Source organism: Monodon monoceros, unplaced genomic scaffold, assembly GCF_005190385.1.
Source record: "Monodon monoceros isolate NGI ecotype Baffin Bay Population unplaced genomic scaffold, NGI_Narwhal_1 Super_Scaffold_7, whole genome shotgun sequence".
NCBI classification, from domain to species: Eukaryota; Metazoa; Chordata; class Mammalia; order Artiodactyla; family Monodontidae; genus Monodon; species Monodon monoceros.
The window spans coordinates 7,334,296-7,444,723 of record NW_021703784.1 but is presented as its reverse complement, the minus strand read 5'-3'; the positions used below and the strand labels follow the sequence as shown (position 1 = coordinate 7,444,723).

Below are 110,428 nucleotides of genomic sequence, written 5' to 3'. Positions count from 1 at the left end.
GTGTGTGTGTGTGTGTGTGTGTGTGTGTGTGTGTGTGTGTGTGTGTGACTCTGGCCACAGTGAGGGGAGCCGGTGGCTCTCTCCCTCTGTCTGTCCTTCTGTCTTCCATCTCCCTGCCCCGCTCCCTGTTCTCCCATCTCCTCCCTCCACCCATGAGTGCGGGACCCTCAGGAGATAGTGTTCCTGCCGTTCAAGTGTGCAAGGCCAGCCTGGGCAGCTGCCTGCTACGAATGTAACCGAAGGTAGAGATCCCTCCCGGCCCTGGGATTTCTGGTTCCAAATGGAAGATTCTCTTCTCTCTCAGGCTGGGTGCTTCCTGCAGGAAGCAGTTACCACCTGCCCTTTAGAACCAAGGACAGATGAAGCAGGTGGGTTTGGTCCCCACCCTGGGCACTACCTGCCCACCCACTGCCTCACTCCCCCTCCGAGGAGGGTGTGTACGCAGGCAATGGGGCCACATCTGGGACACGGGCTGGAGGGGTGGGACCAGGAGCCCAGGGCAGTCCAGAGGCTTGGGCGGAGACCTGGCCCCAGAGAAGGGAGACATGAAAGGGGTGATGAAGACAAGCTGGCATCTGCGTGGAGGCCTGGCTGGGAGAGGAGATTGCCGCCAGCAGCCCAGCCCTGGCTTTCACCTCCTACTCCCTCCCCGACCCTGTTGCTCACATCAAAGTGGGGACCCCTTCCCCTTGCTCGCTCCCTGAATGGGTCCGGGTCATCACTTTTGGCTCCCTGAAGCTGCTGACGGACAGACGGTAATAGCTCCCAGAGCACTGAAAGACCAGCTTCAGGTTAGCACAGCCCCGGCGGTCAGAGCTGTCCTCTCCTGCAGCCACTGTCTCGGCTCCCCCGGGACAGACTGCTCAGTGGGTGTTGGGAAAAGGGGGTTCACAGTCTGCTCTGACGCTGGGGTTCAGAGCCCACAGATGCAGGTGGGAGGTGTGGGAGCGGTGAGGGAGCTGAGGACTCTGAAATCCACGTGAGAAAGCCCGTGGGGTGCAGGAATGAGGCCCGCCCCCAGAGCAACGGTGGAGAAGGGGAGGCCGGCAGCTGAGCACACATGTCCGGCACCTGCGGCACATCATCGCAGCCCAGGCTTCCAAGCCTGCCTTCTTTATTTCCCCCCATTATTTATTAAATGACATTTTATCGACCTGCTTTTGTTAGTCAAAATCATACATATCAATCAGTGCTTCTGATCAACAAAGAGATGGCAATGTTTTACTACCTTGAGCCAAAAGCTAAGAACTCTTGATATTTCAGCTGAGCTGTGCAACCACGTGGTGAGTAATTGCATATTTCCATTAGGCTTTTTTTTTAATTGGTGAAAAATTGAAAGTAGCAATGTCTTATAAATGAATGGAGCCTGCAGACTATGGAATGGGCCCCACCAACAGAATTCACAGGTAAAATCTGCTGTCTCTAGGGGAATTGGGAGGAAAGGTGGCCCTTCAACCCCGTGCACAGTTAGGAAGCCCGGAGGTGAGGATGTAGCAACACTCCTCCCAGTAGATTCTGGGACTTCAGAACGGCTAATACTTTGAGAAACAGGCAAGAGAGGCCAGTGAGCATAAATAAATACATTCAGAGCAGAAGGAATTTATTCCTGAAAGGAAGGTAGGCAAGATCTTTCACTTCTCACTCTCGCGTCTCCCCTGGTGTGCCAGGGACAGTGCTATGATTGGTGGGCTCGGGCCCATAATGCAGATCTGGGATTGATAAGGCAGGGCCCCCGTTATAGGACTGGATGTCATTTTGTCATCCCACCTAAGATGTACTCTTATCTGAGTGTAGCCATTAGGCTTTTTGATAGTTGAGAACGGCTTGATTATACTTTTCATTTCTATAATGAACTTGTAGTACTTTTATAACTGAGTGTTTATGAGTCATATTCTAGTTGGAATACACTCGGCCAGCCTAAACCATGACCTCCCCCCACTACCTCACTCTCCACCTGAGAACAGAAAACCCCACGTTTAAGCTAAATTAAAAATTAAAGGACCGAGATTTACAATGCTGGGGAAGCCAATGTCAGGGGTTTCAGGAGGTTAGAGAAAAACAGGGAAAGGCTCTTGTGGAGGATACTTGATTATAAAACGTGTTCCCACTTTCAGCCCAGTGAGGGATAAGAAATCTGGGAGACTGTTGCCATCTGGTGGCAAAATGGGAAACTACAATTATTTCTCATTTTGCTTCATTCACATTAACACTAATAAAACTAAATTGTACCCTATGAAATTATCTATATCTGACCCAGTGTGACCTTCAAAAATGGAAGCTTACCAAAACAATTCCATGGGAGGAAGAATAATCTTTTCAACAAATGGCGCTGGGACCACTAGCTACCCACATGCAAAGTTAGGGACCTTAATACAACATACTGAAAAATTAATTTAAAATGGATCATAGCCCAAAATGTAACAGCTAAAACTAGAAAACTATTAGAAGAAAAAATAGGATTAAATCTCCGTGACTTTGGATCAGGCAATTTTTTTTATATATGGCACCAAAAGCACAACCAACAAAAGGAGATATAAATTCAAAATCTAAAACTTTTGTGTTGCAAATGTTATAATTTTTTAAATGGAAGGACAACACACAGAAAGGGAGAAAATATTTGCAAATAATATACCTGATAAGGGACTAGCATCCAGAACACATAAAGAACTTTTACAATAATAAAAAGATAACCCAGGGCTTCCCTGGTGGCGCAGTGGTTGGGAGTCCGCCTGCCGATGCAGAGGACGCGGGTTCGTGCCCTGTTCCGGGAAGATCCCACATGCCGCGGAGCGGCTGGGCCCGTGAGCCATGGCCGCTGAGCCTGCGCGTCCGGAGCCTGTGCTCCGCAACGGGAGAGGCCACAACAGTGAGAGGCCCGCGTACCGCAAAAAAATAAAAATAAAAAAACCAATTTAAAAATGGGCAAAGGATTTGAAGACATTTCTTCAAACAAGATATATAAATGGCTAATAAACACATGAAGACATGCTCAATATCATAAGTCATCAGAGAAACGGAAATCAAAACCACAGTGAGAAACCACTTCACATCCTCTAGGAAGCCCATAGTCAGAAAGATAGGTAATAACAAGTGTTGGTGAGAAATTGGGTGTGTAAAGTGGTGCAACCCCTTTGGAAAATAGGCTGGCAGTTCTACAGAGTGTTGAGCAGAGTTAACATTTGACCCGTAGTTACCATGTGACCCAGCAATTCTACTCCTAGTTACGTACCCAAGAGAAATGAAAGCATACACCCACACAAAAACTTATACATGAATGTTCATACCAGCATGATTCATAACGAAAAAGGGGAAACGATCATCAACAAATGAATGGATACACAAAATTCGGCATACTTATATGATGGAGTATTATTCAGCAATTAAAAGAAGTGAAATACTGATACATGTTACAACAAGATGAATCTTGAAAACGTGCTGAGTAGAAGAGGCACAGAAGATCATATATTGCATGATTCTATGTATATCAAGTATCGAAAATAGGCAAATCTATAGAGGCAGAAATAGGAGAGTGGCTGGCTCTGGCTGAGCGGGAATGGGGAGTGACTGCTAAATGGATATCGGGTTTCTTTTCGTGAGGATGAAAATATTCGAAAATTAGACTGGGGTGATAGTTGTCCAACTCTAGGAATATACAAAAACCATTGAATTTTACACTTTAAATGGATGAATTTTATATGAAGCATGTGAATTTTACCTCAATAAAAATGGCAAATTTAACCTGCTTTAATCTAACATTACATTAATTGGGCGCTTGCCGTGTCAGGAACTCTTCTGGGAACCTAACATGAATTATTTCAATTAATCCTTAAAATATCTGTGTCATAGAGGTACTATTATTATACCCATTTTGAAGGTGCATGAACTGAAGCTCTGATAAGTTAAATAAGTTATCCACGGTCGTACCAAATAAACATCAGCGCCATTTGAACCCAAAGCCCATCTGGCTCCAGAGCCTGAGAGCTACCACAGACCTAGGGCTGCCTCTCTGTTCAGTAGCCACTTTACAAGGGTTTACAGATATAGGGCTTGGGGGCCAGACACAAAGATGAAAGCCCTGGTGCCTGCCCCCGGGAAGCTCACAGGCTGGGAGAAGGCAGACATGATTACAGGTAATGGTTAGGATGTGCTGTAGTAAGTGTGGAATGATGAAGATGGGCACACCTTGCGGTGCTCTGGGGACACGGGGTAACCGCCACCCTCCGCTCCTCCCTCTTGGATGCGTGGATGTGTAACAGCACTGACATAGGACTGGGACGGCCACCCCAAACCTCTTCCTCCCCCTTTTACTGTCAACCCACCTCATCTACCCCACCACTCAGACAGGCTCCCTGGGAGGCACCCTAGACGCTCCTCCTACCCCACCCACGTCAACCCCTAATCAGCTCTACCCATGCTCCTTCCCAGCTGTATCTTGAGCCTGTTTACTGCGCGCCCAGGGCCCCACTCTAGTGCAGCCACCGTCACTTGTCAGCTGGGCCATGGCGTGGGCCTCTTCACCAGTCTCCCCGCTCCTAGTCCGGCTCCCACAAGACAGTCTGCACACACCCACTGAGGAGTCGACAGTGCGAGCAGCGGCAGGTCAAGAGCCCCACAGGTGTGAAGAGTGGCAATGAGGTGAGTTGGGGGGAGTGTTAAAGGGAGGTGATATGAAGTGTGGACTTGTGGTGTGTGTGGAGTACACACGTGTATGGACTGACGTGGGCTGGAAGGCATGGGGTACCTGTGTATTTAGGACATGTTTACTGTAACTGTGAACACACAGCATAGAAAATCCCCCCAAAAGAAGATTCACCCTACTGTGTGATCACCCCTGATGAAAACCCCAGGGATTTAATCTACGCTGTGGATCGTAGCACAGAAGAGTGCACCACGTGGTGTTTGAGAGAGGAAGTGAACAGAAATATCTCAAGACTGCTGGTCCAAGAGGAGCCTAAGGCCCCAGCTGATGGAGGCATCTATACAGACAGCCACCAAGGAGACAGGTGAAGGGGTCCCTATATAGGACATGGAGAGATGACTCAGGGAACTGGGGGTACAGAGGGGAAACAAAGTTGTACAGTAAGGAATTTGCCTGGTTTTTGTCCCTGGCTCCTGGAAGGAAGCCTCTAAATCCTTGGAATGATAGGAGTGTCTTCGTTACTCACGGTGGGGCCCTGACAATTTGTGTAACCCGTGGGGAGTGTCAGGGTGGAGGCCATGTCAATAGACCAACCTTGTGATTAGAGGGTTCGGGCTCCGAGATGGAAAGGGGAGTTGGATTGAGTTCAATTACTAGTGGTCAGTGATGTAATCAATCAAGCCTACATGATGACACCCCAGTAAAAACTCCAGGCACTGAAGCTACATGACCTTTATGGTTGGCAATACACATCCGTGTGCCAGGAGGGTGATGCGTTCTGACTCCCCCGGGAGAGGCCATGGTAGCTTCATATTTCGAATCCTCCCAGACTTTGCTCCATGAGTCTCTTCTTTTGGCTGGTCCTGATTTGTATTCTTTTATTGCTGTAATAAGCCTGTAATAGTAAGTATAGCACTTTCCTGAGTTCTGGGAGTCATTCTAGAGGATTATCGAGCCTGAGGAGGTAGCAGGAACCCCTGAATTTTTAGCTATTTGGTGATGGGGTTGAGGACATGCTACCCCCAAATCTGGCACCTTGAATATTTTAAGTTGAAGAAGTTTGAGAAAACAGCAGAAGCAGGAAACTCGTTTTGACCTCCTCCTCTCCTTGCCCTTCTTCCCTGAAACAGGTCGTAAACCGTCATGTGAGAGGTGCCCTCCCCATACCTGGAGAAAAGGAGCATCCGTATCTCCAAAGGCTGAGTCGCCAAGAAGAATCCTAACTAACAGGCCTTGTGAAGCTTCCCCCAGTTACTACAATTACTTCCTCCCCCTAACCCATCACATTCCTCCCTGATGGGCCACTCTTCATCAAAGCTAGCGTGAAAATACACAGGTATTTTTCTGGGTCTGTTTCTCTGGGTCTTCATTTCTTTATGAAAGCTCTCATGCCACGTAAAACTTGTATCAAATAAATTTGTATGCTTTTCTCCTGTTAATCTGTCAATTCAATTTTTAGACCCAGCCAGGGACCCTAAGAGGGCCGTGGAAAGCTCATTCCTCCCCTTGATTAGTCGGAAGTGCGGTGGCCTGGGAACCCCCGAGCTTGCAGCTGGTGTCTGGACAGGAGTCCCGTGCAGCACTGTGCCCTTAACCTGTGGAATCTGGCCTCACTCTGGGCAGGTGGTGTGGGAAGTACACTGCGTTGTCCATCCCACTGACAGCGGAAGAGGGGAAGAGGTGTCTGCACCCATAGGGCATGCTCCGCACAAGCACAGACAGAAGGCCGTGTCTGTATATCCTACTGGGAGCTCTAGCTAAAAGTGGCCCAGAGAGCCAAGGGCAGCCAACTGAGAAAACATGGGGGTGTGTTTTGAGGTGTTCTGTCGTAGTTACACCAGCCCTCCACTGTCCAGAGCCCAGGGACCCAGGATGGTCCCAGCACACCCTGAGCTTGGTTTCTGTGGGAACGAGCAGGTTGCCTGTGACCCTACTTCTTACCGGCTCTGCCACTCCACCTTCCCCCTCTATCCCGTCGTGGTTGAAGGCTGGGGAGGGTGACACTGGTGCCCGGGGAAGTAGGACGTAAGTGCATATTCAGAGAATGGGTTTAGAAGGAAGGAGAGCAGACTTGGTGACTAACTGGATTTGAGGGCAGGTGTGAGAGAGGAGTTGAGGGTGATTCCCAGGACAGTGGTGATACCATTTAACTAAGGCAAGAGCAGGAGAGGACGACCAGGTCTGGAGAGAGAAGACGAGCGGTGTGAGCACGATCTGGGGGGCCGGTAGAGAATCTCAAGGGGTGATGCCCATGGGCAAATGGATATAGAGATCAGGAGCTCACAGGAGAGACCAAGGTCAGAGAGAGATTTAGAGGCAGCAGCATACAGGCAGAGGTTTCCAAAGCCGATCCAGCTCAGCTGCCAGGTCACCTGGGTGAGAAACTGGATGCACAGACGGAGCCCTGAGGCCGGAGCCCTTCAAGGAGCCTGGAAGGAAATCAAGTGAGGAGATGCGAGAGGAGTTCACTGAATCAAAGCGAGCAAGGAGGCAGAGCAGGAGAGATGGGTTCTAAATGTAAAGACAAGGTACGGTGTGATGATTGAGGAGAGTGCCTTGCCGGCTCAGGCTGGGGGGTGCCCAGCCTGGAAAAAACCTAGCTGGCGAGCAGCAGGCGGGGAGTGCTGGGGTGAGTCTGCCCTACAGCCCCCTAAGCAAAGCAGCTGGCTCTTCCCAGAGGCTCACAGTGGGCATTTGTGGGGAAGCTAAAAATAAAAGCCCAGATGGGCAAGGGATACTGTTTTTCATTATAAGCCTTTTAGTTCTTGATTTTTAAAAAAATCATGTGCATGTAGAACTTTAATAAAAAGAATGAAAAACTACTTTCTTATTAATTATATGATTTAATACCAAATCCAATCTTTTCACCGGCTCTAACCAATGTTTCATTTTAGGCATGTTCCAGCCTCCCTTGGATGTAGCCCACCTTCCCAGGCCACGCCAACCTGGGATAAAAGTTCTCTTAGATTATCCTGGATAACTGCTATACCCAGCAAGACTTAGAAACCACAGACAGGTAAGGGGAGAGCACTGTCACTGCGCACCCTGCCCTAGCCGCCCAGCAGTCGGGAATGCCGCGAGCAGACTGCTGCAGGCTGGTGCTGTCCCACCTCTTCCAGACGACACCTGCAGCCCGGGCTGCCCTACATCTGGACTGCCTGGTCCCTTTGGGGGCGGTTCCCAGGTTCCTGGGGTTTCTCCAAACACTCACAAAACCAGGGGTCTTCTTCAATTGCCTCCCCAATTCAAAGTCAATTATCAGTATTTTCTAAGTGTCACGTTCTTGTACCTTTATCTCGAGGAGCATGGTTTACTAGAAATAGAAACAACAGCCAACAGTTTTAGGCCTTACAGAAACAAATACAGTAAGTCCCCTACATACAAACCTTCAAGTTGCGAACTTACAAAGATGCGAACGTGCGTCTGCATGTCCAATCACGTAAGTTAGTTCACATGTCTGGCGTACATTGTCACATGCCTGCATCCTCTGTAAGTGGTTGTGCTTCTGTGCACTTTACTGTATAGTACTGTATAAAGTATAGTGGTACAGTGTCTTTATTTCAAGCTCAAGATGTCTGGAAGCAAGAGTAAAAGCAGTGGTGATGTAGCTGGTACTGCAGCTTGCCCTCCGTCTCCTGTTGCTGACGATCCTTCAGCTCTACCGCCTCCCACCTCCTCTCCCTCCTCCAGTCAGTAACTCTTCTTGCCTCTTCACTCGATGCCAGCCCCTGGATGCCAGCTGTTGTACTGTATACTACTATACATTTCAAGGTACTGGACTGTAAGATTTAAAATGTTTTTTTGTTTGTTATGTATTATTTGTGTGAAAAGTGTTTTAAACTTATTATAGTACAGTACTATATAGCCAACTGTGTCAGTTGGGTACCTAGGCTAACTTTGTTGGACTTACGAACAAATTGGACTTACAAACATGCTCTCAGAATGGAACTCGTTCATATGTAGGGGACTTACTGGACAGTTATTTCATCTGTGCTTTTAAAGTTCAATCCATCATGCATGGTAAAAGGCATCATGGAAACAGGAAAGTGGGTTTTTAGAAAGCTGTATTATCAACACAGAGAGAACACCTAACGACTGTTCTTGGGGCTTCTCCCCAACTGTGCTGTCACTCCGAGTTTTCTCAGCTCAGCCAAAGTAACATGAGGTGTATTTGTTTGCAAGATGGTACTGTTGCAAGAAATAAGATGGGAGCTAGCTGGATGGCCGAGATAACTTCCTCCCGCGGGGTGCTCGGCTCAGCATCTCCCTCCTGAGACCCAAGGATAGGCTTGCTTCCAAAACAAAGGAGATTCAAAACGCCGGCAGCCCCCTCACAACCACATATTTACAGATTAATCAAAGCCATCCCCTAGTCTAGAAAGGGCAGATGCTACATGGAGCTAAAATGTCAACTACTGATCCAGAACTTTCAAGATGATCCCTTTCCCCAAACTTCTACACCATTCTTTTTTTTTTTTTTGCGGTACGCGGGCCTCTCACTGTTGTGGCCTCTCCCGTTGCGGAGCACAGGCTCCGGACGCGCAGGCTCAGTGGCCATGGCTCACGGGCCCAGACGCTCCGCGGCATGTGGGATCTTCCCGGACTGGGGCACGGACCCGTATCCCCTGCATCGGCAGGCGGACTCTCAGCCACTGCGCCACCAGGGAAGCCCTACACCATTCTTTAGATTGCAAACAGGCAGCCTGCAGACCAAATCCAACCTACGAATATGTTCTGCTTGGCTATCCAAGTGTTTTTTTAAAAATTCTGATTTAGTTAGCAATATACTGGGAGATTTCACATAAATATCTGGGTTTCCTGACTCTGAAAAAAGTTAGGACTTCCCTGGTGGTCCAGTGGTTAAGACTCTGCACTCCCAATGCAGTGGGCCCGGATTTGATCCCTGGTCAGGGAACTAGATCCCACATGCCACAACTAAGAGTTCACATGCCACAGCTAAAGATCCTGCATGCCATAACAAAGATCCCGCGTGCCGCAACTAAGACCTGGTATAGCCAAATAAATAAATAAATAATTTAAAAAGTTAGAAAATCTGTTCCCACAGAGCAACCCTCAGCTGGAGCTAACAACTGCCCTCTTTAGACATGTGGGTGCTCCCCACCATGGCCTTACACCCTGCTTGCTCCACTCGTTTTTGTTACCTGCCTGCCATTTACTCCTGCTTTGCTTGCTCACTGAACACCCCTTCGCAGGCTCCACAGTCACTAGCACAGTAAGGGGCCCGAGCTGAGGCTGAAGGGAATCCTTGTAGTCTATGATCGCTGGCTGCAAAATCTGAGACTGAACAGATAAAGCAGGAAGGCTTTGCTGATAGATCCTGCAGCTCCACGAGGACAGCAGAAGCTGCTTCTGAATCTCTATGAGCTACACCACCATTATGTTCTCTCCAACCACAGGAGCTTTCCTGACAGACCAAGAGCTTTATTGTTGGGTAAAAACAGTTCCTGATCACAGATTCTGTGCTTCAGTTCTCCTGGTCCTGAGCTCTCTTCCACACTGAAGCAGGGAGACTGCCTGCTGGCTTTTCCAGCATGTGGCCAGAGTGTCGAAAAACAGACACTAGTCCCCAGTAAGAGCCCTGAAGCAGCTGTTTCTTCAACTCATCACACCTGGCTCTTCTGGAGTCTGTCCCAAGTGAGAAGTTAGCAGAGTCCCTTAAACAGAGAGAATTCAGGGCAAACTGCCCAACTGTCTTCACTGTGCTCCTGAGTGTGTGGCTTCCTCGTCCCCATTTTGATCCCGACTCGGCATCTTTAAGCCCAGACGGCGCAGGGAATGGACAAAATATCGAGGAGGCTTGCAGACCAAGTTGAGTTCCTCCTTCCCGGCCTGCAGGGCAGGCAGAGTCAGCTGGCAGGCATGCAGGTGAAGGGGGATGTGACGGGCCTTGGACTGCCGCAGCCCCAGCTTCTTCAGGATGCAGGCGGACAGCTTCTGTGCAGAGGAAAGAGCTCGTGAGCGCAAGGCCAACAGCTCCAGTGTGCGGGGGCAGAAGACCTCCACTCAAGGGGCCCCCTCACTAACTCCCAGAAGACACAGTGATGGACAGCCTGCTTCGGGGCCATTTCTAGGAAGAGTTCAGAGCCCATGTATGAGAAAACCCACCACACCAGGGAAGCTCTCCTTGGCCAATTCTCTGGCTTTCCAAGAGAATGGGCTGTAACAGCAAAAAACAAAGTTCCCACCAAGGCTCTTTCGCTGTAGCATGAAAGCCTGCTTTGAGCCTTCAGAAAGTCTCCTAACTGCTTCTCAATTTCTCCAGAAGCTAGATAACTAGCATGGTACTGTGTCGGAAGACAATCAACACATCTTTGCTGTGACTCACTTCAGGGACTTAACAAGGGGAAAGCATAAGTTCTCCCCCTTATTCTGCTGCATATTGGGTCAAACGTATATTACCTGGGGGGCCAGCCTGTTCCAGTCTGAGTACTTGTGGTCACCAAGGATCGGGCAATCCAATCCAAAAGACAGGTGAACTCGAAGCTGATGTTTTATTCCTTTAAAAAAAGAGAGGGAGGAAACTTAGGAGTAGCTATTGAAACAATACCACTGGTGGCATCTGCCTCTAACCATATTAAACCAAAGGACAGTAAAGCGGGCAAAGCCCCAACTACAATAAGGTATAAAGAATAATATAGCAAACAATAGGCTATTAGGAAATAAACATTATAAATGCTGTTAAGCCTCTAAGTACCCCTCGCCACCACAGTTCCCTTTCCACCACAGATAACCACTGCTATCAACTTGGTGTCTATCATTGCCATGCTTTTTTTTTTTTTTAATAATTGTGTTGTATAACACTAAATAGTATTGCTTTGTACATTTATTTTTTTTACTGTGGCAAAATATACCTAAAATTTACCATTTTAACCCTTTCTTTTAATATAAATTTATTTATATATTTTTGGCTACATTGGGTCTTCGTTGCTTCGTTGGGTCTTCTTTCTCTAGTTGCGGCGAGCTGGGGCCACTCTTCGTTGTGGTGCACGGGCTTCTCATTGCAGAGGCTTCTCTCATTACGGAGCACGGGCTCTAGGCGTGTGGGCTTCAGTAGCTGTGGCTCACAGGCTCAGGAGTTGTGGCTCGCGGGCTCTAGAGCACAGGCTCAGTAGTTGTGGCGCATGGGCTTAGTTCCTCTGCGGCATGTGGGATCTTCCCGGACCAGGGATTGAACCTGTGTCCCCTGCATTGGCAGGCAGATTCTTAACCAATGCACCACCAGGGAAGTCCCATTTTAATCGTTTTTAAGAGTACAGTTCAGTGGCACTGAGTACATTCACATTGTTGTGCAATCACTACTACAGTCCCTCTCCAGAACTTTTCCATTGCCCCCAACTGAAACTCCGTACCCAGTTAACAATAACTCCCCGCCCCCTGCTCTCTCCAGCCCCTGGTAACCATTACTCTACTATCTGTCTCTATGAATCTGACTACTCTAGGTATCTCATATAAATGGAATCATACAGTATGTGTCCTTTTGTGTTTCATTTAGCATAATGTCTTAACGTTTATCCATGCTGCAGCATGTGTCAGAATTTCCTTCCTTTCTAAGGTTGAATTACATTCCACTGCATGATGTACCACATTCTGTTTTTCCACTCATCTGTTGATGGACATGTAGGTTGTTTTCACCTTTGGGCTATTGTGAATAGTGCTGCTATAAACATCAGCGTACAGCTATCTCTTTGAATCCCTGTTTTCAATTCTCCTGCATATACACAGGAAGCAGAATTGCTGGAGCATAGGGTAATCCTAGGCTTCATGTTTCGAGGAATCAATCTGCAAATTTTTAAATAAACGTAAGCAAACCATTTATTTATTTATTATTTTTTGAAGGGAAGAATTGATTTATTCTATCATTTTAACTGAATATTTCTCACCCACCCAGGAAACTGATTAAGAGTAGGAGTCTGCCTAAAGCAAACTATTTGTATCCTTCTGCTACCTACTGTTTTTTGTTTTTTGCGGTACGCGGGCCTCTCACTGCTGTGGCCTCTCCCGTTGCGGAGCACAGGCTCCGGACGCGCAGGCTCAGCGGCCATGGCTCACGGGCCCAGCCGCTCCGCGGCATGTGGGATCTTCCCGGACCGGGGCACGAACCCACGTCCCCTGCATCGGCAGGCGGACTCTCAACCACTGCGCCGCCAGGAAGCCCCTACCTACTGTTTTTAACAATCATCCCTATGGAAGCTCCCAGCCTCAGGTCAGCACTGGAAGCACACTCTGGTGCAATCCCAGAGCCCCCATAATACCAGCTGCTCAGGGGAGGGGCGGAGCCTGGCACAAGGCCCTGGGTGAAGCTGAGGGGCAGTGGGGCTTCTCCACCCACTGCAGAACACTGGCACCCTCACCGGTAACAGGCTGGAGCTCCAAGAGGGCGGAGGAGAGGGCGCTGCTCAGCACCCGGTACTGAGTCACAGCCAGGTGTGCGTTCCTGCTGGTCCGTACCCTCACTGTCTTCCCATTGTCCATGCAGTAGCTCGGGGACAGCGTCATCTGGAGCCAAAGAAATCAGGACACAATTTCGAAGAAAGAGCAGCAAACCCATCCCTCTGGAGGCGCTCACCCACCTTGTGGTGTCGTTCCTGGCCCTGCACCTCCTTCTCAATGATGGGAATGTCCACGACTCCCGCTGAGGGCACCGGGACGCGCATCGTGATGGCCCTGAGGGGACACACACAGACCCTTGCTTAAGCCACAAAGGTGAGTGAGGCTCTCCTTGCATCGGCTACTTAGAGGCTTTAACTCTGGACCTCCTGCACTACTGCGGTCAGCTCACTCTGGACCTCCTGCACTACTGCGGTCAGCTCTTAAGATCAGCGGGTCCCAAATGATCTCTTGGTATAGTGCTTAGCCTGAGAGTTTGACGCTATCCTTATAAGCCTATCTTTTTTACAACTAAACTAATATGTGCTGATTGTAGAATATTTGGGGAAAAAACAGAAAAACAAGAAAAAAACTGTATTAACAACACGGTCACTCATCCAGCCTTTAAAAGTGAGTATGTACAGCTTAAAGTAACACTAGGGTAATACAGTTTTGTATCCTGTTTTTCTTTTTTAAATAATAAAAGATGGTAAGTTCGAACTGCGTATGGAATAAATGAATAAATGAATGAATTGAGTGAAAATTTCACAGGACCGCTCCTGCCTATTTGCCAGGTCAATAAAACAGAGGAACTGTGCTCAGAAAAGTCACAGGAATCCCAACCACAGCTCAGTAAGTCCCTCTTGTTGGAGGTTTCCCTCCATCACACCACAGACAGGCAGAAGACTCTTTAATCTGTCCTTACGTCCATGCCTCTTCCAGTCAGTCAATCAGCTCTCCTGGGTACTTGGTGGCCTAACACAGAATCACTGGCCCAGGAGTCACAAGCCCAGATATAACATTGCGCACCCTGGACACCCCACTGCAGACTGGTAGCAGTTTAGGCTGCTATCTGATACATTCTATCATACTTACACTGAGTTGGAACTATGAGTTGACCCTTTCTAACGACCTAACACTACTGCTGTTGTCTGACATTTTACCAAAGGAATGAAATCATGTATACTCATATAATTAATTTTTAATAGTTTTTATGTACAGCCATAATTAGGACCCACTATGCCACCAGACTCTAATATTCTAAGCACTAAACCTGTTTCCTATAATTTTTATATGCCCACACGTCTGACTACAGTGCCTTCTATTACTAGGAGTTCCTGCTCTATGAACGGATGAATAGATGGAAGGGTGCCTACACCACCTCGACCGCTATCGATGGGCTTCATACCAGTACTTCTTTGTCACCTGACGGGTTCTAAACAACTCTTGGACTTGATGCGCCACGTCTTTTTCCCAAGCCAACACCATTACACCTGTAGTTTCCTTGTCCAGCCGATGGCACAGATGCAAGGGCTCTGCCTTGTGGCCGTGAAGCATCTTCGCCAGGACAGGCAGTACATCACTGATGCAGAGCCGGACCCCAGGGCCACCTAAGAAGGAAAAAGCCAGAGGTTTGAGTGGCCAGGAAAAGATCTCACCAAAGACCTCTACCTGGGACAACAGTCCTTACTGGATTAACAGTAAATGCTTTCTAGAGCCTTATTACTGAATTGTGGTCCAAGGACTAGAAACATATCAGTCTGCCCAGGGAGCTCGCTAGAAAGGAATCTCAGGCCTCCAACCCAGACTAATTAATCAAAATCTGCATTTAAACAAAAGGCCCAAGTGACTCATATGCATATTAAAGTTTAAAAAGCACCATCCTAGAGCACGTGGCTTTCTCCTCAGACCTATATGTGTATACATATATATATATATATATATATATTTAATCTACTTATGTACTCATACTAAAATTAGCAACCAAAATGATGAGATCTGATATTTCACTATATAAACAAAGGCTTGAGAATTTGCCAAGTAAACCCTAGTGAGAAATGCAAGACCATGAGGCCTTCCTGAGGCATTACAGAAGAGCTGAGAGGCTGGGCTTTGGGGTGAGACGTTCCTGGGTTCCATCCTATGGACCCTCACAACTAGCCATTGACCTTGGACAGATTACTTACTCTTTCCAACTTTCAGTTTTCTCATCTATAAAATGTGAATATCTTGATAATAGTTATCTCTTGGGGAACGGAAAGGCAAGCTACTGGAAGGATCAAGAGAGAAAAAAACCATACAAAGCACTCGGCAATGTCTGATTTAATTCGTTGTTTTCATGTACAACCTTCTCCATACCTCCCCCCAAAACATTCGTTCTTCTAGCTAAAATATGCCTATTCCCCCAGCAAAACCCTTTCCACAAATGCATTTTTTTCTATCAGTCTTTCCTGACTCACCCTAGCTGTCTCTGACTACATTTAACATTTATTCAAAAACATTAGGGTTTCCATTAAGTTCTAGGCACCCTGGGGTTTTGTTAGGTATACACCAACACATGTTATGTCCTCTTTCCCAGTTCTGATGGAAAATAATCTGAAGACAGGAACCACACAGCCTTTGTCCTTCTCTATAGCAATCCTCGGTGGAGGTCCGCACACAGCAAATTCCATAAATCACTGCTGGCTGCCAGATGTTTGGAAGGTGGGGACTGTCTTATTTATCTCTGCGTCCTTACTGGCTCCTCACAGAGGACAGTACCCCACAAAAGTTTAATTATTTTGAAAGCAAGGCTTCAGAGAGCCCCCCGAGTAATGTTAGAGTTGCCCCTACGTGTAGCACAAAGCAGCAGCGGCCCGCCTCCCTTCCCCACATGCTGCTTACCATGCACAGGGAGACCGTAGGGCTTATTGATGACCACAAGGTCCTTGTCCTGGTGGATAAGTCCTCGGCTCAGCACCTTAGCAAGCACGTTGGGGTGGACGCGCTGCAGCTGCTCTGTGAACCGCAGTAGTTCTTGCACTCTCCTTTGAACAGGGTTTGTGGGCACCTGCGGGGAGAGAAGGAGCGACGGTAAATGCCTGGTGGGGAGGACTTTCAGTAAGTCTGGGTGAGAATTTGGGAAGGGAACGCCTGTATTTTTGCATTAGACTCGCCCCGTCCCCGAGTAATTTGAGCGCAGGGGTGGGTGTGTCTCGCCTGTACCCACATAGTGCTTAGGGCCGGGGTCGGCAGGAGCCAGAGACCCAGCCCACAGGAAGATACCGCACCCTTCTGAGCTCTCCCCTCCGCTTTCTCCCCATTCTCCCACCACAAGTCCTCGACATTGATTACTTGACATGTGTCAGAGGACCCTCCCACCTCCCTCCCGGCCTGGGAAACCAGTGAGCGCACTGCCTCTTGGGAGTTGTGGTCCTTCTGGGCTCACCGGCTTCTTCGTCTTTTGTTCCTGTTTCTGGGCTCGAAGCCTCTCCGCTAATCGCTGGGCATCCAGGGGCCGAGAGGCAGCAGCAGCGGAACAAAGTGGCTTTGAGACGAAAGTGAAGAGATTCCCCAGACGCTGCCAGGAACCCCGGACCCAGACGCCAGGCGCACTACAGCTAGGAGCCGCCATCTTGCCGAGCTAAGCCCACGCACAGAAGACGGACTAGAGGGAGGAAGGAGTAGGTGGGCCCTGAGGGTCACGTGGGGCGGTCGGGGCGGGGTCCCGGGCGAGTCACGTGGGGGCGATGCGCGCTAAGTGCGGCTGCGTTGGCCGGTAGCTGCAACTGGAGCGGTTGTGTTCGGAGGAGACGCGGTGAGTGTGTGGAGAAGCCGGGTTGGGGCTGGGAAATGCCGGTGCCTCAACGCTTGAACGTTTCCGCGTCTCCAGCGCTTCCGTTCTCGGAGATCCCTATCTTGGGAAACCGTTTCTCCCTTTAAGAGACGACCCCACTCAAAACTGCCTCCCCGCCCCCGGGAGAAGCGTGCCCCATGAACACTCGCCCCAGAGCCGTCTGAGGCGCCCACCTCGTCCGTTTTGGCAGCCACGTCCCGGGTGCTCGGCCAATCCCTCGAGGGACGCCTCGCGTCCTTTTTTTTTTCCTTACCGCTCGACCTTCGGAGACGCGGGATCTCTGAAGCCTCTCCACCCCTCATCTCCTGACTCCCAACCTCTTTGTTTCACGTTGTAACTAGTCCTTCTCTCCCAGGGGTGATGGGGAGCCCTTCCGTTATCCACGGGTCCATATTTTCTTCCTAGGGAGCACCTTGAGTTTCTTCTGCCTTCAAGAATTCATTTCGTGGCGTCTCCTCCGTCCCTTCCCCCACTGCTTCCAAAGAAAAGACAAAGTACAGAGCAGGAATCTTCCCTTCCCTTTTCCACTTCCTTCGTTTTCTCCATCCCTGGTTTGTAACTTGCTCCAGACCCTCTCCTTCTCTTACAAGGCGCAGTGTTGGGACTCCCATGCCCAAACTGCCAGGGACTTCACTAAGTCAAGACCCTGGGACTTCACTAAGGGGTGGCAGGGAAGAGGAACATCTGGTTGGGACAGTAATGTTAAAAGAACCTGGGAACAGACCTGCCATTTATTAAGAAAAAAGCTGATGCCGAGCCCTGACGAGATCTCAGGAAAGTAACGCATCTGTGCTGACGATAGAGGAAACGGTTTTTAAGACTGCTTAGGATGAAGGCTGCCTGAGGAGTTAGAGGAGGTAGTGGAATTAAGTTTGCGTCCTACCCCTCTAAAAGGGATTGGCAGAAGGGAGCCCTGTAGAGCATGAGATAAAGTTGAACAGGTAAGTGGAGCTAGCCTATAGAAGACTTTTAATTGGAAGAAGGGTTTGAACTAGATGTGGTAAGTAGGGAGGAGTCTTTGAAGATGCTAGAGCAGGAGAGAGACTCCTTGGAAGTGGAATTCTGGAAATGAATCTGGCATTTGAATGCAGGACAGATTGAAAAGGAGAGGGCTTTGATAACTGGGAAATCAGCTAGGAAGCTGCAATCTGAGTGCTCAGTAGAAAGGCTGTGCTTCGTTCACTGGTTTTTTTATTTTTTGCGGTACGCGGGCCTCTCACTGTTGCGGCCTCTCCCGTTGTGGGGCACAGGCTCCGGACGCGCAGGCTCAGTGGCCATGGCTCACGGGCCCAGTCGCTCCACGGCATGTGGGGTTTTCCCGGACCGGGGCATGAACCCGTGTCGCCTGCATCGGCAGGCGGACTCTCAACCACTGCGCCACCAGGGAAGCCCCGTTCACTGGTCTTTTTCCCTACACTGTACTGTCCTTTGAGTGTGAATTGGTTTTGAGTTGTACAGGTCAAGATGTACTATTGACAGCTGCTGTTGAACTGTGAGTGCCTTAAGGACTCATTCATTTTTTTTATCCCCCCGCATCTGGTACAGAGTAAATTCACAAATATCCCTTGGCTGGCTGAAGTGCGTCAGAGGCATGGGTTAGGTGTGTCTGAACATTTTGAATGATCTAATTTCTGTCTATTTTTGACCTAAAGATTGGAGGTAGGAGTACATGTATTTGTAAAGAGGGGGAAAGAAGACCTGTGTATGTTTCTGTAATAAGAGAGGTGATCGGGGTATAAATGTGAAGAATTCGAAGGGAGATTGAGAAACAGCTTCTCTCCTACTGTTTTTTCCCCCTGCAAATTCCCAGGAAAGACACAGATCTAGAGAAGTTGAGAATTACTACCTTTTACTGATAATGTCCCAGACCCAGGTTCTAATTTCACTAAGCAGTCACACATCACGTGTTACATAAGTATGTGAAGACTCCTTTCCGGGGACTCTGAAATTTGGACATCAGGACTTAAATTCGTATCGTTACATTAATTACAAGCCTGTTTTAGGTGTAGGACTTTTATGGTTTTGGGGGGGGGCTGGGGAGCCTTTTTCTGCCTTAACCTGTCCTTAATGGCATTCAAGAAGTGACCCCTGTTCCTGCAGAATTGGCCTTCTGTGGCAGGAAACAAAATGAAGAACCAACTCAGATGTCATTGTCAGTGACGCAGAGCTTGTGTTCTTGGGTTTCAGGTTAACCCAAGGCACACACTATAGTGCCTAGGCATAAAAACACTGGTCTCTTTTTTTCTGGAGAAGGAACTTTTAGGTTTTTCTTGTTGAAACTTTGTAAGAGAAATTTGAAGAATTCAGAGTTTTTGTTTGCTTGGTATCACAGTACAGCTTTAGCCAGTGTGGGTACAGAAGTTTGGTTCCTTAATGTTTATCCTTTGAGTCTGGCCACTTGTTGATTTGAAATAGAGTTGCTCTCAGTACACAAGAATTTATGTAAAGATATATATTACCTCCTTTCTCTTCCTCATTCAGGTAACCCTGTTTTAGATAGCGCATTTTTCCACTTCTGCACTAATCTCATATTCTCTTTTTGGTTGGGGACTCTTCTTATCTGGACGGTTTTCTCAGTATAAGGAGGGAAATTCTGTTAGTGGTGTCTTCATTCTTACAGAGTGCGAACGTGGCTTATCTACCTAGATCTTGATATATCATAATATGTGCCCCCCCATAACCATATAAAGAAGAACTTGATAATTTGTTTTTAAGGATATTTTCTAACCTGTGCAAGAACAACAAAGCCTTCTTGTTATTTCATAAATACAAACAGGGACTAACAAAAGAACTTGTGTCTAAATATCCCAAATTTAAGGTTAATTAGTGGCATGAGGTTAAATTCTGGTTCCTTGAACAGCGATTTGCTAGTTGCAGATTAACCAGCGATTCAGTTTCCCTGAGGAGCAGGAAGTACTTGGATATTGTTTTATGGTTTTAGAGAGATTCAAAGAAGCAATTAGCAGTTCTCTGGAGGTGCCCTGGAAAGAGCAGTTGTCGGCAGCTGGGAGATCTGGGGACTGGTCCCAGTTCAGCTGCTTGTGAACTTGAGCGAGTAATTTGGGCTTCAGTTATTTGTCTTTTAAAAGAAGATCCTTACTAGCTCTAAGCTTCTATCAAGATTTTCCACTGACACTTAAGTGCTTCTCTTTCTTAACAAGTGGAATTTATTTCAGACTTAACCTTGAGTACATTTAGCATTGGCACAGAGAACCAGGATTTTAATCCTGTCCCCACAATTTAACCTTATGCCACTGAGCTAACATTTATGTTTGGAGGTTACTTCATTGAGTGCTGCTGGAATACACCTTCAGATTTCCTAGGTGGGTTGTGGAAAGGAGTGCAGATAGAAAAAAAAATAGAAAACAATGGTATTGACCTATACCATGTGTGTTAGTTCTTTTTTCCATGCCAGCATTTCAAAGAGATTCCGTTGTACTGTTGCCCCTTGTTTCACTTTTTTTCAGCTTTTGAGCAATGTCAGGGCAGGTCTAGCTTTAACACTGCTTCCCAAACTTTTTTCATACTGTGACACACAAGGAAATTATTGTTGTGTCACTGAGGAAAACTGGCGGCGACCCACAGAAGACAGCTGGCCTGTGATCTGTGGCTGTCCCATCCCCACCTGGCCATACACTGGCGAGGAGATCCCTGTCCTGTGGCCCATGTGACCATTAGGAAGGTCAGCATTACACATTCAAAGTCTTTGTCCCAAACTCTGCCTAACTATCAAGAGGAACTGTATCACTAGTTAGTCTTTTTTTTTTTTAAACCAAAGCATGTTATATATTAATTATCCTTTGAAATGTAACCCATTTTTACCTGACCGTATCTGGTTTGGGGGGTTAATTTCTTTTTTAAATTATTATTATTTAAGTTTCAGTTGTACAGCATTATAATTCAACATTTATACACACTACAAAGTGATCACTGCCACAAGTCTAGTTACCATAATTATTTTTCTTAAGTCTGTGTCTAATCTGTTTTGCCCTTATGTGCCTTTATGCACTTGGCTAGTTTAATATTTAAAGACCATACTTGTCCTTAAAAAATGGCTTTTTTTAAAGTGTGTGAATGGTAGTTAACTGATAAAGGGGTGGGAAATGCTTTCGTCATGATGCTTTGACCTCATTAGATTATGGGCAGACTTGCTCTGCCTATTTTTAGAAGATAGGGAATTTCTTTTTTGGGGGGGGGAATTTCTTTAAGTAGCTTATTTTATGTTTTCCATTATAAAAGTAATATAGAAAATGTCAAAATACAAAAAGTAGAGTGGGGGAAAATCATTCATATTTCTGTTTCCCAAATACTGTTAAAATAACATGGTTTTTCTCATCTTTTTCTTTTTTGTGTGTGTGTGCATTCTTTCTGAATTGTGGAAATTTTCAAACGTTTACATGATAGAGAAAACTCTAATAAACCCCATGTACCCATGAGCCAGCTTCTAATACATCCAGCCAACACAGGGGCCAGTCTTGTTCTACACCCCAAACTCCCAAATGGTTTTGAATCAAATCCCAGAAATAATCATTTCATCTGTAAACACTTCAGTATGTATCTGTCAAAGATAAGAACTAGTTTTCAACGTAACCTCAATACCATCATCACACCTTAAAAAATGTATTCCTTGGTATCACCAAGCAACCAGTCAGTGTACAGATTTTCCTGTTGGTCTCACTTTCTAACACTTCATTTGTTTGAATCATCAGGTTGAAAGAAGGGTCCACACATCATGTGTACACTTTTAATTAGACTAAAACCATATGGGCATTCAGAAGAGATAATGTGGACTGTAAACCTTGGAGATGCTAAGAGCTTGCACTTCGGAGTCATGTAGGCTGGGTTTCAGATCCAGCTCTGCCACTAGCTAGCTGTGTGACCTTGTGCAAGTTACTTAATCTCTCTCACTTTTGTTTTTTTTGTCCTGTAAAATGGGAAGAATATCTACCCTAAGACCACCATGAGGATCGAGTGAGTTAATGCAGGTTAAAGCCCTGTAGAGCCCCATACGTAGTTAATGCTCAATAAATACTAGCCCTGTCCAGCACCTAGTATAGCATCAGTGCATAGATTTGTGGAACAAAAATAGAGTAAGAGTCAAGAGCTATGGAATTTGGTTTCATTCTGCCATTTAGGGGAATCACTTCAAAGTTTTGTACCCTAAATTTCTCGTCCAAAAAGGGGGGTGGAGTAAACAACCTGAGGATCGCTGAAATTCCAGTGCTTGCAGGAAATGAGGCAGGCTTAGTATTTTAGAAACAGCATGAGCTTCAAAAACAGACTGAAATTTGCATCATGCTTTGTTATTTACAAGCATTTAATCTTCTCAGCTTCAGTTTCTTCATATGTGTGATGGAACCAATAATACCTACCTGATAAGATTGTTGTGACGAGCAGCAAGATAAGTATATCTGGTTCCTACTGTGTAGTAGGTACTCACATTATTAGTCAGCATTTTATGATTATAAAACAAGAATGTTACATTGGAGCATTTTCAACATCTTAAAGAGCTGTGTATTTTGTAGCATGTATATAAATGAAGATGACCAAGTATCTTATGGGAAAAGGAGTATACACTGGAAGGGTGAACCTAGAAACCGTTTCCAGAACATGGACAATGGAAAATTGAGGCATTATTCAACCATGTTGATAAAAGAGAATATGAGGATCCCTAGAGAAATTCAAGAAGGTCTTTGCAACAGATAGTTCGTTAAGTTGAATAAACCTATTTTCTGTAGCATTTGGAAAATTTCATCAGTGAGTTAAAGATGTGGCTTTTTTAAATTGAAATATAGTTTGCATACAGTGGTATGTTAGTTTCAGGTGTGCTAACATGGTGATTTGATATTTGCATACTTTATGAAATGATCACTGCATTAAGTCTAGTTACCCATCTGTCCCCATACAAAGTTATTAGAATATTATTGACCATATTCCTTATGCTGTATGTTACATCCCTGTGGCTTATTTATTTTATAACTGGATGTTTGTACCTCTTCGTACCCTTCACCTATTTCTCCCCCACCTCCACCCCCCTTCCCCTCTGGCAACCACCTGTTGTTCTCTGTATCTGTGAGTCTGTTTTCATTTTGTTTTGTTTTGTTAGATTGCACATGTAAGTGAGATCATATGGTATTTGTCTTTCTCTGATTTATTTACTTAGCATAATACTCTCTAGATCCATCCATGTTATCATAAGTGGCATGATTTCTTTTTTGTTATGGCTGAGTAATATTCGTGTGTGTGTGTGTGTGTGTGTGTGTGTGTGTGTGTGTGTCTGCTTTATCCATTCGTCTGTCGGTGGGCACTTAGGTTGCTTCCATGTCCTGGCTATTGTAAATAGTGCTGCAGTGAACACTGGGGTGCATGTGTCTTTTCGAATTTGTGTTTTTTCTTTGGGTAAATACCCAGAAGTGAAATCACTGGATCATATGGCAATTCTGTTTTTAATTTTTTGAGGAACCTCTGTACAATATTCTGTAATAGATGCACCAGTCTCCAATCCTACCAACAGTGCACGAGAGTTCCCTTTTCTCTCATTCTCACCATAAAGACACTTGCTACTTCTTGTCTTTTTGATGATAGCCGTTCTGACAGGTATGAGATGGTGTCTCATTGTGGTTTTGATTTACATTTCCCTGATGATTAGTGATGTTGAGCATCTTTTCATGTGCCTGTTGGCCATAGGTATATCTTCTTGGAAGAATGTCTATTCAGGTCCTTTGCCCATTTTTAAATCAGGTTGTTTGGGTTTTTTTGATGTTGTGTTGTATGAATTCTTTGTATATTTTGGGTATTGACCCCTTACCTGATGTTGTTTGCAAATGTCTTCTCCTATTCATAGGCTGCCTTTTGTTTTGTTGATAGTTTCCTTCACTGTGCAAAGGCTGTTTTTAGTTTGATGTACTGTAGTTCCATTTGTTTATTTTGCTTTTGTTTCCCTTGCCTGAGGAGACAGATCCAAAAAACATTGCTAAGACCAAGGTCAGAGAGTGCACTGCCTATGTTTTCTTCTAGGAGCTTTTGGTTTCAGGTCTTACATTTAACTCTTTAATCCATTTTGAGTTTATTTTTGTATATGGTGTAAGAAAGTGGCCCACTTTCAGTCTTTTGCAGGTAGCGGTCCAGTTTTCCCCACACATTTATTGACAAGACTGTCTTTTCCCCATTGTGTATTCTTACCTTCTTTGTCATAGATTAATTGACCATATAAAAAGATGTGGATTGGGGGTGTGTGTGTGTGTATGTGTGTATTAATTGTTAGCGATTGGAATATGCTGTGTTTGTTCTAATGCTATTGTTGGTTTAATGAAAATGACTTACACGAGCTGTTATAAAGAGAGCTGCACTGTTAACTGACTCAGAAAACCAAATCCACTCTAAGTTTACTGACCCCAAAGTACTAGTCAGCATTTCCCCAACTTGCTTGATGATAAGAATCACCTGAGGTACTTTTAAAGCTACAGATCACTCCTCTAGAAATTTTGATTCCGTGAATGCTGAGTTAGGGCCCAGGAATCAGTCTCCCTCCCTCCCTCCCGCCCAGCAGACACTCCTGTATTTATACCTCTGCCCAATGTCGTCCACCGTTGGTTGAGCCAGGTGATCCTGCGTTGCTGTGCCACGTGTGTAGGTTCACGTTTGCCTGGTTATTTCACTTACCTATGTTAATTTTTTTCCAAATGCTCTAATGTATTAATCACATTCGTATCAGTAACATTATCTCTGGGCTCAAATGTGTCACTTCCATTTTTTATTGGAGCCCTGCATCACCTTCCTCCTCCTTTTGCTGCTTCCTGTCAGTATCATGCAGGAACTGACCTTTACTCTCCTCCTGGGCTGGCCCCCATGCCATCCCATTTCTTGGCTCACATCTTACATCCTAAGAAGTATCTGAAAGACTTTATTTTGCCCACAAACTTGTTTGATAGTTTGGAAGTGTAATCGAGTCCCAGGTTAGAAATAATTTTCCCTCAGAGTTTTGAAGGCCTCGTTGTACTTCCCGGTATCTGTAAGTGCCCTGGAGGTGTGGTGGTTCACACCTTTTCTACGAAACCTTGCTTTGTTGGTTTGGTTTCTCTTCTCTCCCTCACTGGAAGTTTGAAGATACTCTCTCTGTCCCTGGTGGTCTGGAGTTTCACGATGATGTGCCCTGGTGCAGGCATTTCATCATTGACTATTCCGAGTGCTCCGTGGACCCTTTCATCCTGGAAATTCATGTCCTTCAATCCTGGGACATTTTCTTCTATGATTCCTGTGATTTTTCTCCCGATCTTTTCTTTTCCTTTGATCATTTTTCATAATATCCATTCTTGTCATATGGATATGACAGCTTTAATGAGAGCCCATTATAGTTTTCAGTTTCCTGCCCTCCGCATTGGAGCAGGTTTGAGATCTGTTGCCAGAATGAATGCGATAAGAACTTAGCGTTTCAGCACAGCTCTCTAGACCCCACTAAGGCAAGTCCACGGGGACCTGGAGGGTCCAGCCCTCTGCTCACTTCCGGTTCCATCACCCCAACTCGCCCACTGGCCTCAGTCACTAGAAATGCACTGCTTCTCTCTTTCTTCTGCTCTAGAAACATGCTCTGCTGCTCTTTGGGTGAATCCACAAGTACTTAGTATTTTAAAAAGTTAATTTTACTAAGACACTAAGGTAAATGAAGGAAGAAAAGTTAGAAAAAAAAAAAACCCCGAAGGGGATTTACGTATAAGAAAACGTGTGGTGTAAAAGCAGGGGCAAACTCTTAAGAATACAGCTTTTTGAATTGATGTCAGCATGAAACCAGGATGCTTACACTTGCTCCAAGAGTTCCTCCTGAAAACTGCTTTTCTTCACAGAACCAAATGGGATCACTTGTTCTTTCTACTTCGCTGTACCCTAAACTTATTCCCGGGTGCCTACATGCAACCTGTTCGTTTTCTCAGAAAACAGAAGTGCCTTCCCCCACTCCCTCCGCCCGCATGCATTGTCCCCACCTCGGGGCCCAGGCCATCCAGCCCTCTTGTCTCTCCCTGTGACTCCTCAGTCTTACATTGACCTCCTTCGCTCTTTATTAAAGTATGTTTTTAGGTCTCCCTAACCTGTTTTTCTCTCATCTATCTTTTTTCCTTAATTATTTTCACTGGCCACTTTTTAAGACTGATGCCGCCTGCTCTGCAAAGCAATGCTTTTAAAGCTGTTTCTTCTATCAGCCTAGCCTTTCTAGCTCTGGTGGGCCTCTGTGGCAGATAATAACCTCTTTTTGGAGCTTTCAGATTCTTGTTTCAGGTCTAAACAGTGCTTTCATCCCTCAGTTCATTTACAGATCAAAGAGAATATTTTTCAGTTAATTTTATTAGGAAGAAATCCAAATACCCTGAACGGAATATCAGCTAGTTTACAGTTACAAGCTTAGCCACTTTCCTACGTTCCCACTGATCCATCATTCTCTTGTTCTTGAGGGATTACTGAGATTGATCCAGGGAAGGTACTTGCAAGAACTTTCCTAAAGTAGATGACAGTTCTTTCAAAATCAATAAATACTTGTGTTAGTGCTTGAGACAGAAAGAAGGAAATAATCACCTGTAATCCTATCTCCCAGAGATGATTTCTGCCATTCAGAGTCCTCCAACACATGATTAGGAGCAGGTTTTTGAACTGTGTTTTGATCTTTAAGTTTGAAATAGGACTGTCTAAAAGTATGTTTGAGTTTTGAAGGGCTGTAATGAAACTTCTGAGTAGGTATCTCATGGGTCTGAAACACAGGAGAGATCTGAGCTGAAGATACAAATTTGGGAGTCATTAGCATTTAGTTGGCCTCGTTGGAGGCCAAACCATCGGAGTAAGTGGGGTAGGGAGAGTAGGGAGTAGGTAAAGTGGTTAAACTGGAGAGCCTCAGATGGTGCCATGAAGACAGTCCACATTCAGGGCATGGGCAGAGGAAGAAGAGCTTTCCCTACAGGGTTGGGAGGAAGGCCAGGAAAACACAGTATCCAGGGGAGATGAGAATGGAATTAAGTGTCAGATGCTTCCAAGAGGTAAAGGAAAATAAGTCTCAACTATTTCATTGAATTTTGCCATAATGGTAAGTATATGTTTACAGTTCCGTTGCCCCTAAAAGATGGAGACTTTTCAAGGGTTTGGCCCTTAAGGGTATGACGTTAGTCATCTTTGATGAGACAGTATTGAGTTGTGTCTCTACAACGTGGACTCTGGCATCAGCGTCCCGTATCTACTGTGTAATAAATAGCCATGTGACCGCTAGCGAGTTACTTAATGTCTCTGTGCCTCCGTTATCTGTGATATCTGTGACATGTGACGGTGATGGTGTCTGCTTCATAGAGGAGTGAACGTTGTAAAGTGCAGAAAAGTGCCTGGCTCACTGTAAACACTACATGGTGTTTGTCGGAGGTGAACTGGATGCGGTAATAGTATCACTTTTAGCCCAATGCCTGGCATTTAACAGGTATTTTAACATGAAAATTCAACAACTTGTGACTGCAAAGCAGTGGATTTGCTGTGGCTAGTACAGTTCCAGTCATTTTAAACTCTACCAGCATATACAGAATATAATCGTGCCAGGCCAGAGGAAGAACTCGGGGGACTGAGAGTTCGCTGCATGTAGCTTTTAAACTGTGTAAAACTCAGATAGGAACTTGAACCCACATGCCGAGACTTGAACCCAGCCTAAATCCTGATTGGGACTGAACCCAGCCAAAACCCACAGTCTTCCAACTGAGATCACACACCTGCTTTCAGGACTTACTGAAGTTCAGGTTCTTGATGTCTCATTGCAGAAAGAATTCAGTGAGAGAGAAAGTGATAGGTAAGTAGTGGATTTATTTAGAGAGAAACACACTGCACAGAGTGTGGGCCATCCAAGAAGGTGAGAAAGGCACCAGGGTATGGGGCTGTCAGTTTTTACAGGGGTGGATAATTTCATAGGCTAATGAGTGGGAGGAGTATTCCAGCTATTTAGGGAAGGGGCGGGGATTTCCAGGGATGGGGCCACCGCCCACTTTTTGATCCTTATGGATCCTTGGAACTGTCATGGCGCCTGTGGGTGTGTCATTTAGCTTGCTGCTGTGTTACGGTGAGTGTATACTGAGGCTCAAGGTGTAGTGGAAGTCGACTTGTCTGCCATCTTGGACCCATTTGGTTCTAATCAGTTATGTCATGTCCTCGGGCTGTGTTATTCTTTCAAAGGCTGTGCCTGCCCCCTTCCCTCCTGTGTCACTGGCAGAGTATAGCACTCTAAGCAAAGACTGTGTGAGCCGGGAAGGTGTGTGGTGTGTTCTGTGTGGGTGAGGCTGAGGGCTGGAAGGGATGTTGTCAAGAGGACTGGAGAGGCCAGGCCAGGTCTTGCAGGCAGGATGAGGAGTTTTGTATTATTAAACCCAGAGAAGCCTTTGAGTGATTTTAAACCATGACTTGATCCAATTTGTGTTTTGAAATCCCTTTTGCTGCTACAAAAGACTTTCTTCCTCTCTAGTTGTAAAACACTTAGGATAGATTTAATATATTAAATAAAAGAAACTGATTTCTTAGCCCTAAATACTAAGATCCTTGAGTTGTTTGCCAGAAAGAGTTCCTGCGTTAAGGATCTACATCAGTTTACATCTTAGATATCAGAAACTTGAGTTATAAAAATAAAATGATTTACGTCTAAAATTTTTCATTTAGTGTCAGAGGGATAGTCTTAAAACTTTTAAGTCTGAAATCCTCCTTCAGCCTGCTGGAATCAGATTACCTTCACTCCCTGTTGTGACTGTTGGTGTATCTGAAAAGTGATAGCCTGAATGTTGATTTACTGTGCACGCAATTTTCACAGGAATTTGTCCTTTCCCATTTGTTCCGTTTTAAAAAGAAATGGCCTTTTATGGTCCTAGTTGCATTAAAAGCAGTCACAGAGTGTTTCTTTTAATTAGAAATGCATTCTCTGTCGCATGATAAATTTCTTTCTTGTAATTCTGATCGTGAGCAACATCTTAGATTTCAGTTACTTCATTTCAGTAAGTATTTGTGTGCCTACTCTGTGCCAGGCACCGTTTAGCATCTCGGGCTGCATTGTGAACTAAACAAAGATCCCTACCTTTGAGGAGTTTATATTCCAGTGGGAGGAGGCAGATGGCAAATAATAAGCGTAATTAATACCTTTATTATACTACTAATAAATATAACTAGTATACTGGGGGTGGTACGTGCTATGAAATTAAAAGCAGAGCAGTTGACGCAGCGAGTGAGGAGCCTGCAGCTTCAGATACGGTGGTCAGGGTAGCATCCTTGAGAAGGTCTGACTTGAGCAGAGGATTGGAAACTTGTGCGGATTTGCGGGGCGGCGGGGACGGGGGGGGGGGGGGGGGGGGGGGGGGGGGGGGTGAAGATCCAGCAGAAGGAACAGTCATACAAAGAAAGGCCCCAAGGCCAGAGTGCTCCAGGCCTGTTTGAGGAACAGTAAAGAAGCCAGCAGGTCTAGAGGGAGGGAGGGAGTTCCTCAGCCTTTTAGGAACAGGCATCTCAGTCAAATTCAAAAGTTCATAAGCCAAAATAAGTGAATAAATTAGGGAAAGAATTTTCATTCTGTGAATGCTCTGCAGGTGGTAATCTATAAATACCCTGACTCATGTCTTAACTTGATTTAGGTAATTCCAAAGTAACACGAAAGTTTCTTAAATTCATTTCAGAGGGCAACTAAACAAACAAGCAAAAAATCTCTTTTTCTGTGAATGAGAAACTGATGTTAGATCACAAGCTCATATGACCTAGCATTTAGTAAAAGCTGAAAATTTACCTTTCCAATTTAGAGATCTCAGGTTAAAAGCCAAAGGCTTTGTTTTACAGCAAAGGATGGCAAAGGTGCCAAATGCACGTTATCTCCAAGAGGGGCAGTGATGGGGGTGAAGATTGGGCCGAGTCTGGGAGAAACTGCCCTGTAAGAGTAGGTTTGGTCACCTCCCTTATTTCTTTCAAGCTCAGTTGCTCCAAATCCTTTTTTAACATTTTCATTTGGTGATCTATATTTTCTGTTCTTTGACTCAGTGAGATTTTCCATGTGTTTCTTAAGTTTGCGACCTAAATCAGGCACACTACTTTCTTAAGGTCCTGTTACCAAATCAGGTCTGGCTGCTGGCCACTCAGAAATCAATTAAGAGAGAGAGAAATGTTGGTAGAAAGGAAAGTTGCTTTTAATTATAGAATGCCTGCAATCTGCAGAGATGGTGGACTCAGTGTCCCCCAAAACCATCTCCAAAGATTCTGATTGGCTGTGAAAGTTTTTAAAGGGAAAAAGGGAAGTAATCCCAGTCAGCCATTCACGTAGCGGGTCACAGTCATCGACATCCCACTGTGTGCAGGCTTGCTGATGTCTTGTGATGATCCCTCCCCGCCCCCCTGCCCAGCTGTGCAGCGTGTGGGAATCTTATTCCCCCACCAGGGATTGAACCTGGGCCATGGCGGTGAAAGCGCCAAGTCCTAACCACTGGACTGCCAGGGAATTCCCTTGATTTTTCTTTAGATGCTGTCGTGTTCACAGTTTGTTTGCCGGATTACTGAAGGGGAAGCTGGGGAAGAGATCTGGTTATCTGTTACTTATTCTTCATTTCTACTCCTTTGATCTATGGAAAGAACCAACAGACTAGGATTAGGCAAGGTATCACGTGGTCAAAAGATCTGAAAGGTGTACTAGGGCTGGAGATGAGCAGAGCTGGGGTGGGGGGAGTGGGGGGCGCTGGGGGCTGGTTTAAGGTTAGTGACAAGGCAAAGAGGCCTCCTGCAGAGAGCTCTTTCCTGCCAAATGCTGCTTACAAATCCCCACTTGTCAGAACATCATTCCATTTCTGTGGGATCATGGGCAAAGGTCTGTCTTCTGTTCTTCCTGCTGACGTAGGGTGTCGTATTCTTAGAGTGGAAGATGTTGACATGGGTCTGTAGCATCTCTTTTCTCACAGTTGTAGTTGCCCGTTTCCATTACAGGGGCAGAACAAGCTACAATTATTTTGATGCCCACAAAGATGCAGATTATTTTCAGCAGTAGTGTTAATCCCATTCTCTTAAGGTCACTTCTTGGCGCTGTGCTAGCCATAGATTCCGTACTGCTCAAGATGGAGTGGTCTGTCACAAGTGCAGTCTGGTCATCACGCAGTCAGCCTTTCCCTTCTGGTGGCAGTTATGGTATCTGTAAAACCACTCAGGAACATGCATCAGACACTGAGTCTGTAACTCTATTGTCCTAATCGTTAGCTGCTTGAGCCTGCTCCTTTGTGACTCAGAGGCCTGGGAGACTTCAACTTCTCTACAGACAAGAGGCAGGAGATGGGGAGGGGCGTTTGTACTTGGGCGGGGTTGGGGTGCAGGTTATGTGATCAATACTAATATAGAAGAATGCTGCCACAGTTGCACGCATGTCAAGTGTATTGTGTTGGTGTGTATATTCAGTATCATCTTTGTTTTGCATACACAGTATTCTTTATAAAGAACCAGGCTTAGTTTATCCAGGGAGGTGTTCTGCCGTACTTGCCCATAACTGATCTTTTCCCATGTTTCTGAATTTTATTTTTCAGAGTATCCTTTTGTGGTTTCTTAAACTTCTTTCTTACTGATTCCTTTCCCAATTTGTCATGGTTGTTTCCATACTTGAGTCCTCTCTGCGAAATTGCTGTTTATTGTTTTGAGTTTAGTTTCCCATGAGGTTAAATATGAGGTATGATCACTAAAGAAAATGCTGAGAAGCACACGTCTTTGACTTTCTGAAACAAAACATTCTACATTCATCTCACAGTAAAAAAGGAAAATGGTACAGGTTAATATAACTGAGTTAGACGGGCCCTAGAAAAATTTGCAAGGCCTTTTCTCTCCTTCTTTTAAATAGGACTGCATAAGCATCACCCCAAAAGGTAATGGTCTGCCCTCTTTTTCTTTTTTTTTTTTTTTTTTTTGCGGTACGCGGGCCTCTCACTGCTGTGGCCTCTCCCGTTGCGGAGCACAGGCTCCGGATGCGCAGGCTCAGCGGCCATGGCTCACGGGCCCAGCGGCTCCCCGTGTCCCCTGCATCGGCAGGCGGACTCTCAACCACTGCGCCATCAGGGAAGCCCTGCCCTCTTTTTCTTTAAAAGGAAATGCCATGACCTCTGTAGACCTCCAGTTCCACTGCCATCCTGAGTGGGAAGTTCAGGAGCGAGCACTTCATAGACATTTAATCTCTGTTGAATGACAGAATGAAAAGATTGAATGCACTCACAGCAAGCTTCTTGCGAAATCCCTCTTTACTGGGTATTTTGATAATTGAGTTTTAAACATAATTAAGAACCCAAGATGGGTGTCTATTCAGTTCTTTTTTATCCGTTATGTCAGTGTGTGCAAAGACAGGTCTATTTTGTGTATCTTTCCTATACTCTGTCCTTGGTTTTACTGTGAACGGGTTTTGGATTACATGGCCACAATGGACTTCTGAGATGTCTCACACGGTGTTGACAGTTCACTTAATCACTATTAACATTCAGCTACACTTGAAGTTTTTAACCATAACATTTGCCAAGCTCCATGTCAAAATGCAACTTGAAAAAATTTTTTTCAAACTCAGTGCTGTTTAAGTCAGACATCCTCAAGAAAGTAAAAAGGAGTGGAAACTAGGTGGGATAGTCTTACTAAACATTTTAATTTTTATTATGACAGGAAAGTCTTCCCTTCTTTACAACTTGCCAAATTTCAGCTCATAGAGAAATCCTCTATAATGGTGACATGGCCTGAGCTTGCCCAGACTTGAAGGAACCTACGTCTGTATGTGGCACATTGTGTGTCCTCTTGGTGGCATGAGAAGCAAGCAGTTGAGGGTCCAGCCATTCGTAATTCACACTGTCTTAATAGGGGACTTCAGTTTTCAAGGACTGGCTAGAATGTAAAATCTTACCCTTGAAGATTTACTTAATCTTATTTTTAATGAATTGCCTAGGTCGCTTGTGATGAAATTGTTTGTATCATCGTACTACTTGATACATGGAAAATATTATTTTTTTAATAAAGACCATATTTCTTTTTTTTTTATAATTTTATTTTATTTATGTATTTTTGGCTGCGTTGCTACGCACAGGCTTTCTCTAGTTGCGGCGAGCGGGGGCTACTCTTCGTTGCAGTGCTCAGGCTTCTCATTGCAGTGGCTACTCTTGTTGCGGAGCATGGGCTGTAGGCGCAAGGGCTTCAGTAGTTGTGGCTCGCGGGCTCTAGAGTTCAGGCTCAGTAGTTGTGGCGCACGGGCTTAGTTGCTCTGCGGCATGTGGGATCTTCCCGGACCAGGGATTGAACCTGTGTCCCCTGCATTGGCAGGAGGATTCTTAACCACCGCACCACCAGGGAAGTCCCCATGGAAAATATTTTTATTAAATATTTTTAAAGTCTCCTTCCTTAGCAACATGTGTCATTGTTTTCAGGATATACTGTCTCAGATACAAGCTTCTCAGAAGCTTCACAGGAGGAAAAGCAGTGACAAAGAAGGAATTTATTAGTTATCATTCTTTGCATGGTAAAATCATCAACTTCCATCACCAACTTCTAATTCAAAGCAGATTTTAATTTGGATGTTCCATTACTCCTTCTTGAAACACTTTTGTTCCCTGTACATGCTGTGTTACTTTGGTTTTATAATTGAAAATAAATGATATAAACAACATCTCAGCTCTTGAGCCTGGAATACCAGTGTAGTTTATTTGGGGACTTGAGTTAAAAGGCTTTCTGGAATTTGTGATTATACGTCTCAATCCTTAAAGTCTTTCCAGAAACCCTATATCTTATGAGTTCATTCTCACATTTTTCATTGATAGGTCATTGTTTGCTGGTGAAATCCCAAGAATAAGTGGTATCAATCTGGCATTTTGTCAGTGACTGTATTAGAGCAAATTTTCAGGAAATGACTGTGATACAGATCTTATCTAACAGAAGGTAGAGGGTGTCAGGCACATACAATTTAGGGATAAAAGTAGGAGCAAACTAGGTTAACCAGAGGTAGAGGAAAGATTTCAAGACTGGGGTACACAGAGGGATCACATCCTGGCACATCTAGATACAGTTGTTATATATCAGTTCCATTTCTTTGTATGAATGAGAAGGAAGAAAATGGAAATTTTGTTTTATACAAAACAAATAGGATAGGCTGCAATCTACATTATAGAACTGAATTCATCAACTGCCTTAGTAAACTATTTTAGTTAACTTGTTACATTGTCAACAAGCTTGTCGGGTGCTCTTTTGTAGTACCTTACACTGGCTATCTTTTTCTTCTTTCGTCTCCCATAGTTGCTAAAAAAAACAGATGTGTTGAAATTAGCCCAAAAGCCACAATCAGAGGGGCTTGGTTTCTTCCAAGTCGGAGGATGACTGTCTTTTCCCTTAAAAAACAAAGTTAACCCTTTTCTATGTTTATGATAGAGAAAGAAACCAGTCTCTATTTCAGTCACTGTTTTATTTTATTTTTATTCTTAATGGAAGAGGGGAAAGCTTGCTATAAATACAACTGATCTTTTAAAACAAGAAATGTACCATCTTTGCAAGCTAGTCATTTGTAGATCTTTTATTTCCAGGCAAAAATGCCATCATTAGAACTTTTCTCTCCTTTTTATTCCATCCACCCATATCTGAAAGTGTATTATTCTGTGTTCCTTCTGGCATGTCAGTGGTTTGTTTGGGCTGAAGACCACACGCTGGAAGCACAGGGAGACCCCCGGATCAGCGTGAGGAGAGCGGCTGGGAGACCCCACTCTCATCCCTCCATGAAGAAAGCAGCCAGATTTTGCCATCTTCGCTAGCACCAAGATGTTGTGAAAGGAGGAGCTGGAATTCTTTCATGTTTTCAAATCTACAACTGCTAGTTTATATGATCTTAATTTCATTCATATAACCAATCCTTTTTCTCTTATCTTTTCCATGTTTCTTAATGGATTTTTCCTAGAACACTTGCCTTGATTTTTCCCTTTTTCACCCACCCGATATAAGCATTCTATTTCTTGCCAAGCTGACAGATTTCAAGGTAGAAGTATCCTATCTGATATGAAGACTTAGGCCTTAAAAAGTTTGTTAATGAGGTGACTTGTCTTGGCATTTACCGAACGTCTAAGTTTTATTTTGCTGAACTCTGTTGGCCTTAAAGGATTTCTCAGTGGCTTATTAGCAGTAATTGGGGTAATGAAGACACTGGCACAGGTAATTGCCTTTGTTTTCTTGTGGCAGAAAAGCTTTTTCCACCTCTGCTAAGTCCCACTAAAATGAAAACTCAAATAGTGATCACATAAAGAAATTAACGTGTGAACTAGTTGCTGCATATTAGGAATTCTGTGCAAGGTTTTCGCAATTAGCTTAGAACCTCTTCAGCAGTACCTGCAGATTGTTTAGAGTAAACAATGGGGTAAAATAGATTTTTTTTTTTCCTGAAATAACACTCTAAAAGGAATAAGATACGGTTTATGCTTAGATGTCACTGAGGTATACATGTAAGATTGTATCATATGAGGCATCTTGTAGACTGAAGAAAAGATGTTATCCTGTTCGAAAACAGAATGAATGTATGGTCAGATTTAATGTGGGCATATTGAATCACCTCTCGCTCAGTTCCTAAGAGGACCGAGAACATTCCAGTAACAACTTGTCAAGAGTTGTCGGCCATATTTAATCCTCTTAAATTATGTAGATGGAATGGACCTTCATAACAGTTGGCTCTGTAAAGAAAAAAATTAAAAAGCTTAGTATTCAGGTGTTGACACTAAGAATTGACCATCTGTCAGAAAAGAGAATCCAGCAGAATGACCTTGCCTACTTTCCAGGAGAAAATGATGGGACCGATCTAGGGCTCTGGTAGGTTGTTGGTGGTGGGAGGTACGTGACAGGTAGTGCTTATCACCGGGAAAAAATGGCTTCATTCAGCTCCTGAATTTAGCCAACTGCCGTGATTGCATCAACAAAGCACCTAATCATGTAGCCGCTACGAAGCGTCACAATTATTTCAAGTAAATCTGCTTTCTAGAATGTGGGAGCTCCGTTCTTTGATAGTTTTGGACTGTAAATTAAAAACGGGGGGAAAAAAGCTGAGAAGCTAATACTTGGAGAATGTTTTTAGGTTGTAATAGTGCGATTAAGAGCATGAACTTGGAAGGCAGATCGCCTTGGTTTGAATTATGGTACCCAGCCTTTCTGTGCCTCAGTTTTCTCATCACTAAAATGGGGCAGTAATAGTACTTCATAAGGTTATGGGGATAACATGAGTTAATATTTGCAAATAGTGCTTGGCACGTGGTAAACACTATGTAAGAGTTAAAACTCTGGTTTAGTAGCTGAATTAAACATTGGATTATGAAGATGTCCATCTTCAAAACTTAATGAACATTAAATTAACTTTCCTCTATGTTTTACTTTCAGCTTTCTCAAGACACAGTGTTTTCTACATGAGTGTAGTTTGTCCAGATTGCAGATGGGTTTATAGAGCCATATTTAAGGAAAGAGCATAAGCATATACACTTTTCCTTGTGTTGTTTTAAAAAACATCCCCAAACTGCTGGGTTGTCGCATATGTGGTAGAAATTCCCACTCCTGCCACGACTTCTCCAGTCTAGAGCATAGGTAGACTTCAGAGAAATAAAAACCTCATGGAGATATTTTAATGGCAGTTAACTCCTAACTCTTGGTATTGGCAATTGGGAAGCTGTGAGACTGTAATAAGTGATGTGTACATGTAAAAGAAGGGAGTGTGGCATGTGGTGTGCATCCTTTATTTAGCAAAACGTTGGATTGCGGGGAAATGGTTTGCATTTCAGTTAGGTGTTTCCTGTTTGTCTCATCATAAGAATCCCCTGAAGGTTGTGGAGATTCTCGTTCAGTAATTGAGGAGTAGAGCCTGGGAGCATATACTATCTTTTAAATTAACTAATAGACTTTATCTTTAAGAACATATACTTTTAACAAGCATCTCAGATGATTATGAAGGTAGGGCAAGGTTTATTGAGTTAAGTAGTTCATCTGTCTTCTCTTGAGCCCCAGCTTTCTCACCAACAGAACCAAAGATTTGACTGGAAAGATGGTCTACTTCCTCACTCACTGTTAGGATTTTGTGATCCCTATTTTCCAAGTGATTATGATACCAAAGAATTCCAGTATGTGTGATGGAATATGAGTTGAGGAAATTAGCCTTCTCTTTACCAGAAAAACTAATTCAGCAAACTTTTAAAAATGTCTTAAGAAAGAAAAAAGCTTTCTGATAAAACAGCAAGCTTCAAGTAATTATTAGTAGTTTGGTTTCTAAGTACTGACAATGTAAGGTAATAAAACATCCAGGGACTTCCCTGGCGGTGCAGTGGTTAAGAATCTGCCTGCCAATGCAGGGGACACGGGTTTGAGTCCTGGTCCAGGAAGATCCCACCCACCGCGGAGCAACTAAGCCCGTGCGCCACAGCTACTGAGCCTGTGCTCTAGAGCCCGTGAGCCACAATTACTGAGCCCACGTGCCACAACTACGGAAGCCCGCACGCCTAGAGCCCGTGCTCCGCAACAGGAGAAGCCACCGCAATGAGAAGTACGCGCGCGGCAATGAAGAGTAGCCCCCGCTCACCACAACTAGAGAAAGCCCACGCGCAGCAACGAAGACCTAACACAGCCAACAATAAATAAATAAATATAAATTTAAAAAGTCCAAAACTCTGGTAATATGTATTGTCTTCTGTTTATTGGGGGGGACAATATTTAATGTATTGCTATTTTAGAATTAACAGTCCTTATATTTAGCAAGTTTAGTAAACTTTTGAGCAGTTAAAACTTCTCTTTATTGGTCTTATTCTAATCCACGATAATTCTTTCACTTTGTCTAGTTATCACCTGAATATAATTGCTTGGTAATACCTTTCCCATTCTTCATAGTGTCTCAGAACCCAGTCTTTGTTTAGCTAGAGAGTCATGCCTCACTGCCCGTGAGGACACAATTGTCCAGCAACAAGGGATGTTCAACAATCAGCAAATTAGTATTGATTATTCTGTTCTTGAGCCAGTGATTTCTTTAGGTGAAAGTAAAGGATAATTGGGGGCATTTAGCACACTTACCCCGTGGGTTAATTTTAAATCTTTTTTTTTTTTTTTTGATTTATTTTTGGCTGCTTTGGGTCTTTGTTGCTGTGCCCAGGCTTTCTCTAGTTGCGGAGAGTGGGATCTCCTCTTTGCTGCAGTATGTGAACTTCTCATTGCGGTGGCTTCTCTTGTTGGGGAGCACGGGCTCTAGGTGCATGGGCTTCAGTGGTTGTGGCACGCGGGCTCAGTAGTTGTGGTGCACGGGCTTAGTTGCTCCGCGGCATGTGGCATCTTCCTGGGCCAGGATCGAACCCCTGTCCCCTGCATTGGCAGGCAGATTCTTAACCGCTGTGCCACCAGGGAAATCCTTGTGGGTTATTTTTATCCTCAAAGTCTTCCCCAAGCCTGTCTCATGGGAGAATAGCAGGTATTTCTTAGGCTCCACAAAGTGATGGCCAACAATTGACATGAGTTGATGTTGGTTTTGTTTGGTTTTGGAGGGGGAGGGGAAGCCTTCAGAACTTATATATATCTGTATACTTTGGATAACAATATAGAGCTCCAAAGTCATAATTTTGAGGTTACTTTCCTTTGGATGAATTTAATTCCTTAAATTTGGGACACATTAATTAATGAATTTCCGTTAAGCCGGTTATACCTCTAGAACACTTTTTAGGATGTACAGCTTATTAAAACTGTTTAACGCATGTGCTATTTTGAATGATATACTTTACACATCTAATTGTGGTCCGTGGTGTTTAATCTCTTTTAGAAACTGGATGGCTTCTACAGGGAGCCAGGCCTCGGATATAGACCAGATTTGGGAGCTCTTGAGTGATGGCGCACCTCCCACCAAAAAGCCCAGGTAAACAAGGGAAGGGGATCCGAGGAACAGAGGAAATCACCGCTGATGATAGATAATGAAAAATAACAAACTTACCCTACATCCCAGTTGGCATCACTAATTAATATTGGCCTTCATATAAAAATTATTTTTATTTTGCATTTAATTTCTGTTTTTTGTCAAGGTCAGAAATGTATATAATTTTAAAAGACAGTTCTTTAAGGCTCATAGTGCCTCACCTCCTCCTCAGAGGTAATCACTTTCAACTTTGTCTGTTTCTTCTAATATTTACATCCAGATTTTTAATACTGTATGTGTACTGCTGTTTCTTAGTTTTGGGTTTTACCTGTTTCTAATTGTGGAAGGTAAGGATTAGGCTTGCTGTCCTGAATCCTCCCCTCATCCATCCCCAGCTGCCCTCCCCAAACACACCATAGACTCTCCTCACAGCCTCCTAGTGTGTTTTATATCACAATTTTTGGTTTAATATTTACATTGTATGACTGTATAAATAGTATTCATAGCTGAGCCTAATGTGTTATTATGTTTCTTTCCTTGTCCATTTTTTCCTCCAGGTTATTAAAGATTGTCTTTTTTTTTTTTTTTTTTTTGGTTTGCTTTGTTTTCTTTGAACCTATCAATTTAAATTCAAACTCTGTGATAGAGCGTAAATCTCCTAATCTGCTGACACACGTCAGTAATGTGCAAGTTTAAAGCTGCTCCATGGGTCCTTCCCTCTGGGCAGTTGTTGTGCTCCAGGCCTGCCACATTGCTGCTGTCTGCTGTTTTCCTTTCCTGTCACCCTGGGAATTCCTTTCACATCTCTCCTGTATTGGATCCTCTGTTTCCTGGATCTTATGTCTTCCTTTTTGGTGCACTCCTTCATTTTGCTGAAAAACATCTCGTTAGCTTCCTTAGTAAGGATTCAGAGGAGAAAAGTTTTGGGAGACATTTGAAAATGTCTTTATCGTACTCTTACATTGATGATTTGGCTGAGTGTAGAACTTTAGATACGGACTCATTTTCCTTACAGCTAATGAAATCATTGCCCATTCTCTGCTAACATCGTAAGTGTTCCTGCCACAATAGCCACTCTCTTCTAATTCCTAGTCCTTTGTATTATATGACCTCTTTTTCTTATTAGAAACTTGTAAGTATGGTTATTTTATTCTCAGTAATCTGAAATTTCACAGTGATACATCTTCATATGAATCTGGATATCAGGTAACTCTTTCAAGCAGGCTACTAATAATTTCACTTTGGAGGAATTTTCCTGGGTTACTTATTTGATAATTTCCTTTACAGTTCTTTCTGTATTCTGTCTTTGTAGAATTCTTGGTATTCAGATGTTGGGCCTTTTGGATAAGTCTCTAATTTTCTTACAGCTTTCTATCACTTTTGTTTTTATCATTCTCCTTTCTCAGAGATTTTCTCAGTTGTATCTCCCAACCTTATGAATTTTTTATTTCTGTCTTTTTTTTATAGAAATAAGAAATCTTTTCGTTTGCCCAGTTTTTTTTATAGCATCCTGTTCTGTTGCACAGATGCCATTTTAAAAAAAAATCTATGTCAGGATGTCACTGTTTCCTTTTCAGTTTTTCTCCCCTTTCCCAGATTGTCTCTTATTTCCCCCAAGTTCCTTTCTACCTGCTGGTTTGTTTGGGTATAACTCTCATGCTGGGGATTTTGTTCAAAGGTAAGGTGACCCTTATTTTTCTGCTCATATTTAAGAGAAAACACTGAAAAGCCAATGGAGACTGTGTGTGTGACGAGGGGCTTGGTGGCTGGTGGGCCTCCCTGTGGGTAACAAGCATGGGCCAGGTTCCACAGCCTGCCGGACTCTGTGGGTCTTTCCTCTCATGCTGGCCATTTTCCCCAAAGGGAACTCCTCCCATCTCCTGACCCCATGAGGTTGAGGTGCAGGCATAAGGTTGACTGCCAACGTCTGGGAGTCTTCCTTTAGGAGAAGGGGGCAGGGGAGAGTCTCATATTTCTCATACAGAATGTACACAGTCCCCCTCCCCAAGCTGTGCACGGTGTTCTCAGATACAGAACCCTCTGGTGGAAGCTCTCTGGAGGACAGGCCTCCTGTCCTAGAGTTCTGACCACTTCTGACACAGCCTTGCAGCGAATTGACCCTCCACCTTCAGCTGTGCCTGAACATTTCCAAGCTTCTGCAGACGGGATCAGCTCCTACTTGACCGCTTCTAAAATCTATTGACCTCTTTCGTCTACTTTTCCTATTTTTGTCATCTTTTCCTATTCTGCTTTTTATGAATGTATGCCTTCTTAAAAAGTTACTACTACTTAGTGTTTTAGGAAGAACCAGAGGTGAAACATAGCTGTTAAATTTTTCCCTTTTAACTGGAAGTCTTAAATTTGGAAAAATCACATCTCAGATCTATAATGTATGAGGTAAAGAATTCAAATAGTACAGCACATTCAAATGGAAAGCAAAAATCCCTGTTCTCGGGCTTCCCTGGTGGCGCAGTGGTTGAGAGTCCGCCTGCCGATGCAGGGGACACGGGTTCGTGCCCCGGTCCGGGAAGATCCCACATGCTGCAGAGCGGCTGGGCCCGTGAGCCATGGCCGCTGAGCCTGCGCGTCCGGTGCCTGTGCTCCGCAGCGGGAGAGGCCACAACCGTGAGAGGCCCGCGTACCGCAAAAAAAAAAAAAAAAAAAAATCCCTGTTCTCCTCAATCCCCAGAGTTAACCACTATTTACAGTTCTTATGAATACTTCTAGAAATTTTTTTTTCTTTTCCATTATGGTTTATTAAAGGATATTGAATATAGTTCCCTGTGCTGTACAATAGGACCTGTTTATTCATACTATGTGCAGTAGTTTGCATCTGCTAGTCCCTCCCTTCTAGAAATTTTAAGTATATGTTTGTGTGCGCTTCACTTTCTTGATCCCCTTGAACTTAAATGCATTTTTCACTGTTTGCTTCTAATGTCTATTATCAGTCTTCCCCAGCAGACTAAGCTTTTGCAGCCAGGGACTCCATGTGTATGGTGCTTTATGAGTTTTTCATGGAATTGGGAATAGGGAAGGCAGTTCTAGAGGTGGTTTCTTCAAAACCAGCTTTCTCAAGGCTAAAAGTACCTTTCCCTTCTTGCATTATGCCAACATGCAAATCCTTTTTCTGTTCATTGTATTATGTGAGCAAAAGGTCGAGAAGGGCGGTTTCTTAGGAGAACACATGCCATCAGCATGTGTTTAAATTAAAGTGCGTAAACGTATTTCAAACAGATTTTAATATAGTTTCAGGATGAAGGGGGCGTGGAAAAACAAAACACAAAAATTTGTACCAAAACACAAAAATTATGTCACACAGAAGTCAGGACAGAGCTCAGTGTTTATCACGGGAAGAAAGGAATGTTTTCCACCTTCCGTCATATCCGTTGAATAGTTGTTTCTTTATTTAGGTATGTAAGGCTTTTGTGTTTTCAGAATTTTGTTGGCCACTATTTTTTTTTTTTTTTTCCCTGCTTGAGGATATCTAGAACAATGCCGAAGGCAAATGTGTTCCCATATTTGACTATGTCATACTCAGCTTTAGTCATGTTCATTTTCGTCTTTGTGTTCACAAACTTTGGGCTTACGTTTTTTTTATTGGCTTTTCTTTCATCTCCTGTTTTGCATTTCTCAACAATAGGAATTTCACATGTGGGGGGTTTCTTTTCTCTCTCGAATCCAAATCAAATCAGACATGTTTTTTGAAATTTGTTTGTTTAAAATATAGTTTAGTTATCAAAACTCAACTGAGTGGTGATAGTTGGACCTTTTCCTGATATTGGGTTTTCTTAGGTTGAGAGGACTACAAAGGAGAAGATCGGTCTTACGATGGCTCTTTAGGATTTCCACAGTAGGGTTATTACTTTCTCAACACGTACTGGCACTACTGTGCTCACACTACTTTGGAAAGGCATCAAGCCTGTGCTTGTCATCTTTGCGGCTGTAGGAGTTAGAGCTGAAAACCGTGGCTTTGGATGGTCTTTGTGCCTCGTGTCTGTTGGACGTTCCCAGTCCTCTCATTTGTTTGACTTTTTCAGGAAGCTGCTCCCAAGCCTGAAAACGAAGAAGCCTCGGGAGCTCGTGCTGGTGATTGGAACAGGCATCAGTGCTGCGGTCGCACCCCAGGTCCCAGCCCTGAAATCCTGGAAGGGGTTGATTCAGGCCTTACTGGATGCGGCCATTGATTTTGATCTTCTAGAAGATGAGGAGAGCAAAAAATTTCAGAAATGTCTCCATGAAGACAAGAACCTTGTCCATGTTGCCCATGACCTCATCCAGAAACTCTCTCCTGTGAGTACCCTTGTGTGAGCCCTGGCATTCGATCTTTCCTAAAACCAGACACACATGCTGAATGCAATAAGGAGATTTATGTTTCTAGCCTATAGATTTGCATAACATTTGGCTCTTCTGCAAAATGTCAGTTTATGGACCCGAATCATGGTAGTTACCTTGACCTCATTTCAGTGTGTTGTGGTGGTGGTGGTGCGGGGGGGTTGGTGATGATGGTGATGATAATGTTGTTGAGGCCTTTATTTGTACAAAATGAGACCACTGTCCCATTATTGCTGTGTTTTAAATTTGCTTTTTCTACACTCACTACTATAAAAGCTGTGTTCCCTGGCATCCATGCCTTTCAGGGAACCTCAGAAAGATTAGAGATAATTCTTATTTTGTGGATGAAGCAGCGCCAGTTTTTAATGTTCCTTTTAAAGGCAATCATACATATATATATATGGAATTTTGCGGCGTTTTAGCAAACTGAGCTGGAAATCAATTCCTGAATGATTTAAGGGCCTCTTTGTCTTGCTTCATTTTAAAAATGTCTTAAAAATCAGGATTCACTTAAGATATATTTGGAAATAGTAGAGTAGCCAAAGCATATTTTAAAGCTTAATGAATTAAGTGCACCTTGAAAAAAAATGTAACTCTTATGCCTTAAAAAGTCAATTATCAGTGTTGATTTTTCCCCCTACGCCCTAGGGCCTATAGGAAAGAAGTGCATTAAATGTTAACCTGAAAGGCATTTAAAAGTATTGATAATTCCCTCCTAGATCATGACTCATTCAAAAACTTAGGGCCTTTTACTTGTCTTTTCATTTCTTTGTGCTTAATTGGGGTAAAATGTTACTAACCTAGAACAGTATAAAAAATTAATAGACTTTAAAGAGCTCATGGGACCTCCATCTCATACCATATACAGAAATTAGCTCAGTGGATTAAAGACCTAAATGTAAGAGCTAAAAACTATAAAACTCTTAGAAGAAAACGTAGTTTTAAAGCTTCATGACCTTGGATCTGGCAGTAGTTTTTTAATCATGACACCAAAAGCACAAGAATCAAAAGAAAAAATAGATAAACTGGACTTCACCAAAGTTGTAAAAACTACTAGGCTCACTGAGCATTATCAGGAAAGTGAGAAGACAGCCCCCAGAATGGGAGAAGATGTTGACAATTCATATATCTGATAAGGGTGTAGTGTCCAGAATGTATAAAAAAAACTCTTATAACTTAATAAAAACGCAAATAATCCAGTTTTTTCAGTTTAATTTGTTTTTGAAGTATAGTTGACTTACAGTGTTGTATTAGTCTCTGGTGTACAGCAAAATGATTCAGTTATACATATATTCTTTTTCATATTCCTTTCCATTATAGTTTATTACAAGATATCGAATATAGTTCCCTGTGCTATACAGTAGGACCTTGTTGTTTATCTGTCTTATATAGTAATTCGTATCCGCTAATCCCAAACTCCTAATTTATCCCTCCCCTGCTTTGCCCTTTGGTAACCATAAGTTTGTTTTCTATGTCTCTGAGCCTGTTTCTGTTTTGTAAATTAATTCATTTGTATCATTTTTTAGATTCCGTATGTAAGTGATGTCATATGACATTTGTCTTTCTCTGTCTGACCTACTTACTATGGTAATCTCTAGGTCTATCCATGTTGCTGCAAATGGCATTATCTCATCCTTTTTTATGGCTGAGTAGTATCATTGTGTATATGTACCACATCTTCTTTATCCATTCATCTGTGGATGGACATTTAGGTTGCTTCCAGGTCTTGACTATTGTAAATAGTGCTGCTGTGAACATAGGGGTGCGTGTGTCTTTTTGAATTAGAGTTTTCTCCAGATATATGCCCAGGAGTGGGATTGCTGGGTCATATGGTAGCTCTATTTGAGGAACCTCCATACTGTTTTCCATAGTGGCTGCACCAGTTTACATTCCCACCCCCACCCTCTCCAGCATTTAAAATAATCCAGTTTTTAAATGGCAAAGGATTTGAATAGACATTTCTCCAAGGAAGATATACAAATAACCAATAAGTGTATGAAAAGATGCTTGACGTCATTAGTCATTAGAAAAATGCAAATCAGAAACTGTGTCAGATACCACTTTACACACACTGGGATAGCTAGAATCAAAGAGTTGGGTAATAAATGTTGACGAGGCTGTGGAGAAACTGTAACCCTCGTACGCTGCTGGGATTGTGAAGTGGTGCAGACAGGATGGAAAATAGTCTGGCCGTTTCTCAAACAAATAAATAGAGTTGTCATATGACCCAGCGATTCCACTTGTGCATACACACACACACACACACACACACACACACACACACACACACATACCCAAGAGAAATGAAAGTGTATGTCCATACAAAAACTTATAAACAGATCTTATAACATTACTCATAATAGACGAAAGCTGGAAATAGTGCAGATGTCCATCAGCTGTCAAATAGATAAACAAAATGTGGCATATTCACACAATAGGCTATTACTTGCCAATAAAAAGGAATCAAGTACTGATACATGGTGCAATGTGAATGAACCTTTAAAACATTATGCTGAGAGGAAGCCAGTCACAAAAGACCACATGTTAGAGGATTCCACTCATACGAAATGTCCAGAGTAGGGAAATCTGTTAGAGCAGAAAGTAGTTTAGTAGTTGCCTAGGACTGGAGCAGGGATGGAGGGCAGGAGGGTGATAGTTAAAGGGATGGGATTTCTTTTTGAGATGAACATTTTCTAAAATTGACTGTGATGGGGAGTTCCCTGGTGGCCTAGTGGTTAGGATTTCGGGCTTTCACTGCTGCAGCTGGGGTTTAATCCCTGGTTGGGGTACCGAGAACCTGCAAGCCGCGTGGCACAGCCAAAAAAAAAAAAAAAAATTGACTGTGGTGACAGTTGCACATATCTGTGGATATACAAATAACCACTGAATTGTGCACTTCAAATAGGTGAATTGTATGTTATGTGAACCATATCTCAATAAAGCTGTTAAAAATAAAGGTAAGAGGATGGAAAAGCTGTATGATTCAAACAGTAGTCAATGAAAGTGAGGGTGGCTGTGTTAATATCTGTGAAGTACACTTGAGAGAAAAGAAGAAGAAAGCATAATTTTTTAATGTTCAAACAAATACAAAATTGTTGTCATATAAAAAGGTAATTAAAGAGTATATAGACCCAAAATATAAGGGAAAAGTATTAAAGAAGTGTGTCAGCCCGGTAATAAAAATGTTGTCTTTCTGGGGGAAAAAAGAAAGAAAGAGCTCATGAGGACAAAGAGTGCTGTATTAGTCCAGCAAGTCTTGTCTGCCTGGTGCCGTGCCACTTGGCTGGACCCTTCATTCATCCTTTGAAAAGGTCTCCTGAGACTAGAAAGCATGACCTTGCTAGGTGGGTTAGTTATGATCGAAAGTAATGAGAGGATTTAAAGTCAGTGTCAATAAATGTATACCAACCAAACATCAAACTGGAGTCACTAATTATCTTTGGATGAAAATTTAGTATTCACCTTAAAGTGTAGTCGTAGTGTCAGTTCCAATAGAGTAGCAATTATCAAACTTTTTGGTCTCAAGACCCCTATATACGCCTAAAAATTACTGAGAATCTCAAACAGCTCTTGTTTATGTGGGTTATGTCTGTTCATATTCACTATATTGAAAATTAAAACTGAGACATTTTTTAAATGTTAAATTCATTTAAAAATAATAATAAGCCTGTTAACATGCTAACATAAACAACGTACTTATCAAAAGCAACTATATTTTCCAAAAACAAAAATAAATTAGTGAGAAGAGTGGTATCGTTTCACGTTTTGCAAATCTCTTCAATGTCTGGCTTAATTGAAAATGGATTCTCATATCTGCTTTACGTAGTCAGTCAGGTGTCTTTGTGAAGGTTTTGGTTTGACTATACAAAAAAAATCAGGGCTTACAGGTACATACTTGGAAAAGAGAAAAGTATTTTAATAGTCTTTTTGGATAACGTAGATACTCGTTGTTGATACTACACCAAAAATTCAGTAAGTGATGGCTTCCTAAAGATTAATAGCCATAAAGAATCTGATATCAGATCATATCCATGCAATTGGTGATATGGAATCTGAACTTCCCTTATGCTGTTGCATTAAGATCCATGATCCATCTTCTACGCATGCATGGTTTTGTAACATTACCCATTGGGAAAATACTGCTTCACTGAGGTGTACGTATCTTCTAGATTTTGACACATTTCATTACACCATCCGAAAAAATTGCATCCATTAATATCACCACCAATCTCATCACAAAGGTATTTGGAAGCTGTCAAGCTCATGGTGGCAGATAAAAGTTTTCTAAAAATCTGATTTTTGCTTGAAAGCTCAGCTTTCATCATTGGCAACAATGGCAGCGACCATTGGCTAGTTTTTCCTCGAAATGACAGGCTCACTTCATTTATTTTTGCAAGAATGCTGAGAATACTCAAATCTGAATAATCATAGTTTGTCTGCCAGTCATTCTTTCAAGTAAAAATGATGTTTGATGAAAAAAAGGTGGCTAGTTCAGTTTAAAACTCAAAATAATCACGTGAGTGTCTGGCCTCAAGACCCCCATCAGGGAAGTGCTTTGTGTGTACTTCCTGTTTTTCTTTACACAGAATATTACGACATGTACTTGAGGGTCAGTATTTAGTACAATTAATACTTTTTACTGCTTCATTTTACAGGACATTCTTAAGTGAAACTGGCATTCTTTTCTTACTGTAAGTCTTTGGTAGTGAAGAGTACTACTGTGATTACTGGCACAGCTGGGATCCACTGTGCCTGTGTCCTGATTCATGCCAAGGCACCAGCAGTTTTACCTGCCATTGCTTTTGTACCATCAGTGTAAATATTAATACAGTTTGAAAGACAAATATCGCCTTAATACCATTATGAAAATAATTTTGACTTTGCAGACCCCTTAAAGAATCTTAGGAGGGCTTCCCTGGTGGCACAGTGGTTAAGAATCCACCTGCCAATGCTGGGGACATGGGTTCGAGCCCTGGTCCGGGAAGATCCCACATGCCACGGAGCAGCTAAGCCCGTGCGCCACAACTACTGAGCCTGCGCTCTAGAGGCCGTGAGCCACAAATACTGAGCCCACGAGCCGCAACTACTGAAGCCCGCGCGCCTAGAGCCTGTGCCGCACAGCAAGAGAAGCCACTGCAATGAGAAGCCCGCGCACCGCAATGAAGAGTAGCCCCCGCTCGCCACAACTACAGAAAGCCCGCGCGCAGCAACGAAGACCCGATGCAGCCAAAAAGAAATAAGTAAAGAAATAAACTATTTAAAAAAAAAAAGAATCTTAGGAATCCATGGGATCCATGGGCCACATTTTGAAAACCACTCCAATAGGGGATATGTAAGGAAAAAATATAGGCAACCCAAAGGCTTAAAAGAGAGACACACACATAACACACATTTGGGGAAATATGAAGACTCTCTGAGTATTTGCTATTAAGGAATTAATATTATTGCATTTTTTTAGGTGTGATAGTGGTTTTGCAGACTGTTTTTTATATGTAAATGGGAATCCTTATCTTTAAGGAAACTGTTGAAGTGTCTGAATGATATGATGCCTGGGAATTCCTTCAGAAAAAATTCAGCGAAGGGGGTGGGATATGGTGGAGGGGAGTTTAGGTTAAACAGGATTGGCCATGTGTGATAATTGTTGAAATTGGTACTTGGGAGCAGGGGGGTTGGGGGGAGCACTGTGGAAGCGGGGAGAGATAATACTCTCCTTTTTACGTTTGTGTGTCTTTGAAAATGTCCTTTTTTGGGTTTTTTTGTTGTTGTTGGCTTTTTTGGTTTATTTTTTAAGAATCTAACAAACAACAGTAACATGACAGGGTTAATAGGCCCATCTACTGAGCCAGTTTCTTACAGTAGGGAAATGCCATTGCAAAAATTTTGGGTTTCAGAACTGGAAAGACTGTGCCATTTTTAAAGGCACTGGAACCCTGGGCAAATCACTTAAGGTCTCAGAATCTATTTTTGCACCTGTAAAACTGGGATAATGCTACTTATCCCACTTGAAAAATAAGTGAGAAAATGTATGGGAAGTGTCTGGCACATAGTAAATGCACTGTAAATGTTAATAACCTTGGTGAAAATGAGTCAGTTAGTTTTTACTATGTCTGGGATCAGAAGGATGGGAGTTACAGGGTAGGAGGAAATGAAGCAACATTGGATTCAGTTCACTGTTTTAAATGAATGAGAAAATGTCTGTAAATATGTGTGGGAGTTTGGCATTTCCTTTTGACCTTGGAACCTCCTTGTTTGTTTTCATTCTTTTGTCTTTACTTAGAGAGGCCATTTGTGGGAAATTCAGTTCTCGGGTCACCTGTTTCAAGAGAGAAGAAGTTGATTTTAAGTCTGAGGAAGTAGATGCAGCTATAGAAGCCGCTTTCCTTCCTGTCTGTGTTGATATGCAAAATGTCATAACTGAAAGAGGACCCAAAGATAGTTAGCTAAAATAAGTGGCTCATGACTTTTATTTCCAGACTTTATTTAACCTTCTGTATTTCTTTTCTTAGAAGCAAGGAAGTATATCCCACACCCATGCTTACCTGTTCGTATACCCAGGTGTTTATCTGTGTGCATGATAATTAAACTGGTGCTGGCTTATTAATGTTGTTTATCCGTGTGTGTATGAACCAGAGTACAAAATGAAGGTATGAAAGATGAGGAAGTTCTTAAAGTCACCGTATTCTTTAATTTTAAACTTAATTTTCAGTTTTTGAATGGGTATTGTATTGTTTATACGCATTGCACAAATACAAAATGATATAAAAGGTGTACATCCATCATGGCATCTCACTCGCACCCATGGCTTTGTCTGCCTCCTTTCCCCGACTTGCCCCCAGTTGGTCACCACCCTTTTTGAGTATCCTTCCAGTGTTCTTTTCTGTAAAAACAAGCAAATAGGATTCTATTTATTCTTATTTCATTGCTTCCACCCCCCCATGTCAACAGGTAGCATTCTAGACATACTGCTGTGTACTTGTTTGTTTTATGTGACAGTATATCCTGGACATCTTTCCATACCAGTTTCCTGTATATGGATACTTGGCTTATTTCCAGTCTTTTACTGTCACAGGCAACAGAGCAGTGATAATGTTGCATATGTCATTTTATTTGTTTGCAATTACGTCTGTGGGATATATTCCTAAAAATGAGATTGCAAGATTATAGGGTACATGGATCGTAATGTTGATGGACATTAAAGGGGCACCATATTTTTTATAACAAATCTAGAACAGTGCCTGGCATTCAATAGCAGTTGACTCTTGCATGTAGTGAAATTCAGTTTCTTCACTGTTCGTTTCTGATCAGATTGTTCATTCTGATTAAGTGTTAAGAGTCCCTACTTGGTTGCCTGTGGGCTGCTAATATGTGACGTAATAATTTATGCCATGATGTAAAGAGAGCGGACAGAAGTTGAAAAACGTGACCCACATTCTTAGCCACATAAGTCGTGGGCTGTTCCATCTAGTTAGCCCTAGAAAGGAGTCTGAGCCCACTGGCAACAGGGTACAGTGAGAAGCCTGTCTTGTGGTAAATGTAGCATCGAACAGCGATCGACAGAACTAGACAAACTTCTGGGTGTGTCATCACCAGGCAGAGGTACTGTTTCACCTCTGTGCTCTCATTTTTCTCCTGTGAAAATAATTTACCATTCACTTGGAAGGTATAATGAAAAAATGGATAATTTTGTAAAATACTTTGAAAAAAATAGGAAGCACATTTGGCAAATTGAAGTGTGCTTTATGAACCTACTTACGTGGTTCCGTGGAAACAGATCTTTATCGGCGCATAGTGCTATTAGAAAGGTATACAAGGCAAACCAGGAGGGTAGGGAGACTACTTTGAGGATAACAGGAGGATTATGGCTAGTCTGCTATCTAGCAGCTAATTGCAGTTACTTGGAGTTTGAATGGGGAATAATGGGGCCTTTAAGAACTGATTCTTGCTTAGATATTATCTAATGGAATGGTGTTGCAAGAATAAGATAGGGATCAGATATTTGTCATAGCACACTGCATAGTTACTTTCCTGTTTCAAATTCCTTTTGTCCTAGGGATCACTTTGCCTTTTAAGTTAGAAAGCCAACTTCCCACTTGAGATTGGTATTATATTTCCTCATTAGTTCTCAGGGATATTTACATGTAGTATTCAAAACAAACCCGGGAAAACAGTTATCTAAATGAACCATTTGTTAAGAAATAGGGAGTCTGTTCAGAACTGATTAGTTTTGGTATTTTTAACAGTTGCAAAATAAAGATTTTTGGTAACCATTATCGTGTACTGAATATTCTCCCTAGCAGCCTTGTAAACAAGTGGCTGAATTATACCAGGGAAAAAAACAGGCAGGGAGAAGGTAAGCAGTCTGTCCTAAATCCATCAGCATCTGTAAAAAGCACCTAGGATTAGAAAAAGACATGTTAAACCACATTTAGAGCTGTCTTTTAGTGGTTATTCCCTAGATAAGGAAAGTTTAACAGAAAGTATTCTTACCTGAGGCCTGCTCAAAGGGTAGTTGGAGCTGTGCTTTCTGCCCCAGTTTTCCTTTAGTCTGGACAGTAGTCACCTCTCCTCGCCATGCCCATCTTCTTCATTCTATAAAAATGCCTATTTAGAGAGCGTGTGCTTCTTTGCATATGATGTAGTAGTGCGGATCACTTGCTGTGTGCTGAAGTGTGGGGCTGGCAGTTGGCCTGTATACTCCTGTTTTCCTTATTAGAACCCTGTGAGGGAGACAGTATTTTACTTTTTTTTTTTTTTTTTTTTTAATATTTTGGCCATGCTGCGCGGCATGTGGGATCTTAGTTCCCCGTCCAGGGATCAAACCCGTGTCTCCTGCAGTGGAAGCACAGAGTCTTAACCACTGGACCGCCAGGGAAGTCCCAGAGGCAGTATAAGTGCAAAGCACTCTTCAAAAAGTTGCTGTTATTTAATGAAAACAAATGACCTACCAAAATGCTAGAACTAACTTATCTCTCTTATATCCCTCCCCAGCGTACTAGTAATGTTCGATCCACATTTTTCAAGGACTGTTTATATGAAGTATTTGATGACTTGGAGTCAAAGATGGAAGATTCTGGTAAACAGCTACTTCAGTCAGTTCTCCACCTGATGGAAAATGGAGCCCTGGTATTAACTACAAATTTTGACAATCTCCTGGAACTGTATGCAGCAGATCAGGGAAAACAACTCGAATCCCTTGACCTTACTGATGAGAAGAAGGTAAAAAGTAAAGGATTGGTTTATCTCTTCAGGCCAGTGGATTGTATCCTCATGAGAAATACTGTTTTCTGGTTGGGATATTGTATAGTACTGGCATTTATGGAGAGGTAGAAGGGGAGACTGTTATCCCTGGTTGGATTTTAGTTTTTTGAGATAAAAATCAATGTACATTTAAAAGCACAGATCTTAAAAGTGTTCGGTTCTGTGAGTTTTGACAGTTTCACCCGATTTTAAGCAAGATTATAGGAAGCCATTTGAACTGTGAAATCTAAATCTTTTAACACTAGATAATATCAGGTGGGTGCAGTATTGATTTAGAGTTCTCTGTTAGGATATATTCTTCATGGCATCTGTTGGAAATGTACGGAAGCTACTCTTTGATGTCTGAAGAGCACGTTTCAAGCCAAATGACAGCTGGGCTGAGATTAGTGTTCAAAGAACACCTCAGCAGACTTCTTTTTTTAATGTAACCCATACTATACCTAAGCCATCTCCCATAATATGGGATTACAGATGTCCATCTATGTCATCTAATGAGAGAAGGCTTTTATTAGAATGGTCACAAGAGGTTGTAATTTGAAATCTAGCACTAATGGGATATTCTGTAGATAACACCATTTAATTGATGAAATACACTGAAGCCATAAAAGGGAAAATGTTTTCATTGCCGTAAAAAGGTGTCAGAGACTTAATGATTGAAGAAGGAGGGGGGGGGGAAAAACCAAACAGATTATAAACTGCCACAGGGTCTCATTTGTCCTGCCCTGTAGGTTTTGTAATTTGCCTTCATACTTCGTTTTCCTGGGAGCCTGCCTTTGTGTCCCAATTAGAGCCCAGCTAAGTAGAGTTTGAAGAGACAAATGACTCCCCCACGGGCACTCATGTCACAGTACTGCCTCTGCCGGAGCAGTAGCTATAATGCCAGTCTTGTGATTTTGCTGACCTTGAAGTCGAGTTGTAAAAGGAAATCCAATTTAGAGAAATGGTGCCAAAAAGACTGGTTTTCTCTGGCTGGAGTGTTTTCTACCTGCTGCCTCCATGCTTTGTATGGCCAGCTCCTTCTTCACCTGCAAGTCTTCACTTACGAATCACTTCCTCTGAGAGGTCTTCTCTGACCATCCTAATTAAGAAAGGACCCACCCTTATTTTTTGGTTCATATTTTCAATGAAGCACTTGATATAACTTTCCATTTTCATCTTGGTTTGTTTGTTTTCTGCCTGTTTGCCCCAGAGGAATAGCAACCCCATTTGGACAGGAACCATGTCAGCCCTTCTTACCCTAATGCCTAAGATAGTACTGGGTACATAGTAGGTGCTCAGTAAATATTTTTTGAATTTATAAATGTTTGAATGAAATTAAAAAATGAATGGCAAGAAACAGCTTCCATGCTGTTTCTGATACAATCTCCAAAGATCATGACCAGCATCAAAAGCATAAGGGCCTTTTTAAAGTTATGGGTATCAATCAGACTTGAAATTTTCCTTCTCATTTTCACCCTGGAGTCTCAAGATTTGCTTTGTATTTTAGTCCACATTAGGGGCAGTATTGAAGTTTAAGGGTTAAAGCCATTGACTGGCAGTCAGAATAGAGCCTGGTAATACTCTAATTCTAAATCTCTGTGCCTCCTGACTGTTTTTCCCTAATCCATACCTTATTTCTCTAGAATGTTAATAAATTTATACTGTCTCAAGTCCTTGGGAAAATGGAAACATGGGATCCAGTTGGCCCTTATTATCATTGTCATCTAAATAATCGTTCTTCATTGGTAGCCTTTTAGGTAACTCGGAGGTGACTGAAGTGATTCTTTTATCGCTTATCAATTGCTGCACAAGAAATTACCCTGAAAACTTTGTGGTTTAAAACAATGTTTTATTTGCCCGTGATAATGTGAATTTGCTACTTGAGCTGGGCTGATCGGCTCAGCTGGACAGTTCTGCCGGTTTTGCAAGTGACACACATGGCTGCAGTCCTCTGGGGGCCAGACTAGGTGGTGTTAGATGGCCTTGCTTGCATGTCTGTTGGTGCAGGCAGTCGGCTGGGCCATCAGGCTTCTTCACATGGTAGCTGGGTTCCACAAGCAGCAAAAGAGAAAGAAGACTCATTGTGCCAACATTTTCCAAGCTTCTGCTCTTGTCTGCTAATGCCCCGTCGGCTAAAGCAAGCCATGTGGCCAAGCCTGGAGTAAGTGTGAAAGGGGACTAGACCAGGGCATCGATACAAGGTTTGACCTCTCGGGGATCCTTCCTGAAATGGTCATCCAGAGCTGTCATGTATGTCACCAGTGGAAAGAGCCCTGTGGTTCCTGCAAATTATGACAAACAAATTCTAATTTTTGCTTGTTACTTTCAAAGAGAAATCACCAGACTTGCTGCCCTCATTCCTAACAGTCATGCCTGAAGTAGAAAGGGAGGCCACGTCGGGTGGCCACATTCTTGGCCTGTAGTATCAGGAAGCTGTAGAGTTATGTCAGAAGCCTAGTCCTCAGAAGAGCCTCTTACCCATTGGGACCTTGAAGCAAGTGCTCAGCCCTGCCCGCCTGGCTGAGCTGTGTTTGTGTTGTGCAGGTCCTCGAGTGGGCTCAGGAGAAGCGGAAGCTGAGCGTCTTGCACATTCATGGGGTCTACACCAACCCTAGTGGCATTGTCCTTCACCCAGCTGGGTATCAGAATGTGCTCAGGAACACTGAAGTTATGGTGAGTGGTGCTGACCTTGCCGCTCTCGGGAAAACCTTCCTGGGAAACCTCTAAATACACCACTGGTCTTCCAGTGATAACAGTTTCTTCTCATTAATGAAAATTGGAAGGCCGGGACTTCCCTGGGGGTCCAGTGGTTAAGACTCTGTGCTTCCAATGTAAGGGGCTCGGGTTCTGTCCCTGGTCGGGGAGCTAAGATCCCACGTGCCATATGGCAAGGCGGAAAAAAAAAAAAAAAGGAAGGCCAAGCATTCTTTCCTGTGCTTCTTAACTTGTGGGTGTACATGCCATCTTTGGAAATGTCAGACATCTCTTCAGGTGTCAAACTCTGAGGTTTTACTTTGTTCTTGTTTGACACCCAGCAGATGGCACTCTGTTATTGGTGTCATTTTCACATACAGAGAAGACTTACTGCCCTTCATCGTTTGGTATATATAGTGTTAATGGCCCTCTCTATGCCAAAACTAATTTATGCAGCTGTTCACTGACCAATCACTACTAGGGCATACATTCTAAAGAGATTTTATATAAATGGTGATGGTTTTATATTGAATCATCACACTTATTCACTTATTGCTCACTGGAAAACATAGAGAAAAATTTGGATAGGGTGATAAAATGGAGGCTTTCTTTGTGAAAAAAGACCAAGAAAATGTGATGTTTTCTAAAGCATAAGGGGAGCTTTTTTCACCTGTTCTTTCCCTGACATGTGTTATAGCTGCATCTGTCATCACTATCATTTCTAATATTTTTATATTTATATATGTGTAGTGTGTGAGATATATACACACACACACACACACACGCGTATATAAATGTATACACACATGTATATATTAATATTCTAAGTGTCAGGCTTTCTTTGAGCAAATCTGGTGATGGAATTCTCTAGTTATCCACGGCTTATTCTGTTAAGCAAAAAAGGCACATATGCTCAAGAAAATGGGAAGAGTAAGCTATACTGAAGACTGCTCATTGCCTTATGGCCTCTGGACACATAGATCTAAAAAATAAACTGTAAGGCATAGACCAGAGAGCCTGCAGGAGAATTGCAGGTAAAGATACAGTTTTAGGACAGTCATCAAGTTACAATAATAAACAACGAGGAGGTCAGACTCCTTCACGGGGATGCATCTCCCCTCTTAAAGGCTGGTTAATCGGTCATCACAGTCTGCTAAATGCAGCAGTTATGACCTTGTTGACTCTTGTTTCAGACATGTCTTCACATGCCATTAATATGTTTCTTTTCCTACAAGAGAGAGATTCAGAAGCTCTATGAAAACAAGTCGTTCCTTTTCCTGGGCTGTGGCTGGACTGTGGATGACACCACTTTCCAAGCCCTTTTTCTGGAGGCTGTCAAGCACAAATCTGACTTAGAACATTTCATGCTGGTTCGGAGAGGAGACGTGGACGAGTTCAAGAAGCTTCGAGAAAACATGCTGGACAAAGGGATTAAAGTCATCTCCTATGGAAATGAATATGCTGACCTTCCAGAGTATTTCAAGCGACTGACATGTGAGATCTCCACGAGGGGAAGGTCAGGTAAGATGCGTTTTGAGACTGAGAGGGGTCGGAGGGCAACCGCTCTTCAGCCTCTTAGGTGTTTGTGGTGGGTAAAGTCATCACCGATGAGGAATATAATCCTAACCAGATTGTGAAGGGAGATGGCGGCTAGTCTTCAGATTAATCAGTGAAATGCAATTAGAATTTAGATTTCAAAATAGAGAAGAATGGTAACTCCCTTTCGGCTAAGGCCGTGAGGAAAGGAATAAATACATTCATGTAGTATTGGTGAGAAGGTAAAGTTAGTACAACTTTTCTGAAGGGGAAATTTGGAATATGTTCAGAAGTTTAAAACCTTTGACCCAGAAATCCCACTTGATACAATTTATCTCAGGAGAAGTTTCTCCTAAGGAGATCACGGGATACTTGCACAATTATACTACACAGTTGCGCAAAGATACAAGTGTAGGGATGTAATCAGTGTTGTAGATAAATGGCAAAAATTGGAAGCAATCTAAAATGTTCCAGAAAATGGGGGATCCTATAAATACACCATTTATTAATTGATGAAATATATAAGAAGCCATAAAAGAAAAAATGCTTTTACTGGCCAAAATAATGTCAGAGATATAATACTGTGAGTGACCAAAAAAAAAAAACGGTTGTAAAATGCCACCATGGTCAGTCCCTGGCATACAAAATTGTAGATATAGTCTATTTTTGTGTGCTTGTATGAGAAATATCTGGAATGAAGTTTACTAAATTAACTGTGGTTATCTCTATGAAGTAGGATTTAATGTGTTTTTTTTAATATTTTGTTTCTATGTTAGCATTTTCTATGATTATGCGTTGTCTTTATAAACAGAAAAATAAAAAACACACTTTGAAAATGCTATTTGGAAACTGTTATGGTGGAATTAAAGTCAGAGGTTAGGGGTACCACTCACTTGACATTTTACCTCCAGGTTCTAACCGGAAAGACAAATGGGGATTAAAAAAAAGGTTCAGTTTATTAATGGCTCCAGGCAAGTTCTCAGTTAATCTACAAAATGCAAAACCTTTTGGTATAGCTAAATTGGAGAATGCTTTTTAAAATCTCAGTTTAAATAAAGCCGGGCCTCAGGGTATGGCCATTCTGACTCACCACACAGTTCCAAAGGAACTTTCCTGCTGTATGTAGAATATGTTCTTGAAAAGTCATGTGCCAGTATTCATTTTCATTGTCAATCTGAATACATGTTAGGGAGCCTGTTAAGGTACAGGTAATTTAGTAGATTAAATTGATCTATTAATTAATTTATTTATTAATCTATTAGTAGATTAATAGATTGATTTAATTGTCCTGTACCCAATAATCAATCCCAGGTTTCTCTTCTGAATCAGATTGCTTCAAGTGGAATTCTCCTGTGATGAGAAATTCCATAAGCTCTTATTATCCATGGCTGTGTTTCGATGAAACAAGGTCTGTAAAAGGCATCACCATAACTGAACACTGAAAACTAAGTCTACCCTTTTTCCAGAAGACTTTTTTAAAAAACCCTTAAAAAGACAAATCTTCTGGTTTATCTCTTTTGTGAAAACAATTTGCTATTCTTTCTTGCGGGTATGTTTTCTGCTGTCCTGCAGTGTTCCAGATTCTTCTGCTGTTTGCCCACACATAGGACTCTCGGTAGGCTTTTTCCACTGGGCAAGGAGTACATAGCCAAGCTCTACTTATTTCTTTTGATCTGCGTTCTGAGCTATTCCACCCGGGGAAGATGCTAGGGTGGAAAAGAACAAAATCCTGCTGGACAGCTGTTCCTCTTACACTGTGTCTTTTCTTGACAAAAACCATCAGAAGTATTGTGGAGCAGCACAGACTCTTTCATTAGCTGCATGGGCTTCCTAACAGAGCAGCTCTTCTCAAAGTTATCACTCATTAAGGTATTGTGAATTGTTAAAAGTCAAGGATTTTCAGTGTGGCCAGGGGCTTTATTAGAATGGTCAGCTAAGTTTGTGATCTAAAATCTAGCAGAGCGGTTTTAGGTTAAAAACACTTTTTTGTTTTGAGACAGGTCAAGCTTACCTTCCATCCGTGGTTATGTTTTGATTCTCTATAGATAAATACCGATGAGAGGTCCGAGGTCTTTTGCTGATGTTTTCTTTTTTTAACCCTGGCCTCTTGCTGTGTGCCTTGCATTGTGCTGTGTACTCGCTTCTGCATAGTGAGAATTACTTGGGTTCAAAAGATTCTGTAGGATCCCGGTACATTTATTTCAGAAAAACCAAGTAATGGGGAAAGGAAAATAATTCTTTTATAATTCATTACTGTAACAGAAGCAGTTACTTTGGTATATGTCAGGTAAGTTTTCCTTGTGCATTTCTTCATGGCTGTAAACAAAGTACACATACACTCCTGGTACTTTTTTTTTTTAATTAATTAACTTATTTTTGGCTGCATTAGGTCTTTGTTGCTGCACGTGGGCTTTCTCCAATTGTGGCGAGCAGGGGCTACTCTTCGTTGCAGTGCGCGGGCTTCTTATTGTGGTGGCTTCTCTTGTTGCAGAGCATGGGCTCTAGGAACGTGGGCTTCAGTAGTTGTGGCTCGTGGGCTCTAGAGCACTGGCTCAGTAGTTGTGGTGCATGGGCTTAGTTGCTCGCGGCATGTGGGATCTTCCCGGACCAGGGCTCGAACCCATGTCCCGTGCATTGGCAGGCGGATTCTTAACCACTGTGCCACCAGGGAAGCCCCCTGGTCCTTTTTTTTATTCAGTGATACATCATACATTTTCCCACATGGCTGCAGTCTTCATAACCAGTATTTTCTTTTAGATTTTTTTTCATATGGACCTTTTTTTTTTTAATTTAAAATGTAACCTTTTATTTATTTATTTTGAATTTTATTTTATTTATTTTTTATACAGCAGGTTCTTATTAGTTATCTATTTTATACATATTAGTGTAGATGTGTCAATCCCAATCTCCCAATTCATCCCACCACCACCCCCCCGCGGCTTTCCCCCCTTGGTGTCCATACGTTTGTTCTCTACATCTTTGTGTCTGTTTCTGCCCTGAAAACTGGTTCATCTGGACCGTTTTTCTAGGTTCCACATACATGTGTTAATACAGTACGATATTTGTTTTTCTCTTTCTGACTTACTTCACTCTGTATGACAGTCTTCTAGATCCATCCACGTCTCTACAAATGACCCAATTTCGCTCCTTTTTATGGCTGAGTAATAGTACTCCATTGTATATATGTACCACATCTTCTTTATCCATTCGTCTGTCGATGGGCACTTAGGTTGCTTCCATGACCTGGCTATTGTAAATAGTGCTGCAGTGAACATTGGGGTGCATGTGTCTTTTTGAATTATGGTTTTCTCTGCGTATACGCCCAGTAGTGGGATTGCTGGGTCATATGGTAATTCTATTTTTAGTTTTTTAAGGAACCTCCATACTGTTCTCCATAGTGGCTGTATCAATTTACATTCTCACCAACAGTGCAAGAGGGTTCCCTTTTCTCCACACCCTCTCCAGCATTTGTCGTTTGTAGATTTTCTGATGATGCCCATTCTAACTGGTGTGAGGTGATACCTCATTGTAGTTTTGATTTGCATTTCTCTGATTAGTGATGTTGAGCAGCTTTTCATGTGCTTCTTGGCCATCTGTATGTCTTCTTTGGAGAAATGTCTATTTAGGTCTTCTGCCCATTTTTGGATTGGGTTGTTTGTTTTTTTAATATTGAGCTGCATGAGCTGTTTATATATTTTGGAGATTAATCCTTTGTCCGTTGATTCATGTGCAAATATTTTCTCTCATTCTGAGGGTTGTCTTTTCGTCTTGTTCGTAGTTTCCTTTGCTGTGCAAAAGCTTTTAAGTTTCATTAGGTCCCATTTATTTTTGTTTTTATTTCCATTACTCTAGGAGCTGAATCAAGAAATATCTTGCTGTGATTTATGTCAAAGAGTGTTCTTCCTATGTTTTCCTCTGAGAGTTTTATAGTGTCCGGTCTTACATTTAGGTCTCTAATCCATTTTGAGTTTATTTTTGTGTATGGTGTTAGGGAGTGTTCTAATTTCATTCTTTTACATGTAGCTGTCCAGGTTTCCCAGCACCACTTATTGAAGAGACTGTCTTTTCTCCACTGTATATCCTTGCCTCCCTTGTCATAGATTAGTTAACCATAGGTGCGTGGGTTTATCTCTGGGCTTTCTATCCTGTTCCATTGATCTATATTTCTGTTTTTGTGCCAGTACCATATTGTCTTGATTACCGTAGCTTTGTAGTATAGTCTGAAGTCAGGGAGTCAGATTCCTCCAGCTCTTTTTTTTTCCCTCAAGACTGCTTTGGGTACTCGGGGTCTTTTGTGTCTCCATACAAATTTTAAGATTTTTTGTTCTGGTTCTGTAAAAAATGCCCATAACCAGTGTTTTTAATGACTGTGTTATAATCCAGTGTGGATGTCACAGTTACCTAATTATTCCCCTATGTTAGGCAGTATCTAGTTTTTTCTGTTGTAAGCACTGTTGTAATGAATGGTACAGTTTTTCCTTTTGCCAGTAGGATGGGTTCTCAGTATAATTACTAGGTCAAAGGGCATGAACATTTTAGTGGTTGATAAATATTGCTAAAGTGCTTTCCAAGAGAGGAATACCAGTTTGTGTGTTTGGGTGCTGTCTTTTGTTTATATTCTAATTGGCCATGTTTCTGATTGCTATTCTTTCCTCCCGTGTGTTCAGATTTAAACCTCTTCCTATACATTATCTATCCCAGTGCTGTCCAATAGAATTTTCTGCAATGATAGAAATATTCTGTAATCTTCTCTGTCCAGTACTGTATCCACAAGCCGCATGTGACCATTGAGCATTTGAAGTGTGGTTAGTGTGACTGAGGAACAGAATTTTTTTTTTTCTCCTGGCCGCACCACTTGGCTTGCGGGATCTTAGTCCCCCACCCAGGGATTGAACCCAGGTCCCTGCAGTGGAAGCTTGGAGTCCTAACCACTGGACCACCAGGGAGTTCCCTGAGGAACAGAATTTTTAATTTAATTTAAAACTAAACAGCACATGTGGCCAGTGGGACGGCACAGCTCTAAACCCATTTTATACCGTGGGCGTGTCTGCTACTTTTCACTCTTCTACTTGGTTGAATTTGCCCCCTTGCACGCTGCTTCCTTTTCACTCTTGTACTTGGTTGAATTTGCCTCCTTGCACGCTGCTTCCTGACCCCAGCTGGAGTAGTTTTTTTTACCTAAACTTGGCCTCCTGGACTAGTTAGGGACAGCAAGCACACTTGTTTTGTTCACAAGTAATGTCCGTGTACTCAGGGACGTCACTGCTTCCCTGTTGTTTAATACAACAGTGTGAAGACTAACTGGTTTACTGTCCTGCCTAATGTGTGCATTCCTAAATAATGGCACCCTTCTTAGTCAGACCGTGTACTTTCATCTCCCTTTAGTTGGTTGCTTTTCTATTATTAATAGTTTTAGCTTTTCAGCCCAATATCTGATACTGGTGTATGTTCTGTTTAGCAGGGATGGTAAGAGAAGGCCAGCTAAATGGCTCAGAAGGCCAGCTAAATGGCTCATCGACAGCACACAGTGAAATGAGAGGTATACTGTTTCCTGTTCTACTATTTGTCAGTTTGTCAGCAGAAAATGCTTTCCCAGAACTTAGTTAAGACCTTGGTGAACCTCTCCTACCTGTTAAAGCGTCTGTATTTTCCCACCAAGTCTGTTACAAGTTTCCTAGTGTCTTGTGTCTTGTCTTCTGAAGGGTTAAGCTTGACTTAAATTTCTGCAGCTTTAGATGTGTAAACCTGTTTTGTGAAACTTCACTTAACTCTCTCCCTTCTCTCTCTCCACAGACTGTAGTACATGAGAGGGCTAGAGGAATCACCACCATTAGACCAAGCTGTAACGGCCTACCGTGGACAGTGTTTAACAAGTAAACTCACAAGAACCCAAAACAGCTCCTAGGAACTACCAGAACGCAGAGGTTGAAGGCCGGGGTTAGTGGGCGGGTGTCGCAGCTTACCCCTTCGTGCCGTGCCGGCTGCTTCCTGATCCTCTGCGGCCTGTTCCAGTTCAATACCCAAGTGACAAGGGACCCGGAGGTCGCCCCGCCCCACCCCCAGGCTGGACAGGCCTATGTCCACACAGCAGATCCACGGGACATCTCTACCGACCGTGGCCACAGCTCTGCATGAAGGACTCGGGATCTAGATGCCACGGGATCGCCGCGGCCCTTGTTGCAGTTTTGTACTCTATACTTGGTTTTTCAATTAAGCTTAATGGCATTTTTAAAACATGGCTTGAAGCTCTAGTTTTCTAGATCTTTTACAGTGTACAGTCTTTTACATAATTGATCTGTATTAAAAGCTTGTTCATTTACTTCCCAGGGCCCCAGCTCTACTTTGAGTCACTTTAGAAAACTCCTAACCTGCAAAGATACAAGCCGAATTTAAATTTTAAAAGTTCTCTTCTTTCACCTTGGGGGAAGGTGATCTCATTCTTGGGACAACTACTTATTTTTACCTGATTCCTCAGCATTATCAATTCCTGAGTTTCCCTTCTTACCATAAATCCTAGAACTACAGTGTGATGTAGGGTTTTAGTTTTGAATCCTCCTGTAAAATAACTCCAAGACCTAAAAGGCAATTTATTTATGAAATTTATTTTCTTATATAAATTATGTATTTCTCTGGGCAGACAGCCTTCACCTTATTGCACTAATAGCACATCTGTAATACCAAGCTACAGGACAAGTCTTAACAAGGTCTGTATTCAACGTAGCACTTGTCTACCAGGCACTGTAGAGGATGAGGAAAAGCCAGGATCCATCCCAGGTGAAGAAGGGGCAGGGGGCAGCGTGTCTCCCCTTCTGACAGTTGGTTTTCTCCCGGGAAGGGGAACATGCAAAGTTATGTCTGGATTCTGAAAGTGGGAGGAGATCTTGGAGGCTGAGAAGCCCAGTGCAGCACTGCAGCTCGGCTCCCTTCATCTCTGAGGGAAGCAGGGACTCCTCTTTCACTCGTCTGTAACACATCACTGTGGCCTAGCTGAGGCTTCGGGGAAACGGGGCCAGGGGTCATCCTGGAATCAGCAGCAATTAAGAACAGGCCATACACTGCCACAGTGTGGGGGTGTCGTCCTGGCCCCAGGGACCTGAAAGCTGTGTATATCCTAGGGGGAGGTGCCACTCAAGACCCAGAGCTGGCTCTGGAAGTCTCTTTATCTAATGGAGCAGGGGATGATGCTCGGACGTCCCCATGACCACACTTAACTAGCAAAGCTCTGGTGCTGGATCTTCTAACCATTGGTCAAAGCTGTAATGAGACCGAGTCTGTAGGCAGAGTGAAGGGATGCCTGAGTGAGTAGGAAGGGGGAGGAGCATGGGGCTGGGGGCGGGTAATGGGCAGTGACTGTAACATGATTAGGCCCTCCTTGCAGAGGGAGGCTGGGCTGAACAGGGAGTGGGGTTAGGAGGGGCTGCAAGCCCTCGCCTGGAGCTCCCTCACTCTGCCTTTGAACTACACTGAAGACAAGTTGCTCACAAACTCTAAAGCACATTCTTGATACAGGGATGGGGGCTTTGGGGGGAAGCGGTGATTTGGTATTGGCCAAGAGCCACGTTAAGCCTTCATGAGGGCAGCCACCACGGCCTTGGCGTTGAGACTGCGTAGGTCACAGTAGGTCTGGCCGGTGCCCACAAAGACGATGGGTTTGCTTGTGATATAGGTCATAGAAATAGCAGCTCCCACCTGAAGCAGAGAAAGGGGATACCCAGTCAACTCCAGGCCACTCCTTTTCACCCCCTAAGCAACAGGAGGCTTTGGAGCCAGTGTGCCCTTACAGCCTCTGCTCCCTTGTGAAGGATGGCCATTCCCCTCTCCCAGTCCCACTCTGCCCTGTGTCGTCCATATTTACCTTGTCATCGATGGTATCAAATTTGGTAAGGACAATGCCATCAATGAGCCGAGGTGTCTGGGCCATAGAATGGTCAGCCAAGGCCCTGTTGAACTTGACCTGGAAAGGTTGGAACACGACATTAAGTATAAGATGCACCTAAAGTGGCCAAAGCTGAGGTTGGAAAGAGAACCAAGCCCTAGCCCTCACCAGCTGGTCCACGGCCTCATTGCCTACTAAGGCCTCCCCCACAAACAGCACCAAGTCGGGTGTGTTGACAGTAATGAGCTTGGCCAGGGCAGTCATCAGAGGGGCATTGTCCTGCATGCGGCCAGCTGTGTCCACCAGCACCACATCAAAGCCTTGGTTACGTGCTAGAGAGAAAAAAAGTGGTCAAGTCAAAACTCCTGGACTGTCACGTTTCCAGCTTTCCTCTCAGGAAGTCCCAAACTGGCCATATTAGAAGTCTACCTGTTTTATTTCCTTAGGTTACAAGGTAGTGTAAGAAAAAAGTTCCCATGCTCAGCCATCAAGCATATTTAGGAAAAGGATGGCAGTAGGTAAAGGTGACCAAATAGAGATAAACAAATATACTAGGTTTGCCTGCAACTACACTTGTTACCCCAAAGCAGATCACGGCATGTCACTAGTCCTGACCTGTTACTGCGCAGGAAGTTGGTGGTAGGGTAACCCCGGTCCTCTGCAAGTTCCAAGAGAACCCAAGGAGAGAAGGGGCCCAGACAAGCCCCCCAGCTTTCTGTGCACTGTACCAAAGGCAATGGCTTCCATGGCGATGCCAGCAGCATCCTTGCCGTAGCCCTTCTCAAACAACTGCACCATGGCGCGGCCACCGTGATTCTCGGGGGGGTGCAGGGCGCGCAAACGTCGGGTGTGCGTCCGCAGCTGCTCCACAGCCCCAGCACGGAATGTATCACAGGCAGCAATGAGGACGCTGAAGCCATTCTCTAACAGCCAGAAGGAAATCTGCAAAAGAGGCAAAGAAAACTGTCACCTAGACCCAGAGGTGCCAGGAAATGCAGAGTGAAGAAATGATGTCAGAGACGGGCTGCGGAACTGCACCGACCTTGGCGAGGTTAGTAGACTTCCCCACGCCATTCACACCACAGAAGGTGACCACGTAAGGGCGCTGATGACGCTGGGCATCCATGATATCCCGGAGCATGTCCACACGGCGCTGCGGCTGCAGGATCTGCACCAGGGACTCCTGGAGAGCTAGCTTTACGGTGGAAGTCACCGCTGAGGTGGGGGCAGAGGTGTATCAGTGAAGCCCAAGTAATGTGCTCCGGGAATGCCCAGCCCCTTTCTGAGCTAAGGGAACTGGGAGCCTGCCCGGGAATCCTAAGCACTTTACAAGTATTAGTTCATTTTAATCCTCCTAACTTAGAGGCCATCACCACCCAAAGTCCAAGTTACAAAACAGAAACGTAGATGTTACGGGATTCGTCAAAAGCCACACACCTAGTAAGAACGGAGGTGGACGCGGTGGCCTTCTGGGGGGTGTGATGCCCGCCCAAGCACTTCCAGGTCCAGGGAGATACTTACTGCTGAACGTCCCCATCACCTTCCCTTCCAGCTTGTTCGCAACAGATTCACAGAGTTGGACCGCAATGTCTGCTGCCACGTTCTTAGCTGTGAAGAGGGGGAAAGGCGTGGCATGAGTGCTCCAGCAGCAGTGAACAACCCCTATGGTACAGCCATTCTGCCCCCACCGTCCCTACCCCAGAAACACGAGTCCACCCGTTCCTGACTCACCAATGAGATGGTCACGCATCTTGTCCAGCACAGATTCCATGTCTTCACGACTCAAGCTCTTGGAACCCACAAGGCCCTTCAGCATCCCAAACATGCCACCCAGAGTCCCCTTGGTAGCACTGCAGGCACAGAAGGTTACAGATGCACATATGGCCAGCAGGCAGCAGTCAAGTCTCCTCAGTTCTGGAGCCACACCCACCAGCCACCACCTCGGATCTCCTACCTAGGTTTGGTGGAGTTTTGAGCGGCCCCTTCGTCATCTGAGCTGCTGCAGTCCAGATCCTGAAGCTGCCTCCCAGACCCAGTCCCTCGAATCTGGAGGGTATGCGGAAAAGAAGGAGATGGGATCAAGAACACGATGGGCTGTGGGGGGAAAAGCCTGGATTTACCCTGTCTACACTGCTCCACCTCTTCGATTCAGGAAGCTCCAAATGTAACTCACCCCTCGCGCCAAGGAGTCAAGAGTACTGCCCTCCTCACCTCTCCTTCCTCCCCCGTTTCTCATTAACATTGGCCTTCACTCTGGCCCTGCTGCCTCTTACCAAGTTGATGTCCTCGGGCGGGGCGCCCTCGGGGGCCCCATTGGCCGTAGGAGCGCTATAGTCCAGGACTTCCTTGTTGACAGAGCCACCCAGTGCCCACACCCGGGGCGCTTTTTTGCCCTTCTCCTTGGGAGCATCTGACTTACTGGACTTGCTGCAAAGGGTTACAGCACAAAGGGTTCCGATGAAGAAGCAGGAGACGAAACATCCACCCCAGAGACAAGGACTCCCTCACCCCCAACGTGTCTAGATAGCAGTACGTATGGCAAAAGCTGGAATGCTCACCTGGACTTCTCCATACCCCTCCCATGCTTCTGAATGAACTCTTCTCGCTTCCTGCGGATCAGTTCCTCTTTGGAAAGTTCTATCCCGTTCTCAGGCCCCACTGGGAGACCTGACTTTTCTGCAGGGACTGCTTTGCTGGTAGCCAAAGGGCCATCAGAACCTGTCAAGGAGAAAACTCACTGGGGAAAAAAAGACCAAATTCCAACAAAACAGACAAATAGGGAAAAGCCTTCCAAATCATTAAGACGAAACTAGGAACAAACATCTAGGGGATCGCGAGGATCGGGGACGATGGTGAGGGTGGTGGGCACCGGAGCGAGGGAAGGGCGGGGAACCACTCCAGCCCACCTTAACGACTTTTCATGCCCCCAGGTGTCCAAGTTCAAACTCACCTTCCTTCTTGGCCCCCTTGTTTTTTTTGCTGTTCTTGGCTTTTTCCTTAGGTTTTTCACCCCGTGTCTCAATCATGGACCTCACAGGTTTCTTGGCCTTTTCAGAATCTTCAAATTTCTTCATGGTTGTGGGAGCACGGACCTTACTGCTGTCCTCAGCTTCACTAAAGAGAAAAGGGAACAGTCCAAATGCAGGAGAAGGGCCCTCACACCCAGAGGACAACCAGAACCGAGCAGCAAACTCAGGAGTGCCTTTCAATCCACAACATACTGCCGTCCACCCGCCCTCGGGAAGGAAGGAAGCTCAAGTCACAGAGACTATTTGGGAGAGGGGAGGCCTCTCACCGAAGGAGCCGCAGAAAGTCATTCTGGAAATCAAAAGTGCCATTCAGTAGACTTAAGGCACTTTGCTGTTGGATCTCAGTGCGGTACTTGTCACGAAACAGCCGGTGCACATCGTCTATCAACTTGTCTACGTACGTCAGTGTTAGGATCTTCTGAAAACCTACCTGTTTAGGGAAAGAAACAGAGCCAAGAGATCTGCTCACATGCCAGCCCAGAACAGAGGGAAGCCAACTCAGCCTAGCCCTTCAGAGACTGGCTCAGCCACCTGGCAGGTTTCCCTGACCTAGGAGCAGCCAAGCCCTCTGACTGGGCCCGAGAGCTTCTCCCCTTTCCCCCTCCACCCTCCGTGTCTTCTCAGTTACTTCATCATCAACACTGGGTACAATTAATCAGGGTTTTCTGAATAATCAGGACTCCGTGGTGACTATAATCATTGCCCCTCTAAAATACCCCCACTTACCACAAACACCAGCTCAAACTGGTTGTCCAGTTTATACTTGAGCGTGAGTGCCTCATGGGTGAAGGAGTTGTTACCTCCCCTTTCCTGGAAAAAGAGTATGTCTCAGAGTTCAGACTGTCCCAACACCTAGACTTGGGCCTCTCCAGGATTGCCTTTGGAGAAGAACTAGACACTCCCCCAAACTCAAACCTGTCCCCAGGGCAAGAAGATTCAGGGGAGCTGCTCTTCAGCATTCCTCCTGCGAGAAAAGGAGACACCGAGCTTGGGGGAAAGGGGCAAAGAGGTGGGAGGGGAGGACACGTGCGAGCCAGATGGGAAGGAGTCCTCATCTCATATAAACAATCAGACTTACTAGCAGCTGTACACTATCTACAGTTTTTAAAGGCCGTTTCTCCAGCCATTATCTCACCCGGCCTTCGAAACAACGGAAAACCAAGCTGCTGGGGGCGAATGGAGGGAACGACGCTAAGTCTCAATAGACTACGGATTCCGGCCAGAGTCCCAGAAAGAGGAGGGGGAGGGGACAGCGCAAAGTTGCGGGATGGTCTGATGGGGGCGGGAGAAAAAAGTGGAGTCACAGTTACGAGTGAGCGGCCGGTTTGAGGTCGGCCGACGGGGTGGGAGGGAGGCGCGGGATCAGTCGAGGGGGGACTAGGGCCCGGGTCAGGGGGACAAGCCCAGAGTTCTGATCCCGCGGGGGCAGTACCTGCAGCAACACGGAACGAATCAACGCGTTAACTGGCCCGGTGCATGAGTCGCTCACGCCCTGGAAGCACCAGAGCACTAGCCCGCCTTTGGAGAAAATGGTGAAGAAGTCGAGCATGGCGGCAGCGGGAAAATAGCCGGGGCCGGCGCCGGGAACTCAGGTCGCGATCGCCCCCGCTTCCTGCTGCGCCAAGCGCGGGACACGTCACACCAGCGGCCCCGGAAACCTGCTCAGCCGCACTTCCGTTCAGCGCAGTAGCCTGGGTCCCTCCCCAGCTCGGCCAGCGGACGCGTAGGTCTGACGTAACGCCGGGCACGCCAATGGCGGGTGGGGGCGGGCCTGGGCGGGGCTCTCAGGCAGTCAAGGGACAGTACGGCCGCCTATAGGGTGGAGGGGTGGGGCCCGGAGGGGCCGCTGGCCAATGGGCGCGCTCGAATGAACTGCAGGCGACGCGTAGCAGTGACGGCGGGCTGGGACCTTGCCGGGGTAGGGCACCCCAATCCTAGCTGCCGAGAGCCCCAGGGCCATGCTTCGGAGGGCGCTGCGGCTCGGCTTGGGCCCGGGCCTCTTGGGCCGGGGGCTAGGCACACACAGAGAAAGCTCTACTCTGGGTAAAGCTGAGGGCAGCGGAGGGTATCGTGGTTCTGGGGTGTTCCCAATCTCCAGCCATGTGACCTTCAGTACTCGAGGTCCCGGTCCGCGTTGGGAAGACAGTGGGTCGCTGGGAGCAGGAGGTAACCTTGCCTGCCGGAGCTTGTAGAGCCTGGACAGGGGTATGGATCCCAGGGTTGCCCTTCTCAGGTGACATATCCCAGATCCTTCTGTGCTTGAACTTACCACCAGAATAGCAGCCAGGCAGATTCATTGGTGGCACAGAAGTGCATGAAGTCCTGCTCGCGTGCAGGATGCTGTGCTTAGTGTTGTGGCCGTGAAGGAGGAAAGAAGAGAAAGAGAGGATTCGATATATGTCCTGCAGGTGCCTGAAGTGTAGCTGGAGAGGGAAGGCTTTAGTAGACCGGTTCAAGACTGGAGAGAACCCAACTCGGAGGATACCCTGCACTGCCAGTGCCAGTGGCTAGTGTAATTATAGCAGTACATGGAACAGGTGGGAACGGAGATCAGCTTTGAAAGATGATCTTTACTGGCTCAAGGAAAGCATGAGTTCCAGGTTCTGGGGAACTGAGCAAAGGTTAGGAGGAGAAAAGTATTGTTCTTGTGCAAGGAATTAGCAAAGGCCATCCAGATAGAGAGTTTGAGTAGTAGTATGAAATGTACTCAGGACAGGTAAGGTTAAGTCCAGATCAAAGAAGGATTCGAATGCAGAGAAGAGTTTGAACTTTGAATTGGAGACAGAGAAGACTCGGAGATTCGTGAGTTAGGTGTGAAAGACAAAAGGATTCATGTATTCAAGACATTTGTTGAGCACTTAGGATGTGCCAGGTACTGTTCTAGACTGGAGATTCTGTGGAGAAGGTAGACATAGTACAGCATGAAGCAATCACAGATAAACTCAAGTTGCAAGTGTGTTGCGTGCTGCAAAAGGGCGGTTCATGGAGCTATGAGATAGCACGACAGGAGAACTCGGCGTAGTCTAGGGGGTCAGGAAAGAAGGCATCCCTGAGAAAATGATAACTGAGCTGAGATCTAAAGGAAGCAAGGAGTTAACTGGGCAAAGAAGTGGGCACAGAGTTTCAAAGCAGGGAGAACACCTGTGTGGATCCCCTGTGGCAGGAATGAAGGGGCTGAGGCTGGAGGGTTCGGGGAGGACAGGGCAAACAGGAGCCAGATCATGCAGTGTCTCGCAGGCCACGTGAAAGATTTTGGACTTTTATCCTTAGGGTAATGGAAACCCACTGGAGGGTTTTAAGCAAGAGAGTGTGTGATTAAATTAGTGTTTAGAAAAGATCATTCTAGCCGTGATATAGAAAAGAAGTTGGGGGGGGTTAGACAAGAGGGGAATGAGTGGAAACAGGAGCTTTTAACAGTTTAGGTGGGAGAGACATCGTGGTTTGGTCTAGGGCAGTGGTGGTAGAGATGGGGAAAAAATGGGACAGATTGGGGAGATTGGGGAGATACTTAAGAGGCAAAGTCGTCAAGACTTGATAACAGACAACACGAATGTAGGTTTGCTGTTGGTGATGGATATCCAGGATAAGGTGCCACTCAGAGGTCCGTGCTTCAGAGGGCTGTGCGGCTCTAGGTGTGCCGGGATCTCTTGGTCCAGGAGCCTGGGCTCAGGGGAGAGAGAGGTCTGCACAGGAGAGGAATATGTGTAAGTCCCCTAGCCAGTGGAGAGAACAGAGAGTGTCGGTTTTAGGAAGTTGAATCTTGCAGTGCTGGGTATAATGCACTCAAAGGAAGTGAGACTCTGGTGTAGAGAACATGAAGCCAAGCTGTGGAGTGCTGCTGGGTGCGAGCTGACCTCGTGAGAAGGAATGGCAGTGAGGACTGAACACTCGGCGTTCCGTTTAGCCCACCTTTTCCTGTGCCCATCCTCTAACACACACCCCCCTCCGCCTCCTGGAAAGGAGATGTATGGCCCTCTTTGACCATAACTGTATCCCACAGACTGGCATGGAAAGGTGTCGGAGATTAAGAAGAAGATCCAGTCCGTCCTTCCTGGAGGGGCCTGGAGTCCGCTATGTGACACCAGCCACCTGCCCCCTGAACACTCCGATGTGGTGATTGTTGGCGGTGGGGTGCTTGGCCTGTCCGTAGCCTATTGGCTGAAGAGGCTGGAGAAGCGGCAAGGTGCCATTCGGGTGCTGGTGGTGGAGCGGGACCACACGGTGAGGTCTGGGGTGGGGCAGAGTCAGGAGTGGGGTGCAGACTCGTATTTTCTTAAGGACTCGAGGGGAGGAGAGAAGAGGAAAGACCTCAGTGTTTGCAGGGCCAAAGGGCAGGGACTGTGCTTTGGCCCTTGTTGAGAAATAGCCCCATGTTCTTCCTCCCTCAAACCAGAGACCTTGACAATAAGGTTTTTGCTTTGGGAAGCAAATTTCACAACGTTGTATGTCTTGAGATCTCGGAGGTCTGGCCTGCATTCAATCTGTGGTTAACACAAACAGCTGTCACGACGCCCTTGTAGGTTACGTTACTTCTGAGGTTTCTGCTCTTTAACTGTTCCTGTTTAGCACTGCCAGCTAGTCACGAATCTTGCTCCTTTGGCCACATCCCTCTGTTTTCCACGTCAGTCTCCTGCCTTGTACCTCCAGGCCATTACCATTTTGTACGACAGCACCCAGCCCTTTTTAGTTGACTGAGCCTCTCTGCTCTGTGTATCTTCTAATAAGGATTTTAATAGCTATTGTCCTTGTTGGGCTGCTGGTTGACTTGCATATAGGTTTCTGCAAGTTTAGATTATAAACTTGCAAGTAGGACTCCCCTTTAACTTTGGGCACATGGGACTTCCCTGGCAGTCCAGTGGTTAAGACTCCGCACTTCCGCTGCAGGTGGCCCAGGTTCCATCCCTGGTCAGGGAACTAAGATCCGCAAGCAGCAGCGTGGCCAAAAAAAAATTAACTTTGGGTATGTGACTCTCACCCTCCAGTACGGTATTCTGCTCACATGGAACAGGGCCCACATCGCCTTCTCTTGTCTTTCCACAGTATTCCCAGGCCTCCACCGTGCTTTCTGTGGGTGGGATTCGTCAGCAGTTCTCATTGCCTGAGAACATCCAGCTCTCCCTCTTTTCGGTCGAATTTCTCCGGAACATCAATGTACGTGCTGTGAGATTTGGGGGTGGGGTGGTGACCCCTCCTTTAGCCCAGAGAGGGGAGCAGCCCAGCTGGCTGGGCGAGCATATGGGCAGCTAGGAGTTGGAACCCCCGGTTTTCTTCCCAGCGGCGGTGCCCGGAGAGAGCTTCCCTCTGGGTCGGGGTACCAAGCCCGGGGGCTGTGGTGAGAAAGCCAGGAAAGCTCTCCCTCCCTTCTTGAAGTCAGCTTCTTGGAGGAACTTTTCTTTGCACACAGGAGTACCTGGCCGTGGTCGATGACCCTCCCCTGGACCTCCAGTTCAACCCCTCTGGTTACCTCTTTCTGGCTTCAGAGGAGGGGGCTACGATCATGGAAAACAACGTGAAAGTGCAGAGGTGGGCGCCCGGCATGGCTGCCATGCTGCGTCTCAGCTGCCCACACACAGTGGGCTCTGACTCACTTTAGGAGCCGGGGTGACGGAGCCAACGAGACAGGCCCTGCTCCCTAGGAGCTCAGTCTATCAGGAAGACGCGCACGGGCAGACCTCCGAAGCCCTGTGCTAAGTGCTGTAACACAGACACGGACAAAGCACTGCCGCGGTGGTTCCTAAATTCCCAGGTGATGAGAACCACCCAGGACACATCCCTCCTAATAAGTCAGGATCTCTGGGGAGGGGCCCACAAATCTGCAAATGTTTTCTCTAAGAGCCGGAGAGCTAAGCTCGTAGGCTTTGCCGGCCATACCGGGACTCGTGTAAAAGGCTGTGGGTCTCATGACCCGTCAGTCAGGACTATCACCTGAGCCTGTGAGCTCATCACTGGGCCCCAACGCCCCATCTGTCATCCTGGGCTGTAATCCCGGCCCGCGTTCACACCTCCTCACTGCTGGATTGCTCCCCAGCACCATGCCAGGGTCTCCTCCACCCTCCTCTCGTCCAGGCCATCCTGCCCCCATATGGCTGCGCAGGCAGCCTGATCTCTGTGCCTGAGACCCTTTAGCAGAACCTTCTACGAGTTTCACTAGTGACATCAGGTCACATCCTAAATGCATTATAAATGTTAACTTGTTTAATCATCAGAACATGCCCATTTTACATGTGAGAAAACTGAGGCCCCCGGAGCTAGTAAGTGGTGGCGCTGGGACTTGAACCAGGCAGTCCGCCTTGTGAGTGTCTCCTTTTAGCGCATACAATGCTGCCTTTGGGCATGAGGGTCCCAGAAGGAGACAGTTGTGCTGGTGAGCAGGATTGTTCTAGGAGGTGGACAGGAAGGCTGTCCTGGGCAGAAGGAGTGGAGGGAACAGAGTGACCCGCCCTGTTGTGGAAGCACGAGGAACAGTTAGCGGGTGATAAGGTGTTTAGCGTGGCCAAAGGGAGGCTAGAGTGTCATAAAGGAAACGGGGGTCAGATGCTGAAGAGCCTTGACTAGGAGCTTGCTCTTTTCCAGGAAGCAAGGAGGATACATGGGGAGTTGGGGGCAGAGGAGTGACATGAAGGAGTTGACTTGTGGAGCTGGGGCCCATACTTCTCCCCCCATACACTCATCCAGCACACATACGTAGACCCACACATTTCTCCAGGCAGGAAGGAGCCAAAGTTTGTCTGATGTCTCCGGAGCAGCTTCAGAAGAAGTTTCCCTGGATAAACACGGAGGGAGTGGCTTTGGCATCTTATGGTGAGGCTCGCTTGCAGAGGGTGTCAGGGGTTGAGGGGCACCTCAGGTTAGGAGTCTCAGCACCCCGCAGCCAAGTCAAGGAGGAACGCTTCCCTCCTGGCTGGCAGGGCCTCCCCCGGGCCAGGCCGGCTCTCTGTCCTTCCGCAGGATCTGACTCTGGTGCAGTTGGTCAATGTGACTCCCCAGCTTACGAGCCCTAAAGAAGAGTTAGGGGTGCAGGAGAGACAACAGGAGAGGAGGGTCCTAGCCCACCTTCACGCATCCTCTTTCTCCTCACAGGGTTGGAGAACGAAGGTTGGTTTGACCCCTGGTGTCTGCTCCAGGGGCTTCGGCGAAAGGTCCAGTCCATGGGGGTCCTTTTCTGCCACGGAGAGGTGACACGTGAGTCTGCGGCCCCGTGTCCACTGCTTGGGACCTCTTGCCAGCCAGGACGCCAGCCCAGACAGGGTCTTACCTTCACGCACAGGCTGAGCAAGGCCTGTGCTTTCTCAGGATAGGGAGTTCTCCCCTGGGGACTGGTCCTGGGCATCCTGACCCTGGCTCCTAACTGCATTTGGCCGTGACTCGTGATCTGCTTGAAGATTTTGGCACCCTCCTGTCCGTGCGGCCAAGTGCATCCCGGTTACCCTGTCTCTTTGCTTCAGTGTCTGTGGGAAAGCTTCCAGCCTTCCAGCTTTCTTTCCTCAGGAAACCAGTGGAATCTCCATCTCCTTCCTCTTTGAGGCCTCAAGGGCTTATTTTCTTTCCTTTTTCACGCAGGTTTCGTCTCTTCATCTAACCACATGGAGACCGCCATCGGGGAGAAGGTGACTTTGAAAAGGATCCATGAAGTCCACGTAAGTTCCCAGCCTAGGTGTCTCCTTTATTAAATGAGAAACGTAACAGCTGTCATTTTGATCTTCTGCTACCCACTTCCAGTGTGGGTAAACTGAGGCTCAGGAAGAACTGGACTGCTCCCTCCGCCCCCCTCTCTGGTGCCCATAGGTGAAGGTGGACCACAGCCAGGAGTACCAGCCCGTGGAATGCGCCATAGTGGTCAATGCAGCGGGGGCCTGGTCTGGGCGAATCGCAGAGCTGGCTGGCATTGGGAAGGGGCCGTCTGGTACTCTTCAGGGCACCAAGCTGCCCGTGGAGCCGAGGAAAAGGTGACTTGCCCAGGGCCGTGGAGCGGGATGGGGGTGAGAGGAGAGTCGGGGAGGGGAGTTGCTGTTCTCGCCGCTTCTAACGCCGCTGGTCACGGCAGGTATGTGTACTTGTGGCACTGCCCCCAGGGACCAGGCCTGGAGGCTCCGCTTGTCGCAGACCCCAGCGGAGCCTATTTCCGCCGGGAAGGACTCGGCAACAACTACCTGGGCGGCTGTAGCCCCGCTGAGGTGAGCTCTGGGGGGTCGGGGTGCCAGGGAGAAGACAGAGACCGGATATCGCTGAGCAGTCAGGCTTCTTTGGCGGGCCCAGTGCTGGTACTGATGTCACGGTCCCCTCTGGCTTTGACTTGGGGTCTCTTCCCCCCATCCGCCACTTACCAAGCGGACAGATGAAAGAGGCCAGCGAGGCCTGGGTCTGACGTGTGTCCCGGGCAACGTAAGCCTTGTCCCCACCTCTGCCCCCAGGAGGAGGAACCAGACCCAGGGAACCTGGAAGTGGACCATGATTTCTTCCAGGAGAAGGTGTGGCCCCATCTGGCCCAGAGGGTACCAGCTTTTGAGACTCTAAAGGTAACTGGAAGGAGACAGATGACCCCGGAGCATCTGGGCCCTGTTGGGGCCCCCACCTCGCAGGACCCGTCCTGTGAGCGCGCTCAGCGGTGGCGGAGGGTACCATGCGCCGACCCCAGCCGGGAGTGGGTGGGGCGGAGCGCGGGGCAGCCCTCCCGACGCACAGCGTCCTGTGCCCCGCAGGTGCGGCGCGCTTGGGCTGGCTACTACGACTACAACACCTTTGACCAGAATGGCGTGGTGGGCCCTCACCCCCTCGTCATCAACATGTACTTTGCGACGGGCTTCAGTGGCCACGGGCTCCAGCAGGCCCCCGCTGTGGGCCGGGCTGTGGCAGAGGTGATGCTGGAGGGCCACTTCCAGACCATCAACCTGAGCCCCTTCCTCTTCAGCCGATTTTACTTGGGAGAGAAGGCCCAAGAGCACTGTATCATCTGAGCCTGTGAGCTCTTCGCCGGGCCCCGGCCCTGGCCCACGCTCACACCGCCTCACTGCTTGATTGCTCCCCAGCACCATGCCAGGGTCTCCTCCGCCCCCTTCTCGTCCAGGCCATCCTGCCCCCGTATGGCTGGGCAGGTGGGCCAACCACTGCCTAAAGCCCAGGCTGACAGAGAACGATGGGGTGGGACCCCAGGACTGATCATGGCCCAGGTTGATGCCACCCACCAGGAGCCCAGCCGGACAGAACACCTCAGAGGACCTGAGCACCGTGGCCCAGGACTGGCTCCTTCGTGGGACCGACCCAGAAAGACTGCCTCTGCCCCTCTCGGCAGAGCCCAGGCAGGGAGCATTCTGGGGCAGCCTGGCCCAGGTCTATGGACTTGTCTACTTACCCTATTCATCGATCAAGAAATGTGATGAACGCCTTCCTTTCAGTCTTCTGTCCCTTCCTCTTTTCACCTCACGTTACCCCACTTGCCTTTGATAGCGGGCTGGGAGAAGCACAGGAGCGCTCTTAAATCCCGGGTGTTAGGCGTCTGGTTTGCACGTTAGTGCCTCCTTTTCCTGAGTTCCTGACCGGGGGTGGGGGGACTGTGGAGGGAAGGAAGGTGTTCATTCATCAGTTCATTATGTATTCAGTTCCAACTCTCGGCAGGCCCAGGGCTACATATTAGAGATATACCAGCAGGCAAAGCATGGCATGTGTTCTCCCTGGAGAGTTCTCACCTGTGCCCGGCCCCTCGCCCCTAGGTCAGCTACAGCGCAGCCCCTGCGGTGCTGGGAGAAAGCACAGGACACAGACGCCTCACCCCAGCCGGGTGTTTCTCCCTGAAGGTTCCCAGGGAAGGTGACCTCTGAGCTGAACCTAAAGGATGAGCAGTTTAACACAGTGAACGCAGGGTGATCCCAGGCTGAGGGAAAAGCATATACAAAGGCCTGGGGGCAAGAATTAGCAAAATTCAAGGGACTCAGGTGGTGTGTCCCCGCTGGGTCACAGAGAGGTAGTGAGGGGCACAGCGGGGCCGGAGTCTGAAGAGCCGGCTGTGGACCTTGGCTTTTCTGTGCACAGGGGCCACTGAAGGGCTTTCAAAAGGGAAGCCACATGATCAGATTCTCCTTTTAGAGAAATCAGCCTGCCTGCCTTGTGGAGAAGAGAATGATGCCGAAGCAGGAGACCAGACAGCAGGCTGTCACTATAGTCCACGTGGCAGAGACAGCCAGGCCTGCACCATCACGGCAAGAGGTGCACGGACCCGAGAGGCAACAGTAGCAGCGAGTAAAGGGGGTCAAGTAAGACTCCAGGCGTTCTGGCTTGGACAACTGGATGGATGTCATGCCTTTCGCAGAGATGAGCAGTGTGAGGGACAGAGTGAGTGGGACAGTTTGGGACATGTTAAGGCTCTGCCTGCAGGACGTCTGGTAGAAATATCTAATAGGGGTTGACTCACGGTTGCACTGAGGGGGATGTGGGCTGTAGGTAGAGATGTGGGCGTCAAGGAGAATGACGGCATCACCCTGGGAGGGGAGAAGAATAGGGGACTGGTGTGGGGCGGGGGGAAGCTGGAGGGGCTCCTGCCATATTTAAGAGATGAGGACGCTGAAGAGGTGGCCAGAGGCAGGAGAAAAGCCCAGAAAGTGAGGTGTCTCCAGAGCCTGGGAGGAAGTGTCAGTGGTATAAACACACACATGAGGGCTGGATTCGGTATCAAGAGGGTCCGTGGGGACCTTACGGAGGGCAGCCCCAGGGAGAAATGCACCCAGTGGGGTTGAGTGTGGATACTTGTTCAGAGGGAGAAGTGAGTGGGAGTAGAGACAGCTAGTAAAGTGCCCACTCCCTCCCTAAGTGGCCTGTGGGGAGAAGAATGAAACATAAAAGATGGAGGTGGACCTCCCGATCATCAGTTGGGAACAGTAGAAGCCCCTGAGTTGGGGGGTGAGGATGGGTGGGGAAGAACCAGGACTAGTTCGGTGAGCAAAAGAGGAGGAGCCATCTGAATGCGGAATGAACTCAATGAACTCATGCTGAAAGAGAGGCAGGAACTTGCCAGGGGCCAGGGGCCAGGATGAAGCTGGCTAAACCCAACGTCCGTGTTAACCCTGAAGGCAGCCTCCTTTGGTGCCCAGTATCCACTCACCCTTCCTTCAGCACAGATGCCCCTACCTACTGGTCCGGAGGGAAAAGGCCTTCATCTGGCTCCTCCCCCAGAAGCTGCTTCCTCCAGGACAACAAATGCTGCACTTGTTAGGAAGGCGGTAATGAACCCTCTGCACTCCCACAGGGCTTTATTCAGGCTACAGGACAGCACTTACCCTTGCACCTGTCTTCCCTGTGCGAGGGACACTGGGGCCTAGCCTTCACCTTTGCCCCAGCACTGAGCTTGGCTGTCCTATGCTTGTCCTATCCTTGGCTCTCAGTGTGTTTACCTGAGTTCCTCTTTGCTTCCACTGGAGCCAGATTGATCCCTGGCCTCAGGGAATTTTCACTGTAACAGAGGTAAGCTGCTTGAGAACAAGTTCCAAATACCTTAAGGTCCTAGAGGGGATCTCAGCGAAGAAGGTGGGAAGGGCAGGGTTAAGAAAAGTTTTCCTGCATAAGCTGCAAAAATGACCCTTGTCAGAAGATGGGGGTTTTTGAAGAGCAGAGTTGGGAAAAGAGAGGACACCTTGGGTGGAGGGGACCTCAGAGCACAGGCACAGGGCAGGGAAAACGGAGGTATACTCCATGCAGAGTAAAAGGAACCCTTTTACTCTGAGCACCTGGGCACTAGGCTAGCTGTCTGACAGACTTTATCTCATCTACTCCTTCCCACAACACTAGGAACCAGGTATCATTTCCATGACGAAAGTGAACCTCGACAAGCCCCGCACTTCCCCAAGGTCTCACCTCTAACATGATGCGCCCTGGATATGAACCCCAGCCATCTGACTCCTGAGCTCCCCAGGTATGGCCTTACACCCCCCACACTCCCTCCCAGGAGTAGCACTAATTCCTTTTCGCTGGCTGGTGAGAAAAGCAGGAAATCAGATTGAAAGGGAGATCATGAATCTTAGATCGGCCCTATTAAACCACCTCCACGCTCCAGCATTTCACCTGCACAGCAGTAGGCGTGTTTCCCAAACCGGCATGCGAGGAACACTTCTCAGGAAGATACTGACATTCCCTCTGGGGTGAAACAAGCTTGGGAAATGCCAGGTGCTATATCCCCGCCTGGGTGCTTCACGCTGCTCATCAACATCCCGAGGACGCTAAGAAGTCCCTTCACTCTGTCTAAGCCAGGCCTCGCCACCGTTTGCCCGTCACATTCGGCCAGGCGTTAGTGCTCGCGGAGCCGTGCCCGCTGGGCCATGAACTTCAGGGGAGCGTGCCAGGCGCCCCGGCCCCGGGGGCTGCCCTCACGGCTGCCAAGGCCGCCGGCCTCTCCGCCTCACCACTGACTGTGTGTGGCCATTGGGAAAGTCCGGCATCATCTTGCTCACTTGCCTAAAAAGAAAAAAGGTCTAAACGCTTCCCTGGCAAGGCGTCGAGAAGACTCAATGAATGAAGTAAGGAGTTTCTTTCCGTGTCCGCGACAGAGAACACGGCCGAGGCTGCAGGTTCTCCTGGTGGGTTTTGGGGAACTCGGGAGGAAAGACTTATTTCCAAGCTTCCGCCCGGTCCTTAGCTGCGCAGATGCCCACGAACCTCCCTGCGAGACCGGGGAAGCGGGCGCGGAGGGCCCGGCCGCCGCCCCCTCGGGTCGGGCTTGGGGCGTGGGAGCGGCGGCCGGAGGAGGAGCCGCGGGCCGGGAGCCTCGGCGCTTCCGGGGCAGCGGGCGGCCGGCTGCACTTCCCGTGGGCGAGCGGCCCGCCGGGCTTCGGAGCCCGTGCCCCACACCGGCCGCACCGAGGTAGCGCCCCGCGCACCCCGGCGCAGGTGAGCGCTCGGGGAGGCGCGGGCGGGAGCGGGAGCGGCGGGGCCCCGCGGAAGGGGCGAGCAGGGGAACGGGCGGGGCGGGCAGGCGGCTGGGCCGGCAGGACTCCCGCGGGCAGTGGACCCCTGCGTTCGGCCCCGTTAGCGGCCCGGTCCCCGGTCCCGGATTTGCCCCCTCCCTGCGGCACCTCCGGCTGGTTCACCGCCGTCCCCTCTGCGCCCCTTCACCTGGCCGCTCGTAGCACCCACAACGCGGAAACGGGTGAAAAGGCCCCCGGAGAGAGCTGTCACCTTCTCTGTCGCCAAGAAGTTCGTGCAGGGAGCCCTCCTTGAGCTTGAGGAGCCTGCCTGGTTCAGGTGGCTTCGGTCTTGAACTGTAGATTCTTTTTCTTCCAGGCTCTCGCGTCCTTCTCTGCTCTGTCGCAGCTCTCCCTCTGCTCTTCTGATGGCCTTTCTGACAGTGTTTCAGCAAGAACAGGGCTTTACTTAGGGTTACAGGCCTACGGAGCCACCCCTTCCACAGTCATTTCACGAACCTCTACGATGGGCTGGGCATCGTGTGACAGCACTGAACAGGACATAGTCAGCCCTCGTCCTCTACCTGGCGACACTAGGAACCACACACACCCTGACAAGTGCAGCTAAGAGAGGGGAGGATGGAGTACACACTCCCCAAGCTGATGCATCTAACCCAGGGGCCACGGAGGGTCAGGAATGACCCATTGTCAGAGGAAGTCACATCTAGTTATTTTTAAAACCTTTTTTAAAAATTGAAATACAACCCACACACAGAAAAGTGCACAGATCTTAAGTGTACAGCTTCCCCAGTGTCACATTCCTGTGGCATTCCTGTGCAGCCCGCACCCAGAATAAATAAAACATTACTCGCACTCCAGAGTTTTTTTGACCGCACCAAACAGCTCGTGGGATCTCAGGCCCTGACCAGGGATTGAACCCTGGCACCCAGTAGTGAAAGCCTGGAATCCTAACCCCTAGGCCACCAGGGAACTCCTCAGATGCCTTCTTATGCCCACTTCCAGTCACTACTTTCACACATGGGTAACTGCTATCCTGGTTTCTAACATCATAAAATAGTTTTATTTGGTTTTGAATTTTGGATACTTGGGATCCTACTTATGTACTTTTGTGTATGGTGTTTTATACTCAATGTATAGATTGAACCCCGTTGCATTTAGCACTCGTTCATTTATTCTCATTGATGTGTAACTTTTCACTGTACGGATAGACCACAATTTGTTTCTACATATTCTACCGGATACTAGGATTGATGGATGCTGTTGTTTCCAGTTTGGGGTTATTGTAAATAGTGCTGCTGGGGCATTCTTATGTTTGTGTTTTGGTGAGCATATGTTAGCACTGCTGTTGGGTCCATTCCTAGAAGTGGAATATAGCGCCAGACAGTTTTTCAAAGTCCTCCTACCAATTTGCACTCCCACAGGCAGTATATGAGTTCTGTTTCTCCACATGCTTACCAATACTTGATATTGTCTCTCTTTTTCATTGTAGCCATTCTGCTGAGTGAGTGGGAAGTGGGGTTGCACTGAGGTTTTAATTTGCATTCCTCTGGTGACTAATGAACTGTGCATCTTTTCATACATCTGTTGGGCCTTTGGATATCCTTTTGTGAAGTGTCTGTTCAATTCTTGTGCCCATTTTTCCAATAGGTTGTCTCTCTTTTTCTTACCAGTTTGTAAGAGTTCTTAAATATTCTGGATATGAGACATATTGGATATGTATTTTTAAAATATCTTCTTTCTCTCAGGAGATTGCCTTTCACTGTCCTTACTAAGAAACCAAGTTGAAGGTAGATTTTAACAAAAAGAAAGGCCCAGTGAAAATAATAAAATGTCTGGCTTTAAAATAGCACAAATAGCAGTAATAATGCAGGTATTCCAATAAGAATATAGACTTGTATAGCCTAGAGTTACTATTATTTCCTTCTGGTAAATACTTCTGAACACATGCTTTTAAGTTATTTGAAATTATTCTCTGTTAGGAAGATACAGATTGCAAATTTTCATCTTTCTTTGGTCCCCAGACATTACTAAGACTTTCTGTCTGATTATGGTTAAATATGAACAGAATTAGATATTAATGAAGTATTTGCTAATGAAAGATGAAGATATTATAAAAAGTTAGGGAACAGACTCTTAAAGCTAAACATTGCTGATTCATTTGCTCTAATAAGACAACTATTCATGAATCAGTTCCTACAATTCATGTTCTCTGACATGATTCTTTGGAAAATAATGCCAGTCTTCTGTTAAATTTTTAAGCATGTGACGTAATCATTGCGCTTTAACTTGGGATGGTATTTCAATAAGTAATTATGTGTGATAGTCAACCTATTTTGTAGTCAGCCTATTTAGTTAAAAGTGTTATAAACATACTCAAATCTCCTGAAAAAGAAAAAAAACCAGTAAATCTTGTTTTCTGTTTATACTATGATGTTACATCTTCCCTTCACTTCACAGGCAAAACTTTAAAAGTGTATAATTACTGTCTTCATTTTCTGGCAGGCATATCATTTGTTCTTCATAATCTAGTTTCTGTTCTAAATGAAAGTGGGGTTTTGTGTAGGCAGTTGGTCATCTCCTAATTTTCAAATTCAAATGCTTCTTCTTAATCCTCACTGGCCATTTGACATTTTTCACCAACACCATTGTAAACACCATCTCATTTTCAAAACTCTCTTTCCTTGCCTATCATAACATTGCGTTCTCCTGATGTGACTGCTTGTAAAACTTGCTCCTCTCCGTCTTTCAACTGTAGGTATTCCTTAATGCTTTGTCTCTTTCCATGCTACGCTTTCCCCAGATGATTTGAATTGTCACATACAGGCTGATGACTACCGCATCTATAATTCTGGCCCTGCCGCCTTCTTCCAACTCCAGACTCATTTTAAACATATGGCTTGGCATGTGTCTCCATGCAGATATCCCACTAGGATCTTAAACCTACTGTTGCTTTATAGTAAGTTTTTATTATTCTGGTAGTGGAAGTCCTCTTAAAGTTCCTCTTTAAAAATCTTAGTTTTTTAAAAAAATCTAACCGCCCTCCCCCACAAAGCCTTTTTCAAAAATATATAAAGAGCAGTCATTTTGTAAGCTCAAAAGGGAACTAATGTATAAAGGCATAATTTGTAAACTGTATCCGTCATTAAATTCACTGCTGGCACAATCTATATTACATTCAATGCCTGCATATTTACTTGAGACCTACAGCAAAGTAAATACAAAATAAGTTCACACCATTTCAGTTTAAAATGACCTTTAGTACGCATGTGGCATAGTTTCAAAACTAAGACAGTTTTTTAAAACTAAGGAACTGTTTTCCAAAGACCAATTTGCTACGTTTTGCAAAATACAGCAACACTAATTAAAATGCTTCACATTCCGTGTTTGGTTAGTAAGATATATTCCTATGTGACTAAAATACAGCTAAGGTTTTAGATTTTAACAACCAAAGTAACAATACTTTTGATATATAATTAACTTGAGGGAGTTCCCTAGTGGCCTAGTAGTTAAGATTCAGCGCTGTCACTGCTGTGACCGGGGTGTGATCCCTGGCCCCGGGACTGAGATCCTGCAAGCCTCGCGGCCAAAATATTAAATAAAAATAAAGTAGTGGGTGCTTTTATATACACATACACACACACACTCACACATATATTTGAAATTTTTGACATGTTTAAAAGTCTTCAAAATTTACAAAATGTAGTGCTGAAAGCATATGTACTTTGTTAGATATTTAGCAAAACTTCAGCACAATGATTTACTTTAATACAGGCTATAAGACTTCAGTTTTCTGCCTGCTAGAGTCCCATCTTAAATCTGACTTTATAGCAAAATTAGTAGTTTGAAATTTATTTCACAAAATCAAATCCCAAGATTTGCCAGGAATTTTCAATTATTCCACTGCTTATATAAATCGAGACGAGTGGTTCCTTGTGTCAGAGTTACCTGGAGAGCTCTTAAAAAATACAGATTTGGGGGCCCTACTTCTGAACTATTGAATAAGAATTTACAGGGGCAGCTATATTTTTAAAAGCCCTCTAGGTGATAATGATATACAGCTTAGTTTAGGAGCCACGGCTGCAGCCCACTAGATCAATCCTTAGTTACGTCAGAATCCTGGGGTACTTGTTTTTTGTTTTGTGGCTTTTGTGCTTTTTGGGGTTTTTTTTGTTTTTGTTTTTTGTGACACACTGCGCGGCTTGTAGGATCTTAGTTCCCCAACCAGGGGTCAAACCCAGGGCCCCGGCAGTGAGACAGCTGAGTCCTAACCACTGGACTGCCAGGGAATTCCTGGGGTACTTGCTTAAAAATCACATTCCCAAGCCTTACGCCCAGAGATTTGATTCGGTAGATTTGGGATGGGGCCCGGGAACTGGCATTTTAACCCATCATTTTGTTTGGTCCCTGTATTCATTTTCTGTGCTGCATGACAAATACTACAAACTTAGCAACTTAAACCAACATCTATTTGTTATCTCATAGTTTCTGTGGGTCAAGGGCCCGTGAAAGGCTTGGCTGAGTCTTCAGCTGGAGTCTCACCTGGCCGCAGTCCAGGTGTTAGCTAGGGCTGCGGTGCCATCACAGATGCAAATGGGAAAAGACCCACTACTAAGCCCCCTCAGGTTGTTGTTTGTTGGCAGAATTCACCTCCTTGAAGTTGTAGGACTGAGGTCTGCTTTCTTGCTGGCCATCAGCGGGACACCACTCTTGGCTTCTTGAGGCTGCCTGAAGTTCCTTGACACTTTGCCCTCCCATGACATGGGAAATTCTTCCAAGTCAGCAAGGGAGTCTCTCTCCAGTCTGCTAAGATGAATTTTTACACCCACACCTACACCCATGCACATACGTACATATGTACATAATATTCATTTATATGTTATATTTATATATACACATCTTTTTTTTTTTTTTTTTTGCGTTACACGGGCCTCTCACTGTTGTGGCCTCTCCCTTTGCGGAGCGCAGGCTCCAGACGCACAGACTCAGTGGCCATGGCTCACGGGCCCAGCCGCTCCCTGGCATGTGGGATCCTCCCGGACCGGGGCACGAACCTGCGTCCCCCGCATCGGCAGGCGGACTCCCAACCACTGCGCCACCAGGGAAGCCCTATACACATCTTATATAGCAAATATACATACCATATGTATGTATTGTATGTATATACACATATACACACACACAATTGTTATCATATATATGATGTGTATATACATTTATATACATATGCAAACACACACACCCTACAGAATAACACAATCATGTGAGTGACATACTACAACCTTTGCCATATTCTATTGGTAAGAAGTCATGGGTCCTGCCCAACACTCACAGGTATGAACACGGGACTACCTTAGGGTCTGTCCACCACAGTCCGTAACTCCTCAGAAACACTGTATTGTACCTCTCTAGCTATTAACAGTTAATTGCAGCACGTTTACAGACATTGTCCTGCAAGTTCTAACGCCTCCGCCCTGACAAGTGTTTCAGCAAATGTTTGAGAAGCCAGTGTTGGAGCCTTTGAAACCGGTGTTCTTAAAGTCAAAAATCACATGAAGAGTAGATAATAATTTATCCATCAAAGAAGTGAAAAACTCCCTCAAACAATTTAAATCTTTAAGTAGACCCGGTTTTTGTTTGTTTGTTTACTTTCTGGCCGCACCACATGACATGCAGGGATCTTAGTTCCCCGACCTGGGATCGAATCTGCGCCCCGCCCTGCAGTGGAAGCGCAGAGCCTCAACTGCTGGACCGCCAGGGAAGTCCCAAGCAGACCAGTTTTTAGCACTCAGATTCAATGCTTTCCCCATTCATTAGCCTCACATGCAATCAAACATGGTGTAGTAGTTTCCTATTGCTTCTGTAATAAAGTACCACAAACGTAGTGGATTCATACCACACGCATTGATTATCTTATAGTTGTGGCAGTCACAGTCTGAAGTGGATCAGCGGGGCTGCATCCCTTCTGGAGGCTCTAGGGAGGAATCCAGGTCCTTGCCTTTTCCGCCTTCTAGAGGCTGCCACCTTCCTTGCTCACAGCCCCACGCTACACCCACCTCTGCTTCCGTTGTCACATCTCTTCTCTCACTCTGACCCTCCTGTCTTCCTTTTCTAAGACCTTTGGGATTACATTTGGCCCCCCTGGATAATCCAGGCTAATCTTCCCATCTCCAGACCCTTAATGACATCTGCAAAGTCAGCTTCTGCCAAGTAAGGCAGCTTATTTTCACTGGTTCTGAGGATTAAGATGTGTGTGTCTTTAGGGACCACTGTGCTGTCACCACGGACGGTGATTCCAGCTTAACAGAAATGGGATACGAATTATATAAGATACATACTCATACGCCTTCACAGGTTTCAGAACATTTCCCATATAATAGATATTGGAGACCAGTTAGATAGTGAATAATACTTAATACACTTTGGATTTTATACAGTGAAACTTTACAGTATTTACCTCACATATTAAGTTCCTTCATGTAATATTGAAAAAGCATTCTAAAAACACTGATGGTAACAGGCTACTGCTTTTTTTTTTTTTTTTTTTTCAGTACACGGGCCTCTCACTGCTGTGGCCTCTCCCGTTGCGGAGCACAGGCTCCGGATGCGCAGGCTCAGCGGCCATGGCTCACGGGCCCAGCCGCTTCGCGGCACGTGGGATCTTCCCGGACCGGGGCACGAACCCGTGTCCCCTGCATCGGCAGGCGGACTCTCAACCACTGTGCCACCAGGGAAGCCCTATTTTTCTTTTGAAGAAGCTCTTTACTAATCTTCTATCAAGTCTTTGTAATTATCTACAAAGTAGGTATTTAGGTCTATATCATTCTACTGGATGAATGTCTTCAAAGCACAGGGAAAAGTGACTACATAACAAATCAGAGAATAGACAGAGTGAGGGATGAGAGCTTCCAGTTGGAGATTTGGGTTCATTATCTTCTCACCTGCCTGACAACTATGTCTCCCATATCTCGACCATATCTCGATATAGACTGTTATTAAATCTTGTAAAGATTGATCGTATTTGAATGTGATTGCTCCACAGCCTCAGCTGTACAGAACTGAAAAAGTAACAAGGAAAATGCGGTATGGTTTAGGCTCTAGGAAGTAGACCGTGTATACAGTTAATGGAACTGGTCTGCATTCTTACTCAATTATCCTTTGTCAAAGATGCTATTTCCTGTGTTTGAACTTTTCCATAACATCAGTCACTAGGGCTTATACCAATCCACTTCCAGTGGCTGTTGGGCAATTGGATATCTTCTTAAACAAGCAATGAAAAATGGCAGCTACCCCAAATCAGCATGTATCGCCAAAAGGGCACGTCATTTGATAAAATGAGAAACTGAAACTTAGATCTATCTACATCTGTTAAGTAAAGTGTTATGTTAATTTTGAACCTTTAGGCTGTCATTAAAAATATCAAATGATTCTCCAGTTTTTAAGTGTATCAAGGCCAAATGATGAATTTTCAGATTAAAACACAATTGAAAAAAAGATTTAAATAATATAAAAAGCAAGTAACATTGTGTCTACTGCTGGGGGCGGGGTGGGGAGGGGAAGGACATCTTGAATGGTTGAAATGAAGATGTCAAGAAACAGCGACTCCTGACCAGGAAAAGGATTTCAAAACCTAACAGTGGTTAACCAGGCACTGCCTCAATCTCACCACTTAGGGGCTGAAATCCAAAGAATATTAGGTAGGAAAAGAAACGCATGTCCTTGTTAATGTTCCCCTTTTCACGTCTTTTTGGCTCGCTTAGCAGCTCTCTGCTTTGCTCTTTCAAATGCGCTTCTGGTCCCGAGTCCCTCTCACTCCTGCTTCTGCTCCCGCACCCCTGCACCTGCTACTGCTGCAGCTGAAGTTCTCCTTTTTTCTGAACTTTGATATATTTTCATGAATCATCAGTATCTCTTGTCTTCTCTTCATCAGCTTGGCATAAGGGTGTTCAGCATTTAGCAGAATGAAGCATTTTTGTCCAACATTGAAGGACATTCTTTAAATTTTGAAAACTCTTATCTCAGCGCGTCTATTCAGACAAGCCATTTTCTCTGTGAGTTCCCGGATGTGGGAGGGGGTTGTTTTGACCTCTGTAGATCCATCAAATAGTGAGAAAGCAGTCCTTGCTCTAGAACCAAGTTCTCCACCAGCCGTTCATCTTCAGAAACCACTAGAACACAGTGGCTCCATCTTGGACCAGGGTGGGCTCTGCTCCACACAATGTCCTCCCAGAAACCTAGGCAGAAAGAGCCTCCACCATCAGGGACATCAGGTCATTGTGGTGGGAAGAGAACATGGCCATGGCGAGTTGCCCGTCTAATGGTCCTTTGCATTTCCATATAAATTTAGACGCCGTTTGACAATCCCTTCTCTCCCCCCACCACCAAAAAAAGAAAACCAAACCAAAAACCTTCCAGAATTTGGAATAACATTGAATAGACCCCTCCAATATCTAGATTATTTTAAATACATACTAACCCACACTATTTTCTGAGCCATGCATTTTACATAAATCATCTCATGTAATCTTCACAGTAATGCTGAGCAGGCTGTAGTATTATTTCCATTTCACAGATGGAAAAGCTAAAGTTTAGGGTTTCCCTGGGGTGCAGTGGTTAAGAATCCGCCTGCCAATGCAGGGGACACGAGTTCGAGCCCTGGTCCGGGAAGATCCCACATGCCGCGGAGCAACTAAGCCCATGTGCCACAACTACTGAGCCTGCGCTCTAGAGCCCACGAGCCACAACTACTGAGCCCGCGTGCTACAACTACTGAAGCCCATGCACCGTAGAGCCCGTGCTCGGCAACAAGAGAAGCCACCGCGAAGAGAAGCCCGTGCACTGCAACAAAGAGTAGCCCCCGCTCACCACAACTAGAGAAAGCTTGCATGCAGCAAGCAACGAGCACCCAATGCAGCCAAAAATAAATAAATAAAATAAATTAAAAAAAAACAAAAAAGCTAAAGTTTAGCAAGAGTAAAGTAGTTTACCAGAGGTCACAGTTCATAAGAGATGAGATCTAGGACCTCTGCCTGCAGAGTCTGCGGCCTTTACCACTATGTACAGCTGAGGTAGGGAGGGAGAGAGGAAGGGAGGGAGGGAGAGAGGAAGGGAGGGAGGAAGTGGAGGGAGGATGGGTGGGTGGATGGAGGGAGGGAGTTATTCAGGGGAAGGCAGACCTGGAGGAAAACTTCCCCAAGGTTTCTTACACGTGCTCTCTCTCTACTGCTCAACATCTGTCTACCTTGATACATAATTATTTGTCCAAATAGTAACAGACCTTCTTCTCTGATTTCAGCATTTACACAGGAAGTTCTTACAGCGAGCGACCTGCCAGCCGCCCTTCCCCAGATCCCGAATGCAACCCCGGCCAGTTGGCACAGAGAACAGCCACTCTGCTGGTCATGCTGAGCTCATACTCTGTAAGTCTGACGGCTGCACAGATCGGGGTCCAGCTAGCAACCAGCCCTGATCCCAGTGGTGTCTGTCCCTAATCCCCTAAGGGATGAGGGACCGATTTAGAGACTGAGCCTCTGTCAGGCACCAAGAGAGAAAGAAATGCCAGAGCCCACCCACTGGGACTGGGAGTAAGGTTAAGTACAGCTTTTGTGATCCTTTCTCTCTGTCTCTTGTAGGATGGATGTTGGATGAGGTCAAGACTGGGTCCCCTCCCTTCTCCCACTTTACCAATGCCTGATCTCATGGGGTTAGTTTGGAGCCCACCACTATGGCATCATCAACCTCCGTGCCAGCTCCTCGTTCCAGGTCCAAGAAGCCTCTGGGCAAAATGGCTGGTGAGTGGACACAGACTCCTAATTCCAGGAGGCTGCCTGGTCCCCAAACACAGGCCCTGGAGAGACGCAGGGAGGCTGATGGGGTGGGCGTGGGGGGGTCCTGCTTTGACCTCAGTGCCCACAGGCTCTGTGGGGAGTGAGGGGGCGTGCATCAGGGAGCCTTCAGTCCTTTTGGCTCACAGGTTTCCCAAGTGTGCTCAGCTAGTCTTCCCAGCCTGGAAACCACTGTGCTGAGTGCTTAACAGGGTGTCTCTTTTTAACTAAATCGCCCTGAACCATTCAGAGGTAGGAGCCAAGCAGAGAGAAAAAAAACAAATCAACCTCCAGGACACCACACTCTCTGTCCCGGTCAAAACTGGGGAAGCTGAGCTGAAACCATTTGGAGTACTCACAATATGCCAGACACTGCATTATCTCTGCTGATCTTCAACAACTAAAATGAACCCATTTTACAGAAGAGGAAGTGGAGACATAGACTGACTTGCTTATGGTCGTATAGAAAGCAAGTAGCAGGTCCACAATCAAATCTGTGTGCCCCACTCCAAAGTGTGGCCCCGGATCACTCAGCTCTAAGGTCTTCAGGTACCCTGGGCAGTGAGTGGTCCTCTTGCACATTTCCATTTTACCCATTTAGCAACAAGCTAGGATTTCTCAGGGCCAAACAGATGACAATCCCTGGCTCTCTCCCTCCCATAGTGGGTAGCCGCTTAATCTAAACTCACCTCCCCTCAATGCTGAAAGTGGGTTTGGGGCCTAATTGATCTGTACCAGCTTAACGTAGCTCTACTTCCTGACTCACGGATGGTTGACTAGTCAGCTTGTGGGAAGTTCTGGTTAGGATAGGCTAGGGGGGTACCAGCAATCGAAGGGCGTGGAGCAAAGCCATCTTTCCCAATCAGGCTTGTGAAACAGCCAGAGTTCTTTTCTTTCTTCCTTCCTTCCTCCCTCCCTCCCTCCCTCCTTTCCTTTCTTCCTTTTTTCCCCCTCATATTGTTGTTATACCAAAAGCTTTACAAAAAATGATTGAGGTATAATTGACATACAACATTCTGTCGGTTTCAGGTGTACAGCATAATGATGCAACATGCGTATACATTGTGAAGTAATCATTACAACAAGTCTAGTTAACATCCATCACCATACATAGTTACAGATTTATTTTCTTCTTGGGATGAGAACTTTTAAGATCTATTCTCTTGGCACCTTCAGAATATGCGGTATGGTAAGACAGGCCGCATTACATCCCTGCCGACTTATAAAGCTGCCAGAGTTTTTATGTGTTCCCGAAACCTTTAAAGATAAGGGAGACTTTGGGGCAAGTCCTGAGGGATGTACACAGTAGCAGAGCAGCAGTTGTGAGAAGAAGGTGGACAGGGGAGATGGGCTGACCTCCTCCCCGCGGTGGCTCCTCTCTGCGGGGTCGCCAGGAGACCCCTGCTGAAAACTCCAGGCCTGAGCAGTGCTTCTTCCCCGCAGACTGGTTCAGGCAGGCCCTGTCGAGAAAGCCCACAAAGACGCCCGTCTCCCCAGAAAACACCCGCAGTGACGGTTCACAGCCGAGCTCCTCGGACAGGCCCCCACCCCTGGGCCCCAGCTCAGAGGTGTCTCCCACCCCGCCACCGACACACTTGGGCGCCCACGGCAGCAGTAGCAGCAGCAGCGGCCGCTGGAGCAAGGACTATGATGTGTGCGTGTGCCACAGCGAGGAGGACCTGGCGGCCGCCCAGGAGCTGGTCTCCTACCTGGAGGGCAGCGCTGCCGGCCTGCGCTGCTTCTTGCAGCTTCGCGACGCAGCCCCCGGCGGCGCCATAGTGTCCGAGCTGTGCCAGGCGCTGAGCAACAGCCACTGTCGCGTGCTGCTCATCACACCGGGCTTCCTCCGGGACCCGTGGTGCAGGTACCAGATGCTGCAGGCGCTGAGCGAGGCCCCCGGGGCGGAGGGCCGCACCATCCCCCTGATGTCAGGCCTCAGCCGAGCCGCCTACCCCGCCGAGCTCCGATTCATGTACTTCGTGAACGGCTGGGGTCCCGACGGTGGCTTTCGCCAAGTCAAGGAGGCTGTCACGCGGTGTAAGTTACGGGGAAGGGAGAAGGGGAAGGGGCTTCAGCCATAGCGCCTGCTCTACTTGGGCTTTTAGGAGACACCCAATGTGGCCTAGTACAGGCTTCAGTTTAGGGCACTTAGCAGGCACAAATAGGTTTGTGTCAATTTCTGTTGCACAGCAAAGTGACTCAGACATAGATATATATAGATATATGTACACACAGTCTTTTTCATATTCTTTTCCATTATGGCTTATCATAGGATATTGAATATAGTTCTCTGCGAAGGCACGTACATTGTTTTTAAAAACATAATGCTATTACACACTTAATAGACTACAAAAAAGTGTGAACATAACTTTTATATGCGCTGGGAAGCCAGAAAATTTGTGTGACTCATTTTATTGCAATATTTGCTTTATCGTGGTGGTCTCGAACTGAACCTGCAGTATTTCTGAGGTCTGCCTGTAGTTCAGAATGCAGGCTATATACCTAACTATATACCTAAATACCTAAATAAGTATATACCTAAATAAGTATGTACACTAAGTAAATTCAGAACGTGGCCTGGCACACGTAAAGTACTTGTGACAGGCCGGGCCTAGCTCATTATCAAGTCCTCAATAAATATAAGTCACTATTATCATTATTAGTATTAATAGTATTAGGTTTCTCACTGAGGTCAGGTTGGAGATGGCCACCAAGAGCTGGGAAGATGCCAGGAGGGACCCTGGTTTAGTAACACAAACAGGTACAAAATAATAGGAAAGAATTGCCTACCATAAGCGTATCCAGGGAGGGGCGTTATATTACAGTGGGTTTAGAAGTAAAATAGATTAAAAGGTAGCGAAGACAGGGACATGTGGGGGAAACAGAGATGCTGGGATTTGAGGAGGGTGACAAGCCATGTGATTCTCTTTCGTCCCTTTCAGATCTGCAGACCCTCAGCTGACACTTCTTACATCAACACGGATGCAGACAGTTGGAGCAAAGCTGGAAATGGAGTGAGAGGGCCTAGGACCCTGGGTTCCATAGATGTGCCAAGTTGTGAGGAGTAAGTTTGCCGCACTTTGTATGTGACCCTGGGATCAGATTGTCCGTGGCCTCCATAACCGTGGGCTCCCAGGAAGGCCCCGGGGAAGCTGGGGACTCCCCAGGAAGGCCTGGGGAAGCTGGGGACTCCCCCAGGAAGGCTGTGAGGGAGCTGGGGACTCCCCCAAGAAGGCCTGGGGAAGCCAGAAAGTGGAGGTGGAAGGAAGCATGATACCAAGACATCACCCACGCGTTGCCTCCTGCGTGACTGGACGTGAAGCCTGGCACATCGTGCCCATGTCTTCTTCCCCTGGAATCGGGCACTGGTGTCTAGGTGCCTTCCTCCTGAAGAGGTGACTCACCTGAGTAAGGAGCTGGAAGCCTGGACTGCACGCCTCAGCTGGGTGGTTTTCCCAGTTGCCTGGGGAAGCCCTGAACAGGTGTCAGGAGAGAACAACAGGTATAGCGTCTTTCACACTCACACTCTTGCCGGCGTCTCCCAGTGAGTCGTTCACTTCCGAAAGCAGCTGCGTGGAAGATGCCCTCAGCACGCCTACAGGCAGATACTGTCCTGTATTTGTTTTCACTGCATGCCTGTCATTAAAGACTCACACCTAGAAATGAGTCTGAAGAGGGGACAGAAGAGGGGAGGGAGCAGGTGGGGTGAAGAGGAGGAAAGCTCAGACCCTTTAGCTGGGATCAAAAGCCCACCCACCAATGCTCTGACATATGGGGGCCTCATCAGGCACCTGGCTAGAACTCCTGCTTTTACAGTAGTTCCTTCACCTCTGCACTCAGAGGAATCAGCGCATTTCTTCTGGCAGATTGATTGTCTACCTTGTAGGACAGGCAGAGTTTCATTCATCCGTTCTTAGTAAAACTTGGCTGTTGAACTGAAATGAATTTATGATTCCCCTGATGTGTACTTTTGTGTCTCTTCTCCCTCTTCCCCCACCACATCTCCTCCTTTTACTGAAAAAAATGTATATATATATATATATATATATATTAAATTGAGATATAATTGACATATAACATATTAGTTTTAACTGTACATGATTCTCTATTTGTATATATTGTGAAAAAATTTTATTTTTAATTACAAATTATCTTATTACATACAAAAGGACTAAAGAATAATGCAGTGCACACTCACGTACTTAACACCCAGCTTAGAAGCCAAACCTCACAATCCCCATGTTGCTCCCTTTGTGCCCTTACATTCTCTTCCCTACTCCCGCCAGAAGTAACCACTATTCTGAATTTTGAATTGATCATTCTTAGCTTTTCTCTAGAAATTTATTACATATGTATGCATCCCTGACAATATATTAACTTTTACATGGTTATACACTTTACATAAATGGTGTTATATTCTGCAAATTCCTCTTTTTTTTTTTTTTTTTTTTTTTTTGCCCTGTTTGTAAGATGTGTCCATATCGATTCATGGAGCTGCAGTAAATTCACTTTCATTCCGTTATGTAAATATACCACTGTTCGGTCGCACGTGTTTTTACAAGTGGACATCTGGTTGTTTCCAGTTTCTTTGCTGTTGAAAACAATGAGCCTGTGAGCATTTTCATTCTTGTGTATGTTTCCAAGAGCAAGGTTTTCTAGGACTTAACCTAGATGGGGAACGGCTGGGTAGTGAAGAGTGCGCACTTTCAGGTTTGGTAGAAGATACCAAATTTTCTTCCAGATTGGTTGGGCAATTTATGTTCCTGCCATTTGTGCATAAGAGTTGCCACTTTTGCATGTTCTTGCTAACATTTAGAATTATCAGATTTTTTAAATTTTATTTTTTTGCCACGCTGCACGGCTTGTGCGATCTTAGTTCCCTGACCAGGGATTCAACCCGGGCCCTGGCAATGAGAGCACCGAGTCCTAACCACTGGACTGCCAAGAAATTCCCTAGACTTATCAGTGTTTTAAGTGTGTAATAAGCTGGTGGATGAACACTGGTATCCCATTGTCATAACATTCTTTTTTTCCTTTTGCCTTTTTTATAAAAAAATATATATATCATACACTAAAAGGAAGGAGGAAGTTTGATGAGCCCCCATATACCTATCACCCACTTTCAACAATTACCAACTCAGAGATAAGCTTTTATTAACAATAACCTTACCCATTAGTCACCCGAAGATCATTTTGAAGCAAATTGCAGGTATTATTTTATTCTAAATATTTAAGTATGTCTCTCTAAATTATTAGAAGTTTTAAAATAAATGACCACCATGTAACAGTATCTTTTAAAGAACAGAAGCTTTATTTTTTAATGTGAAAACTTTTATCTATTACTTTGTAGTCTGTGCTTTTTGTGTCTTCTTTAGGAAATCTTCCCTACTCCTGTAGTTTCTTCTGGAAGTATTTCACATTTAGGTCTTTAATCCACCTGGATGTTTTGTTTGGGTTTGTTTTTGTAGCTCTTGGTTTATAAGTTAGAGATACTTTTTTTTTTTTTATTTGAATAGCCATTATTTACTGACTAGTCCATCCTTTCCCCACTGATTGTGATGTCACTGCTGTTATACGTTGTCATACGTGAGGGTCTGCTCCTGGGTTCTCCAGCCTCCTCCCTTTGTTGATGTATCCCTGTGTCAGTGGCACCGTGGCTTATGTACTGTTGTTGTTAGTAAACCTGGATAACTTAATAGTCAGCTCTTCCCATTCCTCTTAATCATGAAAATCACTTCCACCCTTCCTGTTCCTTTACTCTTTCATGTAAATTGTTTATTCAGTTTGTCAGATTCCAGGAAAAGGCCAGTTAATATTTTTATTGGACTTACATTGAGTTGAGAGATTAATTTGGAAAGGATAGATGTTTTAATTATATTGAATCTTTCTCCTAATAAAAATGGCATGTCTCCATTTATTCATGTCTTTAAATGTATTTCAATAAAAACTTTATAAATCTTTTCCATATTGGTCAGTCACATTTTTTATGAGATTTATTCCTTAGTATGTCATATTTTCTGTTGCTACTGTAAAAGGTTTTTTTAAAAAAAATATTTATTTATTTATTCATTCATTCATTTATTTTGGCTGCACTGGGTCTTTTTTTTTATATAAATTTATTTGTTTTTGGCTGCGTTGGGTCTTTGTTGCTGCGCGCGGGCTTTCGCTAGTTACGCTGAGTGAGGGCTGCTCTTCGTTGCGATGCGTGGGCTTCTCATTACGTGCACCGGGTGTTAGTTGCGGCATGCGGGATCTTTTTTTTTTAGTTGCGGCATGTGAACTCTTAGTTGCGGCATGCATGTGGGATCTAGTTCCCCAACCAGGGATTGAACCCCGGGCCCGTTGCATTGGGAGCGTGGAGTCTTAACCACTGGACCACCAGGAAAGTCCCCCATATTGATTTAATATAAGCAAACTACTGAATTATTTATTCTATAAGACTATAGACTTTGTTGGGTTTCTGTAAAGACAATCATATAATTTGCAAGACAAAACAAAAACTTGTCTTTCTCTGCTGCCTAGGACCACCAGTAAGATATTGAGAGTGACAACTTTGTCTAAATTATGATTTCAAAGGGAATGCTTCAAACATTTCACCGTTATATGTGGTATCTGTTGTACGTTTTGGGTTTGGTACATATTTTTTAACAAGCTGTAAGTTTCCTGTTGTTTCTAGTTGATTATGAGCTTTACTTATGTTGAATGGGTTTGAAATATATTCTAAAATTTCCACATCTACTGAAATGATGTTTTTTTCCCCCTTTTAAATGGTAATGCAGTGAATAACATTAGATTTTCTAATGTTAAGCTGGTCTTATATTCCTGGGGTAAACTTATCTTGATCGTGATGTATTATTACCTTTGTTTAAATTGCAGGATTCAGATTGCTAATATTTTCTTTATGATTTTACATGTATATCCGTATGTAAGATTGGCCCATAATTATCCTTTCTTGTATTATCCTTTTCTGGCTCTGTTACCAAGGTTATATCAGCTTTCTAAAATAATTGGGGAGTGGTCCCTTTTTTCTATTCATGGATGAGTTAAAGCTTGGAATTAATTGCTCCTCAAATGTTTAGTAAGACTAATCTGTAAATGCAGTTGGACCTAGCGTGTTTTGCAAGGGGGGCAGTGGGGCGGATTTAAAACTCCAATTTCTGTATCTTAAAGAGCTATAGATCTATTTAGATTTTTCATTTCTTCTGGAGTCAATTTGGCGTAAACAGTGAAGAATACAAAACTGGCTGAAATAGATTTTTCAGTTTGAATTCCCGGATCATGTAGGCAGTATGAATCTGAACTCTAAACCTGCATGGAGATTGGCCTGTGATTACAAATTTTCAGAGTTTTTTGTCTTTTTTTTTTTTCTTCTCCCCTCCGGAGCCAGATGTTGAGGCAGATAAGTTTCCTAAACATCTTGTCTCCTTTAGTAGGGCAGCTTTTCTTTTACTTTTTAACTAGTTGGCCCTTTCATTGAGGTGGGGGCCCTTTAGAGATCTTGGCTCGCTGGGAAGTTTTCTCTTCCAACTCCTCACTTGCATGAGCCCAGATCTGCGCCTTAAACATCACATTTTAAAGCCCGAGGCTCTGGATTTCTAGAAACAAGCCATCACCCTTAGAACTTCAGCTTCAATACCCACTTACTATTCTATAGATTTGTGCTCCCACATTTTTTGTTTCTGAAAATTTTATTTTCTTGGGAGCACAGGAATGTAACTAAAGGGATGTTTTAAATTTTGCATCCAGAATGTTTAGGTGTTTTTAGCTGATTGTTTTTAGAATATCTAGTCTGTCATACTACCTGAAGTGGAAGTGTCTAGTCCTTCTTTAAACTAAACTAAATAAATAAGTAAAATAAAAGGGAGAAGTTTTGAGATTCCGCGAGAACATGGAAGGATTGATGCTTATAGACTAGGTCTTCCCAGTAACAACCTTCTAATACAGCAATGTCCAGTTGAACTTTATGTGGTGATGGAAATGTTCCACATCTGTGCTGTCCAATGTGATACGAGCCATACGTGGCTATCAAGCACTTGAAACGTGGTTGTATGACTGAGGAACTGAATTTTAAATTTCATTTAATTCTAATTAATTTAAATGTAAAGTTACATGTGGCTAATGGCTATTGGATAGGACAGTGCAGAGCCGTCTAATGTTTCCAAACAAGCTGAACTAAAAAATTATCAGCAGACAAATGCCTCTGAAGCCAAGTGAAGATTTACTGCTGTAAAGACGCTCTGCTGTCTGGTATTCCAGCAGGTCCTCTGGGGGCTGAGGCTCCCTATGAGCTCATCTTTTCCTTGAGCCAGGCCCTCTTATGAGTAGAATTCTGACCTTATGCATATTCTAATTAGCATTAGACAGTTGGTCCTCCAACACTGTGGGGCTTAAGGGCACCAACCCTCTGTGCAGTAGAAAACCAGCTACAACTCTACAGTTGACCCTCTGGACGCGTATCTGTGGATTCATGTAGTAAGGCAGTATTTGCTATTAAAAAAAAATCTGAGTATATGGAGACCCTGCAGTTCTAACTCGTGTTGTTCAAGGGCCAAGTGTATGCTTCTTTTCTTTTCTTTTTTTTTCTTCAGCTAAGACAGCAAAAGAGATGATTTACTGTACGCATTACATTCAGCCGCAACTGAGAACAGAACTAGTACAGAATGACACAGGTCCAGGGCAAAGGACCAAAAGGGGTCGTTTTGATGTAAGCAAGGTGAGTCTCTCAAAGGTTGTCGAGGCAATCAGAATGGGCATACATGTTCCAGATCCACTGAGACAAGTTCTAGACAGTAGGTATGCAGCCCAACAATTTCTACCAGCATCCCTGGCCTCTGGCTTCCCTTGTTTCTGCTCCTGTGGCCTCCATGGGTGTACGATTTTACTGGGACCTCTGCCTCATCTTTCTTCTTTTGTGCTTGAGCCTGCACCTTTGCTTCTTCCTCCACTTCGCTCTCATGGCACGGAGGTTTCTCAGGAGATGGCACTAAGGCTGAGAGCTGTTTCTTTTCTTTTTTAAAAAAGTTGTTTCAAAGAAAAATTTCACTTTGAGTGACAATTATTTTTCTGGAAAGCAGAGACTTCACTCTCCTGAAGTTTCCACCAAAGCCACCATATTTCAACCAGTCTTACTAATAGCCCAGCTGGTCACTCATGCTTATGGGGGGACGGGGAAGAGGAGCTAGAGAAAGTGCTATAAATTTAACTGGACTAGTGCAAGCTCACCCAACAGGGCTTTTGAAAACCCAATATGCTCCCTCCCACCAAATTAAAAAAAATTTAAAAAGTAAGGGCAGTGAGTAGAAAATACCAATGGTTTGCTGACAAAAAAAATGTTGCCTGCCATTTCAGTAAACAACAAATACTGCCACCATCAAGCCATCAGCCGCGCAGCCACCCCATGGTGCACCCTGAGGGGAATTCAGGATGGAGAAAAAGAGGATACCGGCCCTAGATAATTAAGATGCATATCTAAGGAATAATTCCAAGGAGCCCAGACTCTTGCATTTTCCCATACACAGACAAGCACTAAAATCATTACCTTGAGATGTCTCTTTTTTGTGATTAGCAGTAGTCTTGTTTTAATTAATTATATTATTTATTTATGTATTTATTTTTGCTGCTCCGGGTCTTAGTTGTGGCACGTGGGACCTTCCTCGCGGCATGGGGGATCCTCAGTTGTGGCATGCATGCGGGATCTAGTTCCCCGACCAGGGATCGAACCAGGGCCCCCTGCATTGGGAGTGTGGAGTCTTACCCACTGTACCCCCAGGGAAGTCCCCTAATAGTAACCTTTTGATGTTCAACTACATTTTTTTTTTTCAGCAAAAACTCCTATATATCCTGGCTCCTCCCTTACCTCTTTGGAACAGCTTCTCAGAGCTATCCTGACAGTCCGTCTCCCGGGCTGTAGTCCTCAGTAAGGTCCCCGAATAAAATATAACTTTTAACTTTTACATTGTGCGTTTTTTTTTTCAGTTGGCAGGTTTCAGCAGGGGTGAGCTCACTGCTCAGGAGATGATGCTGATGTGCCATTGGTCCCTGGAAGGGTGGGCTCGAGCACTGGGAGGTTGCAGAGAAATTATCAATAAAAATTTTACATGGCCAAAAAAAGAAAAGAAACTCTGATGGATGAATCATATTCATGCTGCAAATCACAACCCTGGTAGCACAGTGGACACATGGTCAAAGTGGGTAAAATGGAGCAGGACACTGTGAGGCCTTCCTGGGAGCAGACCTCAGCACTACCCCCATCTCAAGTCTTTAGAAAACCTTCAGCCTCCTAGGCCTTCCCAGAGTTCCAAAGAGCAAGTTGAATCAGAGAAGTGAGGAAATGCAGAGACAAAGGAAAACAGTCAAACAAGACAAAAATAATAATAGTTTAGCCATAAAACATAGTCAAGGACCCTTAGTTCCTCCTCCAGGGCTAGAGATAATATCCTGAGCCATATCCCTGAGTTATTTTGCAGAGACTGAAGCCCCCACCAGGTGGAAGAAGTTAACTGCAAACCGCGTGCTGACCATAACTGCGTAGACTCCCAGCCTCTCTGGAACCAGAAGGTTGATGTTGACTCCAGAAATACCACCTAGTTACATCACCACCAACCAATCAGAAGAAGTCCAGGAGCTATCAGGCACCCCATGACTCTCTCCCTCATCTTGTCTTTAAAATCGCATCCCTGAAAGTCATCAGGGAGTTCAAGTCTTCTGAGCATGAGCTGCCCACTCTCCTTGCTTGGCCCTACCTTGAGAGCCTTGCTACTTTCCTTCACCACAACCCAGGGTGGGTAGACTGGCGGGCTGGGGGGAGCACACACAAGCTCGGTTCAGTAATGTGGATACAGAGGGGCAGGAGCCTCCAGGCTGGAGGTTTTAGAAATGTATTTCAGTCCCTGTTCACTTACCTTTCTTTTCAGCCAAAAGTACTGAGAACTGAATAGGATGAACATTTCTGTAAAATGAAAACGGGTGAAAACTGGAAATGATTTAAGGGCTCGCTCTAAAAACAAATTGACCAAGAAATAGATTGGCTCAACAGATTTATTTCTGAAACATCCCTTCCGCTCTAATCAATGTGGGTGTAATTCTGATTAAAATGTGCATTCAACCAAAGTGTCAACGCATTGAGTCCAAACGGCATCTTTTGGCTCCTGCCCCTGGGAGGCTGGGGCAGCCCTCTCCCCTGCAGCCTCTCTAGCCCGCCTCTTTAGGGACTTGTTGCCCTCTCGCTGCCCTCAGCACCGGCCTCCACTCGGGCCGGCTAGCACCAGGAGACCAAGGGGTGGTAACTTGAATTAAAACGCTCGTTCCGGGTGCATCCCAGTGATCAGCGCTCCGAGGCTCCCTAAGGCCGGAAGGGATGCGGCCTCCGGCGCGGACCGCGTCGGGAGTTGTAGTCACCGCCCCTTGGCTGAGGTGGGAGGAGGCGGCCGGGAGGGGCGGGGCCGAGGCCGGGTTCGCGCAGGCGCACACCTCCCGCCGGGCAGCATGGCGGACACAGTGCCGCAGCCCAACAAGAGGAAGCGCGAAGTGGATGACGAGGAGGCGGAGGCGCTCAGCACAGAGGGGAAAGAAGCGGGCGTTGGGAATGGTACCTCTGCCCCTGTCCGCTTACCTTTCTCCGGCTTTAGAGTGAAAAAAGTGCTGAGGGAGTCTGCGCGGGACAAAATCATTTTCCTACACGGGAAGGTACCATTAGGCAGCCCTGGGGAGGGGATGCGGGAAGGAGTGACCCAATCGTCGCCTCGGAGGCGGACTTTTTTTTTTTTTCTTTTTTTAGATTCTTCGGAAAATACCAAGCACATTCCTCGGTGGGGAGCGGGGAAGGCAGAGTGCACTAAAATGCAGGGGGGTTAGTTCGTGGAGGAGGCAAGACTACCTGTGAAATTAAGGGAATTAACACGCGTAGGGCTAATTTTCCTAATTCCTCTTTTACTAAAAAAAACTAACATTTGTAGAGTGTATTGCCGATTCATAATCACATGTTGAAGTCCCTAAGCAGTCATCAGTCATTCATTAAACCTGTAAGTTGCTAGGAACCCAGCAAGTGTTGCCGGACGGTCTTGCTCATCCAGGCCCCAGGTAGGGACATAGAGACTGGGAGGTCTGATCCTTGCTATAAAGAACTCCAGCCCCAGCCGAGGAGACAGTTTATTAAATTGGTGATTCAGTTCCACATATCACGCTCTGACAGTCCAGCACTGAGCCGGGTGCGGGGGACGTAGTGATGAAAGTTACCATCCTTGGTCTTCAGGAGAGCAGAGTATCTTCAGGTAGGCAGACACCAATGCCTCTAATGCCATGTGCTCAGCTTTCCAGCAGGGGCTGAGGAGAGACTGGAGACCACCTCAAGAACTAGTGAGGACGCTGGCCAAGGGTTCTCCAGAACTCCTGGCAGGAGCTCTCACTTTTGAGAGCATCAGGGGGACCTGGCCGAGGCTTCCATGCCTCTCTGTGTCTCTCTCTGTTTTTTTGGCGGTGCTGGATCCTAGTTCCCAGACCAGGGATTGAACCCACGCCCCCTGCATTGGAAGCGTGGAGTCTTAACCACTGGACTGACAGGGAAGTCCCCGAAACTTGTTTTTTACAAGGTTCTGTCTGGTTCTCTCACCCCTACCTGTCTTCAGTCTGCAGCACCTGCTGGAGAGTTTAGCCATGAGAACCTTCGACCTAGAAGCCTGTTGGGATACCCAGATTCTAGTTTCTGTTTCAACATTGACTGTTCATGTGACTTTGGGCAAGCAGTCTTCTCTGGACCTCAGTTTCTTCGTCTGTAAAATGGGGAGAATTTGACAGAGGCCTTGTGAGCCTAAAATAGAAGACAGCTGAGAAGCTTTGCATCGTTTAGAAGGAGGATGTGAGAGCTGCCACAAGGATTTGGGTTGATGAGATGCCTTCTCTGGAGAAGAAACATGGGCGCCATCGGCTAGACTTCCCCAGAGGGAAGACTGCAGGGAAGGAAATCCCAGGTGTTGGGATTGCAGAGGCCCTGGGAGCTTTTACATCTTTTACCTTTGCTCTCCAGGCCTCACTTGTGGTTCTGCCCCTGGGCCCACTGATGGTGTCTCACCCACAGGTTAATGAGGCTTCTGGGGATGGGGACGGAGAGGATGCCATTGTGATCCTGGAGAAGACACCATTTCAGGTGGACCACGTTGCCCAGCTCCTGAAGGGCAGCCCTGAGCTCCAGCTGCAGTTCTCCAATGATATCTACAGCACCTATCGCCTGTTCCCTCCAAGGCAACTGAGTGGTGAGCACGTGGGGTGGAGGTGGCTGCCTGTGGGGAGAGTGGGATGGTGGGGGATTAGGGGGTGTGGTGACCACTCCACAACTGATTTGCATATTCTAGTGCAGTGGTTCCCTATGGAGGAAGAAGCAATCTCTGAAGACATTTTTGGCTGTCAGATCTGGGGAGGTGGGGTGCTGCTGGTACCTAGAAGGTGGAGACCAGAGATGCTGCTAAATATCCTACAAAACACAGGATGGGCCTCCACGACAAAGAAATGGCAATGGTGCCGAGGTTGAGAAACCCAGTTCTGGTGTGATGTGTTTTGGGGTGAGAGTGTGATTCATAGGATAGAACGGTTTCATCTACTAATTGAGTAATAATGATTGTCAGCACTTATTAAACCCTTACTGTTGTGCTAGCCACCATTCTAAGTACTCTACACGTGTCATTGTATTTAGTCTTCACAATAGCCCTATCGTGATAGGACTTTACAGGTGAGGAAAATGCGATTTGGGAAGGTTAATGCTGTGTGTCTAAGATCACACAGCAAAAAGGTGGCAGAAAAACAGATCTTTTTAGTCGACTGAGGACTTGCTCACCACGCGGCTGTGGAATGAGCAGTGTGCTGGGTGCCGCAAGATCAGTTAGTTCCCTGAAGGAACTCACTTTCTAGGGGGGAGACAGTGTGATTGAGGAAGGACTTGAGAAGGGCAGGAGTTTGTGGGTTAAAAGGCAGTGATTTGGTTCTGATTGCAAGTATTTTTTTAATTTATTAAGAAGTGGAAGAAGAAGAATATTCCGTGCCTAAAGCCAGACGCGATGTGAGCTTTTCTCCTTTAGACGGTTAGATTCAGGAGGCAGCTTCGTGGGAAGCATGAGGCAGCCTGGTTGACCTTGAAGGTTCCTTCCAACCAGGAAATTCTGGAATGTGCTTTGCAGCCCAGGACAGTTTTATAATATCCTTCTGTCTTTATTTGTCCTCCAGCATTTAAGAACAGTTTGGCTTTACAGATATCCTGCCACAGTCTTTTGGATAGACTTAGTCTTTTCTGCACCCCCGAGAAAGGGTTCTCTTGTTGTCCTTCGGAAATATATGTGAATGCTTGATGTGAGACAGGCAAACTTTTCACGGCTGGAAGCAAAAGAGCCCGGTCCTTTGTTGAAAGAGGGCCAGATTGATCGGTTCCCGTTGACGGAAATGGACGGCTGTATTTGCTTTCTCAGGCGCTGACATTTAAGCAGACATAGTCATCAACACAGCGTGACGAAGCATGACAGTAGCCAAACACTGTAGTCAAACACGACGTGGGGTAGCCCCCAAACTATAGGCTCTGGAGCCGTTATTCTGCTGCACCCCTTGCCCTTGCCTTACCCTTTTCTCTGTCCACCCTCCCCACCCTCATCCAAAATTCAGAAGGTTTTGCTCCACAGAGCAACCCTGTAGAACTCCCTTTCATATTATTTTTTTCAGCACATGTACTTCTGTGGTGCTGCACACAGTGGGTGGTGGCTACTGCCCCGTCCTTCTATTTTTGTCATTTTTTTCCAGGATAAGCGCTGAAAGAGGCAGTGGATTACCAAGATGACAGGTGTTCGTCCCCATTCAGCCCCGAAGATGTCTGCACCTCTTCCCCAGTGCTGTACACTCCTACCTGGGAGCCTCAGGTTTTAGCTCACCTGTTCCAGGGCTCACTGTCTTTTTAGCATAAGCGCACAAACAGTGCATTATATTCTTATTTTTCCTACTGAAACTAGGCATGGCAACTTGGAAGTCATAACAGCCTGGCTCAGGGCTCCCCCCTCATCCCTCTCTCATCTCGCTGTGCCTCCTGTCCCTGGATGACATACCAGATCAGGGCTTGGCAGACCTTTTCCGTCAAGGACCAGTGATAAATATATTAGGCTTTGTGAGCTACTAGTGGTCTCTGTCACATATTCTTTTCTTTTTTAACCTTTTTAAAAATAAAAGTACTGCTCTTATCTTGCTGGATGTAGGAAAACAGGCCATAGGCTGGATTTGACCTTCTGGCCATAGTTTGTCAACTTCTGTTCCAGATTTTTCCCACTCACAGTGTGGTCTGTGGACCAACAACATTGGTATCGCCTGACAGCTTGTTAGAAATGCAGACTCTCAGAGCCCGCTCCGGACCGCAGAATCAGAATATGCATTTTAGCAAAAACCCCAGGTGAGTCACATGCACACGAAACTCGTTGAGAGGTCCTGGTCTTTGAACACATCTGTGGGTGATGTTCACATTTATTTCCCCATCTCTGACCTCTCCAAGAACCCCAGGCTCATACTGAAATAAACACTGACTTGACATCTCCATTTGGTGATCTCGTAAGTACCTCAGAGGTAAAATGTGGGAACTGATGTGCTGTCTTTAGAAGCACTTAGCACCTATTAAATTGTAGCCACTGTAACTGTTCTGATGTGTTGGGCCCTGTGCTGGGTGCTGGAGCTCCAGAGATGAATGAGAGGTCATCTCTGCCCTCTTTTGGGGAGGGGGCACCCCACAAGCTACTGTGAAAAGAGGGAAGTAAACCTCTCAGGGTTGGGTCACTGCCCGGATGTAGGGAACAGCGGTCCTTGGACGTTGGAGCCGTGTCAGACTCATTTCCAGGCCCCAGCAGCCAGGCCTGCATCAGGTGTTCAGTAAATGACCCCTGAAGAATGAACCCACAGACCAGCCCACCTCTCTTTTTTTTCCTGTGGGCCAAGCATTCCACAGCCACGAGGTGGCAGCACGGCCAGGTTATTCCTTTGGCCTTGGTCCTCAGGCTTCTCGGCCCCGCCTCTCCAATCCCAGTCACCAGCTCATTTCTCAGCTGGCTGCTCTGAGGACTTCTTCTGGTATTTCTCTGTTCTTTGGCAGACTTCTTCTCTTCTAGCCTGAGGTTTTGCTGTCTCCTCACTTATCCCTTCCAAGTTCTCAGCCGACCACAAAAGGCTGTTCAGCGAGGCCCTCATGGCCCCCCTACCCCATTGACCTAATAGAGCACAGACGTCGGAGTCCGACCCAGCCAAGCGCTAACACTTACTGGTGCTGTTTCGTAGTTTTCATATATAGTGCAGGGGTCAAGGGGTCCGCCCTCTCCCGGCTGGGATCCTGGCTTTGCCATTTATCAATTGTGAGAACTTGAGTGTCTGTATTCAACCAACAGATTATTAGGGAGTGCCTGCTGCCAGGTACACACAGGCGAGGGCATCAGACGTTACCTCCTTTGGAGTCGTAGTGGGGAAGTCAGACGGCAACAAGGAGACACGTCGACACGGCCGTGAACAGGAGAGGGGCTGCTCGGGCTGGGGACCAGGGCTATGTGGACATGACCCCCAAGCTGAGGCCTGAAGGATGGAAAGGAACCAGCTGTGCAAAGAGCGGTGAGAGGGGCGGGGAGAATGCCCTGGGTTGAGGCTGCAGCACGTGTTCTGGGGGAGGAGAGAAACAGAGCAGCGGGAGGCTGGTGGGTGGTTGGTGACCGAGCTGTGTGGCCCAGGGGAAGCCGAGGAAGTAGCTGCAGTTATTTCCTTGTTAAATTAGGTGAGGAACTGAACCTACGTCAGGATGGTTATGAAATAAATGAGACAAGAAAGGGTGTTCTGAGACTTTTTAGCCTCTATCCACAGTGAGAGATATATAGTTTACATTGTGACCCAGTGCAGAGAGATAAATATATGTGAATATAAGGTACAGAAAGAATTCACAAAACAGTACTTACCCTTAGTTTATGGGACACGCTCTAGTATTCTCATCTTCATTCCAGTCTTGTCTGTTTCCTTTTGTTTAGATGCTGGTCTTAACCTCCTAAATTAATTTCCTCACCACTGTCATGGGCTATGACCCACTGGGATAAGGTATCTAAAGCACTTAGCACAGTGGCATATGGCGTGCACTCAGAAGTGTTAGTCATCTTTTGTTGTTGTTTTTCCACCTTTAAAGTTATATGAGCCTTAAATGGAGCAATATATGTAACAGAGGGAAACACGCCTGGCCCTGACCACGGTCCGGTTTCCTTTGTTCCCCCTGTAGCCATGTGGCAAATGTGAGGACCGTGTGGGCCAGATGGCAGGGCAGAGCCTGGTCCCCTCCTGCTCCGGCTCTCACGCTTTCACGCCCTGTGGCCCATCAATGGAGCCCTTTCATTGAGAACTCTGTTCTCTTACCTGGGGAAGAAGGGGGCAGGTAGTAGGGAGAGGGGTGTGACTCAGAAATCCGGACTGCCTCTGAAAAGGCCATTGTTTTCCCTGCTGTTAGAGCAGGGGTGTGGAATCTCAGGTTCAGAGCAGAAGTCTTCTGTGTGTGAGTGAGGCCGGGCCAGGGAGTAGAGGGACCCCTGGGAATCCCATCTTCTCATGGTTGCAGGGAACTCCCAGAGCTCTAGCTATCTAGCTACAGGCCCGGTATTCTGTACAGAGGCAAAACCTGGGGCTCTGGAAGAGGGGCATTTTAAAAGGCCAGCCACTCCCATTAGAGTTTTCCTGGCAGCATAGAAAAAACTAGAAACAGTCCAGATAACAACTAACAATAAGAGTAAGTAAGTAAATCCTGCACTGGACTACTTCTCCATCCAGCTACACACATCAGGAAGGAAGGCTCTACACGCATAGAGCCGGAAAAGCAAGACATAAAATACTCACCGTGTGATTCCTTGATCCCGATTAGATCACGTTGAAAAACAAGCAGAACTAAACAATACACTGCTTGGGGATGCATTCATGCCTCATGAAACTAGGAAGACAAAAAGAGAAATGATTAACCCCCAACTCAGCAAAGTAGTTATCCCTGGCGGGGCAGGGCAGAGACTTCGGGTAATATTTGTTTCTTGGGCTGTGTGCTCCATGCATGGATGTTCTTTTATTTTAGGTCTTTAAACAGTATATATTTTATATTTATGTACATATGTGTGTGTATATATGTGTGTATATGTGTGCATGTAAAATGTGTGTGTGTATATATATACATATATATGTGTTTTATATATATATATATATATATACACACACACACACACACACACACACACATTTAATATTTACAGTATATTTCCCAATTAAAAATTAAGAAAAACTGGCAAGTCCTTGGAAGAACTAAGAATATTCCCCAGGTGCATTGTAGGGCTCTGCCCTCATTCTCAAGTTTGGTTTCTAGTCACTGTTGCTGCAAGTAAAAGTGTTTGATTAAGGCTTCCTGCCTTCCTCTGGGTCTGGGGCACTAGCAGACTTTTGTTTCTGTTCTGCCTTCTGCGGACGAGGGAGCCCCGTGCTGTGCGGTGCCCACTCGGGACAGTGCCAGTGGGCAGAGGGAGGGTGGCATGTGGCCTCCTCCAACGACTGGAGGACAGGGCCGGTGCCAGGCTCCGTGGCTGCGCTTCAGCACAGACTGGCACAGGCCTCTCACCCCGTCCCCTCGGGTGTCCTCCGCAGCCCTCCCGGCACAGCTGAGCTGAAGGACAAGTGCAGTTTGAACCGTGACCAGCAGGGGAAGCCTTGCCAGACAGGTCTCGGCCAGGACAGCACCAGAGCAGGGTGGGGAAGGGCGCCAGCGTCACCCAACACGAGAAGTACCCCAGGCTCAGGGCCACATCACGGAATTGCTCTGAGACTCAGTTTCTCTGAATGAGAAATGAGGAATCGAGTAGCCGACTAGCCTACCTCAGGGGGCTTCGGTGTCAGATGAGGTCATAAAATCATCATTTCTCAGCTCTGAATGGGATGCAGAGGTTAGTCATCAGAATTGCTTGAGGAGCTTTCTTGAATACAGAGTCTGGACCTACTGAATAAGAATGTCTGGGGTAGGCTGGGGCATTTATCAAAGTCGTGCAGTCACACGGTCAAGTAGAGACAGGCTCTGGCCTGTCTGGCCCACCCTGGTTCTGCCTTCCAGAAGTAACTACCATTAAGACAATTTCTGGGCTTAGTGCTTCTGGTGATTTCTTCTAGACACTTAACTGGGTAATATGCTTATGCAACTTTTTCTTGATTTATCAATTTTGACATTATCAGTTTCCCACAGTGGAAGATGAAAGTCTTAGCTCCTTTACATTTTCCTCACCCTCCCTCCCTCCCTCCTCCTCCCAATTTTTGATGTTTATATTATTATTTCCAGGGTTTTTTTCTTAATTGCCTTTGGAATCCTAAATATATCGAAATCTTTAGTCCTTATTCCATGTACTATAGGTTGTATCACTGTGCTGGGGGAGAGTATCGGTGAGAAGCCTCCGGCCTTCCCTTCCCAGCACCTCTTCTGTCCTTTGCTGTCCCCCAGCTTCTCTGTCAGCTGTACTGTACTTGTATTTCGCAACTCCCAGGCAGCCCTGAGATCACGAGGGCAAACCACTTACAACCATTCTGTACCCGGACAGCCATTCTGTTTTTCACATTCAGTACAGTATTCAATTACGTGAGATAGCGACACTTTATTATAAAATAGGCTTTGTGTTAGATGGTGGTGCCCAGCTGTAGGCTAACGTTAGTGTTCTGAGCGCGTTCGGGGTAGGCTAGACTGAGGTATGGTGTAGGTTAGGTGTAGTAAATGCATTTTCGACATAGGATGGGTTTATCTGCGTGTAACCTCATCATAAGGTGAGGAGGACCTGTACTCTGTTTTTGAATTTACCTAGTCATTTACATTAATAATTTGTTATGTATTTCCTTCCTTCCTTCCGGAAACACTGTTTCCAAAATGCTCTTCTCTTTTCGCTCCGATCTGGAGAGCTGATTCTTAAGGCGTGCCTTGAGCTCCCAACAGACTTCCCTTCCACAGCTGCTTTCCTGGGTTAGATCCACTGTCTTCTGTGTCTTTTTCTTTCTTGTTTTACTCTTGTTTAGCTGAAGTACATTCTTAAGTACTTCCTCAGAAAGAATAAATGAGAGGAAAACTTTGAATCTTTTGTTTTGCCCTCACTTTTTTTTTTTTTTTTTTTTTTTTTTTTTTTCCCCTCGCCTTTTTTTGTGTGGTTTTTTTTTCCCCACCCAGGGGTTGGGCCGGGGCCCTGGGCGTGGGGAGGGGTCTAACCGTTTAACCACCCGGGAAGT

The 110,428-nt window shown here is 45.6% G+C and overlaps 6 protein-coding genes across 11 annotated transcripts in view; 4 read left to right on the top strand and 2 right to left on the bottom strand.

Annotated features, from left to right (window-relative positions):
• Nucleotides 1-8,493: 8,493 nt before the first annotated feature.
• Nucleotides 8,494-16,696, bottom strand: RPUSD4 (RNA pseudouridine synthase D4). 2 transcript variants are annotated; one of them, XM_029209709.1, is made up of 7 exons: nt 16,455-16,695; nt 15,911-16,076; nt 14,436-14,637; nt 13,231-13,324; nt 13,012-13,156; nt 11,060-11,157; nt 8,494-10,591 (listed from the first exon to the last, which is right to left on the bottom strand). In XM_029209709.1, exons 1-7 carry the CDS (start codon nt 16,638-16,640, stop codon nt 10,355-10,357), a joined length of 1,128 nt encoding a protein of 375 aa, XP_029065542.1. In that variant the 5' UTR covers nt 16,641-16,695; the 3' UTR covers nt 8,494-10,354. The 2 variants fall into 2 exon arrangements, with proteins under 2 accessions (XP_029065542.1, XP_029065541.1); XM_029209708.1 differs by having other exon boundaries at nt 9,930-10,594; nt 16,455-16,696.
• Nucleotides 16,697-16,760: 64 nt separating this feature from the next.
• Nucleotides 16,761-63,023, top strand: FAM118B (family with sequence similarity 118 member B). Of its 3 annotated transcripts, none has more exons than XM_029208320.1 (8): nt 16,761-16,823; nt 38,647-38,739; nt 42,774-43,026; nt 52,057-52,284; nt 54,850-54,978; nt 56,235-56,520; nt 61,997-62,074; nt 62,329-63,023. In XM_029208320.1, the coding sequence occupies exons 2-8, from the start codon at nt 38,654-38,656 to the stop codon at nt 62,340-62,342; spliced, it is 1,074 nt and encodes a 357-aa protein (XP_029064153.1). In that variant the 5' UTR covers nt 16,761-16,823; nt 38,647-38,653; the 3' UTR covers nt 62,343-63,023. The 3 variants fall into 3 exon arrangements, with proteins under 3 accessions (XP_029064153.1, XP_029064152.1, XP_029064154.1); XM_029208319.1 differs by having other exon boundaries at nt 61,994-62,074; XM_029208321.1 differs by lacking the exon at nt 61,997-62,074.
• A 93-nt stretch (nt 63,024-63,116) lies between these two features.
• On the bottom strand, nt 63,117-69,111 carry SRPRA (SRP receptor subunit alpha). Its single transcript, XM_029208318.1, has 14 exons — nt 68,873-69,111; nt 68,167-68,250; nt 67,707-67,870; nt 67,362-67,525; nt 66,970-67,129; nt 66,685-66,838; nt 66,366-66,457; nt 66,143-66,261; nt 65,933-66,019; nt 65,454-65,626; nt 65,140-65,353; nt 64,580-64,743; nt 64,391-64,489; nt 63,117-64,224 (listed from the first exon to the last, which is right to left on the bottom strand). Exons 1-14 carry the CDS (start codon nt 68,987-68,989, stop codon nt 64,096-64,098), a joined length of 1,920 nt encoding a protein of 639 aa, XP_029064151.1. The 5' UTR covers nt 68,990-69,111; the 3' UTR covers nt 63,117-64,095.
• A 184-nt stretch (nt 69,112-69,295) lies between these two features.
• Nucleotides 69,296-76,822, top strand: FOXRED1 (FAD dependent oxidoreductase domain containing 1). Of its 3 annotated transcripts, none has more exons than XM_029208868.1 (11): nt 69,296-69,483; nt 71,441-71,661; nt 72,481-72,591; nt 72,845-72,963; nt 74,147-74,241; nt 74,521-74,622; nt 75,001-75,077; nt 75,226-75,386; nt 75,485-75,614; nt 75,852-75,956; nt 76,140-76,822. In XM_029208868.1, exons 1-11 carry the CDS (start codon nt 69,399-69,401, stop codon nt 76,392-76,394), a joined length of 1,461 nt encoding a protein of 486 aa, XP_029064701.1. In that variant the 5' UTR covers nt 69,296-69,398; the 3' UTR covers nt 76,395-76,822. The 3 variants fall into 3 exon arrangements, with proteins under 3 accessions (XP_029064701.1, XP_029064700.1, XP_029064702.1); XM_029208867.1 differs by having other exon boundaries at nt 69,351-69,606; XM_029208869.1 differs by having other exon boundaries at nt 69,351-69,606; nt 75,513-75,614; nt 76,140-76,368.
• A 3,381-nt stretch (nt 76,823-80,203) lies between these two features.
• Nucleotides 80,204-94,568, top strand: TIRAP (TIR domain containing adaptor protein). The gene is made up of 5 exons (XM_029208870.1): nt 80,204-80,310; nt 89,638-89,761; nt 89,975-90,133; nt 91,610-92,203; nt 93,109-94,568. The coding sequence occupies exons 3-5, from the start codon at nt 90,067-90,069 to the stop codon at nt 93,126-93,128; spliced, it is 681 nt and encodes a 226-aa protein (XP_029064703.1). The 5' UTR covers nt 80,204-80,310; nt 89,638-89,761; nt 89,975-90,066; the 3' UTR covers nt 93,129-94,568.
• Nucleotides 94,569-101,631: 7,063 nt separating this feature from the next.
• DCPS (decapping enzyme, scavenger) overlaps nt 101,632-110,428 on the top strand; it is a 34,604-nt gene continuing 25,807 nt past the window's right edge. The window contains exons 1-2 of the mRNA XM_029208652.1: nt 101,632-101,851; nt 103,239-103,413. Of these exons, the coding sequence (XP_029064485.1) occupies nt 101,651-101,851; nt 103,239-103,413 (376 nt within the window). The 5' untranslated portion in view covers nt 101,632-101,650. The remainder of the gene's footprint in view (nt 101,852-103,238; nt 103,414-110,428) is intronic.

Coding starts and splice junctions, on each gene's coding strand:
- RPUSD4 (XM_029209708.1), bottom strand. CDS start 16,640: ATGGCGGCTCCTAGCTGTAGTGCGCCTGGCGTCTGGGTCCGGGGTTCC. Junction 13,157..13,230: donor GCCAGGAACGACACCACAAG/GTGGGTGAGCGC, acceptor CTTTGGCTCCAG/ATGACGCTGTCCCCGAGCTA. Junction 11,158..13,011: donor GGAGCTCCAGCCTGTTACCG/GTGAGGGTGCCA, acceptor CTTTTTTTAAAG/GAATAAAACATCAGCTTCGA.
- FAM118B (XM_029208319.1), top strand. CDS start 38,654: ATGGCTTCTACAGGGAGCCAGGCCTCGGATATAGACCAGATTTGGGAG. Junction 38,740..42,773: donor CCTCCCACCAAAAAGCCCAG/GTAAACAAGGGA, acceptor TGACTTTTTCAG/GAAGCTGCTCCCAAGCCTGA. Junction 56,521..61,993: donor CTCCACGAGGGGAAGGTCAG/GTAAGATGCGTT, acceptor TGTTCTGTTTAG/CAGGGATGGTAAGAGAAGGC.
- SRPRA (XM_029208318.1), bottom strand. CDS start 68,989: ATGCTCGACTTCTTCACCATTTTCTCCAAAGGCGGGCTAGTGCTCTGG. Junction 68,251..68,872: donor TTCGTTCCGTGTTGCTGCAG/GTACTGCCCCCG, acceptor CTCTTTTTCCAG/GAAAGGGGAGGTAACAACTC. Junction 66,458..66,684: donor CGCCCGAGGACATCAACTTG/GTAAGAGGCAGC, acceptor CATACCCTCCAG/ATTCGAGGGACTGGGTCTGG.
- FOXRED1 (XM_029208867.1), top strand. CDS start 69,399: ATGCTTCGGAGGGCGCTGCGGCTCGGCTTGGGCCCGGGCCTCTTGGGC. Junction 71,662..72,480: donor TGGTGGAGCGGGACCACACG/GTGAGGTCTGGG, acceptor GTCTTTCCACAG/TATTCCCAGGCCTCCACCGT. Junction 75,615..75,851: donor GCGGCTGTAGCCCCGCTGAG/GTGAGCTCTGGG, acceptor CTCTGCCCCCAG/GAGGAGGAACCAGACCCAGG.
- TIRAP (XM_029208870.1), top strand. CDS start 90,067: ATGGCATCATCAACCTCCGTGCCAGCTCCTCGTTCCAGGTCCAAGAAG. Junction 90,134..91,609: donor GCCTCTGGGCAAAATGGCTG/GTGAGTGGACAC, acceptor TCTTCCCCGCAG/ACTGGTTCAGGCAGGCCCTG. Junction 92,204..93,108: donor CAAGGAGGCTGTCACGCGGT/GTAAGTTACGGG, acceptor CGTCCCTTTCAG/ATCTGCAGACCCTCAGCTGA.